This window comes from Rhineura floridana, chromosome 10, assembly GCF_030035675.1.
Source record: "Rhineura floridana isolate rRhiFlo1 chromosome 10, rRhiFlo1.hap2, whole genome shotgun sequence".
Classification (NCBI taxonomy): Eukaryota; Metazoa; Chordata; class Lepidosauria; order Squamata; family Rhineuridae; genus Rhineura; species Rhineura floridana.
The window spans coordinates 59,016,374-59,142,372 of NC_084489.1; the positions used below are offsets into that span (position 1 = coordinate 59,016,374).

The 125,999-nt window shown below is 41.1% G+C and overlaps 1 protein-coding gene and 1 pseudogene across 1 annotated transcript; one reads left to right on the plus strand and one right to left on the minus strand.

The window, feature by feature from the left end:
- The first annotated feature begins 17,415 nt into the window (after positions 1-17,415).
- LOC133364896 (macrophage mannose receptor 1-like) lies at positions 17,416-99,221 on the plus strand. Its single transcript, XM_061585882.1, is given in 31 exon segments — positions 17,416-17,563; positions 17,566-17,638; positions 27,513-27,914; positions 29,463-29,636; positions 39,597-39,761; positions 40,903-41,016; positions 43,000-43,146; positions 50,487-50,669; positions 60,059-60,216; positions 62,482-62,595; positions 64,468-64,583; positions 66,324-66,472; positions 68,566-68,765; positions 71,582-71,706; positions 72,312-72,399; positions 75,113-75,257; positions 76,472-76,513; positions 78,868-79,031; positions 80,957-81,024; positions 81,876-81,976; positions 82,336-82,478; positions 83,262-83,376; positions 84,230-84,387; positions 85,202-85,304; positions 86,166-86,395; positions 88,831-88,996; positions 90,466-90,615; positions 93,093-93,209; positions 94,892-95,059; positions 96,379-96,420; positions 98,612-99,221. Coding segments are annotated over 31 exon segments (4,404 nt in total). The 5' UTR covers positions 17,416-17,530; the 3' UTR covers positions 98,863-99,221.
- LOC133365672 (5S ribosomal RNA) lies at positions 93,372-93,490 on the minus strand (annotated as a pseudogene).
- Positions 99,222-125,999: the final 26,778 nt, after the last annotated feature.

Here is a 125,999-nt window from a genome sequence, read left to right on the forward strand (position 1 = left end):
GACCTTCTGACTGATCAGGAACTTAAGAAAAAGCACAGTATAGTGTCCAATTATTTTTCTAATGTAATTGTAGCTTCCTGAAACCTGACGTGTAGTAACTTTAAATTACTAGTAGTAACCCCTGCTTCCATCAGGGGTGAATCTTATTCCAGATGCACTTGCTGTTTCTAAATTGACAATCCCTGAAATTCTATTGGATGTAGTACAGCAACTTCTACACCTCTTAAATTCCTTGCCAGGGCCACAGTGTGACCTTGGATGTCCATGCGCTCATCTTGTTCTTTAAGCAGGTTGCTGATAATACTACTGTTTTCTCTGAGCCAGAGGTGCCTATGTCTTTATTGCCTTATATTGCTCAGTTTTCAGAGCTGTTCCTCTGAGCTTTTGGGACTATAAACCCAAACTTTAGACACTATTAGATTGCTGAATGCTTGGAGGATGATCCTTTCTACTCAGCATACAGATCATGCTATCTCATATTTGCACTCACATTAGCTCATGGCCTGGGAAGAGCAAGATCCCAATGAGGATTGGTACTCTAAAGCTGTATCATTTTCCTGCTCATCTTGCAAAAAACACAAAGTTTACAACCTGCCTTTAGCGTAAGTCCCATTGAACTTAAGGGACTTGCTTCTATATATAATAAAATCATACAGCATTTCTTTTAATTTCAACCTCATCTATGCTGGCACTGATCCTGACACATGCAGTAATCAATCCTTCAACAACTTTTTTACTTAGGTATCAAAAGGGATTCATACCGTTGCTTTCTCAGTTCCGAACTGATATGATAATTTTCCTTGGTATGTACAGTGGTGATTCCAAGGTCAGTGTGTCGACTGCTATGCTACCTGCTTTTGTTCCAATGCTCTTTACTCCTGCTCTTGATGTGAAATTTCTTCCTGTCTTGTCCAAGCATTGGACAAAGCAGACTGTTATCTCTCCAAGTTGGACTCTCATATAAGTGCAGGCCATGGGTGGCCAACCTATGGCCCTCTGAATGTAGTTGCAAACAGTGGCAAACCAGACATCCCTAGGGAAACTAAAATAGGATATGAAGGCAATAGCTTTCTCCCACTCTTGTTCCCCAGCAACTGACATTCAGTGAGGTATTAGTTCATGGAGGTTCCATGTAGCTATCACGGTTAATGGTCCTTGATAACTTGATCCTCCATTAACTTGTCTAATCCCTTTCAAAACCATTTTAAACCTAGTGGCCATCATCACATCTTGGAGAGCAAATTCCTTAAATTAAGTACTTCCTTTTGTCCATCCTGAAAATGGAAATAGACTGCCTTCAAGTTGATCCTGACTTATGGCAACCCTATGAATAGGGATTTCATGGTAAGCGGTATTCATAGGGGGTTAACCATTGCCTCCCTCTGAGGCTAGTCCTCCCCAGCTGGCTAGGGCTTGCTCAGCTTGCCACAGCTGCACAAGCCAGCCCCTTCCTTGTCCGCAAGTGCCAGCTGGCAGCTGGACTTCTTGGGACTATGCAGCTTGTCCACGGCTGCACAGGTGGCAGGGCCCATAACCCCTGAGACACTCACTGTGGGGGTGATCTTTAGCTGTCCCTTGACACCCAGGAGACACGAGCGGGGATTTGAACTCACAGCCTGGACTCCCAACCAGGCCCTCCTCCCCACTGTGCCTATCTTCTGCTAATTACATCCCTTGGATAACCCGAACATCTAGTATTATGAGAAAGAAAAACCTCTATGCACATTCTTCTCAAATAATTTTGTCACATGTCTTCCTCGCCACCCCCTCCCTGGTTGTATTTTTAAAGGAAAAAGCCCCAAACTTTTTCATCTTTCTTCATAGGGAATCTGTTCCAATCGCCTAATAATTTTTGGTTGCCTTTTTTGTCACCTTTACCAGCTCTATGAATTGAGACAGGTTGACCAAAGTGGTACATTGGATTCCAAACACAGTTGCATCATGCATTTGCATAAGGGCATTACACTACGTAATAATTCCACAGCTGCTGTGTGCTGTTATCTCCAGTGAACTATTCAACATGATCCCAAGGTTTTTCAGACCCTATTTGTGTGTGCACACATACACATATATAGAATGTTTGTCACAATGTGCATCACTTTCTAGTTACTTATTTTGAATCTCATTTACTATCTTGTTGCCCATTTCTCTTTCTTTGGAGCTCTGTGCAGTCAGCTTTGTTTTTCACCATTCTAAATTGATGCTGAATGCAAGCTTGTCTATGTCGCCTCTAATTCCAGGTGACTTTTAATTAGTTAATTAGCACTGGTTCCAGTTTGGATCCTTGGGAAATCCCATGCCTATCTTTCCTCCATTCTATAATTATTTTTGTTTTCTTGCTTGCTTCCTGCTTCCACTTCTTGACCCAATTGCTAATCTGTAACTCTGGCTCTGCTATACCACTTCATATAGAGCCTTGGAGCCCTTACCAAACTGTGTTGGCCAACTCAGCTTTGTGTAGTGATGGTCTACAGTTATATGTGGAAAAAGTAAAGAGAATGGATTGGTCTCTAATCAGAAAAGCAGCAGTCGGTATTATTGGTCAATGACACACTCTTCCTGTATGTTCAGTTTAACTCTGCAACTCTTTGTACTACTACTACTACTATTACTACTATCGGCCCTGCTTGAGGTGGGTAAAGACTCTTAGAGTGGAATATTGGCCATGGTGCCTGCCTCATGGCAGCTGGTGAAATATCTACCGAGTACAGCAAGATGGAAGACCCATAAATCACTGGTAAACATTCATGGTTGTGGAACTCCAGTACCAGAGACCTCTGCGAGAGTCACTGCCAGTTGAAGTAGACAGTCCTAATCTCACTTGGTTCAAGAACCAAAGCCAGGAATGACTCTTTATTGCAATATATAATAAAAACATTTTTACTGTGTTTCCTATCACATTTTAAAAAATGTTTAAAATGCAAAATGTTAACACATTTACAAAATGAAATCCTTACTCTGGGACAGCATAATAAAACCATTGCCAGTATACATGGTCAGTAGTGATTCAATTACCAGATGCATTTCAACCTTGTGGTCTTCAGCAGGAAATAAAATGACAATTAATGGATTTAGTACTTCTGAGTAGAATTGCATTCAGGATTACATAAAACAGGAGCCTTGTTCTGGAAATAAAAATACTACATATTCGTTACGTTATGTACAAGTCTTGCTTGCAATGCCGCCTTATGGCTTAGATCCTAAGTTAGTTGAAGTTCGGTCCTGTTGGAATTAATGGGTCATAGTAGTCATTGCTTAATTTAAATCATACTGATTTCAGTGGGAACAGAAAGCTGCCTTTTACTTAATAAGATTATTTGTCCATCTAGCTCAGTATTGTCAGAGTCAGTTCAACTAACTTAGTCTGGATAAACTCCTGTAGTATTTTTCTAAATAATGGAAAATTCTTCAGTCCCCCGGACTGTTTGAAGCTGGATGAAAAGTTGGTCTGATTACAATTCCTGAGGCTCAGATCCAAGTATACAACATTATTTACTAAATTTATATCCAGCCCTTCTTCCCAGAAGGAGCCCAGGATGGCAAACAAAAACACTTTAAAACATCTGAAAAACAAAACATTAAAAATATCATAAAAAGCAATTCCAGCACAGACGCAGACTGGAATAAGGTCTCTGCTTTAGAGGCTTGTTGAAAGAGGAAGGAAAGAGGAATTTCAATTAATAAGTTTACATCAATATGTAATTTCCATACAAACGTACTCAACCCTCGATGTGTCCTTTAAAATGCAAAAAATACAAAATGCCTACCCTTGTGTTCTTCAAAATCCACTCTGGTGTTGCTCAAATATATATATGAAAAAAGAACATTGTTTATTAAGTATAATGCAATCTGCTAAATGAGAAGGATTCATTCCTGTGCTTTTCCTTATAACTTACTAATCAGTCACACAGATTAAAATACTACCCTGTAGCAACCAAATTACTCCCTCTGTCAGTACACTGTTCTTACTAAGTCGTATATGTTATATAAAATATAATTGCAATATTCAAACACATTTTTATTTTAAAATGACAACTCCCTTACCAAGGCATAGGTAGTCGTGTGTGTGCGTGTGCTCATGGATGCTTATTAAGGCATATTATGCGTGCTGCATTTCTTGCTACTACTATAAAATGTTGAACTTGAATTATTTATTTTGTTTTGCTTCTGTGTACATTATGAAGTTACTCTGAATGGCTAACATTTTTTAAAAACTTGTTAACTTGCCATATATCTGATTTTATTTCTGCTGTATCTACCTAATGATACTGTCGGGCAAAAAAGCTTAGCAGATAAGCTGCAATTTTGCAGTCAACGTAGTATTCATCTGACCATGGTTAATGTTGTTATGTGCCTTCAAGTCGATTATGATTTATGGCGACCCTATGAATTAGTGATCTCCAAGAGCATCTGTCATGAACCACCCTGTTCAGATCTTGTAAGTTCAGGTATGTGGCTTCCTTTATGGAATCAATCCATCTCTTGTTTGGCCCTCCTCTTTTTCTACTCCCTTCTGTTTTTCCCAGCATTACTGTCTTTTCTAGTGACTCATGTCTTCTCATGATGTGTCCAGAGTACGATAACCTCAGTTTCATCATTTTAGCTTCTAGTGACAGTTCTGGTTTAATTTGTTCTAACACCCAAGTATTTGTCTTTTTCGCAGTCCATGGTATGCACAAAGCTCTCCTCCAGCATCACATTTGAAATGAGTAGATTTTTCTCTTATCCGCCTTTTTCACTGTCCAACGTTCACATCCATACATAGAGATCGGGAATACCATGGTCTGAATGATCCTGACTTTAGTGTTCAGTGATACATCTTTGCATTTGAGGAGCTTTTCTAGTTCTCTCACAGCTGCCCTCCCCAGTCCTAGCCTTCTTCTGATTTCTTGACTGTTGTCTGCATTGTGGTTAATGACTGTGCTGAGGTATTGATAATCCTTGACAAGTTCAATGTCCTCATTGTCAACTTTAAAGTTACATAAATCTGTTGTTATTTAGTCTTTTTGACGTTTAGCTGTAGTCCTGCTTTTGTGCTTTCCTCTTTAACTTTCATCAGCATTCTTTTCAAATCATTACTGGTTTCTCCTAAGAGTATGGTATTGTCTGCATATCTTAAATTATTGATGTTTCTCCCTCCAATTTTCACACCTCCTTCATCTTGGTCCAATCCCGCTTTCTGTGTGATATGTTCTGCGTACGGATTAAACAAATAGGGTGATAAAATACACTCCTGTCTCACACCCTTTCCGATGGGGAACCAATTGGTCTCTCCATATTCTGTCCTTAATACTTTCAGATAATCAGCTTGAGTTGAAATTCTATATAAATAGCTCTCTTAAGGCACTCATCTGAACACAGAGTGTTAAAACCTTAGAGAAGAGGGGACAGGCACTAAGCCTCTTTGACAATCACACATTGAGTGCAAAGGATAGAGGCTTGCTTGCTTGCTTATTTATTTGATTTATATCCTGCCCTTCCTTCTAATAGGAGCCCAGGGTGGCAAACTAAAGCACTAAAAACACTTTAAAACATCATAACAGACTTTAAAACATATTAAAACAAAAACAACCTTAAAAATATTAAAACAAAGTATTTTTGTTTTTAAGAAAGCTTTAAAACTATCTTTTTTTTAAAAAAGGTTTTAAAACATATTAAAAAGCAATTCCAACACAGACGTGCTGAAAGAAAGGCTTCCACTTAGGTGAATGGGAGGGGATTCTGCCAATAAAAATGGCAGGCACAGAGGGCCCAGTTTGGCTTGGTACCATAGTGGAGCTAAAGGGTTAAAGTTCCCTTCTCTACCTCCTGCACTGGCAATGTGTGTGTGTGTTGTTTTTAAAAAGTGCTCTGTTCAGCTGGGTAGGCATACATTTAATGCACATGGCATACCCAAAGAATCCTGGGAAATGTAGTTAATCCCTCATAGAGCTACAGTTCTCAGAATTCTTTCGAGCAAATGATGCGCTTTAAATGTATGGTGTGTATGCACACAGCAGCTTACCTAATGTGACATGTAGTTTGGCCCCTAGATGCCAGTTATCTTGGGAAAATAAAGTTTTTCTAGGGTGCCAGACTCCTTTGCATGGATGTCAGGAACCCTGGAAACTATATTTCCAAGTGTTTTGATGTTGCCTTCACTGAGAAATATCTTGTGCAACATTTACTCAGACAGATAATTACTCAGACAGATAATTATATTACCTTTCAGCCTCCTTGTGTTTGCAAGTGAAGTTGACCAGTGATGGCTTGTGCAAAAGAAGCAAACAAATCTATAACTGCTGCTTTAAAATAAGATAGCGGCTGCTATTTTAATCTATTTGATCTACTGTTGCTTTATCATATTGTTCTGTCAGTATTGTGTTTAGATCTTTTACTTTGCAAGCTGCCCTGCATGTACTTTTGCACTGAAATGTGGGATAAATGTGTAAAATAATAATAAAATCAGGGAGTGGAGGGCACTGAAAGTTTTAACTGTCCAGGCTGAATTAGGCAGTTGCAGAGAAAGCAAGTAAGTATGCACACTTAAATATGCACACTTCTCTGATATATTTGGTGGCAAATAGGGATGAAAGGATCTGTTAATTTCAATTCTCCCAGTTTCTCATTTTTCCCATATTAAATTCAGTTCTCTACATTTCTGCAGCAATTTTCATTCTAAAAAATCATCATGAAAATTCTGCTGCATTTTAGTGTGAATTTCTCCTAATAAGCACATTTCTGTATGCAATTTTGGTTAATGTACACATTCTTGCAAGCAATTTATCCTAATATAATGCATTTTGTATGTTATGTTTGCTAATATAATAATCCCTGATGAGATACGCCTGGCGTCTTCTTTATTATCTTTTCGGCGCCAGGTAAAGACCTACCTCTTTGCCCAGGCATTTTAATTTAACTTTATTTTAATTTGTCTTTGTCTTGATTTTGTTTCTATATTTTACAGTGTATTGTTATCATGTTTACTGTATTTTAATCTGTTTTTACCTTTTGTACATCGCCCTGAGAGCTAGAAAGCTATAGGGCGGTTTAGAAATCTAATAAAATAAAATAAATAAATAAATATATTTTTATGCACATTTCCCCTATTATATGCACTTTGTCAACATTGGTTGCATTGCAAAATTCAGACAAGTGAATTTTGAAGGATGGCTGTGTTTGGGTTCTCATATTGTTTCAGAAAGTGTGACTTTTAGGTTTGATTTTAAATGGGAACCAAATTAATTTCTCCCCCCCCATCAATAGTGGCAAATTATCACCTTATTCCCTCTATTTCCAATGTTCAGGATGTGTGTATGTGATCGTTGCTTAGGTAGGGAAAACGGCACCACCCAGGTATCAACAGACCTGTGTGAACCCTAAGGTTTGTAGAAGTATGGGGGGGACCTTATTGGTATTAAGCCCTCCAAAAGAGCCTAATGAGAAACGAACACACTCATTGGCCATAAATTGACTTGGGTGGAAAGCAGAAAACTGGGAGGGGGGATGAAATGGAATCCTGAACAGCAGCGTTCCATGCTGCAACATTCTGTTGCAGGTTCCACTTGTTTTCTACTATATTTCATTAGCTTGCATCAGTATGGTAGTGCCTTTTGCTCAAATGGACTTAGACTGTGATCTGAGGGCAGAACTGAAGGTGGTCAAACTACTTCAATGAACACCTTAGTGAGCCACACTCCTTTTTGGTACAATTTCCCTTTCATTGAAAATAATAGGAAGGAAATAATCTACATCAGCTCCATGGCTGGCATAGTTACCTCCCTGGTTTGAGACATGTCTGGGGACTGGCAAAGCATTGGATTGTTTGGATCCAAGCCTTCCCTTGGTTTAATGGAGGAGCTCCAGTGTCCCATGGGGCAAGGGCCACAACATTTTCCATAGCAGCATGGAGGAGGCATCCAATATCACATCTCCATTTCTGAAACTGAATCTCTCTACCCTTGGAGAGGAAAATCAGATATTTCCTCTGGCCCCTGGGATGCCCTCCCAGAGACCATAGGATGGCAGGGTTCAGTCATGAATCTTTGCTGCAATAAATGTTCTGCTCGAACCCTTTTAAATGAGGCTTGCATTGCAAACAAATCTGAAGAAGCACAGTGTATTAATTTCATTAAAATAGTGTTTTTTTAATTGTTCAGACAGTAAGCTCCTGAGTGGTAGAAAATAAAATCTGTTTCCTTGCTCAAAGAAATGTTCCGTCACATTGTGCAAGGTTGTGGTTTTAAGGATAGTCTTAATACACATGCAGAAGTTGGCATTGAGTTATATAATCTGGAGCAGAGAACATTACATTCCTGTGCAGTACATGTGGGTGACAACAAGACATTCTCATGAATTTAACATGAATATTCTTGAGTCATTAGGATATGGCAATATTCTTGAGTCATTGGGATATAGCATATATAGGATATGTAGGGTATGTGGTATCTTCTAAAATTCTTTTCTGCATTAATGTTGGTTTAACGGTCAGACAGTTAGATCTGGTGGGCTTACATTACAGGAGGGTAGATTTTGGTTGAACCTTAGGAGTAACTTCTTAATGGTAAGGGCAATGATGGACTTCCCTTACTGGATGTCTTCAGGCAGAAGCTGGATAGCCATCTGCTGGGGATCCTCTAGCTCTGGATTTCCTATATTGAGCAGGAAGTTGGACTAGATGACCCACAAGACCCTCCAACTCAAATTCTATCATCTGAACAGTTGTGGTTGGTGGTCTGAACTTTCAAGGAGCTGGCCAAGGTGCTGAAGCTTGTTCCTAGCTAATCACTCTCCCTTGTTTTTGCTGGTTGGAGATGCCTTGTTAAAATATTGTCAGTGTGACTTGCTAAAGTCATCATGCCTTAGGGCTCAGCAATTTCCTGAACAATTCTAAAAGTTAAATCAGAGGGCCCTTTCAGGCTGGTCTTTTATTGCAGGTGTATTCTGCAAATGTTCTTGACCCAATAACAGTGCATTAGTGGTGGATTTATTCTGTTTTGATTTGGTCTGCGGTGCTTCCCCAGTGGTACCACATTATTATTACTTTGTGGAGGGGCTATGGTACAACAAAAGCAGGACAAAAATAAATTAGAACATTAGTAGAATAAAAAGGTTAACGGGATTTCAGCAGGAAAACATATACACTGATTGGAAGTAAAGCAAGCACAAATAGTATTGAAAGCAGGATTGTGTGTGACTGCCCCAGAGCACAAATCATCCTGAATGCACAGTAAAAAGGATATCTGGTGGCAGGGCCAGTACTAGGCATGACTGGGCCCTTGGGTGCCAGCCTGCCCCAGACACCCTGCTCCCAGCCCCACCTATAGATCATGCAGGACCACTCCACCTACCTCTTCTCTCTTTCTGCGAATGCCCTGTGTGGAGGTGCAGGTCGCTGCCATCAGCTAAGATGGTGGCAGAGGCTACTCTAAGGGACTGATACACCCACCACCGTCTTTGTTGATGGCACACATGCATGCTATGCTGCTTGCGCGCACATACCTGCCATCAATCAAGATGGCAGTAGGGGCATTAGCCCCTTAGAGAAGCCTCTGCTGCCATCTTGGTTGATGGCAGCTGTGCATGCAGCACACAGGGCATTCACAGAAAGGGAGGAGAGGTAGGTGCAGTGGGCAGGTGTTGTGGGCCCACATGGTCTATGGGGTCTGGGAGCGCCATCTCTGTGATCTGCGGCAGGGTTGGGAGTCGACCCTGCTGAGGATTGCGGAAGGGGAGTGCTACACCCACACCCGAAGGAGGGGCCCTTTAGGGGCCCTCAGCCAGGGCCTGACCTGGCCACCCTTTCCCACTGGCCCTATCTAGTGGGGCTCTGGGTTGCTGCTTGAAGGCCTCCTCAGAGGTCCAGAGAGGCCCTGGTGGATATTTGAGGTCTTCAGCCATCATAAAAGTTTAAAATGATTACTCAAAAAAGTAAATGTTGTTTATATAATCAGCTAATCTGATAATATTTATGAACATTTCTAACTCTTTAATATGAAAAATCTAGATCAGTCAACAAAAAAATGACTACATAGCTTCCTTGCTTTAAATTTGCAGCTATAAACTGAGAGGGCATCACATTTTGGTCCAATGTGCATGAAAATAGGTTGCAAAACTTACCAGGTGCCAAAAAATTAACAGGGGTCTAAATTTCAGGCCCCCTTTGAGCTTGAGGTCCAGGCCAAATAGACCACCTGCTCCTCCCCTCCCCCATTCACACTGGGTGTTTGTAATGTAGAGAGTTTTTTCTTTTTTAAAAAATGCACCTTGTCTCTGACACATATGCATATAAATATTTATGCACGTACCAAATCCTGCTCAGAGGTAAAAGATCAATGGGGCTTACTTCCAGGAAAGTCGGTATGGAATTGTACCAGAAACCACTTTATTTTACATTTGATGTTTTCTGATGTTTTCTTCTTGCATCCATTAATTCCTATATAGTAACAATGTGGAAATATATTTTGATCCTGGTAAAAATAATCTGTCCCCCTCCCCCATTCTTCCCAATCATAATTTCCTTGCTGCTGTTTTGTGTTCTTGCTAAACTTGTGTGTTGTGTATAAGATTGACACTCTACTAGAGAATTCGTATATGGCTTTTTTATTGATTAAAGGTCATTTGATTAATCAAGTAGCTCTGCATTAATCTGTATTTGTCTAAAACAGTAGTTTTGTAGGGGAAAGCAAACTTCTATCTTTATTTTATTTATAAACATTTTTGTATACCGCTATTTCATATTTTAAAAAAATCAAAGCCATTTACAACAAATAAAAAGCATACGAAGATGCCCTGCCATGTATAGTTGTATAAGTACTTTTTTAAAAAAAATTCAAAATTGGGGATGCCTTTTTAATCCAAGGATGGGGAATCTGTGGCCCTCCAGACATCGCTGGACAACTGCTCCCATCATCCCTGATCTGTGGCCATGCTGACGGGGGCTGATGGGAGCTATAGTCCAGCAACACCAGAGGCCTACATGTTCCCCTGTTTCAGTCAATTTTAAAAGGTTTTAATGAATTTTAACTGATTAATTGCTGAAAGATTTCAGCCCCAGCTGCTCAAGCATTCATATTTGTGTTCGTTAAATATTATTAATTTTTCTGTGAATAAGGCTTTTCCTTTGTGATTATGTCTCAATTGTCAACATTTTACATATTAAGGAAATCTACGTATGCAAAGGCAGGCTTCGATAGAATGGACTGAGGGAATCCGCAGAGGTTAAACCTTCTACAAGGAGGGTTTAGAGCACAAAAGGGGAATCTTTTTCAGCCCAAGGGGGCCACATGGCAGTGGTGGGCCGGGCCAGAGGCAAAAGTGGGATGTGTCTTTGTACAGTAGACTTCTATATTCCATCTACACAAAAGTCAAAGGTTTCTACATGCACGCATATTTCACCATCCCCCATCCAAACAAGCAAGGTGAATCACTGCAGTCCAAAGACACATTCCAGCCAGACAAAAGCACTTGAGGAGAGCCAGTGAGAGGTGTGACAAGGGGAGGAGGCATGGCCAAGGGGGAGTCCTGAGGTCAGACAGAGAGGCTTGTGAAGTTGCATTTGACCCCCCACCCGGGTCCTGAGGTTCCCCCCACTGGTTTAGAATGAAGGACTAAGTAAGCAGTGAAGCTTTCAATAAAAACAGAAAGGAGGCTTTGCAAGCCTAACAGCACAACCTTGTGCATGTCTTCTCAGAAGTAAGCCCTACTAGGCTTAAAGGGGCAATAAGGGTGTGTGTAAGGATGCAGCATTAAGCTGAAATCCTATGCACTCTTACCTTAGAGTAAGCCCATTGTAAGGTTTACTTCTGAGCTTTCGATAGTGGTGGGGTTTGTAGTTTTTGTAAGCACTATAGTTCTATGCATTTCTGCTCAGAAGTAAGGATGGGTGAATCTCTCAATTTCAGTTTTTATCAGTTTCCCATTTTTCCAGGCTTAAGTACAGTTTGCCACATTTCCACATCAGCATTAGGTTGGAGCACTGGGCTGAAAACAACACAATTAAATTTAACAGGGATAAGTGCAAAGTTCTACACCTAGGAAAAAGAAACCAAATGCACAGTTATAAGATGGGGGATACCTGGCTCAGCATTATTACATGCGACAAGGATCTTGGATTGTTGCTGATCACAAGCTGAATACGAGCCAAAATTGTGAAGTGGCTGCAACAAAGGCAAATGCTAGTTTAGGTTGCATTAACACATGTATAGTTTCAAAATTGTGTGAAGTATTGGTTCCCCTCTATTCTGCTGGTTAGACCTCATTTTGAGTACTGTGTCCAGTTCTGGACACCACTCTTTAAGAAAGATGCAGACAAACTGGAATGGGTTAATAGGAGGGCAACGCGGATGATCAGGGGACTGAAAACAAAGCCCTATGAGGAGAGTCTGAAAGAACTGGGCATGTTTAGTCTTGAGAAGAGAAGACTGAGGGGAGATATTATAGCATTGTTAAAGTACTTGAAAGACTGCCATACAGAGAAAGTCCAGCATCTCTTCTCAATCATCCCAGAGTGCAGGACACGGAATAATGGGCTTAAGTTGCAGGAAGCCAGATTTCAGCTGAACATCAGGGAAAATGTCCTAACTGTTAGAGTGGTATGACAATTGAACCAATTATGTAGGGAGGTGGTGGGCTCTCCAACACTGGAGGCACTCCAGAGGCAGCTAGATAGCCACCTGTCGGATATGCTTTAATTTGGATTCCTGCATAGAGCAGGGGGTTGCACTTGATGGCCTTATAGGCCCCTTCCAACTCAACAATTGTATGATTCTATGGATGCCCCTGAAAGCTGCAATTCTGAACACACTTCCTAAGGGACTAAGCCCTATAGAATAAAATAGGACTTACTTCTGAGTAGATATCATATGGATTGTGCTGTTGGTAAAGCTTGGCTAGGGATCCTCTACAAAGATATCCATATCCAGGCAGGGTTGGCAACCCCCTGCCTGGAATGCCCTGCCCCTACCTTATAACATTGCTGCTCCAAACTTCTTTACATATTTGACCGTTCACTTCAGAAAGAGGTTTGAGAAATGAGTAAGAGTAAGGAAGTTCTCTACCCCTTTCTGTCTCCCCAGTGGGCTGCTATAAACTCACTTTGACAGCTAACCCAATTCCAGTGTAATAATGATTAACTAGAAAGACAATAATTCTGGGGAAAACAGAAGGAAGTAGAGAAAGAGGAAGGCCAAACAACAGATGAATTGATTTCATAAAGGAAGCCACAGACCTGAACGTGCAAGATATGCACAGGGTGGTTCAGGACAGATGCTCTTGGAGGTCACTGATTCATAGGGTTGCTTTAAGTTGTAATCAACTCGAATGCACATAGCAACAACAACAAATAACTGACAGAGCAAAAACACACATGGTTTGGTCTATATTCACAGGCAGCAGCTTAGGAATTGGACTCGATGGCCTTATAGGCCCCTTCCAAGTCTACTATTCTATGATTCTATGAACAATTTCAGCCACACTTCCGAATATGTGAATTCTCTTTTACCACTATTGGGCAAGAAACAAACCATCATGCAACCAACAAGGTGCATCATCAGTGGGTTTAAGGGGGTTGAGCTGAGTGCTTGGAACCACTGTTATTGCTTCTATGGATGTAAGGGAGTGAGGTTAAAGAGGGCTTTTTCAATAGTGGCCCCCACCCTGTGGAACTCTCTCCCAAATGATCTCCGCCATGCCCCTTCTATGATAAGCTTCCGCCGGGCCTTGAAGACCTGGCTCTTCAGGCAGGCTTTTGGGGTGGGTTAGGTTTCTTACTGTTATGGTTTTAAATTTTAATGTTTTAATGTATTGTTTTATCTTGTACGTCGCCCAGAGTGGCTGGACAACAAGCCAGATGGGCGACTAATAAATTAAATAAATAATAAATAAAATAATAATAAATGAAATGTAAATAGAAAAATAAAAGACAGTGATGATTTCCTAAATGCAACGCCGTACCAACCACAAGATTCCTATGAGTAAGGCAGAAAACTCAGCATCCCACAACCAGTCAGGATTCCTAACTGTGATATCGCGCTAAGGGAATTGCATATTGGGATTGGTAGTAAAATAAGGCTGGGAGATATAGAACAGGAAGGGGAGGAGTTTGAACGGGTGGAGCAGAATGTGGCTGGAATAAAGAAGATGAAGACTGATCTCTGGTGTCTCTCTTAAATTGTTTACAATACAACAATTTTGGCGACAAAGGTGGGATGGTGCTTTTGCCTTTGTCTCCCCCACCACCTTTCCTTCAAACCCTGGGTGAGTTTGTGATTCCATTTACTTCTTGGATTAGAATGTTTGATACATATGTACTAGCCATTCATGATGAAGAACTTCCAGAGGCAAGAAAGCGTGCATTACTTATTCATTGTTTGGGAGCAGAAGCTCAGAGAATCTTCTATAATCTGCCTATTGTGGATGATAAATATGAGACACCTTTGACTGCTTTAAGGAATTTCTTTGTGCCTAGAGTCAATATTGTGGCAAAACGCTATAAATTTCGCCAGCGGGGACAGAAGCATGGAGAAAAGACAGATCAATATATTGCTGCTTTAAGAGAATTAGCTGTTACTTGTAATTTTGGAAATATGGCAGAGGAAATGATTTGTGATCAGTTGATAGAGAAGACAGGGATGCCCCACATCAGGGAACGCCTCTTGCTAGAACCTGACCTTACTCTGCAGAAAGCCATGACAATTGCTAGCCAGATAAAAACTGCAGTCGCAGAAGTGAAGTGAATGGGTCAAAGCATGACAGAACCTGTACAGGCTGTGCAGCCTTTGCAACTGCAGAAAACAAAAAGATATTTGGACAATGTTAAAGATGGTGCAAATAAAACTTTGCAACCTGCAAAATGTGTACAATGTTACCACTGTGGTTCAATACAACATGCAGCAAATTATGCTAACTGCCCTGCAAAGGAAGCTCAATGCAGACAGTGCAAAAAGAAAGGGCATTTTGCACGGATCTGCCAGAGTACCCAGTCCTTGCAACCTACAAATGACGTTGCTGTACCAGAAGTTACTGTTTTGAGCATGGATGATCTTGCTCAGGCCTCTATAGTTAGGGTTGCCATATTCCAGTTCCACAAATCCGGGCAGGTTAATTTGCATATTATGCCAATTATTTGCATATTAATATTTGGATTGTCCTGTTATTTTGTTTTTGTGCCTAGGAATTACCACCAAAAACTGGGGAAAGATGTGAGAAATCTTTTTTTAAAAAGCAACATTTTCAGCCTTAAATGCTTAGACTCTAGTTTCCAACACTATGGAATATTTATTGATTGATTAAGAGGATTTATATCCTGCCCTTCTGCTGTTAAAAACAGAGCTCAGCACAGCTTACAAATATAATAAAAACAATAAAAATACACAATCAATATAAAAACATAATAACAACACAAAATAACAACAAACATAAAGTAAGTCAGGGCAGCAGTATGGCTAACCTTTGCTGGTCATTGACTGAAATAAACTTATTTACATTTTTTAGTATGGTTAACCATTACATATACGATATATTTCAGAGATGTGGAGGGTGGAGAAAAACAAGAAGCCAAAATGTTAGGAAAAGGAGTCTTTCACACCACATGCTTAGTTCTAAATACTGTTGCAGCAAGCTTTACAAGTTCCTCCAGAATTCCACTGGTACAGGCACTCAGACATTCAAAGTATCTGTATGTTTCTTAGGTTTTATAAAAGCAGAGCTTTGCTTAACTCAAAATTTCTTCTCTCTTTGATCAACCACATCTGCACAGGTTCCACCTCCATACTCAAAATGAAACTGGGCCTGAAAGTGCAACAACCCCACACATACCTTGCTAATTAGATTACCAATGCCAGGATGTCTTATTGACTAGTCTCCTGCTCCCCCCCCCCCCCGGGCATCATGAAAGACCCAGTCCTGGTCCTCTTCAAAGTACTCATAAGCCTCTTGTTTTAATTAAAATAATAATTATAAATTCTTGCTCATCACTACTGGGAGTTAATTATCTTGCATATGCTGCTGTTGCTTCTATGGCTGTAACGGAGGCTGGCCTCCAAGAGGTCTTCTATATCTTTAACAGTTGCGCAGGGGGAAGGGAGAATTTCACCTTGTGGTTTTTCCCATTACAGTGTTGCAAGAACACCTGCACTTGGCTGACTTTCTCTTCTCCTAAAGATACAGGATCAATCTCAGGCCCTGAACCTGGCAACCCTAGCCCTCTTCAACAGCCCAGAAAATTTTTAACTTGTTTGACTCCTGCACGCAAGAGAGAGAAAGACTTTTGCTACTGCTAAAAGCTTACTCAATTTATGAGATTTTCAGATAAATGGGGAAAAACAGTTTTCTGGCCTTGCAATGGGGTGTAGGTACTGCCTGGAAGTCAACAAATCCCTTGTCAATCACAAACCTGACTTCACTTACTGGCTACAAACCTGAAAGGGTGGGGTTAGAGCAGCCAGCTACGAGCTCATTTAACAGAAGTTGTGGGGGATGTGGGAGCGGCTGACATTTTGTTGTATATCTTGTGAACCAGGCCACCTAGAAACTTAATTTTTTAAAAAAATGAAAGCTGAGAGTCTGGATTTTGGGGTGACACCCAGAGACCCGGATAGGACCCCAAAAATCTAGAGACTCCAGGCAAAACCTGGAGACCTGGAAACCCTATCTCCAGCTGACTTTGTAGGTCTTGGCCCAAGACATTTTGCTGCCTAAGACAAAGGAAAAGATGGGGCCTCCCCCCATTTCAAATTCTGCTACAGTTGGCAGTTGAATATAACTTTGTGACAGGACAGCATCCTTCACTGCACCTGAGGAGAGCAGGCTAGCTTGGGGGGCAAAGGGCAGGTCCTGTGGCACACATGGCTCTATCTAGTCCCTGCTCTCAGCATCTGTTGCCTCTCTATGCCTAACAGTAGGGCCGGCCCGCTGTCCTAGTTTGTATTTTATTTGCTGCTATGAGTAGTCTTGCCAAGGTGCTGTTGTTTGATTTTTAGAATTATTTATTCTGAAGGACATTAAATGTTGCTTTTTTAAAGGTTCTAAATGTTTTTAATTGTTTTAAACACTTTTTTATTTTAAATTGTATTATTTTCACCTTTTGAGGTTTGCCGCCCTGGGCTCCTTTGGGAGGAAGGTTGGGATAGAAATGTAAAAATAAATAAATGCATGTTAACAAATATAGGCAAAAGAGCCCCCCCCCCCCAAAAAAAAACCAAGTAAAAACACTAACAGAAGAGCAGAAGAATCTTCTTGGAAGCAATTGAATGGCTGTTCTGTTTTCCACATTCAAAGGAGGTATTTCCAGGGGGAAAAAAATGCTGAGCAGTCATCCCTTTATCACCTGCAGTTCTGTGGAAGCTCTTCCTTCCTTTTCAGCAGTGAAATTAGCTTAGGAAGCAAAGCTTGAACTATGAATTCCTGTTATTTCACAATGCCCCATGTGGCAGGGCATTTCCTTATCATTACACAACCAGAATATACTCCCTGTACTATTTGTTCTCAGAAATGAACAAGGCTTTCCTCCTTGCTTGCTGCAACAAGGTCTGTTACAAAAGGAACCCAACGCATGGCATATTCTGGTGGAAGGGAAGACAGTAACAAGACTCACTCAAAATGCCTCTTTGTTTCCTCCTGGTTTTCCTTTCGTTTCAGCATGGCGCTTTTTCACTAGTAGGTAAGTCCCTGTTGGATCTTTGCCAAGAATGGGGATATCACCTTTACATTGCAACTCTGATTTCTGTTTAGGAGCAATCAAGCTTTCAAATAGATATTTAGTGTAGTAATTGGAAGGGTATGCTGGATGTTTCCAGATGGGATGAGAACTCTCTTGTCTGTTTAAACAGTCCAGCAGGTTTTTTGTTGCTTGGTGGTTTGGCCTTTCAGATTATGTTTAGCAGCCCAATCTGAAGCATGACTCCTCAGAAGTGTGTCCCATTGAATTCAGTGGGTTTTACTTCTGTGTCAGTTGGGATTAGGATTGCGGTCTAACTCTGTCAGTGTTCATATGCATGCTTTTATACCTAAATTAACATGTGCAAATTGGAAATAGCCAGGGTTCTTGTCGTAAGTGCAGAATACCTTGAAGCGCTGTCCATGTTGCATAAAATTCAGATGCATGGCAGAAAATGAAATTAGGTCGGTCTTGGTATTATCTAATTAGGACTGAACATGTACTCTTAGGCATCCAGGGACAGAAGAATATCTGTAATTCTGTCTCATTGGTCTTTTTCTAGTTTTGAAGGCAAGAATAGTTAATGTCATATGTGATTAGCTGCTGAGTACATCACAGTCAGGAATGGACATATCTGTCAGTTTTGGTTCTCTCAGTTTTTCGTTTTTCCAGTCTGAAGCTCAGTTCTCCACAGTTCTGCAGCAATCTGTGATTTTTTAAGAAAAATAAAAGAAAAAAGGGAAGTTGCCTGTTCAGGATAGCGGGAACGCAGAGCTGCCCTTTCTTTCCATGGCCTTCCATCCCACTCTGTGCTGTGCCTCAAGAGGGAAAGGGTATAGGTTGAACAGGGGGATGGAGCTGCCATTCCCTCCCATGACTCCCACTGCTGGGATTCAGCGGTGCTCTCTAGCACCAGAGCAGAGACACCCGCTTCTTATGAAGAAAACCAGCAGGTTATTCAGCAGATGGAAAACCATCCAGAGGCTCAAGCCTTTCATGCAGGGATGGACAAATCTGTCAGTTTTGGTTCTCTCAGTGTCTCATTTTCCCAATCTTAAATTCAGTTCTCCACATTTCTGCAGCCATTTGCAAGTTCCTCATGAGAATTCGTCAGCATTTTAATGTGATTTTATCCTAATCACATTTTTATGCAATTTTGAGACATTTTGGCAAGCAATTTTCCCTAAAATAAACCATTTTGTGTGTTACTACTACTAATATATTCATTTTTATGCAGTTTCCTACACTATATAATTTTTTTATAAACACTGTACAATTACATCACAAAATTTCAAGAAGTGTGAATTTTAGAGGACGGCTGTGTTTCAGTTTCAGGAACTATGAATGAATTAGGTAGGTTCATCCTTACACGCATACTGAATTTAATTGCTCCCCCACCCCTAATCACAAAAGTCTTGGCTGATTCCCACAAATCAGTGCCAAATTCAGTATAGTGGCAAATTCAAAACTGCTGAGTCCCTTCATGTTAGTCATAACCACGCCCTCCCTCTTTTTTGCTGCTGGGTTAAGAATAAGATACTTGTTAATGCCTCCTCCTACAACAACAGACGTCCCTAGGAGCAAAGCAGCATGAAAGTGGAGAGGGCTTGCTACTGAAAAGAGTCTTCTCAGTGGCTGACTCACCTCCTTTCACTCTGGCTCCAAGCAGCAGGAAAGGTCAAGGAAGTATGTTAGAAGATTCTTCTCAGTGGCTAACACCCTCCCCTTTCATGCTGATTGGCTCATAGGATGCTGGAGACATAGGGACCCTGCTGAGACAGTGCTCCCAAAAAAGTAAGAGATCAAAGATCCCCCAAGACCCAGGATGACTGCACCCCTGATTCCCACATTTTAATTGCATGGTGTAGAGCACTGATGTATAGCACCACAAGTGGAGCTGTGCTTCTGGCCCTGACACCAACCTTTCATGTTGAGCATGGATGTCTGCAAAAAGGAACCCTCTTCAGGAGCAGCTGCTTGTACAAATGACTCTATGTGAGTGGGAACCTGCACAAGCACATGTTCTGTTTGCATGGAGGGCCTACATATGAGCAGTTCCTTGCATCAACGATTCCCTCTTTGGAGCTCCATACTCAGTGTGGCAAGTCAGGGGGGGTGCAGCAACAGGGATGCCACATCAGGGGTAGGGTCTGAATTGTGGCTCTACTGCTTCTGTACTACCCTTCTTGCAAGTAAATGTGTAAACAGGGCTTAACTTTTTAGGATTTTCAGAACTTTATGGCCAATTCCTGCTGCTGCATCTTAGTAGCTGCTTTGTAACAAGGAATGCTGAAATTGGTAGTTTGCTGTTCTCTATCATTTAAACCAGGGTTGGGGAACCTGTGGCCCTCCGGGTATTGTTGGATTCCAACTCCCGTCAGTCCCAGCCACCATGGCCATAGAACAGGGATTATGGGAGTTGCAGTTTAACTGCATCTGAAGGGCTACAGGTTCCCTGTTCCTGCTTGGAACGCTGCTGCTCATTTCTGCCTGGAGTTATGGATGCCATCATTTTTCTTCTCATCTTCATTCATCTTTCCCTCAGTTTTAGATGGTTGGGAGATGAGAGTGGGGTGTGAAACCTCTGTCTGAGGAAATGATAGAACTGCCTATACCTGTTTCTACACCTGTTTGTGGAATGCATGCTAGCCAACTTGGTGAGATGGGTATTGGCAGCACTGTCTTATAGTGGTTCCAATGCTACCTCCAGGGTCGTTTTTAGAGAAAGCATTGGGTGATTGTCTTTCAGCCCCCTGGCAGTTGTGCTGTGGGGTGCCTTAGTGCCATCTTGTCCCCGATGCTGTTTAACATCTATATGAAGCCCATGGGAGCGGTCATCAGGAGATTTGGGGTGAGGAATCAGGAGTACACTGATGATACCCAGCTGTATTTTTCTGTAACATCTAAATAGGGAGAGGCCATGCAAGGCCTGGACCAGTAGCTGGATTCAGTGGTGGCTGGATGAGGGCCAATAAACTGACTCTGAATCCTAGCAAGACAGTGGCACGTTGGGTTGATGGTTCCTAAGTTCAGATAATTGGTTAGTTGCCTGTTTTGGATGGGGTCATACTCCCTCTGAAAGAGAAGGTCCGTAGTCTGGGGTTGCGCCTGGATCCATCTTTGTCACTAGAGGCCCAGGTGACCTCAATGGCTAGGAGTGCCTTTTACCAGCTTTGGCTGGTAAGATGGCCATTTCTGGACCGGGATAGCCTGACCACTGTTGTCCATGTACTGGTAACCTTCAGGCCAGAGCTTACTTGTAATGAATTACTTGTAATTCATTACTTTTTTGAGGAACTAGTGGGTAATCCCTTTACATTTTGACTGTAATAGAACTAGGAGTAATTTCATTACTTTTGTGGAGTAATTGTAATGTTTCCAGCATTACTTTTGGGCATTACTGGGGGGGGAAGCAGGGCAAGTCTTCTGTTCCTCTGATTTGTGGATGAAAATCATGTGCCTCAAACTGGGCTTCTGTGCAGCGTCACTCTTCCCTCATGTTCTGTGGGTGGGTAGGAGGTGATGAGGGAGGAGATGGAGAGTGAGATGGGGTGGAGTGGAGAAAACGATTGTTTAAAAAAATGGGTGTTGGTGGTGAAGAATGGAGTGGAGGGAAAAAGGAGCCAGAGGGCAAGAACATGGATAAAGGAGGAGAAGGAGGCAGCAGCAGAATGGACATAAAGAACTGTGGAGATGAAAGATGACAATGTGTGTGTGTGTGTGTGTGAATACTGAGTTTGCACTTGGCACACAAAGTGGCCTCCACCACCCTCTCTGTCTACTGTGCTACATTTGCAGTATTTTAACTTTTTTGCATCTCAGGGGAAAATGTTTGCTTGGGTGGGTGTCCCTTAGTTGGTGGCAGGGCAGGGTCCGGGAGGTGGTTAAGTGAGAGAGATTATGCTTGCTGGCTGAGTGGGGGGGTGGCACTTGGTTTGATGTGCAAAGATCTGAGAAATAGACTCTGCCTCCCTCCCCACCTCCCTTACCAGTGGAGAGACCACCATTGCTATCTTATTGATAAAAAGAATTATTCTACTACCTCGGTATGTATGTGTTTATTTTTAATGTTGTTTTAGGCTACTTAGATGTGCAGCAGCTAAGGCCAGCACCTTGTAGGTGTTTATTTTACAAAAATAACTGAAATGTAATTGTTGTGATTACTTTGAGGAAAAGGAAAGTAATCAGTTACTTTCAGAGCAATTGTATTTGTAACGGTAATTACTACTTTTTGGGCTATGTAATTGTAACTGTAATTTATTACTTTTTAAAAGTAATCTTCCAAGCTGTGCTCCAGGCTGGGTTACTGCAATGTGCTCTATGTGGGGCTGCCTTTGAGGTTGGTCCAGAAGCTGCAGCTGGTGCAAAATGCGGTGACACAACTGCTCACTGGGGCAGGTTATCGCCAACATGTCACCTGCTGAAAAAATTGCACTGGCTACCCATTAGCTACCAGGTCAAGTTCAAGGTTCTGGTCCATCTTATCCCTTATATACCCAATCGATCACTGCACTCTGCAGGTGAGGGCCTTGTGCAGATACCATCTTATCAGGTGGTCTGTTCCGCACAACATAGGAAATGAAACTTTAGTGTAGTGGCACCAACCCTTTGGAATTCCCTCCCCTTAAATATTAGACAGGAGCCATCTCTGTTACCTTTTTGGTGCCTACTGAAAACCTTCCTCTTTCAACAAGTCTTTTAAGTAGAGACCTTATTCCAGTCAGCGTCTGTGTTGGAATTCCTTTTTAACATGTTTTTGAAGCTTTTTAAAAAATACGTTTTTAAAACTGTTTGTTTTAATATATATTTTTAAAGATGTTTTATTTTAATAAGTCTGTTTTCAAGATGTTTTAGAGTGTTTTTAGTGTTTTGTTTGCCGCCCTGGGCTCCTTCTGGGAGGAGGGGTGGGATAATAAATAAATAAATAAATAAATAAATAGTAAGAGCATCTCAACCTGCTGCTGTTTAACTCAGGGTTTATCCTCACAACTGCTGTCACCACTGGTAGGGCCACACACAGGGAGAGTTGTGCGAAGGTTAACGGTATGCACAGAACTCAAATGCAACTTTTTACAATGTTGTGATTGCTGACAGTCTTCACACAGCCACTGTCGTCATAACAGCAGCAAATAGAACTCAGAAAATGTAGTCACTGTTGAAATGACTTCAGAAGTGTGGCTGGGGTTCCATGGGTTCAATTAACATTCATAGGACAGAGGCCTCCTTGTGGCAGGCTCCACCCTAATTCTACACATGTGCTGCCACCGCCGATACAAGTCTGCCATATGTCTATGCACATTAAACTGTATGCTTGTAGGCACCTATTCCTGTGATGGGGAGCCATGAAAAGACAGGGTCTCCAGTCCTGGGGAAGAGACACCTATCCACATATAAGCAGACATACAGAGGCATGTTGCAGACATGTGATAGAATGTGCAAGAGCAGAGTCCCAGCTATGCTACTGAAAGGGCTTTTGAATGGTTGATAATAGATTGTAGAACAATCCTGGTTTGGGTTTTTTAAAGAGAAGTTTGAAGTATTCAGTTTCTGTGAAATTGACCTAATCAGTAGCTCCCAGGCTAATGTGAAGATCAGAACATAATTATCCTTCACTTCTCCAAGTTTTGCGATACAGCTCTCAGCCAAAAAATAAAAATGCCCAAATGCATTAAAATGTGGTGGTTTTTTTAGGATGAAACATGCTCAGAAATGCATACACTGAGATTAAAATATGCCTAAAATACATATTTAAATATGCATGAAGTACATATCTAAATGCATGTTTTAATACTGATTTTTAAAGCATTGGCAGAGCAATCCAACTGCTGGGCAGCTGGTGGAGGGGGAGCCGGCAGAAAGCTCTACCGGATTCTCCTCCTGCTCAGGAGCCACTGGCCTGGCTGAATGCTGGCTCTGTTGAGAACTGCGCACACGAGCTAGCCGGAAAACATTGGCTCTGGCCAATAGTCCTCTCAGGGAGTAAGAGCTCCCCATAGGCCACAATGGGATTTAATTTTTTTTTTTACTCTGCCAGCCTTTTGGCCAGCGAAGTTCAAAGAGGGATTGGGACCTGGGGGAGGGGTCTGAACACCAGGATCTCATTTAAATCCCTCCAGCAGCTCCACCCCGTCCTGCTCCACCTCCAGAACACCCCGTTTTCAAGCCTTCCACCAGCTTCTGCTGGGCTTCTGTCTTCCAAGCTGACCATCCCGAGCGGACCCCCAGTGGTCTGGGAGGCTTCTGGTGTAGCCACATCTCCGCCACAGTGGAGGGCTGCTGCTGCCAGAAGCTGGTGGAACCCAGTGCAGCTGGGAGCCTCTTGGGACCTCTGGAGATCCGCAGCATCCAACTCACCCCAGCCTGGCAGAAAGGTGAGTTGGATTGCGCCCTTAGAGATGTATACACTTATGACATGGAATGGCTTTATGAATTAACTCATCTGAAATAGACTGATATGCCCTTCCCTAGTTTGTGTAGCCTATTCTTAACATAAAGAACAAACTACTTTCTTGGCTTTTAAATCAGATGTGGCTCCGCCAGGAGTCTCTCAGCACCACTGGGGGTCTGCTGGGGATGGACAGCCTGGCGGACAGAGACCCAGCAGAAGCCGGTGGAAGGCTTGAAAACGGGGTGTTCTGGAGGTGGAGCGGGATGGGGCAGAGCTGCTGGAGGGACTTAAACCAGGAGAGACTACTGCAAAGTAAAGGAATATGGCAGGGATGAGGAAGCTGCGGACTTCTATATGTTGTTTGACTCTAACTCCCATCAGCCCCAGCCAGCATAGCCAATGGACAGGGATTGTGGGAGTTGTCATTCAACGACATCTGGAGGGCCACAGGTTCTCCCACTCTTAGAATATGGCTTACAGCAGGCAGAGTAGAGCAGGGATAAGGAACCTGTAGCCCTCCAGACATTGTTGGGTTATAGCTCCCAGCAGAAAAAAAAGGAGGGGAAACTCCTGTGCTCTTGGTACAAGAATACTTCAAATATTTGTTTAAAATATAAACGTATAACCGCAGATATGTATTTCAGATACAAATGTGCAAATAGATTTTTAAGCATGTGGTTTTCAGATTGTGGACTTCTCATGTATGTGTACTGCAGCATAAATGCAATGGATGTTATTTTTCAACATACTTATCTTGTCCATATCGTGTTTGTAGCTTCCTGAAGAAACAGGATGACCTACAATAAAGATCTGTTGTCCCAGTGAGCACTGGACTTTTCCCTCCTTGTTTTCTACTTGGTTCATTTAAAGTGCTCTTTGCTCATTCTTGTGCAACTGATTACAACTCCCGTCACCTTTAACCATTGGCCATGCTGGTTGGGGCTGATGGCAGCTGGAGTTCAACAACATCTGGAGGCCTACAGCTTCCCCATCCCTAGAGTACTGGGTGGCAGGAGGATGACCAGGCACTAATTTTTGGCACAAGAATACATGCATATCCCTATTTTCATCTGTAAATGTTAGGGAGAATGGGACTGTTGATGCACATGAAGAAGATGCTGTTCCACCCTGGCATCTCTTATGAGGAAGAAATTTGGGGCAGTTTCCCATTTTTACCCTAAAAGTAAATTAGCTCAAGAGCTAAGTGTCTTTATATGGAGATGTAAATGATAAATGTGCTGAGGAACTGGAGCTGGCATATTGAAAAGAAACAGAACTGCCCTCCCCACCTTCCAGCCCGGCCAGCACAAGGTGGCAGAGCTTCAGATGCGGTCCCTTGGTGGAGTTTGGAATGATCTGCCTGATAATAGTCGTAATGTTGAAGGTTTTTTCCCTTACCAAAAAAGGTGTGTGTGTGGAAATGAGGGCTCTCAGATTGTCATTATTTTTGAGTGAGATTCAATCATATGAATCCTGTGAATTCAGGTTGCACAATTAAAGGTGATTTGGAGCACTTGAGAAACAAACCCACCTCACTAAAAGAGCAAGCTTTTTTTGCGATAAGGAAAGAGACTGGAAAATGTGGGATATCAATTGCTTTGATGCAAGTTTGTCTAATCTCCCCATAAACAAAACTGCCTGAGTGCTCATTAAAAAGGTCATCTGGAAGCGAGAAAGGAGGGAGAGAGATTGGAGAGAGAACAGTGTAACCTGCAGTCTGCTCTTACGTATGTTTATATGGAAATGAATCTCATTCAGTTCACATCAGCAAGACTTGGCTACAACTCTAACCCCATTTACCTGCAGTAAGCCTTACTGAATTCATTAGGTTCTGATTAGACATGAGAATTGCGCTGTTAATCCCAAGTAAATGTGTTTATGTATTATGTATGGCTCATTTTTATGTACACTGCTTAGAAATATGAATCCTTACACAGTATATAAATGTCTTAAATAAAATAAAGTAAAGATTGTAGCCCTAATGGCAGATGGCTGAACAGATAACTTATCTGGTTCTTACAGGGAGGCTGGCTATGAAAATGATCAAAACTGTTATGATTTCTTGCTTTCTTCCAGTAGAACAAAGGAACATGCTGGATATTGTGTCTGGGTTTCTGTAAATGAGTTTAGGCAACTGGGGATTTCTTTTAAAAAATGTAAGCAATGTTTCTAGTAGTAGTAGTAGTTCTTTTTTTATAAATATTTGTGTTAGACATCCCCTAAAAGTAATTAGGAAAATGTGCAAGCATTGCACGTATTAGTTTACAGAATCCTGGGGTAATTGTTGGTACAACAAAAAAATAAAAGACTTTATCTCCATTGGTGATAATTGTACATTTCCTTGTATTGTCCACAAGGAAAACTGACTGATAAACGGCGAGAGTTTGTGTCTCCAGTACTCATCAGCTTTATGCTGCTTCCTAATGGGTTGGAAGCCAAGGAGGACAAGAGGAGGAAACCAGTTTATAGATAAAGTCTAGGTCAGCTGTTTCACTGCAACTGAAAAACATTTATTTCCAAGTTATCTTTCTGCAGAAGAAGTAGCCATTGGGTCTCAAAAATAAAGATAAAACAAAGTACAATTTATTGTGGAGCCATATATGTGACTGACATATATATATAGTATAAGCCAACATGAATTTTTTCATTCCTTGCCATCTCCAGTTAGGGCACAGAAAGAGGACCATTGCCTGAGTTCCTGGAGAGATACTACCAGTCAGAATAGAGGTTACTTAGCTAGATAGACCTATGGTGCATAAGGCACTTTCTTATGTTATGCTTAACCCAAATGCCTATCACTCACCCACTTATACTGGTCCTGTTGGATAGTTGGGGCCTGACCACTAAATATCCATAATTTTCCATAGTGGTAAGAACTTGATAGTCTATAGTGATTTCAAAGTATTGAAACCATTCTGTAAGACAAAGGTTATATTTAACACACCAGGATATATAGAGGGAAAGAGAAACAGTTGACGCTTTGGGTTCTCAAGTTTTAGGCAAAATCTTTAAAAAATGAAAATGAAACAAATGCACCACATGTGTGACATAATGGAAAATAAGTTTGTGTATTTGTTTAGGTTATGCATATGTGCTGTTGTTGGTTTTTTGCCCTCTTTCAGATGACAAGTGCTGTTGAAGAAGAAGCCAGTAATGGTCAGTAATTATTACTGACCATTTTCTACAGTTTAGCAGTCTACTAATATCTGACCATTAGCTGTTAATAGCTGTTACTCTGTGTTTAATTTTACATATGTTGGCCAGCCCTGTAAAACTTTAATAGGGTCAAGTTCAGCAACCTTTTCTTCTTCAACAGACCTGTTAGAATGATCAAGGTGAGTCATAATAGTAGCGTTTTGTGTTCACTTTGTATTAATGTGCAAAGGTGGATCAGGGGCTTGAAGACTCCTGCTTGATTCAGCGATGCACGTGACTAGTTATTCTTAATCACTTTCCTTGCCAGTTTTAATACACCTTCCTTTTTTATAGATACCAGCAAATTTTTAATATACAATGAAAACCACAAGCTTTGTGTTTACGCACAGTCTTCAGATTATGTCACTACTCGTGCCTGCAACCACGAAAGTGAGGCACAAAAATTTAGATGGATTTCCAGTCATCAACTAATGAGTGTCTCTTTGAAGTTATGTCTTGGAGTATCTTCAAAGATTGACTGGACACCAGTTTCTCTGTACCCATGTGACTCAACAAAAGATCTCCAGAAATGGGAATGCAGAAATGACACACTTTTTGCCATCCAAGGAGAAGATCTGTTTTTCAACTATGGCAACAAAAATGAAAAAAGAATTATGTTATACAAGGGATCAGGCCAATGGAGTCGGTGGAAGGTCTATGGAACCCAAGATGGCTTGTGCTCCTGGGGCTATGAAGGTAAATGTTGCCATTAAAAAACAACCACCACCTGAGTTAATATACTTGGTGTCTCCACTTTTTTAGTCATGTTGCTATGTAATGCACAGAATTAAGAGATCAAGCAAATAAACAAACTTACCCACATTGAGGTTTGTCATCCTAGAGTAACTTAATTATCTGTATTGCCCAATAGGCCAGCAGGATTTTCCCATATATCAAATTCAGAAATATAGTGAAATGGTAATCTGTAAGACCATTTGTGTCAGAATTAGCAACAAGTGGTTACAGCAGAAGTAGCCGATGTGATGACCTCCAGATGTTGCTGGACTACAACTCCCATTGGCACAGTCAGCCCAGCTGGTGGTTGGCCAGTGGTCAGGGATGATGAGAGTTGTAGTCCAACAACATCTGGAGAGTGGTTACCCTTGCATGAGTCAATAACACTATACAATTGCATGAACAATAGGTAACATCTAGTGTGAAACAGAACCCACATGCACATATCCAGTTGTGGAGATGTTCGTTATTTAATTAAATCTTTTTTAAAAAACAAAGCAAACCTCTGCTCAATTGGATATTTGCATGTGGTTCCAGGTTTGCACTTAAAGAAGGGTCACAGTTCAGTGAAAGAGCATCTGGTTTGCATGCAGAAGTTTCCAGGTTCAACCTGGACTGGGAAATTTCCCCATCTAAAACCCTGGCAAGATGCTGCCAGTCAGCATAGACAATACTGAGCTAGATGGACCAATGGTCTAACTCAGGATATGGCAGCTTCCTTTGTGTTTGTGTTGATGTGCCATGGAGGGGAAGGGCTCACGCAGCATCTCCACTAAGACATTTCGATATCAGCCCCACAATAGGTGAACTAGGGCATACCAGTCATTAGCCATGACAACAGTGAGATAGGAAGAAGATACAAACTGTATTCAGTTGTTCAACCCTCCCCCTTCCTGCCACACACTCACCGAATGTCTGCAGCAGGGAGCCTGATACATATAAATTCATTGTGGAATTCAGGCTAGATCAAATTTCTAAGAGGTGAGGAGTGATTCTTACTCATGCCTTCCCCTTCCCCTTCCCCTTCCTTCTTTCCTTACTGGAAAGGAAATGCTCTTCAAACATGGGATCTCCTTGATCCTACAGGACAGATCTTTCAAGATTAGGAAAAAACCCATGTTCAAATTAATATCATTGTTGATGGAAGGAGTATGATTTTCCCACCCCCAGGTAAAATCACAGAAAGAAATAGCTGAATAAGTCCTAGGCAGTGAGGTGAAAAAGTGGGCTTCCTGAGCTCTCAATGGGAGAAACGATATTATCACAGGTTTTGTTTGTTTACAATAGGATTTTATACATATATTTCAGGTGCATCTTTTAAAGATCTGGAGCATGAAGAATACTTATGCCTAAAGATTTCTATCTGTATTAAACCCAAGATTTGACAGGGTGTAAACTGATTGCAACATCTTGTTGTGCTACTGATCTAACTATGCAAGGTTAAGCCTATTTAAGGAGAGGTTCCTGGGCTTTTTATTACTGTTACAACTTTGTTCTTTTTCTTTCCAGACACGTTTACCTTGAAAGGCAATGACAACGGGGCACCTTGCGTATTCCCTTTCCAGTTTGATGGCAACTGGTATGCTGAGTGTACAGATGTTGGCAGGTCAGATGGTTGGCTCTGGTGTTCAACCACGAGAAACTTTGATACAGACAAGAAGTATGGATTCTGTCCACTGAAATGTAAGTTCTGCAGTTGTTTTTAAAACTTTGGATCATGAAACGTTGCTATCTAAGACTGTGTACACACACCATATATTTACCGCACATTTAAAGCACATGGCTTCCCCCAAAGAATCTTGGGAACTGTAACTTATCCCTCACAGGGCTACAGTTCCCAGCATGTTAACAAATAACTGTTCCCAGGATTCTTTGGGGGAAGGAATATGCTTTTTATATATCATGAAATCATTGTGGGTGATTAACCATTGATCTTTTAATTTATCAGTTAATCAGTTAAACACATATAAATGTGCTTATTACCGATGTGCTAATATAGGTGCCTTTGCTGAAAAGTGCAAGAATGTAATGATGTAAAACAAAAGGCACCACTTTCCCTTTAATATTATCATTCCCTTTTATATCAGAATCAAAACAGCCTCAAAAGATAAATGTGTGTGCCCTCATCGGCTCCACCAACGAAAACATGTCTTCTTCACTGATTAAAGTTGGCCTCCACTGATTAATCAGTTAAAAGTTTTATTTGACTGGTCTGTGGATTCAAGCTTGCAGTCATAGTGGATCATAATATATGTAAACACCCGTTCACCTTACCCAACCCCTCATGAATGTATGGAATTGGAATAAACTGATGTCATAACTTTATTGAATATAAAGGAACTATAATGTGGCCTTACAATATCCATTAATTTACCCCTAGCCTGTTGTGTGGCCATCTGCGTTGTCTTCCATGAAGGCAGGGTCAATCGTAAGTGTCTTTGCCAATGGTCATCTTTGGGTGACCCTATGCAGGCTGAGAGCCTTGGAGTAGTTCTGGGTACTGTTCCTTACTGCTCCCAGCCCGCAAACCCTTAAGGTACAAGAACATAAGAAAAGCACTGCTGGATGAGAGATCAAAGGCCCATCTAGTCCAGCATCCCATGGCCCAACCAAATGCCCCCGGTAAGCCCTCAAGCAGGCAATAACCCTCTCCTACTGATGCTCCACAGTAACTGGTGTCTGAAGATATACTGCCTGTGACGCTGGAGGTAGTGTATAGCTAGCATGACTAGTAACTATTGGTAGCCTTTCTTCCATGCCAAGGGGGGGGGGGAGAAGGGAACCAGTAAGCATCACCATCCCCTGTGATGGTGAGCTCTGAGTAAAGTTGGCCTTAAAAGGGTCTAGGGTTATCCTCACTCCCCCTATGCTGGTGAGCTCTGTGGCGCTGCATGCTTATGCCTCGGGATATTCACCACTGTAACCCTTTGAACCATTTCCCAATCTGTACTGGACTGCACCGTGCCAGGTGTGGTAGCTGTGCTTAATAATCACCAGAAGCAGTGCATGGGGGGAGATGGAGCAGTAGTGGAACCCTCCTGGCAATGGCAGTGCTGCATTTGCCGTGAAGGGGATGGGAGAAGGCACTGTCAAGGTTGGAGGAAGTCTGGGTTGGCAGCAGCCGGATCCTGCAGGTGCTTCAGGATGCCGCCATTGCCAGCCCAGACCTCCCCAATGTCACCCCAACCCTGTCACAGCAAACACAGTATCACCACCACCAAGAAGGTGCCGCTGCTTCTCCGCCCTCCCCTCACACACTGCTGCTGATAATCATTAGTCACCCAGAGCATTCAATATCCAGTTTCTGCTTTGGCCCATCATAAGAACATAAGAAGAGCCTGCTGGATCAGGCCAGTAGCCCATCTAGTCCAGCATCCTGTTCTCACAGTGGCCAACCAGGTGCCTGGGGGAAGCCCGCAAGCAGGACCCGAGTGCAAGAACACTCTCCCCTCCTGAGGCTTCCGGCAACTGGTTTTCAGAAGCATGCTGCCTCTGACTAGGGTGGCACAGCACAGCCATCACGGCTAGTAGCCATTGACAGCCCTGTCCTCCATGAATTTGTCTAATCTTCTTTTAAAGCCGTCCAAGCTGGTGGCCATTACTGCATCTTGTGGGAGCAAATTCCATAGTTTAACTATGCGCTGAGTAAAGAAGTACTTCCTTTTGTCTGTCCTGAATCTTCCAACATTCAGCTTCTTTGAATGTCCACGAGTTCTAGTATTATGGGACAGGGAGAAGAACTTTTCTCTATCCACTTTCTCTTTTTTTTTTTTCAATTAATTTTTATTCCAATTTTCAAAACCAAAACAATACAAAAAGAAAACAACACAAATCAATAACTAGTACAATACAAAAAGAAATATATATATATAAAAGAAAGAATATTGACTTCCGATTTGTCATAGTTCAGCTATAAATCTATAATATATAACAAACCTATATCTTAATAGATTATAAAATCACCTTCCTCCAACAGTTATCTTAGTTGGTTTCAAATCTCATTAACATCATATTTTAATCTTCCACAAAAAGTCAAAGAGAAATTTCCAATCCTTGAGATATATGTCAATCAATTTTTTTTCTAAATAAACATGCCAATTAATCCAACTCATCAAATCTACTAAGTCCAGTAATTTTAAATCGCTCTTCTGTCATTATCCATATTGGGTCCATCTTCCATCTTCCATCTTTACGCACCCAAAAATCTTGCTGTCATAGTCATATAATAAAAGTCTGATAGGAATTTCCTCCATCACAGATATTTTCTTGCCATCAAATCCAAACGTATCACTGAAGTATTGTTGCAAAGCCGCATCTCTGTTCCTCTTTTCCACATGATACACTAGTACATCTCTTGAAGGTTTTTCCATTGACACAAAACAGGGATTAATTCTGTTAACTTTCTCCATTTCAAGTTCCATCAAATCCTTCCAGTCCAAGAATTTTTTTGAACCGATAATATCTTTATCTCCAATCTCTTCAATTCCTTCAGGGACAGCGCTGAATTCCAAACTGTAATATTTGTCTCCAGGATCCATCACAGCCAGGAAATCCAAATCTTTTTTCATGTCCATAATTAAGGCAATCTCCATAGTTTGAACCTTGCCTTTAATTTCTCTTTCATCCTTTTTTTGTTTTCCAGATCTATCTTTACTCTCCTTTCTCATAGAATCCTGAGTTTCTTTCAGCTCCTGTCTCATTTCGTGAAATTCAATTCTCCACGCTTGTCTATTATTTCTCAGTTCTTGTTTTATTGAGTTAATCCCATTCATTATTTTCTGAAACATGTCTAGAGATAAAGTCCCTTCTTGTACATCCATGATCTTCTTAATTGTCATTCTTAAAGCCAAAGGAACAAAACTCCTTCAATTTTCAATGTCCCAAACAAAGAGCAGCTTATTTCTTTAACCAGTTACAAAGGAGTTAATCTTTCCAACAAACTAACGTCACACGCTAGACAGCCCTTATCTCTTATCTGCCCGGAAGTGTAAGAACGGCTTTAGTTCACAGCGTCGAAATAGCTAGTAGCAGAGAGAATGAGCAGATTCGTCAAAAAAAAAGTAGATCAGGAAAAATAGTCCCAGCCGTAAATCAAAAAGATTTCTTATCTCTTCCAATCAGAAATCTCTCGTCCGTTGTAATCTTTAAAATGCTATTTTCCATGTCAGCTTTTTGCAATAAAAAAAAAAAAAGCTATTTATATTTTCTTCCCCCTTAGTTCCGTGAATAAAAAAAGGAAAGTCTTACCTCACCTAGGTTATCTCAATTGCTGTTACTTTGACAAATCTCTTTAGCTGTATAGATAAGAAAATGATGAATGTAGACAGGAGGATGTTTGCCTGTTAATCCGTATAAAAAAAAAACGGGTCACTTATCCAGCTGAGCTAGCATAAAAATCCTTGCTCTGTCTGAGCTGCTGGAAGACAGACAATTCTGACGAATTCCAGACTCCAACAATCAAAACAAAGCTATGTGGGAAATCTCACGTTTCTTCTTTAACCGGAAGAAATTATTCCCAGTCAGAAAAGAGCCTTCTGACTGAATTTAAACTGGATAAGTTTCATCCAAGACGGAGCTCGTCTCAGAGGCTGCACAGGCGTAGGGATCCTCCTGGGAAGTCTCCTCTCTATCCACTTTCTCAATGCCATGCATAGTTAGCAGATCAGCAATTTCACCTTTGAGTTCTTTGAGCTCTCGGGTGGATGCCATCCGGGCCCGGAGATTTGTCAGTTTTTATATTGTCCATTAAGCTTAGAATTTCCTCTCTCGTTACCACTATTTGTCTCAGTTGCTCAGAATCCCTTCCTGCAAATGTTAGTTCAGGTTCAGGGATCTGCCCTATATCTTCCACTGTGAAGACAGATGCAAAAAATTCATTTAGCTTCTCTGCAATCTCCTTATCGTTCTTTAGGACACCTTTGACTCCCTTATCATCCAAGGGTCCAATCGCCTCCCTAGATGGTCTTCTGCTTTGAATGTATTTATAGAATTTTTTGTTGTTGGTTTTTATGTTCTTAGCAATGTGCTCCTCAAATTCTTTTTTAGCATCCCTTATTGTCTTCTTGCATTTCTTTTGCCAGAGTTTGTGTTCTTTTTTATTTTCTTCATTCGGACAAGACTTCCATTTTCTGAAGGAAGACTTTTTGCCTCTAAGAGCTTCCTTGACTTTGCTCATTAACCATGCTGGCATCTTCTTGGCCCTGGCGGTACCTTTTCTGATCTGCGGTATGCACTCCAGTTGCGCTTCTAATATAGTGTTTTTAAATAACTTCCAAGCATTTTCGAGTGATGTGACCCTCTGGACTTTGTTTTTCAGTTTTCTTTTTACCAATCCCCTCATTTTTGTGAAGTTTCCTCTTTTGAAGTCAAATGTGACCGTGTTGGATTTTCTTGGCAATTGGCCAGTTACATGTATGTTTAATTTAATAGCACTATGGTCACTGCTCCCAATCGGTTCAACAACACTTACATCTCGCACCAGGTCCCGGTCCCCACTGAGGACTAAGTCCAGGGTTGCCGTCCCTCTGGTCGGTTCCATGACCAACTGGTCTAGGGAATAGTCATTTAGAATATCTAGAAATTTTGCTTCTTTGTCATGACTGGAACACATATGCAGCCAGTCTATGTCTGGGTAGTTGAAATCACCCATTACTACCACATTTCCTACCACACATTACTACCACATCCAGTCACATGGTGGTGGAAGCTAAAAAAGCTGCATTGTGGAGTACCTGGAAAAACTACAGCTTGGCCTGTAGCTTACTGAGAGCAGGAGGGAAGGTGAGCATCACCTCCCTCTCATTCTTCCTTCAAAGGCTATCCCTCAGAGTTGCCATTTTGCCCCATTTTGCCCTCTAGTCCTGTGCCTCGTGAGAGAAAAAAGGAAAATTGCCTGCTCAGGATAAAAGGAACACAGAGCTGCCCTTCCTTTCCATTGTCTTCTGTCACACTCTAACCCTGTGCTGTGCCTCCTGAGGGAAAGGGTATAGAATAGGGAGCCAGAGTTGCCATTCTCTCTCTATAATGTTGCTTTGGGGATTTGGAGGTGTTCTCTAACATCAAAGCAGAGACACCAGCTTCTTACAAAGAAAACCAGCAGTTTAGTCTTCCCAGAGGCCCAAGCCTTTTATGTAGGGACAGACAAATCTGATTTCATTTTTTTAAAAAAGTTGCAAAATGCTGCAGAAACCTGGAGAACTGAATTTAAGACTGGGAAAATGAGAAACTCTCATTTTCCCAGTCTTAAATTCAGTTCTCCAGCTTTTTAAAAAAACAAAATCATGATGAAAAATGATTAGCATTTTACTGTGAATTTATCCTAATAAACACATTTTTGTTTGTAGTTTTGACTAATATACACATTTTTGCAAGCAATTTTCCCCCAATATGATGCATTTTTGTACATTATTTTCACTGACAGAAGCATTTTTGTCCACACTTTCCTTTAATATATGCATTTTTGTGCCCATCGTTTGGTTGGAGAACTGCACTGCAAAATTCTGAGAAATATGAATTTTGAAGGAAGCAGCTTTGTTTCTATTCCCGTATTGCTTCAAGAAGTACTATATTTTCTCATGAAAACGCAAACAAAATAACATTTCTTCCCCATTCTTATTGTCATTACACTGTTTCAACAGCCATTTTAAAACCTACTACAAGGGGTAGGGCTCCTTTCTATACTCCACTAGAGGCAGGAAGCTGTGCTATTTGTACATTCTTCACCAAGATTACTAGGCTTTTTCCATAGTCATGAGAGGAAGGAGGAACAGCTCGCTTCACAAGAGGAGAGGCTGAGAAAGAGCCATCTTTCTCCCATATGTCTGCTCTGCCTCTCTGATGCACTGAGAAGAAAAGGCACAGAGGGGCAGCCAGTGGTAACATTTCTGAGGTAGAAAACAAAACAGGCTGGAAAGCAGGAGAGAGAGAGCGCCTTTTGGGGTGTTGCTGACCAGGGTTTGAATCCCTACACAGCCATGAAGCTCACTGGGTGACCTTGGGCCAGTCACTGCCTCTCAGCCTCAGAGGGAGGCAATGGTAAGCCCCCTCTGAATACCGCTTACCATGAAAACCCTATTCATTGGGTAGCCATAAGTCGGGATCGACTTGAAGGCAATCCATTTCCATTTTTATGGCACCTTCATAGCTCTCTTGGCCTCAATGGGCTCTAGTTGCTGCCAGAAGTTATTATATGCCTGCTGCAACCCAACGAAGGCTTGACACTTCTGGTGCCTTCCTTCTATACTTTCTACTTGCCAAAAGTTAAAACTGCCCCTCCCTGGAATCACTGGAGAATCGCAACCTAAGACACCATTCACTGCCAAGCCTGCCTATTAACACATCACAGATGTGTAGGTATACACATACTGTAGAGCCATTTTATGTTTTCCCCCTCCCTTTTAGTGCAACTTTCCTGTTTCAGTCTTTTTTCTTTTGTTTTAGTTCTTGAATCTGTATAGTTAGATTTTCCTTTTCCCCTAGCAACCAGGATGCATCTTTCCTGTGCTGGGTTCACATGAGATCAGGTAATGCTTAGAATTTATTTTATGCAAATATGACTACACAATAAGGGTGGATGAATGCTAAAGAATACCCCTTCTCCCAAAAGGCAAATGTGAAAACATTGCAAAGAGGCTTAGTCATGTCTTTTGCTTTGCAGTTACCAAAAACCAGGGACTCATTAACAATTCACTGTATAGTTCACTTACAGTACAACGGTATATATGTCTTCTCAGAAGTAAGTCTCTTTGTGACTTCCGGGAAGGGTGACTTAGCCTGTGCCTGCTTTTGAGACGGGCTCCTGCCTCAAAAGAAGCTTATTCAGATATATCAGTCAGTTTTTTCTTTTTTTTTTGACTGATTAAACTTCTCCCGGGTAGGGAGAAACGAAGAGATTAACCTCAAAGCCTATTTTTGTTGGGACGACCAGATCTCATTAATTTATGGGACGAGGTCCAGCCGACGAAGGTGGGACGGATTTTTAACAGCAAGCTCTATCTGATAAAGCGAACGTTCACCTTATCTTCTAAGAGAGAACGCACTAACAGGCAAGCACCCTTCTTTCTATATTTTTCTTTTACTTGACTTAAATTGTTGCTGTTTAAAAGAGATTTGCCAGATTGATCAGTTTTTGACATCTCACTGGGGAGCCATAACTTCTCTCTGCTACGCACTAATTAATAGCTTACCTCTGTTTTTGTTGCAAAAAGCTGTCCTGGATTTGCATTCTAAAGATATACACAGAAGAGGGATTTCTATTCCAGATTTTTATTTTGAAAAATATTATACTGTTTTGAGACTACTCTCTTTTTGGTCTATTTTATTTTGACGAATCTGTTTCTTGACGATTGCCATTAATTGTTTCGATCCTGGGAACTGCATTTTGTTTACTTAACTATTGGAGAGATAAGGCTGTCTGCTCTGTTTATACTGTGATGTCACCAAGTTTGGAGTATTAACCCAATTGTTGCTGAAATAAGAAGTGGTTTTCCTATATTTTTCTTTTAAAATGGCAATTAAGAAAGTGGCTGAAAATCTGGAAATAACTATGTTTCAGAAAATAATGGATGAGATTGAGATAATGAAAATTGAATTGAGTAAAATGAAGCAGGAGATTAAAGATATAAGGGTCCCTGTGAGAGAGGTGACCCTGGAAGGGGTCCCTGTGAGAGAGGAGACCCCGGAGATTGGAACAGGGGTCCCTGTGAGAGAGGTGACCCTGGAGACTGGAATAGGGGTCCCTGTGAGAGAGGAGATCCCGGAGATTGGAACCAACGTGGAACAGGAACAAGATTTGGAGTCTATGGACTTTAGAAATAAAATCTATTGTTTGGAACTCAATGTTATCTCTGAAGAAATGAATGAAGATTCTAGAGATAAAGTTATCAATGGCATGGATAATCTTCTGGACTGGAATGATGTGATGGAGCCCAATATAGAGAAAATCTATGGAATTAACTGCAGCCATGTGACAATGGAAAAACTTTTAAGAGATGACCCAGTGTATTTTGAAAAAAAGAACAGAGATATGATTTTACAGCAGTATTTCAGCAACCTATTCAGAATGGATGGCAAGAAAATATTTGGGATAGAGGTAATCCCCATCAGACTCTTACTATATGACTATGGCTTTGACAGCAAGATTATTATGGAATACTGATAATGGAAGATTGGATATTGAAATTACTGGACTTAACAAGACTACTGAAGATGGAAGATGGAAAATGGAACTAATAGAGATAATAGAACAATGGCTACTGAAATTATTGAACCTAACAGATTCTGATGTGATGGATTAATTGAAATGTTTATTTTGACTATGGTTATGACAATAAGATTATCATAATTAGTAATGAGATGGATTAATCGATATGCTTATCTGGAAAAAAAAATTGATAGATATATTTCTTAAAGAATTGAAACCTCTCTTTGACTTTTTGTGGAAAGAATAAAGTAATGTTTATGAGATTTGATGATTAAGTAAGATAACTACTGGAGGAAAGTGATTTTATAATATGACTTAAGAGACAGGATTGTTATATATTATAGACTTATAACTGATTTGATCTTTGACAAATGGGAAGTCAATATTTTACTCTTTATTTTTTATTTTTGTTTTTTTTTTTCTTTTTTTCTTTTTGTTTAACTATTTTTGATTTTGTTTTTTGTCTTTGAATGTTTTATGATTTTGTCTTGTATGTTTTATGAAAATCTGAATAAAAATTATTGAAAAAAAAAAAAAAGAAGTAAGTCTCTTTGTGTTTAATGGGACCTACTTCCACGTAAGTGGGTACAGGATGGCAGTGTAGGCTTTGGTTTAGTGTTAGCATTGAGGAAAAACAGGCTTCTTGTGCCTTTAACAGTTGTATGGCAGGCAAAACGTCAACAGGTCAAGCCTTTTCTAGTATGGAAATGCATTTATGGGAAAAGCTTCACTGTGACTACTCTCTAATTGTGTGTTATGCCACACCCCCTATAGCAGCCATTTTGTGTCTAGTGTCCACAGCACTCTCTCAAAATTTGAAATGAGCCCTCTGGTCCAAAAAGATTGGCTACACCTGGTCCAGTGTTAGAGCTCATACTTTGCATGCAAGAGGTGCCAAACCACAACTCCCATCATGCCCAGCTATTAGCCATGCTTGCTGTGGCTGATGGGAGTTGTATTTCAGCAACATCAGGAGGGCCAAAGGTTCCTTACACCTGCTGTTTGGGAGGGCTGTTCCTTAGCCAAGGTGCCCTGAAAGGACCCCCTCATTAGTAGCCACCAACTTCACTTCACTTGACAGGGAGCATATGCGAAGAATAAGGGCCATGTTTCTAGAAAAGAGGAATCGTTTCCCTGAATTTAACCTCATGAATCCAGTTTGTGCATGATCATATCACACATTTTAGTCATCCATTCTTTGTGAGTGGGAGTGGGGACTCTTTCATGTTGCTTCTAGTTGTTTGGCCAAATAACCTTAGCAGCTTGAAAAAAAAATTGGAAGCAATTAATCATAGATGGTATATTTCTTAGTTCCATTCAGAAAATAGATATATAAGTCCATATGTAATTGCAGGATTATGGATCTAGTCTCCTTATAACTAATGATAGTCTTTAGTCTTGTCATAATGAATTTTGGAAGCCTATTCTGTTTTTTCCTATAGTTGATGGAATGGAAAAGATGTGGAACACAGACCCTTTGACAAACGTACAGTACCAGATAAACGCAAATGCTGCTCTAACATGGCATCAAGCTAGGAAAAGTTGTCAGCAACAAAGTGCCGATTTGTTGGGCATTACAGAGTTACATGAGCAAATGTACCTGGCAGGTAAGTTATTGATGTGCACGGGTACTTCATATATTACATTGCAATTCAACCAAAGGGGAGGACTTAAAAGTTGCACAGTAGAACTTGCATCATCCTCATTCCTGAGCTCTGTGCATTAACATGTGCATAAATCCTACATTTCTACGACAATTGTGCAGATGTATGGTTCTTTATGATTGGGAACTCTGGATAAGCAGGGTTCTCAACTGCACAGAAAGAAAGAGGTATATCCATGTAACATCTATGCACGGACACGTTAAACTGAATGCTTGGAGGCTGAGAGTAGGAATGGCGCTCATGAACTTGTTGCATCTCCTCTCCTTGTACAATGTAACATCTGAAAAGTGATATTATTGTGTTGCTTCATAAATGTTAGAAGTATACTCTCCAGCTTAAGAATCATACTTTTGTGCTGTGTTGTCACAGCAGTGAAAAAAATTGAGCTTATGTACCGATACTATAGAAGTCTAGTTTTTGCCCTCTTGCATATGCTGAGCAGTAGATTTGCATTCACTGGAAACATTGCTTAATCCTCTAAATCACCATCGTCAGTGTTCATTTTTCAGTGTAGGAATCAATCAGATTAATACTGATGTCTTTAGTGCTTGATTTCTGAAAACAGAAATACTCCAGTTCAACCTGCCAATGTATCACACTCTCTGCCATGGAAGTCATGCCTCCTGAGACTATATATTTAGGAGCAAGTTGTGGTGATTCAGTGATAAGGCAAAGGTACTTTCAACATTTTAAAAATTACATCATGTATTTGATCACCAAGATCTGTGAAGGTGAGCATGTGAGAATGCTCACAAATGCTTATTTTTTGTAAGTATGAAACTTGAAACTAGTAGAACTTGACTCCTGATTGGTTCTCCTTGTGGCAAATATGATGACTAGACAGGGCAGGTAGACCTCTCAAATTAGTAAAGTCCTGTTATGCCTATAAAGGAAAATGTTGACAGATGCTGCTTATCCCATCATAACACTGCAAAGGTGGGAGAAGTTTTCAACTGTTTGAAATTCTCTTTCATTCTGTGTCTCTGTGTCCCTGCCTTGCCCAGTTGCCTGTAACTGTTGCTCTCTGTTATGTTGTCTAGATTTCTGAGACTGAGGACTTGCTGTGTTTTGTTTGCTCATTTAGGGTTAACTTCCACTTTGAGTACTGAACTCTGGTTTGGTCTTAACAGTTTGGACTCCAACAATGGATGGCAATGGAGTGGTGGCCTTCCTTTCAGATACCTAAACTGGGCGCCAGGTAACTATTGTTGTTTTGGTATTAGTATATTGTGCACATGCACTTGTCTTTTCAATTTTGCTCAAATCTGTAGGTTTTCCCTGTTATATCTGCAATAGAAAAAAAAAACTTTCACATTTCCCTCCACTAACAGTGTAATTCATGATGCTCCATTTCATCTTCTCATCTTGAATTTTTTGTTTTGATTTCCAAAACACATGTATTGGGGTTCAGTATGCTGGCTTTGACCTATAAGGCACTACATCAGGAGTGGGGAACCTAGAATTCCCATCATCCCTGACCATTGGCCATGCTGGCTGGGGCTAATGAATGCTGGGGTTCAACAACATCTGAGCGGCTACCACAAGTTCCCCACCCCTACCCTAAATGAAATGAATCTTGGATAGTTCAGGAAGTGCTTCTTATGAAACTCCCTGTGGTTAAAGGTCAGCTGAGGAGGCCCTGCTTCAGGTTTCATCATACTTGGCAGTGGTTGTTGGTGCCCATTGGGAGTGGTAGAGTGGAAGGCAGAGGGACCAACAGTAGGTGGGGCAGAAGCAATGGCAGGCAGAGCCAACTAATTCTAGCTTTGTCCTCAACCTCTACCCTGCTGAGTTGTATAATGGCAAATTGAGACTAAGGAAGAGGAACCTGACAGGCAGAGCCACCCTCTGCACTAGAACTGCATAAGAAGGCAGGCAAGTGAGGGCTGGCTGAAGCAGAGCTTGGAAAAGTTACTTTTTTGAACTACAACTCCCATCAGCCCCAACCAGCATGGCCACTGGATTGGGCTGATGGGAGTTGTAGTTCAAAAAAGTAACTTTTCCAAGCTCTGGGCTGAAGGCAGATTGAGGTTGGTGGGGCAGCACCACATTTGCCCTAATGGACCAGCCTCCATTGATAATTGGAGATAAGATGGCCATTTCTCTTATGTTACAGAGGGCAATCCTTAATTTGAATGGCAGTAAGAGGACAATTCGCTATATGAATGTCCACCATTTGAAGGACTGCCTGGTGACCATGTCCATTTTAAAGATAAAGAACCCCAAGCAGATTGAGGAGGTACACTAGTCACCTGCTCAGTCTTCCCCACTCTGGTGAGATCTATTATAGTTACTAATATATTAATTATTTCTAAATTTGTGTCTATGCATATAAACTAGGTCTTCTTTTTTGGTGAGGCATAAGTGGCACCTACTCAGAGGCCAGACTGCCCTCCATAAGAAGCAGGGCCTTGTTTGTTGCCACCCCAGAGCTGTGAAATGCTTTTCCATGGGCTGTGTGTTTGGTTCCTTCCTTTCAGGCATTCCATAGGCAGGTTTAAATCACTTTTCTTTAAATTAGCATGCTTTCATTTGCTAGTTTATGATCATTGCTGCCAGTTTTTGTTTTGTTTGATGATGTTTCTGTTTTATGTCATTGTTCCTGGTATTACTTGGAACCTTTTAAATTGCCTAATTATTATTTATTTTCCATATACTGTTCTGAAACCTTTTTGGGGCCAAAATATGGGATATTTACTAAATTTAGACAAATGATAATCATATCCATGGCTGTCAAATACACAAATCTGATCTGAATGTATCCGCCAGTCATATGTTGTGTCCTGCCAGGTGTTTGACAACTCTTATTTTCTCAGGTTGGCACCAAGAGAACTAAACCACATCTTGGCCACCATAATATGGTTGAAAAGACAGTGGCATGTTGTTTAAATCTGACATGTGAGAGGAGAAAAGCTAAAGCAATAGATGCCACTTGTGATGAACCATTCATATGTTCATCATAACTACAAACTGATGACCTGAAATCTTTGAGAGAAACACTGTATTGAACACGTTAACAAAATGGCAGCCTAGATCAATTCAATGTACTGATCTGATTACTGAGCTGACATTAAATAATAAATACCTCTTACATGTCCATTGGCTACAATGGCATTTTGTAACCAAGGCCATGAGCTGACAGTTTGTGAATTTACTTTTTGTTTGTACTCATTTCTTAAAGGAAGTCCTTCCCCAGAGCCTGGGAAAACCTGTGGAACATTAAATCCCAATAAAAATGCCAAATGGGAAACTCTAGAATGCAGTCAGAAACTTGGTTACATTTGTAAAAAAGGAAATGCCAGTCTGAACTCCATCGTTATTCCTCCAGGTAGGTTGATGAATACAACAGAGTGTGATTTAAGAAGTCAGCATTATATACTGATGCAAAAAGTGAGTTTTCTAATGTTGTTCTTCAGGTGCATTTCTGAGCCTTTTCAAAACCCCTGCATAGAAGAGTCTTTAAAACACCTAGTTCTGGAAAAGGTAGTATCATTTTCTGTTGGCTGGTTTACACAGGAACATGTAATAAGCCCTAATATGTACAGAAGTCTCCAGGTGCCTGTAGCAGCATCTATAGTTTTGGAGCTCCTACAGCCATCCACGGAGAACTTCTTCTGCCCTTTCAGCAGTACCAGCTGCTGCCACTACCAACAATCTACTCTCCTTTAGAAGTGCCTGCTTTTTTGTGCTGGCAGCTAAAGGGTTTTGTATATATGGGGGCTTGTTCAAAGTCTTCTGTATGAACTGTCCCTGGCTTCTGACTTATTTATTGCTATATTACCTCAAGAGAATGAGAGATGCAACAGACGACGTTTCTTTATTTGACAGAAGTCTGCTGTTGACAAAGCACACTTTTCCCAGAGCTTGGAAAAGTTACCTTTTAAAACTACAACTCCCATCAGCCCCAGCCATCATGGCCACTGGATTGGGCTGATGGGAGTTGTAGTTCAAAAAAGTAACTTTTCCAAGCTCTGACTCCCCCCCCCCAGTGGTTGTAGCCCACCGGAAGTACTTAAATTCAAATTATTTTCAGCCTGAAGGGAACCTGGCTGCAAAACATAACAGCATGCATGTTCTCAGCATCAGAAGTTTGAATGAAAAGCACCCCCTTTGCCTTTTGCTCCTGTATTTTATATTTATTTCAACGTGAGAAGGAAGCCTCCAGTTTCTAGAAAGTTATGGAAGCGAATTCCACCTCTGTAACAGAGATGCTGACACTGACAGACAGGAAAATACCACTTTGCTTTTAAAAGCATATACTGATAAATATCCCTGTGTACCATGCCAATGTGTTGTCACAATTTCCTTTCATTCCTTTCAGCATTCTGTGCAAACATGCCCAGGTGTTTCCTAAATTAAGTTTGTTTTAATTTTCCACCTTTTAGCGACACAATCTAAATAATTATTATTTAAGATGAGCAGTTTGTTTAGCAGAGTTTCTGCACTGATGTCAATAAGGCCATGTGGAAGATACAAATTTACAATGGCCTACAATCCTGTGAACTGGTGAAATCAAAGGATGTTTAAGCCACTAAAGTATGTGCAGGATTGGGGACTAAGTCTGCAATGGGTTCTTGGCACCCAACCAGAACCATATCGGTTCTACATCGGTAACTATATCGGAAGGACAGGGAAGGACGTATTGGTGGCGGAGTCGCTCTATACGTGAAAGAAGGCATTGAATCCAGCAAGCTTGAAACCCCAAAAGAGGCAGACTCCTCCACAGAATCATTGTGGGTGGTGATACCGTGCCCCAGGAGGGACTTAATACTGGGAACGATCTATCGTCCCCCTGATCAAAATGCTCAGGGAGACCTTGAGATGAGATATGAAATTGAGGAAGCATCCAAACTAGGAAATGTGGTAGTAATGGGTGACTTCAACTACCCGGACATAGACTGGCTGCATATGTGTTCCAGTCATGACAAAGAAGCAAAGTTTCTAGATATTCTAAATGACTATTCCCTAGACCAGTTGGTCATGGAACCGACCAGAGGGACGGCAACCCTGGACTTAATCCTCAGTGGGGACCGGGACCTGGTGCGAGATGTAAGTGTTGTTGAACCGATTGGGAGCAGTGACCACAGTGCTATTAAATTAAACATACATGTAACTGGCCAATTGCCAAGAAAATCCAACACGGTCACATTTGACTTCAAAAGAGAAAACTTCACAAAAATGAGGGGATTGGTAAAAAGAAAGCTGAAAAACAAAGTCCAGAGGGTCACATCACTCGAGAATGCTTGGAAGTTGTTTAAAAACACTATATTAGAAGCTCAACTGGAGTGCATACCGCAGATCAGAAAAGGTACCGCCAGGGCCAAGAAGATGCCAGCATGGTTAACGAGCAAAGTCAAGGAAGCTCTTAGAGGCAAAAAGTCTTCCTTCAGAAAATGGAAGTCTTGTCCGAATGAAGAAAATAAAAAAGAACACAAACTCTGGCAAAAGAAATGCAAGAAGACAATAAGGGATGCTAAAAAAGAATTTGAGGAGCACATTGCTAAGAACATAAAAACCAACAACAAAAAATTCTATAAATACATTCAAAGCAGGAGACCATCTAGGGAGGCGATTGGACCCTTGGATGATAAGGGAGTCAAAGGTGTACTAAAGAACGATAAGGAGATTGCAGAGAAGCTAAATGAATTCTTTGCATCTGTCTTCACAGTGGAAGATATAGGGCAGATCCCTGAACCTGAACTAACATTTGCAGGAAGGGATTCTGAGGAACTGAGACAAATAGTGGTAACGAGAGAGGAAGTTCTAGGCTTAATGGACAATATAAAAACTGACAAATCACCGGGCCCGGATGGCATCCACCCGAGAGTTCTCAAAGAACTCAAAGGTGAAATTGCTGATCTGCTAACTAAAATATGTAACTTGTCCCTCGGGTCCTCCTCCGTGCCTGAGGACTGGAAAGTGGCAAATGTAATGCCAATCTTCAAAAAGGGATCCAGAGGGGATCCCGGAAATTACAGGCCAGTTAGCTTAACTTCTGTCCCTGGAAAACTGGTAGAAAGTATTATTAAAGCTAGATTAACCAAGCACATAGAAGAACAAGCCTTGCTGAAGCAGAGCCAGCATGGCTTCTGCAAGGGAAAGTCCTGTCTCAGTAACCTATTAGAATTCTTTGAGAGTGTCAACAAGCATATAGATAGAGGTGATCCAGTGGACATAGTGTACTTAGACTTTCAAAAAGCGTTTGACAAGGTACCTCACCAAAGGCTTCTGAGAAAGCTTAGCAGTCATGGAATAAGAGGACAGGTCCTCTTGTGGATAAGGAATTGGTTAAGAAGCAGAAAGCAGAGAGTAGGAATAAACGGACAGTTCTCCCAATGGAGGGCTGTAGAAAGTGGAGTCCCTCAAGGATCGGTATTGGGACCTGTACTTTTCAACTTGTTCATTAATGACCTAGAATTAGGAGTGAGCAGTGAAGTGGCCTAGTTTGCTGACGATACTAAATTGTTCAGGGTTGTTAAAACAAAAAGGGATTGCGAAGAGCTCCAAAAAGACCTCTCCAAACTGAGTGAATGGGCGGAAAAATGGCAAATGCAATTCAATATAAACAAGTGTAAAATTATGCATATTGGAGCAAAAAATCTTAATTTCATATATATGCTCATGGGGTCTGAACTGGCGGTGACCGACCAGGAGAGAGACCTCGGGGTTGTAGTGGACAGCATGATGAAAATGTCGACCCAGTGTGCGGCAGCTGTGAAAAAGGCAAATTCCATGCTAGCGATAATTAGGAAAGGTATTGAAAATAAAACAGCTGATATCATAATGCCGTTGTATAAATCTATGGTGCGGCCGCATTTGGAATACTGTGTACAGTTCTGGTCGCCTCATCTCAAAAAGGATATTATAGAGTTGGAAAAGGTTCAGAAGAGGGCAACCAGAATGATCAAGGGGATGGAGCAACTCCCTTACGAGGAAAGGTTGCAGCATTTGGGGCTTTTTAGTTTAGAGAAAAGGCGGGTCAGAGGAGACATGATAGAAGTGTATAAAATTATGCATGGCATTGAGAAAGTGGATAGAGAAAAGTTCTTCTCCCTCTCTCATAATACTAGAACTCGTGGACATTCAAAGAAGCTGAATGTTGGAAGATTCAGGACAGACAAAAGGAAGTACTTCTTTACTCAGCGCATAGTTAAACTATGGAATTTGCTCCCACAAGATGCAGTAATGGCCACCAGCTTGGATGGCTTTAAAAGAAGATTAGACAAATTCATGGAGGACAGGGCTATCAATGGCTACTAGCCATGATGGCTGTGCTGTGCCACCCTAGTCAGAGGCAGCATGCTTCTGAAAACCAGTTGCCGGAAGCCTCAGGAGGGGAGAGTGTTCTTGCACTCGGGTCCTGCTTGCGGGCTTCCCCCAGGCACCTGGTTGGCCACTGTGAGAACAGGATGCTGGACTAGATGGGCCACTGGCCTGATCCAGCAGGCTCTTCTTATGTTCTTATGTTCTTATGTTCATATGCCTTCAATCTAACTACATCCAGGATTTGGACTCTGTGACCTGATAGATGTTTTTGGACTTCACCTGAGCTTTCCCCTGTCATTCACAGGATCATCTACTGTTAACTGCCCTGTTCTAGTGAAACTTCCCCTCCCAGCCCAATTTATCACCAACTGCCCTTTGGGAAGGATCCGCATGACTTTTTATATGATGATATTGTTTATTGTTTTTTGGACATAGTTTAATATTTCTTGCAAGCCACTTTGCAAAGTAGATTTAAGCCACCTTTTGTGACATTTGTATGTCACCCCACAATGTGAAGTTCTCTGGGCAGCTTACAGATCTTTGGTAACATTTGTATGCTGAAAGGTGGGATATAAATAAGTGAAATAAATACATAAATGTCAGCCCCAGCCAGCATAGCTAATGACTCAGGGAGGATAGGTGTTGCAGTCCAACAACAACTGGATGCAGTTTGAGACTGGTGGCTCCGATATCAGTGGGGCAGTGAATCTGCTCCAGGCTTTAGTCCAAACTTTAAGCACCTTGGACAGCTCCTTGAAAGTTTGGATTAAAACCCAGAGTGGATTCACTGCCCCACTGACATCGGAGCCACCAGTCTCCACTGTCTGGAAGGCCACAGGTTCTCCATCCCTGAACTACAAGGTTCCACTCCAAGCTTTTCATGGATACTCCAAGCTTTTGTTGCTAAACCCTCCCTCACTTGCAGCTTTTCAGATAGTTCTGGCATGCACATTATAGAATAGCTCCTCTTAAGCCCATGTTCGCTGTCCTTACATTTTTACATTCATCCATTTACAATGTGCTGACTCCCCAGCCACGTGCAGTAATTTGCTGGTGGCAGACTTTACGCTGCTGCTGCAGCAAAGCCATATCCTGTTTCTGGCAAGCAGGAGGGAAATGATATAGGGTTTGTTCCGCTGCTTGCCAAGAATGAGCTTCCCTTTCTCTTAGAGCTGCTTCATACATTAAGCAGGACAAGTCATAATGTATTTTGAAAGGCATGTATGCATGATAGCAACCTTGTTCAGTTGAAAGTAAGGTTGAAAGTAAGGTAGGCAAGAAAAAATCAGCCTGTTTGAGTTTTCTGCCATCCTATGGAACATTGCCAAAAAAGCAAGGAGCAAGACTGGTTTTCTTCTTCCTTCACTTTTTTTCCCTCTGCAACATAGGCAAATATTTTGCATGGGACTCTGCTCCAAGCTTTCTCAGAAACTGCTAACTCCACTCCACCCTGGACCCAGACAGCCCTGCCTCTAAGTCCTGTCCAGATGTCAGAATTTGGCTTCCAAAGTTGGCAACTCTTATATCCATTTACAAGTCTTTCAAGGCCCAAATTTGTCTGTCTCATGTGCTATTCACTTAAGCATCTATGTTCTAAAAATATACTGTGTGATGTTGGCACAGTTTTCTCAGCTTCTTTTCCAGCCTATGGGATCTTAGAACTTTGATTCCCCCTTACCCACAAACAAGGCACCCTTTTCATGTTACCCATGAAGGGTGGCTAGGGGACATGTGTCCTACTTTATAGATGACAGCCCTCTATTTGAAGATGATGCGTACTCCTCCCTGGGCTCCGTTGGGAGGAAGGGCTGGATATAAATTGAATCAGTAAATAAAATACAAACTATAACAAGTTAGTGTACAGTATAAAAATAATACTGCAATAACACCAATAAAGACTGGTTGATAAAAAAAAACTATGTTTCTTCTAAAAAGCCTCTGAAAGAGCAGACTTGACTCCTGCCAGAAGTCTATTGGCAAGGAGTTCCACAGGGAAGGGCCTGCCACCCTAAAGGTTTGGTTCCTGGTAAAGGCTGACCAAAGCTCAGGGGCATGGGAACCATCGAAAGTTCCCAGTCAGAAGGTCTCAGTGATCAAGGTGGACCATAAGGAATCAAGTGGTCCTTACAGTACTTTGGGCACAAGTTATGTAACGCTTTGTGAAGTAACATAAGAGCCTTGACCCTGATCTGGTAGCAGATTGGCTGTTTTTTTCCTCTTGATGCATTTCCTCTTTTTTCGGTGATGCATAACAACCAACCTATACATCCATGCAGCTAGGTTGACATTTAATTGATAGAATTGTGTGGACAGGGAGTGGGACCAATTGTACAGGACTTTCCCAAAGAACTGGTGATCCCAACAACGAAGAAAATTTCTGGAAAGGTCTGCAAGTTCACCTCTCTTACCACTGTGACTGGGCGATTTAAATATAATGGGATCAAAATGTTACAAGCCCTGAATGCTGTGCCCAGAAAATGGGCTTGAAAGCACATGCACATTTCAAAGGCTGAAGGAAGGAATCCCTTGAAAGCTGTCTGGCTGGGAGATCCCATCAGAAACCAGTGAGGGAACATTTCAGCCTCTTTGACTGCCCATAAGTGAATGAGAAAGAAACTCTGATGGGAAACTGCTGAATTGCAACTCACCAAAAAGTTCAGTTCTGTTCACTTGGGCCTGAATAGTGTAAAGGTCAGGGCTGGGGAACCTTAGGCCTGGGCCCAAATGCAGCCCTCCAGGCCTCTCTCTCTGGCCCTTGGAACTCTGCCCAGGCCATACCACTTACTGCCCCTACTTCACCCCCCCAACTGTTTTTGTTTGGCTGGAATGTCCCTGAAGTCTGACAATACCTCTTGCTGGAGGATGGAGGGGATGTGTGTGAACAGCAGTTACTGCACAAAGGAAAACTTTACATTTGCCCACTTTTACCTCTGGTCTGCCCACCAGTGGCATGTGGCCCTCAGAAGGATGCCCAGAAAGAAATCTGGCCCTCAGGATGAAGAAGGTTCCCCACCCCCAGTTAAGATGATTGTTTTCATGAATTACTACTTTTGTGAAGAGTCACTGTGCTCGTTTTGAATAGATACAAGCTCTAATTGAATTATCACAAATGTTTATTGCATTTCATTGATATTTAACTCCAGCTTCTATGCCTTCCCCTTTACACCCATGTGTACACATACCTGCTACCTGAGGATTAGACTTCACACATCTGAAAGTGAATTCTGGTCCACAAAAACTCTGTTATTTTAACCTAAGAACCACATGAAATCTCTGAGCTTCATTAAGAAGGAAAGGGTGCACACATGCATGCTCATAACAATATGTGCAATTCATACAGCATTGTGTGCATATACTATATATGGCTACTGGGTATTATTGGTTGTGGCTGTTGTTTTTCAGAATCAAATGTGCCTATTAAGTGTCCTGAGGGGTGGATCTCATATGCAGGCCACTGTTACAAGATTCACAGAGAAACCACCTTGTGGAATGATGCCTTAGCATTATGCAGGAAGGACGGTGGAGATCTTGCAAGTATACACAGTGTTGAAGAGTACAGCTTTATAATTTCTCAGCTTGGGTACAGTGAGTATTTGGACATAGTTTTGTTAATATTAAATTCTAAACATTAGCATGTTTGTTGTTATGAATACCAGCAGTAGTTTATATAAATAGCATTAGCTTGATAAACCTGCCACACCCCACCAAGGATTAAGAAATATGAGACAATATCAAGAACTGAAATGAATTCTTCCCAGCATTTTTCAGACTGGCAAAGCTTGTTTGTCTCTCTGTTTATATCTTTGACAACATTCTTATTGATTTAGCAGTTCCTTGTGTTGTTTTACTTAAGATTACTTGACTCTGGATTACCAACAAAACAGTGTATTATTTTGTTATAAATGTAGAACACTGCTGAGCATAAGACTTCCAACAAAGGCCTTGCTTCCTTGAGCCCAGTCACCCCTTGATCTGCTGACTGGTTTCAACCAATCCTAGCTAGCAACATTTGCTCTACAATTCTTAAAGAGACAATTAACTATTCCCATATCTCCCTTTTTCAAACAAAACAAAAATATAGTAATGTTACATTGAAACACAAACGATAGCATGGCTCAATATGTCTTTCTGGTGCTCGACGTAATCTATTTGATCTGCGTGGTGCTGCTCCAGTTTCCTCTGTCACTATCTCAGGATCTAGTTCCTTTGGTTCCTCATTCTTTTCCAGTGTACCACTGTTTGTAGGCAGCTGGTTCATGTCTTGTTGCTGATTACAGTTCCTGTCTTCTGGCCCTGGCATAAGCTGCAGATGTCTCCTGTTATGGCAATAAGAATGTCCATCAGATGTCTGTACTTCATATGATCATGGAGCTACCTCCTGCAAAACACGTGCCTTCTGACTCCACAAGTCACCACCATGTATACGACTATGTCATTGGGTTTCAGTGGCTGTAGAGTCCTAGACTCCTCATCATAGTACATTTTCTGTTTCATTTTACTCATGCTTTGATATTTGCAGACATCAGTAACACCCTTAGGACTATCCTTCACCAAGCTAGGCAGTCTAGTTCTCAGCTTTCTGCCAATTAAAATCTCAGCAGGTGACAGGCCATGTACCAAATGTGCCAATCGATAGTTCAGGAGAGCCAAATGTGGCTCTCCATCTGAAGCAGTGGCTTTCTTCAATAATCTTTTTATGATCTTCACCCCATTTTCCACCAGCCCATTAGACTGAGGGTATCCTGGTATTGATGTGACATGCCTGAAACCATGGTTCTTTGCAAATTTCTTGAACTCATATCCCGAAAACTGAGGGCCATTATCTGACATGACCACATGTGGAATCCCATGTCTTGAAAAAATAGATTTTATGCACTGTATAACCTGTGATGCTGTAATACCTGCTTACAAAGCCACCTCTGGGTAATGTGAAAAATAATTTACAACTAACAAATAGTTTCTACCTGCCATGGTAAACATATCAATTCCTCTAAAGCCTCTTGTAACCTCTGATCATGTTCTTCTTCAGTTCTGCCCCACACAAGGATGCCATCAATGTACACTTCGACTCCAGGAACCCCATCAAATATTTGCTGTACAGGACTATGAAAGACTTCAGGGGTGGACTTAAGGCCAAATGGGAGCCTGCAAAAACAATATCTCCCAAAGGGTGTATTAAAAGTGCATAACCTTGCACTTTGGTATCTAACGGTATTTGCCAAAAACCCAAGGATGCATCCAAAATTGAAAAATATTTTGCATCTGCCATCTCATTGAATTAGGGTTGCCAGGTTCAGGGCCTGAGACTGATCCTGTATCTTTAGGAGAAGAGAAAGTCAGCCAAGTGCAGGTGTTCTTGCAACATTGTAATGGGAAAAACCACAAGGTGGAATTCTCCTTTCCGCCTGCACAGCTTTTAAAGATACAGAAGGCCTCTTGGAGGCCGGGCCTGGCAACCAATTTTACTTTTTTACTCTTGATCCAGTTTGGCTTTTTCTATACTGTTTCCACAAGTAGTTCAGGAAGCACATTTACTTCTGCTCCTGTGTCCTTTTTGTAATTAGTTACTCTTCCATTAGTCTTGAGTGCAACAGTCCAGTCCTCTCCTATCTCTGCAGCCACTGTTCCCACACAGAACTCCTCCTCAGCATCTGTGCTATCCTGATAGACTGCATTAGTTGGTATGCTTTGTCCTCTCCTCTGTGGTTGCTGCTCTTGGTTGCAGACACTAGCAAAGTGGTTATATTGTCTGCATATGTTGCACCACTTTCCTAGTGCAGGACATTGCCTATTCAGGTGATTTATTTCACATTTTCTGCAAGTGGAGGCTCTTTGCCTTGCAGCCTCTTCTTTTGGAGTTTCTCTGAAGAGTCCTGTTCTCCTTGCTTGCTTTTTTACTTCTCCTTGCTTTTGCTTGCTGTGTATCTGATCTACTGCAGCTGCTTCTGTTTTCCCTTGCATTATGTCCAGACTTTGAAGAGTAACTTCTGCTGCTTGGCAAACTTGCACTGCCTTGTCTAAAGCCAAATTCACTTCTTCTAACAGTCTTTCTTGCAGTTTCGAATCTCCAATTCCTATAACAATTTGATCTCTTATCAGAGACTCAGCAAGCTGCCCAAAGTTACAATTCTGACTCATCAACTTCAGGTCTGTTAGGAATTCTTCAAAAGATTCACCCTCTTTTTTAGTTCTTTTGTGAAACTTATATCTCTCAAATGTCTCACTTGTTTTGGGTGTACAATAGTTTGCAAACTTTTGTAAAACTGTTTCATAACTTTTTCTCTCATCTTGGGTTAGCTTCATGTTATTAAAGATATCCACAGTCTCATTTCCAGCTATGTTAAGGAAAACTGCTATTTTCTGCTCATCACCCTTTCTTGTATAGCCTGTTGCTTGCATATATATCTCTAAGATCTGTTTAAATTGTTTTCAAGATTTAGCAGCTTTACCTGAGAGTTTTAGCTCCTTGGGTAGCCTTAAGTGCTCCATGTCTTCAACAGTTTCTTATCTTCTTTTTTCTTTGCACCCCACTCCTGGTACCATATGTTGTTTTACTTAAGATTACATGACTCTGGATTGCCAACACAACAGTTTATTATTTTGTTATAAATGTAGAACACTGCTGATCATAAGATGTCCAACAAAGGCCTTACTTCCTGGAGCCCAGTCACCCCTTGATCTGCTGACTAGTGTCAACCAATCCTGGCTAGCAACATTTGCTCTACAGTTCTTGAAGTGACAATTAACTATTCCCACATTCCTCACAATTGTTGGAAATACAATGCATATGGAAAGAGGGTAGGCTACTGAAGGGAGGACAATATATGTATTTGTAGTAACCTAATGAAATGTGGGAGATGAGCCAGTGGAAAAAAAGAAGAGTCACAGATCAAAAGGCTCAGAAAAGGCACAGATCAGATCAGAATGACGGCTTTGACTGGGCTGTTTTAGTGCTATAATCCTGTACAAGAGCAGAAAATGCAGAGCAGGTGGTACTTCTGGGAGAGAAGGCTTAGGAGGGAAGGGCCACTGTTCAGTGGTAGAGCTCTTGCCCTGCATGTAGGTCATTCCAGGTTCAATCCCAGCATCTCCAATTAGGGTTGGGAAAATCTTCCATCTGAAACCCTGGGGAGCTGCGGCCAGTCTGTGGAGGCGAGGGAGGAGGAACCTATGACCTGTGATGTTGTTCAACTCCCATTAGCCCCAGCCAGCATGGCCAATGGTCAAGGTGATGGGAGTCCAGCGACATCTGGAGGACCACTGACTCCCCACCCCTGGTGCAGACAATAGGGAGCTAGATAGACCAAGGGTGTGCCGCAGTATAAGGCAGCATCCTATCTAGGTCAGCTGTAGAGCACATACTTTGCTTGCTAACGTTCCCAGATTCATTCCCTGGTGTCACCAGCTAAAAAAATGAACAGACAGAAGGTGCTGGGAAAGAGAACTTCGTGAGATCCTGGAGAGCTGCTGCTAATCTGGCCTAAAAGAAACAACACTCTGACCTGGTACAACGTACCTTGCTAGAATGGGGTTGCTGAATAAAATATCAGACGGTCAATGGTAGACTTCTTCATGCCTAGCCAAACCAGAATAAATTATGCAGAAATAACCAGCATACAGATTTAATAATTTGCATAGTTCACACAGATCACAAAAGCTTTTCTTGGTGCAGAACTGGGATTATCTTGATGCAGCCCTTCGTATTTTTTCAAGTTTTAGCAGAGAGTACGCATGTCTAGTTGATACTGTACATATTGACTCTGTGGGACTCCTCCGGGCATGAACTCTGCACTTGTGTCATGCCTAGGTAGGTGTGCACAATTCATTTTATAACCATGAAGTCCAGAAGCTAGTTCTCTTGTTTCAATGAAATGTATCACTTTGAGGATTCCTCCATAACTTTCTGCACTAGCTGTCTGGATCCTGTATCTTGCAGCATAAAGGAGATGTGCAATAGTGGGGAAAAAATGGAGAAGACATTGTTGTGGGAACAAACAGAACAGTACTGTGCAATTTTCAGGGATGCAGGACCTAGCAGCAATGGAAAAAAAACAATTTAAAAGCAATATCTCTGTCATGAGGCAAACATTATAGTGCCAGTAAGTGCCGGAAGCCAAACAGTGTACTACGTTCTGCCTGAGTGTTGAATTAGTCAGAGGAAGTCCTGTGTACATGTCTTGGCAGCAGCATCTCATTCGTAGAGATCTGGGTCAGTGCAAAGGAAACACCTGCTGTATTCTGGCTCAAGTTCAGTACTCAACCTCAATGGTGGCAATTCTTACAGGTAGGGATAAGAAACTCCATGAAAACACTGAAGCTACTAGCATGCACCTGTTTTCTAATCAAATGTTGCTGGATGAGGCTTTTTTGAAACCAGGAAACTGTAACTGACAAGCACACTGAGGGAAGGGTACCATCTAGTCTACCACTGATGTGGTAGTAGCCATATGTGCAATATTCCTATAGGTTCAGTGGGTCTCCTGTTTCCTTCCTCCTCCTTTACCTATGAGTATGCAAGGGTATCTGCTAGGGTTGGAAAGCTTTGTCAGTTTAGATTCTCTCCGTTTCTCATTTTTCCAGTCATAAATTCAGTTCTCCACATTTCTGCTGCAATTTGCAACTTCCTCACAAAAATTCTGTAGCATTTTGGCGTGAATTCTCTGAATAAACACATTTTTGCTGGTAGTTTTGACTATTGTACACATTTTTGCAAGCCTTTTCTCATCATACAATGCATTTTTGCATGTTATGTTCACTTATGCATTCATTTTTATGCACACTTTCTCCTAACATTTTGGTGGCCAGTGTTTGGTTCGTGAAATGTATTGCAAAATTCAAATAAGCATGAATTTTGAAGGATGGCTGTGTTTCAGTTCTCATATTGCTTCAGAAAGTGCTAATTTGATAGATTCGACTTGAAAATGCAAACTAAATCAATTTTCTCACCCATACCTAGTATCTGCACAGAGATTGTAAGGGACCATTAGGGAGGATGACTCCTTTCCTTGTTCTTGCTGCCATTTATTTATATCCTGATTTATTCAGTAACTCAAGACAGCTTTCAGAGTTACAGAATGATTTATTTTTGTATTTATTAACAATGTAAGAACAGCCTGCTGGATCAGCCAATGGCCCTTTCCTCACAGTAGCCATCCAAATGCCTATGGGAAGCCCACAAGCAGTACCGAAGCACAAGAGAACTCTTCCCTCTTACAGTTTCCAGCAAGTGGTCTTCGGAAGCATACTGCCTATAACTGCGGAGACAGCATAGCCATCATGGTCAGCACTGAAAACCTTATCCTCCACAAATTTCTCTAATCCTCTTTTAAAGCCATCCAAGTTGGTGTTCATCACTGCATTGTGTGGGAGTGAATTCCATAGTTTAGCTATGTGCTATGTGAAGAAGTACTTTCTTTTCTCTGTCCTGAGTCTTCCAACATTCACCTTAATTGGATGTTCACATGTTCTAGTGTTAAGCAAGAAGGAGAAAAACTTTTCTCTATCCACTTTCTCTATGCCATGCATAATGTTGTACACTTCTATCATGTCACCTCTTACTTGCCTTTTCTCTCAGTTAAAAAGCCCCAAGTGCTGCAGTCTTTCCTCAGGGAGAATTATCAGATTTATATCCTGCACTTACTCCCAAAGGGAGCCATAAATACCATCAAGAATGGGTTTAAAAAACAGTAGACTCTCTCTAGGTGTGACTGCTCTTGAAAACTTATGTGAGAGCTGCAGCTGGCTCAAAATATGGGCTCTCTTTTCATTACTCACATAAAAAGCCATAAAACCAATTCTTGCCTGCTTCCATTGGCTTCCAGTGAGATTCCAAGCACAACTCAAAAGTGTTGCTTATTATACTGGTTGTATGCCTCTGAGCACAAGAGGCAGTGCACTACTGAGTACCATTTGCTGGAGATAACATTCAACGGAAAAGACGACTGTACATGTGGACATCACCAAATGGTCAATACAGGAATCAAATTGATTATATAATTGGTAGCAGAAGATGGAGAAGTTCCATACTTTCTGCAAAACAAAGACCAGGAGCAGTCTGTGGTACAGATCCTAAACTGGTCATATTGAAAATCAGAGTAAAGCTAAAGAAGAAGAACAAAGCAATCATAATGCCAAAATACAATTTAAATAACACCCCAGAAGAATATAAAGATCAAATAAGGAACAGATTTGAGGCTTTAAACTTAGTTGACAGAGAACCAGAAGAACTATGGAGTGAAGTCAGAGACATTATCAGGGAAGAATCCAAAAAGACAGTACCTCTAGTTAAAAAGAGAGAAAGAACTCGATGGATGACTGACAAAACTCTTAAAATGGTTAAAGAGAGAAGGAAAGCAAAAGCAAAAGGAGACAGAAACATAGTCAGAACCCTAAATGCAACAATACAGCGACTAGTTTGTAGGGACAAACAAAACTATTACAATAGTTATTGTATAGAAATAGATGTGGACAACAAAAAGGGTAGAACAAGAGCCCTATTCCAAAAGATTAGAGAAATTAAAGGGAAATTCAAATCAACAGGCAAACACACTGACTGACTGAGATGAAATAAAAGGAAGATGGAAGCAATACACTGAAGAACTCTATAAAAGAGATGCAAGGATTACACACTCATTCACGGAGGACCCATATGATGAAGAACCAGAAATTTTAGAATGTGAGGTGAAAGCTGCTCTTAAAATACTTGGAAGAAACAAATCACCAGGAACAGATGGCATACGAATTGAGTTGCTACTGAGACTGAATCTGTCAAAATTTTGACAAAATTTGTCAAGAAATATGGAAAAGAAAACAATGGCTCACAGACTGGAAGCTTTCAATATACATCCCAATTCCAAAGAAAGGGGATCCTAGGGAATGCAGTAATTATCAAACTATTGCCTTATTGTCCCATGCAAGTAAAGTAATGCTCAAGATTCTACAACAAAGGTTCTTACCATATATGGAATGAAAAATGCCAGATGTCCAGACTGGATTTAGAAAAGGAAGAGGCATCAGAGATCGTATCACAAACACATGCTGGATAACGGAAGGGACCAAGGAATTTCAGAAGGAAATCACCCTGTGCTTTATAGATTACAGCAAAATCTTTGATTGTGTAGATCATGAAAAGCTATGGAATGCTTTAAAAGAAATGGGGGTGCCACAGCATCTGATTGTCCTGATGCGCAACCTATACTCTGGACAAGAGGCTACTGTAAAGACAGAATATTGAGAAACCGATTGATTCCCACAGGGGTGTATTTTATCACCCTACTTGTTTAATCTATATGTAGAACATATCATATGGAAAGCGGGATTGGACCAAGATGAAGGAGGTGTGAAAATTGGAGGGAGAAATATCAATAATTTAAGATATGCAGACAATACCATACTACTAGCAGAAATCAGTAACAATTTGAAACAAATGCTGATGAAAGTTAAAGAAGAAAGCACAAAAGGAGGACTACAGCTGAACTTCAAGAAGACTAAAGTAAAACAGAAGATTTATGTAACTTTACAGTTGACGATGAGGACATTGAACTTGTCAAGGACCTCGGCACAGTCATTAACCAAAATGGAGACAATAGTCAAGAAATCAGAAGAAGGTTAGGACTGGGGAGGGCAGCTATGAGAGAACTAGAAAAGGTCCTCAAATGCAAAGATGTATCACTGAACACCAAAGTCAGGATCATTCAGACCATGGTATTCCTGCTCTGTATGGATGTGAAAGGTGGACAGTGAAAAAAGCGGATAAGAGAAAAATCAACTCATTTGAAATGTGGTGCTGGAGGAGAGCTTTGTGCATACCATGGACTGCGAAAAAGCCAAATAATTGAGTGTTAGAACAAATTAAACCAGAACTGTCACTAGAAGCTAAAATGATGAAACTGAGGTTATCATACTTTGGACACATCATGAGAAGACATGATTCACTAGAAAAGACAATAATGCTGGGGAAAATGGAAGAGAGCAGAAAAAGAGGAAGGCCAAACAAGAGATAGTTTGATTCCATAAAGGTAGCCACAGACCTGAACTTACAAGATCTGAACAGGGTAGTTCATGACAGATGCTATTGGAGGTCACTGATTCATAGGGTTGCCATAAGTTGTAATCGATTTGAAGGCACATAACAACAAGAACAACAACATTCAATAGTCAATGTATTAAGGAAGCCATTATGGGGAATGGGAGATGTTGCCTTTATGCTCTGCTTCTGGGTTCCACAGTGGCATCTGACTGGCCACTGTGGGGAAAAGGATGCTGGACTGAATGGACCTACTCTTTGCTCTTAAGTACTTAACATTTCCAGATGTTAAAGTCTTTAAGAGAGGCTCTGCGTAACATCCTATCTTCATAGGACATTTGGACCAAAGAGAACAAATAATTCTGAAGAGGAGCAACATTTTAATTACCAATTCCAAATTGCAGCTCTTCTGTATTTGCTTGCATTCAGTAAAATGCAAATAATAGCATAAGGCAACATTCACCAACCCTGTGCCCTCCAGATGTTTTAGACTATAACTCCCATCAGTGCCAGCCAGCACACCAGGTTGGAAAAGATTGGCATAGAGGATCTTTTATTTTTCACTTTTTTATATTTTTAAAAATTAATGAAGTAAGGCCTAATCCCCCTTCTTCCTATAAAGCAAGCATTTTCCTTTTTTGGGAGGATTGCAGTAGTGCACAGGAAATATAGTTCAGAACACCAAGCTAAAAATAATGGGCAGACTTTCATTTGTGGGTGAAGAAAGTTGAGGTCCCATTATTACATTCCAGATTAATATTTATTGCAAACAGGTTTTCCTTTGAGAAGATAGTTCTTCCTAAGAATGCAAGGGCTAAGGCTGCACTGCTTTATCGGCAAAATGCTGAGCTTCCTGGAGCTGCTTCTTAAGCATTCTGTTCAAAAAGTGCTTTACTTTTAAACTGTTTTGCATAAAATGGGTTATCATTTTTGTCTACGTGTGTGTTAGAACCAACTGATGAATTGTGGATTGGGCTGAATGACCTCAAGGTTCAAATGTACTTTGAATGGACAGATGGAACCCCTGTGACATACACTAACTGGCAACGTGGAAAGCCGACTCATGTCAGCAACAGGCAAGAAGATTGTGTGGTTATGAAAGGAAAGGTAAAATAATGCAGATGCCTCTTTATATTTGCTTCCCATTCTCCAAGTATATTTCTCTCCAAAGTATGTCACAAATTTTATCCAAGCAATTGAATGCATTATTTACTGCCCAACATCTTGTCTAACAGTGATGTGTTTCCTTAATGAATTATATAGCTTTCAGATGGTTATCAGGACCCTCCATGGCGCAGAGTGGTAAGCGGCAGTAATGCAGCCGAAGCTCTGCTCACGGCCAGAGTTTGATTCCAACGGAAGGAGGAAGTCAAATCTCCGGTAAAAGGGGTCGAGGTCCACTCAGCCTTCCATCCATCCGTGGTTGGTAAAATGAGTACCCGGCATATGCTGGGGGGTAAAGAAAGGCCAGGGAAGGAACTGGCAATCCCACCCCATATATGCGGTTTGCCTAGTAAATGTTGCAAGACATCACTCTAAGAGTCGGAAACGACTCGCACTATAAGTGCAGGGACACCTTTACCTTTTACAGATGGTTATCTGAAAACCATCATCATGATGTTGTCCTTAGAGAGTTAACACATTCTTTAACGCATTCTAATAGGCGACATTTCTGGAACTCACTTGAAATGTTTTGCTCCCTTTGCTGTAAAAAAGCATTAAAAGTGCACACTGAAATGCCATTCTTCAGTGGACAACATCTTGCCATATGTTTTCCTTGACTAAAGTCTTAATAATAATAATAATAATAATAATAATAATAGAATTTATAGCCTGCCCTTCCTCCTGAAGGAGCCCAGGGCAGCAAACATGAATAAAACAATTTAACAAGAAAAAAAATACTAAAAAGAGTTAAAGCATTCCAAAACAAGAATTACAATTAAAAAACATTGTAAAACACAGCTTAAAAACATTCTTTCATCAGTGATTTTTCAGGTTGCAAGAACAGTCTTCTTCATCCATCAGTACTTTGGTAAACAGGAATGTTTTTGAAAATAAATGCAGAAACACCTTATCTCAGAGACCTTACCAACTGCTCAGCTACCCATTAATTAAGATACTACCCACAGACAACTCCTTTTCCAACCATTCATATTAAGGAGTGAACAACAGGCAGCAATGTCATGACTGCTAGGATGGCATTTCTTCATCCATGACTTCCCCATAATTCACTTAATTCACTTCTTTCATGGGATGGCTTCACTTCATCCATGACATCCCCACTGCTTTAGACCAGGACTGTAGTTGGTAGAACTCAAGGGGCAGAAAATGCGTAGCAGATGGTACTGCAGTGAAAGGATAAGGCTTGGGGGGGAGGGAAGGTTCATCACTCGGTGGCAGAGACTATGTTCTCCATGCAGAAGGTCCCAGATTCAGTCCCAAGCATCTGCTGGTAGGGCTGGGAAAGATCTCTGCCTAAAACCCTGGAGAGTTGCTGCCAATCTGCGAACACAATACTGAGGTAGATGTGCCAATGACCTGATCTGATATAAGGCAGATTCCTTTGGAAGAGCTGTCAGCCTCCCTTAAATCTGTTAAATTTTGTTTGAGACATTTGATTCAAGTCCATACCACTTGTTTCAGTGTATGCATGACATGCATTGGCACCCATATACTGGAAATAAAAAAAATTCAGTGGAAATGTCTGTTGCCATATATATAAGAATGTCATCCAGCACAAGAGCATGGTCTAAGCAGACAATTTGCTCTAATACCTGATGAGTGGGAAGGCAGTACTAGGAAACACAGGATTTGGGTTCAAATCCTGCTCTTGCAGCTGTTGTTACATATCCCTCTCTGTTTTAACCTAATCATATATGACCTAGTCTGCTCTGTTCTAACCTAGTCACACACTTATTAAATGGGAATTATCATGATTAATTACAAGTTTGACTTACAAGATCTGAACAGGGTGGTTCATAACAAATGCTGTTGGGGATTGCTGATTCATAGGGTCACCATATTTATTTATTTATTTATTTATTAGATTTATTAGTCGCCCATCTGGCTGGTTGTCCAGCCACTCTGGATGACGTACAGAATAAAAACATATAATTATATTAGAACATTAAAAATCTCAACAACAATAATAAAACCTAAGTCATAGTCGACTTGAAGGCACGTAACAACAATTACAAGTTTGAGGTGAGAAAGGCTAGAAGCAACAGGGCATGCAAAACAGATCAAATGAGCAGGCAGTGGAGTTGGGCCATGGGTGACTAACTCTGTAAAACGAATCCATGACCACACATCCCCCAGGTTGTGCCTTCATCATGGGATCTTTGACATATTTTCTGCTTATGTCCACTGCAGGATGGGTTCTGGGCAGATCAATGTTGTGATGTGAAACTTGGATACATTTGCAAAAGGAAACCATTAAAAGAAGCTCCAGAAGAAACAGAGATATTTGAAGAAGGCTGTCAGAAAGTAAGCAGGTTAACATGAAGGTCCCTGGTGGTTCTTTCATCCAGTTCCTCAAAGTGGTTGTTGCTCACATTCAGTGAGTAGCACCTACGAAACAACACAGAATGGAATAAAAACTTGCTCTCATTTTGCTTTCTAACATTTGTGTGGTCAGCTGCTGTTGCCAACAGTGTTCACAATTAGACATTCCGAAACCTTGTGGGTACATTGTGGTTATTCATTTGAGGAAACGACACAGACTGCCCCTTCTCTTCAGGTTCCCTTCTAGCCAACTAGGCTACACTATGCATTATCATTCATCATTGGCGATCACTTGTGGCCGAGTAAGATTGTCTTCCAAGATAAGGTCTTTAACAGTGAGTCTGTAAGTGACTGTGGAGGCCAATTCTGGATCCACACAGCCTCCCACAGTGAGGACATAGGTTTCCAGATAGAAGATGGTCACAATGAGGATTTGCTTGACGTGCCTTCCACTTAGCTCGTTTGTCCCTTTTGACCTGTACTCATGCTTCTTCAAAGTCCATAGCACCTTTGATAATGGCCGACCTCCAACTGGGACGCTCATGGGTCAAGGCTTCCCAGTTCTCGATGCTTATGTTACATTTTTTTAGATTAGCTTTGAGAACATCTTTAAACCTCTTTTGCTGTCCACCAATATTCTGTTTTCCATCCTTAAGTTGGGAGTAAAGTAGCTGTTTTGGAAGATAGTGATCAGGCATTTGAACAACATGGCCGGTCCAGCAAAGTTGATGTTGGGGGATCATTGTTTCACCACTGGTGGTCTTTGCAGTACAGTAGCAAATAGCTAGTAATTAGCAAGCCTTTTGTTTAAAACAAAAATACACAACATCAGGTTTTGCTTCCTGAATCAGGTCTTCTCAAGTTCATACACCTAGCATCTCCTCTTATAAGTTTCAAGACTAAAAATGGTTTTATTCATCCAGGCTTTTCATGTTCAGTTTGTGGTTGATGTATGTAGCTGCTGCTTTTAGAGTTTGAGACTTAAATATCTTGATCTTATTTACCACTGTGTTGTATTTAGGTATAGATTTTTATGTGCCATTGCTATTTTATCTTGCTTGTTTTGTAAGTCATCTGTTTTTGTTTTTTAACCCCATCCCGCTAATTGTAAGCCTTCTTTAAAACAATCTTTTGATGAGGTGGAATACAAATATATTAAACCAATCAATAATAAATCTCACAGTCAGTTTTATATGTTGGTCATGGCAGCATTAATTTTTCTCAATACAGACAAAGATAATCTGGAAGAATGGTAATGATAATACCTAACCTGAACCCAAGACTTGAAATAATCTATGTATATCATTCTTTTAAGATGTCCATTGTTGCTGTAAATGCCATTGGCTCTTCTTAAACAAAGAATAAAGTTGAATCAAACAGACTATCCTAATATTCTGAACAGATAAAAGTTAATCTGGGAAAATAAAGTCTTGATTAGCCGGAACTGTACAGTTTCCAACATCAACAGACCTCTGGAGTCCTAGCAGACAAGCATAAGGTCCTCAACAAAATATTTCAATAACAGAGAGAGAAAAAAGATTGTTTAAGAGACCAGACCAAAGACTACCATAATAAAAAGTTATATTGGGTTAATATCTCTGTAAAACAAAACCCTCTTAATGAAACAGATATCCCTTCAGGAAAGTGCTTTACTGATTAACCATTTCTAATATCCCATTTCATTTAAGGAAGTATTTAGCTGAATTACTTTCTGAATCCATCCAGGTTTTGTCCCTTTCATTTTCATTTGTCTCTTTCTCTAGCTTCAACAGTGTAATCTTCAGTATAGTATTTAAAAGGTTATAAATATGCATACTCTGTAATATACACTATTATTCATTTTTTCCCCAGCAGGGTTGGAAAAGACATAGTTTATACTGTTATATGATCGGAAATGTATTTGCAACATTTGCTGAAGCAAATCAAACATGTATAAAGGATGGTGCGTATTTGGCTTCTGTTGAAGACAGGTAAAAGTTGTTTTTTTTTAAGTTTTGCCTGAAGTAAAAACACTGAACACGTTTTTATTAAGGCCATTTTCACATTGACTTTTTTTTTTTACAGTTTATAGAACAAAAAGGGATTCCAACACTACATATCTGTCCTGACTATACAAACATAAAAAAAAGTAATCTCAGCAGAAATATGTAAATGCACAGCTCAACTGCAAGCCTTGCCTTGTGGCTTTTGAAAGCTGCCAATCTCAAAATGCAACTGCATCACAAAAATTGCATGCATACAATTGCAAAATTCATGGATAGCTTTTTTGCATATTTCAAGAAACTCCAGTCTACCTCTGGGTTAAGAATTTCTCCCTTGGGTTGATCTTCTTGAAGCAGACTTTTAAAGAGGAAGGAGCTGCAGGTGCATACTTTGCACAACATCAAAGCTCTTTTCCCTCTCAGCTGGTGGATAGGAGGGGAGCTAGAGGGATATATAGACAAGAGGGGGTCCTGAGGGCTGCATCGGGCCTCAGGCCAGGGATTGGCCACCCTGTGTCACATGAATGAAAAATGATAGTCCTGACTTCCATTAACCTCAGTTAAGGTCAGTATCAACATAAAATGTGGCTACAGATAAGACCACCAGGAGAAGGGCAGGTGGATTTATGCTGGAGAAGGGTTAGGAAGAAGGGAGCATAGAATTTAGGGGGGTTAATTGTGTATCAGCTCAGAGTGATATTGTCAGACTGTTTTATTTAGGAAGGAATAAGAATATACATATTTCATAGTTTTACATTTTTGTATACAACTTGCATCTTTGATCTCTCATTGAGAAAATCCATGCCTTGGATCCTGAATTGCCCCTCTGTTCATGTAATTTCTGCCAACTCATCCTTCCATGTGAATCTCCTTTCCTGCACTATATCTCACCGTATTCGCAAGGGTCCTGCAACCCCCAGGAGCACATTTTCAAGGGGTGCAGGGGGCTCTAAGTTGAAGGGGATGTAGGAAAACCTCTTCCATTAATGTGAACTCTTCAATTCAGAGAAGGAAAATTGGGATTGAAGCTCATATGCTGTACATCGGGGGCTCCCAAACTGTCATCCATGGACCACTGGTGGTCTGCGAGCTTCATTCAGGTGATAAGCAGCTTATCTGTAAAAATACAATTAAAAATCATGCAGAATCTAGCATGGTGCATTGCAATTACTACAACAGGCAGAAAAATCATTAAGTGGTCCACCAAGACCCTCAGCAATTTTCAAGTGGTCTGTGAAAGAAAAATGTATAGGAACCACTGTTATACGCAAATAGATTATCAACATACAGAGGTTTGTGGTAGGGCCTGCCCCTGAGATCCAATCTCCCTTCCAAATGGCAAAGTCTTTAATAGTTATCCAAAGGCCATCAATTATACAAAAATATATCCAGCTTCCTGGTTGCAGTTCTGTCTATTAAAAAGGAAAGGGCTGAATCCTTCTGCATAATAATTGTATGCAGTTTTACAGTGTTTGAAAAAGGCTTCTTCTTCTCTGGTCCCAGTAGTCTTCTAAGGTGTTGTAATATTTCCCTCCTGAAAAAATATGTAATTTATTCCCACAGGAATGAATGTGCTATCTCAGTGGAGTCAGCACTTTTTTGCACAGTAGATTGATATATGGACCATATGCACTTTATTGATACATTTTCATGACTTCTGTTTCAAAATATTTCATAGAAATGTCACACTATGAAAATTTAGTTTTGTCATTTATTCTCTTCCTACAGATACGAACAAGCATATTTTACCAGTTTGATTGGGTTCAGGCCAGAAACACATTTCTGGATTGGTCTTTCTGATGTACAAGAAAGAGGAACATTCAGGTGGGCCAGTGGAGAACTTGTCAAATACACTCACTGGAATTCAGAAATGCCTGGTATGTAGACATATACTATAGAGATGGTTACACAGTAAGATACCTGGATTTCCCACTGAAAGCCCAAATTCTCACTGTATTCTTTATTACATCCTTTCTAAACTGTTCCCAGACAGAAGAAAAAATATTTGCTTAAATATTTGTTAGAATTTATTATTTATGACCCCAAATGAATTTTCCAAACTGACTTTGCTTCACTGGAGTATACGTTCTTAGTAATTTACTTTGTTAAATTCGTGTTGACCTGGTTCGATCTGAAAGTGTATCTCTGTGCAATCTTTTGAAAGCCCCTTACTCAAATCTCAGCTTTGTTGTAATACAGAAGATGAGGCAGGCAATTCTTGCTCTACCAAAATACTTTGGAAGTGCCTGCCTATTGACATTAAGCAGGCACCATCACTGTACTCTTTCAGACGCTTGCTGGAAACTGTTCTGTTTTGGCAGACCTATTCAGACGCATGATTTGGTCACATCTGTGCTTAAATTTGTTTTCAACATTTTATTGTGTTTTATTGTTTTTAGATGTTTTAAATATTTTAAATATGTTTATATTTCTAATTGTATTTTTTATTACAGAAGTATTTACTGGAGGAAGGGCAGGAAATAAATTTATTAAATAAAATTTCTCCATGATGTGTAATGAAGTGTAAACAGTCTCTTAGCCAGAAAATAAGATACAGGTGCCCTAACATGTTTTAGGTTATTCAGTTGTATTCCTTTTTAGTGAACACTTGGATTAAGATACTTCCTGCACAGTGTTCCTTATGTCTCCACAACCAAAAGAGGATATTCAGGGAGGGAACCTGAAATTCAGAAATGTAGGCATTTCAGTTTAGAGAAAAGACAAGTAAGAGGTGACATGATAGAAGGGCATAAAATTATGCATGGTATGGAGAAAGTGGATAATTTTTTTCTCCCTCTCTCATAACACTAGAACTCAGGGACATTCAATGAAGCTGAATGTTGGAAGATTCAGGACAGACAAAAGAAAATATTTCTTCACACAGCATATAATTATGCTGTGGAATTCATACCCACAAGAAGCAGTGATGGCCACCAACTTAGATGGCTTCACAGGAAGATTAGAAAAACTCATTAGCATAAACTAAGTTTTACTTAAAGTAGACCCACTGCAATTAATGGGCCTAACTCAGCCATGTTCATTAAATTCAGTGGGTCTACTCTGAGCAATCTTAGCATTATCCTCCATGGGTGGTATTCAGCTATCTATTCAGCTATCTTGCTGATGGATATATTCTATCTCCATTGTTGGAGGCAGGTATGCTTCTGAATAGCATTTGCTGGAAACTGCAGGGAGGAAGAGTGCAGTTGTACCTGGGCCTTGCTTGTGGGATTCACATAGGCATCTGGCTGACAACTGACCTTAAAATTTTTGATTTACCTGATATTACACAACAGATGACAATTTTTTAATTCAGTAGATTTCAGTGTTACATTTTCACTGGATCTGGGAACTCCAAGTGGTTTCTGGAGCTATCATTTCTCCCTGCCATATTCAACTGGCATTTTATCTGACATTTCCAAGCCTGTTGACTGATGCTTAAATTGGCTTTTGCATTTCCTGAATTTTAAATTCAAATGGGGAAAATTTATTCCCCATTTTTTTAGAAATTTCTCCACAAACAACTATATCTAAAATTACAACATTAAAATAAAATAAAATTTAAGAATTTATTCCATAATTTGTATATCAAAATAGACATTGTCTCTAAAGTCAGTGAAACAACATTAAAATCCAAGAGACCCATACCCGACCCTCAATATAAATATTTCAAGGAATGAGACCTACCAAACCTCTGAAAAGATGGAATTTCATTACTGTGGAGCCACCACTCAAAAGGCTCTATTATGGGTGCTCACCAACCTAATCATCCTTACAGGTGAGCACCTAAGTAATTCCTGTGACACAGATCTCAAGAGAAAAGCTGTGTTGAACATATAGTCTGTTTTCTTAAACTCTGACATTTTGTGCTAAAATAAATCTAAGAGTTAGGATGCTAATCATGGCTGGCTGCTTTCTGATGACTTATGTAAATGACATGGACCTGTCTGTCTCTTAATGTACCATGAAGGACGGAATCCAGGCTGTGTTGCCATGAGGACTGGAATTGCAGGTGGCTTATGGGATCTTCTGAAATGTGAGTCAAAGGCAAAATTTCTTTGCAAGCGCTGGGCTGATGGAGTGACTCCTCCACCTATACCAACAACAACTCCTGCCCCCAGATGCCCTGATGACTGGAGCCCCAGCGATGAGAGGAATTTGTGCTTCAAAGTATGACATTTAATTGCAGGATTTATACAAGCCTTAACAAATATATATTGCCTTTTATTTTTAGATATTGATATGGGTAGGCTGCTACATCATAAAAAGTTAGTACTGGTAACATTCATTAAAACAGAGTGTTATCTGACATCACAGTTACTTTCATCCACTTTTCCAAGCAGTGAGAAGCCCAGAGACGGAACTCTATGGAAGGAGGTCACTGAAGGCTTATTGACATTTTGCAATATTTGTATTTATTTACAAATATACAGTTTAAGCATAGGTGGAGGCACAACTTAAACACCCCAGGAGACAACAAATCCATTGAACCACATTTGAAAGAGAAGCCAGGAACACTTCCCCCTCAAAAACAGTTAGATTGCAGACTCCAACGTAGCCCTCTGGGTTCAATCCAGGCTAAAGTCAGGTTCACATGTCCTTTTAAATCACAGTTTAAATTAAACGTTGGCTTAAATTGGACAAACAGTGTGCTGGTTCACACTGCTCAAAAGTCCCCACGGTGCTTCTCCCCTGCTTTTTCCTTCGGCACACCAGGGAGGAAACAAACCAGAAACTGGTATTAAATGCAAGCTAGCACTCTTGGTTTGTTTCTTTGCTAACAAACCACAATAGCAAGCTAAAGTTTGTTCTTGGTTTACCATCATGGTTTGTTAGAGAATCAAGCCATGATTTCTGGTTTGCACATAATGGTGAGCCAGCCTCTGGTTTGTTACCTTCTCTGGATGGAAAAGGAAGAAGCAGGGAAGAAGCAACTGATGGATTTTTGAGCACCACACACCAGCACGCTGTGCATTCTTGCAAAACCATAGTTACATTTTAAACATAGTTTAGCATTATGTGTGAACAGGGGCTATATTAGTCACACTTTAGTTCCATTGAAATTACATTAGTCGTCATGACTAATTAATTCCACCAGGGAAAGCCAGCTGCTGAGAATGAGTATCCCCTGTATAGATTCTGATAGCAAGAATACACAGAGGTGATTTTAGAGGTTGTGAGGGAATACAGAGACAGAAGTCCACAGATGTAACAGGTGAAAGTTAAGGGGGAATGGACAAATAATTATATGAAGATAAGCCTATGGAGGGGTGGGCAACCTCAGGCAGGTGGGGAGGGGTGTGTGGAAATACTCCCTTTGGGAGGGTGGGATAGAAATGTAATAATGAATAAAAAAATTAAAATACAGCTCTCAGGCCTCCCTGGCCTCTGAGACTCCCTCATTCCTGGTCACATCCCCTTCCCAGCCACATCCTCAGGACACAACCTCACTGGCGCTACTTCACACCATTCTTGAGTGTTTCTGCCTGGAACGCATCCTTGAACTCTGATAATGATTCTTTGCATGGATGGAGAATTCATTGCTTTGCCCACTTTTGCCTCTGGCCTTGCGCACCACTGGTATGTGGCCCTTGGATAGTTGCCCAGAAGTGAATGTGGCCCTCAAGCTGAAAAAAAGTTCCCCAGCCTATTAGGGGCAGGATCTGTGGCATTTGAAAAAAGGAAAAAAGGGCCTGCCCAAGAAAACCATACCTATAACATCAGCATTTTTAACATAGTGGAGACTCTCGAGAGTGTCATTAGAGTCCCAGGTTTGGATTAGTGCTTGATAATTCAGCTCAGTCTTGACAATGATGTGGTCTTCTGGGATTTATACTCCGCACTGTGTTGCCACTAGATTCTGTGTAGAGCAAAATCTTGAAGACAATTTGGAGTTTGATTTTGCTTGAGTAGAAATATCTGAGAAATTGCAAGTGAAGGGCTTTTTCACCTCTCTGATTCTAGGTGCCTCTGAAGGGCCATAGATACAGTAGCTGAGGGGTGGAGCATCTGCATTGCACGCACGAGGTCCCAGGTTCAGTTCCGATGTCAGGTCCCGGCCAGGGGAGTCCTTACCAGAGGAGTCCTCACTGGAGAAAGACCACGAGGCTCTGGTCTTAGACCCAGCCCAGGCTCAGGCTCCCTATGAGGATGAGGGGCGAGAGTCCTAGGACGAGGTCCAGGATGGGCCATCTGCACCCAGGGCAAATTCGGTCTCTGACATTGTGGCGGAACAGCCCCCAAGCCCAAGGGAGAGGCGTTGCCCCTGACAGCAGATGGAGATCCGGCCCATCTGGAGGAGTGCCAACCACAGGCCTGGACTCCTCAGGAGTAAAGGACTTATTGGGAGTAAAGGCACAGCTGCAGGTGATCAGTGGAAGTCTGCTGAGGTTTGGGGTGTGGTTCAGCAGCTCCTGCATAAAAACCTCAGTGCTGGGTTGGAAGGGCTGCTGGAATATTGTCCAACTCTGTACCTGATCCGTCTGAAGATTGCCTGTGGACCCTAGACCTGTCTCTTGCTTTGCCCCTTCCCTGCATTGCTTACAGCCTGCTTGGCTTTTGACCCTGAACTGCTCTGACCCTGATTCTTGCCTGACCCCCTTGGTTTCGAGGTAGACTCTGACTTTGGGCTGACCCTGGATACTGCCCTTGTGCTGCCCTCACTTGTGTTTCTTCTGGGGAGTCTCTCACCTCCTTAAGGAGTCTGGTGAGAACAGGACATCTCAGCATCTCCACTTAAAAGGAGTTCACGGATTGCATGAGGGAAAGAGACTTGTCTGCGGTCTTTGAGACAATTATTATAATCACATTAGCTGAGTTGAACCTGGTATGGAAAGCTTTTCTTATGAGAAATAATTCTCTAAATTATGTTTACTTTGTTATAGTGAACTTAGTTTATAACATTCCTCATTATGAAATAATGTTTCTCACTTGTATCATGTGCCCAGTTTATTGTGCCTAATTGTAAAATAATATATTGTCATTAGGCTTTCTTGAGGGATGATAACAAAAAATCGTGGGCTGATGCTCAGAGTTTTTGTAGAGCCATGGGAGGTGAGCTGCTCTCCATTAGTAGTTCCAGAGAAGAACGTTCACTGCAGCGCTATCTATCGTGAGTAAATGGGGTTGTCTGCCTGACATTATCATAATTCTTCACTCTGAGAGAAGATGCAAAATGATCCTAGTTCAAATTATAAGTCAAATGTCAGTGTTGATTCGGAATCGACTTGAAGGCAGTACATTTACATTTATTGTTGTATTTTGCCAAGAAGGGGGAAGAGGTGCTCTTGGGATTTTCTGCATCAGGTACCAAAATAACTCACCTTGACTACTATGCAGTTTGACTTGGGAGGGGAGGGGAAAATATTTGCTGTTCTGCCTCAAGCAGAAAAATATTTTCGGCCAGCCCTACAGATGCAACAGAAATAAGGGCAACAGACAAATTAACTATTGGTAAAATAGCAAAACATCACACTCTGCAACAAATATATTGTATATACTAAGCAGATGGCCATTGGGATGAGTAAAGTAAAACTAATTTCAAAGATTAGCCAACTAGCCTTGTTGAAACATAATTTATATTACAATTTCACAGTAATACAGTTGGATACAACCATTTAATGTTATCTTTATAGAGCATTTCAAGCAGTTATTCATGAAAAAGGACTTCATAAAACAACTTTACTTGGGTCTACTTGTGTTTGTGTGCTATCTTAGGAGTCAAGGATTCAGCAGTTCGCATTTCTGGCTAGGTTTAAATTACATAAGTCCGACTGAAGGATTTTCATGGAGTGATGGCTCTCCAGTGAGTGACTTACACTTTTTCTAAATGATTGTTCTAATTTTACAACTTACATGCCTGACCAGAGTAGATGAGGGTACTGAACTGAAAGACACAGGCTCTGGAATTCTGCACTTATATAACCTCAAATTTTGCAATGAAGGCTTATCCACATGGGAGCTTTTTGTGGTGGTGAAGACACTTCTTCTACATTCGTAAAAGGTTAAAGGTGTTCCTCCATGAAGGATCAATCACACTGTTACCTAATGGCCCCACCCTCTAATTTTACACTTCTGGTCGCTAGGGAACTGGGCCTTCCCCTTTTTTGTGTTTGATCTGCGCAATAGGTAACTTAAAAGAAAAAGCCCTGGAAGTGCAATTATCTGCATTTCCACTCCCTCTTGTTGCTTGGTAACTGGGCATGATCTTATTACTTGGGCTGCCTACTTTTTATGGAGAGGCAGTACCCAAAGTGACCAAGACATCTGTTCCTACCAAAGCAGACAAGTGTTTTGTGATGACATGTTAAACAGTGAAATGCATGTGTTTTTATTTTTTTGTATGAACACAAAACTCTGCCCTTTGAGTGTCAAGTACATGGCAGAAAGGGTATTAGTATTGCCACATATAGTCTGTTGCTCCTCAGTGATGAATTGTTGCAATTTAGAGATCAGACGTATTGGAGACTGATAGCCATTTTAGGCCCTATGTGCCAATTTTTGCTACTGCTGCTGCCTGCACGTGTCCGGCATGTCAGACCAAAAAGTAGTAAAAAGTGTAGGCTTTTGCATAGTCCTGCTGGGGACTTACTGCTCTTCATTGGCCAAACCAAATCTGATGTCCCTACATGCCAATTTTGCTGCTGCTGCCACTTACCATGCTCACTTTCTATTTTAGAAAGTGTTTTTTGGTGCAGTCATGCGGGAATCTTATTCCACCTCCCTTCATTGACTCAACCATGCCCCAAATCTCATGTTTGAGCAAAAGGAAACAAGAGTGTCACATTTGCCCCCAAAAGGAACCTTATAAATATATATGTTGCCAAGGATTTGCAGCCTGCAAGACGCAGTTCCCTTTGTTTGCATTGCCCCAAATGGACTTGAAACAGATGGATATGAGACAACCCAAGGGGCTGTAATGTGAGCAGGGGCAGAACAAACATCAATGATAATAGCTGTCCAAAGGACTTTATTTTAAGTTGATAAAGAGCTTTGTTTGAGAAATTGTACATTGTTGTGCACAAGTTAGTAGAAAAAGAAATAAAGGCATTGTTTCTTCACCAAGGAAAAGGGCTGCTTGTTGAAGTACAGTACTGCCAGCAGTCTGTCGGATATGGCTGTTTGCAGAAGTTCAGTACTGCAGATTGAAGGAACACATATTTCTGTTGTTTTGTGTACACAATGTTATATATCTGCTCAAACATGAAGGCACAGACAACAAAAAACCCAAACACAGCAGCTGAAAGTTGTGTGACAACCACAGGAAACAAAATGCATGGAGGAAATAGTGGGCGTGGAAAGGAGAGTAGCAGAAAGTAATGACTGACACACCCTCCTAAAAGCATCAAAGCAAAAGAGGAGCCAGAGCCTGAAAATGGTGCTAAAAATAATTTTAAAAAATAAAATATAATAAAATATTAAAACTCCCAACACGTTTTGGTTGAAAATAACATCCTTTGGGGGCTCATATTGGAAATAAATTTTTCCATTTTCTTCAACATCTCTCCAGAAATGTGTTGGGCTTTTTAGTATTTTGCAAGAACTATCGTTGATAAAGATTGATTTTTTAGTGCAATTTTGAGGTTCTGCCTCTTCTTTTGCTTTTCTGGATATAGTTAGAGCCTGCGTAGTCTGTACAACACATAAGAATACATTTTCTTGTTCATCTTCTTAAATTAATAGGTCCCCCTCAACCTACCTCTGTTAAAATTCCGGCCATCATATTCTGGACTAGTTGTTTCTGAATCATCTTCAAGGGCAGCCTCACACAGAGGACATTACAGTGTTCTAATTGGGAGGTGACCAAAGTATGAATTATAGGACCAAGATCACAATAATCAACAAGGATGCACACACTGTCTTATTTACAGTGCCTTCATTCAGTTCACTGTGAATGCCCATGGGTACATTTTACTAGGAAATCTTCCTTCTGAAAGCCCATTAAAATGAACGGAAGAGAGCATGGTAGGAAGAAAAATAGTGGAAGAAAATAAGTTGTCACCTTGTGTCAGTGCTAGAATTTTTACCATCAGTTGCTGTTTCAACCTGGTGGCTCATGTAGGATTGGTTAAAAGATTGCAAACATTGCTTTGTCAGAATATTTTTACATGCTATATTACATCATGTATGTAAGATTGGATTTTGGACACTTCCATGTGGCAATTTATTGTGGGCTCAGTGCTGCTTTTGTGTATACAAGTTTTGCACAGCACCCACATGGCAACATCCTTATAAAAATGCCATCCCATATATTTTTCCATTTAATCTGGATTTAATGCAAAATCTGATAAGTAAAACCCTCCCACAGAAACTGTAAATCCCAAGTAAATTAGGGGGTGGGGGTGGGGAATATGGGATGGCATTATGATGAGGACAATGTTGTGTGGATGCTGCAAAAAACATGCATGCATGTGCAGGGCTGAATTTGCCATAAACTGCTGTGTAGAAGCTCCCTTTGTTGTACAAATGAAATACCCTTATTTCCAGACAGACAAGTAACAAACTTATTTCTACATCAGTTTGGATATACAAATTGGGAATATGGAGAGCCCAATAATTATAATGAAATAGAACACTGCGCAGAGTTAAACGCAAATTTTCGCATGCGCTGGAATGATATACACTGTGAGGACTTACACAACTGGATTTGTCAGATTGAAAAAGGTAAGCCTTTCTGACATATTAAGCCATAATGTCAACAGAAGATTGCTTGTGATAATGTATCACAAAACAATACTTTAAAAGTGTTTAAAAGAAATAATCTTTTTAACTGATTGATTCAGATAGCTTTCAAGTATGAGACATTTGTTATCATCATATAACATTTATATCGGATAACTTAATTGGCAATAATTAATCATATTTGCATTTAAGCCAAATCAGTATAAGAAGTTCTAAAGGTATAATATTATAATGAAAATTGAAGTGCATTTTACATAAGCACTATATTTATTATTATTATTATTATTATTGTTATTGTTATTGTTATTATTATTATTATTATAGTGTGCTAAAAAAAGTGTGCTGAATCCAAATATCTAGGTTGCAAAAAAATACTATTAGTTTGACCACCATCTTGAAAAATGGCCACCAATTTTCATATTTTCAGTTAATGTGTACAGTCCATCACAATTATCAGGGTTTTTAGATCACATTTTGTAGCCACCTTCACAGGCATGACTGAACTTAATTTTTTTAATAAATTGATTCATAAACAAAATGTCATATCAGGTTTTTTTCTATGACACCTTTCTTCAAATTCAAAACCCTTTATGAAAAGCCATTCATTTTTAAAGTGTAGCTTCTTTTAAAAATATGAGTCATAAGGAAATACAAATTCCACAATGCTTTTAAAACATCACTTCAATATAAAAGGGGAGATGGGCAGTGCAATCTTATCTCCCCCACAATCTGGCATGCTGGAGGATGTAGTGGAGGTTGCTCTTCCCTTGGCTCAGCTTTACTGGATTCCACCAGAATGAGGGCCTCCACTACACCCTCCAAAAAGGCACCTGGTAATGAAGCTACTGCCAGTGTGTTCCCAATTCCAAAATGGGGCATTTGAGGGGTCAGGGAGGGGGTGCAGCTGGACTGGTCAAGGATCCGCTAGATCCCAAACTGGTCCAGCTACCTGTGGTAGGCTCAGTCTGGGTCTCTCTGTTGCATCAGCTCAATTTGGCATTTTTACTGTCCCCCTCCTTCCACCATTCTGCCCTGGATAGTATGAGTTGCATGATCTCAGATGCTTACCACTTCATTTAGCCCTGCTGCTCCTGTCCAGGAGTTAGAATTGCAGTCTCAGTTTGCTTGGGGCGTTAGTTAAACTAATTGATAGGTTTTAATAGTATAATACATATGTAAATCACTTTTTTTTCCAGGAGCACAAGTAAAACCTGAACCAACAGAGCCGTCTCTGCCAAGTAAGTTTGCATTGCTTCTTTTGAAGAAATCAGGTTATGTCAATAACTAGTGATAAGGATGAAATTACTGTTGCCATTTCCTACCAGGCAGAAGAAGGTGTCTAATTCTTTATGGAAACTGCACTGCAGAAACAAGTTTGTCAAGTACAGGTTCTCCTGCACCAGTTGCAAAATGTCCAAAGTAAATACGATGGGGCAGTCATTCATTTGTCTGACCCATTCACTTATAAAGTGTGGGTGGGTCTAGTATTTACATAAACCCACATGTGTTCTTTGCTTTACCCTACTGTCTTCTGTTGCTTTAAGTAATTTTCTCACAGCCCAGATCCAAATCAGGAAATGGCCTAGGCTGGGAAAAAAATTCCTTAAAGCAAAGAACCACTGTGAGGTAAGGCTTCTCTCACTCTGTGTGTGTGTGTGCGCATGTGAGTGTGAGGATATAAAAACATGCTATGTTTATTCAAAAGTCCCATTAATTTACAGCACAATCCTAACCATGTCTACTCAAAAGTAAGTCGTAATGGAGTTCAATGGGGTTTACTCCAGGTACATGGAAAGCAAGTATTGGATTAAATACTTTCATATTTCATAGCCCAGGGTCTGACTCTTGCACACAAGAGGAGAAAAAAATAAGCTATATTACTTACGCAAACTGCAAAATCTCAAAGCCATCATTTTCTGATGTTGAAATTAAGCCTAGGCATGCCTGGAACAACAAGTCACAACCCTGGCTTCATTTATTGGCTACAATCCTGAAAGGGCGGGGTTAGAGCCAGAGCTTGGAAAAGTTACTTTTTTAAACTACAACTCCCATCAGCCCCAGCCAGCATGGCCACTCAATTGGGCTGATGGGAGTTGTAGTTAGAGCTAGGAGCTGTTATAAAGATCTGTAAAACAGATTTAACAGTCATGTGGGGGGGCGGTTGACCTTTTGGTGTATATCTCGGGAACCAGTCCACCTAGAAACTTAATTTTTTAAAAAAAATTAAAGCTGAGAGTCTGGAGATTAAGGGGTGCTAGCTGGAGAACCTGAGGGCACCCCCCAAAAACCGGAGACTCTGGCTGAAAACTGGAGATCTGGTAACCCTACCGCTAGATCAGAGCAAAGGCCTAGCATCTTGTACAGTGGCCAACAAAATGCCTGTGGGAAGCCCGCAAGCAGTTCATGGGTCACTGTGACAAAGCTATCTCTGTCCTGGAATTGTCATAGCTAGTGTACCAGCTTTATAACATATGAAGAGGGTTAATTTTAGATGAGGATGAGTTAAGCTCATTGTCAGAGCACATATTTTGCATGTAGAAGATCCTCAGCTCAATCCCTAGCATCTCCAGTTAAAATAATCAAGTAATGGGTGACAGGAGAGACCTGCCTGAGATCCTGGATCATTGTTGCCAATCACATTGGACGATACTGGGCTAGATGGGCAAAGAGACTGACCTGGTATAAGGCAGCTTCCTAGGCATATTATTATTACATAGCTATTGTTTATGAACTGTCTCTTGCTTGCTGTATTATGAACTTAGTCAGCTTTATTACACAGGAAGAGGATTAATTTTTACCATTATTTATTTATTCAGTTTTTATGCAGCATAATCATATAAACATATATTTACAGTGTACAAGATACAAAATTTAAAAACCAACCCCAAAATTTAACAAATCATCAATGCAAAGAACATAAAATACATATCCCCATGACAGGCACTGTCTCTATTGTTTTTTGGGGGGCTATTGGATATCTTCATTTTTCAACAAGTGTTTTAAGTAGAGATTTCCTGGTTGTATCAGTAATGGATATGAAACTGTTTTTATACATTAAATTATTTTAAATGTTTTTATTGTCAAATGTTTTATAGGAAGCAATTTGTAAATGGAATGAGTATATGTTCTTTAAAATGACTGGAGTGGGGGAAACACCCCAGCAAGAACTGTGTTACCCCAAGGGTTATTGGTGGGGGTTGGCTTCTGCCCTCCCTGTCCAGATTTTTGGAGATAAAGTGGAGCTCTCTCCATTGCCTTGCATGGGAGAAGGCATAGATCTTTGTGAAAAACAAACACAGTTTTTAATCCTTCCCCCAAATCACTGTCCTGGGAAAACAATTCACTGTGATTAAAAACTAGATGTGTCCATCAAAATAAAAGATCTTCTTTCCTCTCTACCCACTCCTGTCTCGAGCTCTGGGTGTTTCCCTACTCAGCACGTCCCTGATCCACCCCGTGACACCTTGTTAATAGCACACTCTGTCTGTTAACAGCACACTCTGAGCCTTCCCCAAATCACCCCGATTCACCTTATAATTTGGGTACACACACATAGCTGATGCATACCCCTAATTCTGCATCTCTCTTGCAGAATTTCAGTTTACCAGTGATGGGTGGCTCATCAATGGAGACAAGCAGTATTATTTCAGCACTAATAAAGTTCCTATGGAAAAAGCACGGGAGTTTTGCAAGAAGAACTCTGGGGATCTGACTGTAATTGAAGGCAATACTGAAAGAAGGTTCCTAACAAGATATGTAAGGCTCTTATTTATTATCTCTGACATAAATAATTCAGAGCAGTGAACATGCATTCTTATTAGGGTTGCCAGGTCCATGGTCTGAGACTGATCCTGTATCTTTAGGAGAAGAGAAAGTCAGCCAAGTGCAGGTGTTCTTGCAACACTGTAATGGGAAAAACCACAAGGTGGAATTCTCCCTTCCCCTGCACAACTTTTAAAGATACAGAAGACCTCTTGGAGGCTGGGGCTGGCAACCAAGAGGTCTTTTGTATCTTTAAAAGTTGTGCAGGGGGGAGAACTCCACCTTGTGGTTTTTCCCATTACAGTGTTGCAAGAACACCTGCACTTGGCTGACTTTCTCTTCTCCTAAAGATACAGAATCAGTCTCAGGCCCTGAACCTGGCAAACCTAATTCTTATGAATTATTCCTCCACGGAAATTTCATTCATGAAACACATGCGATGGTCCAGAAATTTGGCATACAGTTTGGTCCTCTCAACTCTTCGTGTTTTCATCCCTCACTATATCAGGAAGTTGACATTTACATTACATGCATGTATCTATCACCAATGTTATGTTTCATATCACAAAACAATGTTGAAACAGATGTGGAGGGGCCTGTTTTTATCTCTACATCTGATGGACTTAACCCTAGAATTCAGAGATATTGGGCTTGGATATTGGACTGCAAATTATATCAGGCTATGGTATCCCTGGATGCAGTAAAACAACTGTTTTATTGAATTGTTTCCATATAAAGAAGAACTTATTTCATTTAGAGAGTTCTGGTAATATTATTAATCACAGCAACTGAATTTCAAACGGCCTAATATTGGAAAATGAAGAAATCCCCATATGTAGATGCTAGTATTAAAAAAAAAATCTGGGATATTTTAATAATGGATAAAGTTTCCACAAAGCTAAAAATGCTGGCCAGTCACAACCAATGTGATAGTTTTCTTGCTGGACTAGGTGGACTGTTAAGAAATGTAGCTGTCTCATTCTGGAGACAGGTGGCTGAATTACAGTGGCCATTGGTCTTATCCAGCATGGCAACATTTTCATATCTCTGGCACAAAGATTGGCTTCACTAGACGTTATACATGCAACAAAAGCCTAATAGTCACTTTTTAAATAAAATATAAGGGAAAGCAATTTTATGGGGTCAGTGTTGAAGGAGAAGTGAAGGGAGAGCTAGGAGGGTTTGACCTGTTTATCTGCTTCTCGACTCCTAATTATCCATCAACATAAATTAGGAGAGGCAAGCATATGAGTGGAGCCTTGTCAGAAAGATAAAATCAGCTTGGGAAGACATTCCAAGTGGAAAAGCAGCAGTCAAGGAAAAATTTAACCGCCCGCCCTCTCCACAGTCTCTGTGTTTTAAAGCCTGTTTTTCCCCATAACCTTTCCCTCAGAAAAGTAGCTATTGTGCTTTTGTTATATACACTTGTAGGTAATATATAGTTAAGTCCATAGGAGGGCTAACTAGGATAAAGTTTGCAAACTTCTGCTTCAAAGTGCTCAACATATTTTTCGCATTTTCTTAAAAAAGCAAAACATCTCATTAGCCAGAAAATGCATCAGATGTTAGACTCAGAAGATATTGAGGCAGAAAAAAACCCTTGTAGACTTAACTGTTAGGTGATGTGATTGTATGGAACATTCCTCAATATATCTACAACCCATTTCAGTATTTTATAAGACTAGACAGGGTTTTGTTTAGTGAGAGGAGAGAGAGGAGGAGAACTGGAACATATGTTCTGCATTCTTTTCAGTGTTTTAGCCATTTTTCATAATGCCCAATTAATTGGGTTGTTAGGGATTTTTGTTTTTCTTTCTTTGCTTTTAAAGGAATTACCTTTGCATGGGACATTTGTTTTCTAAAAGCTTCCTTAAATTAATGTTTGCCTCAGATGTAGCATTTTCATCTTCATGCTTTAGATCTCTCAAAAGGACATGCTGGAGAATTACTTCATTGGTTTAAAGCTGAGCATTGATAAGCAGGTTAGGTAAGTGAATAGAAAACTTTACAGCTTATTATGTGTCTGTCATGCCATTTTTTTAACACTATACAAATATAAGGAGTTCTAATGAATCACAATATGATGTATTCTGCAACTTCTACACATGCACAAAGATGCCAGCACTTAACTTGATGTTGCAGAGCTGGAAAAGGTACAGAAAAGGGCAACCCAAATGATCAGGGAACTGAAGCAACTCTACTATGAGGATGCATGCATGCTGTACATTTAAAACACCCCATCCAAAGAATCCTGGGAACTGTTATTTGTTAGGGTGCTGGGAATGGTAACTATGTGAGGGGGAAACTATAGTTTCCAGAATTCTTGGAAGGAATGTGTTTTAATAGTGCTTTAAATATATGGTATATACACAATTACAACATGTGGAGCTTTTTAGTTTTGAAAAAAGGGAAGTAAGTGGGGGGGAACATGGTTGAGCTTTATATAACTATGCATGATGTGGAGATAGTAGACAGAGAGATGTTTTTCTCCCTCTGTTTTCATAATAATAGAGTTAGGGGTTTATCCAGTGAAGCTGATTCATATACAGACAAAAGGAATGGCATTCACCCCCCAAACTTAGACAAGGTCATATTTGGGCTGCATAGAGGAACTGAAATGCAAATGATAATGGGAGTGCATGGTGGGAGGGAGTGCATGGAGAGGAAGGATTCAGCACATGCCCCCAGCTGAGCATCTTTCACAAGACTTCTGTGCAGAAGTAAAAGTGCAGTAGTAACTGGAGTGTTGATAATGGTTTTTATCTGAATATTTTCCCATACCTTGAATGGTTTAAGCATGTTCAAAGAAATATGACAATGGCACAATTTGTCTTTAAGTTGGATGGATGGAACCCCTGTGCAGTATTTAGCCTGGGCACCACATGAACCCAACTTTGCAAACAATGATGAAAACTGTGTGGTCATCTATAGAAACACAGGTGGGTGGCTTGCCAATTGACAAAAGATGTTATTTTTGTGTATGTTACAGTAAACACATTATGACTGCTACAATGTTGTAATGTGGCAGTTTGATCCTTTCTTCACACATTTGACAATATCTCTGCTTAATAATAATAATAGGTGTTTGAATAATGCTCAAATTATTTTGAATACCTGTTCATCAGAAAAGTCGAATCTAGGATATAAAATTTCCAGTAAAATAATAAAGGTTCTGTTAGTATAGGGTGAATGATATTCATAAATACAATGCATGTATTAACATTTAGCAGATATAATATACAGATTATTCTTTTTTGACAAAATACTCTCATTAAGTCACTTGTTCTTTCATGTTCAGGACTTTGGAATGATATAAATTGTGGTTACCCACAACGTTTCATATGTGAAAGACACAACAGTTCATTCAATGCAACAGTTGGTCCTACAACCCCTCCTGTACCAGGAGGATGTCCAGAATCCTGGCTTTTGTTTGAAAACAAGGTACTGTTATAATTTTCTTGTTGCAAGGTAACGCCAGGAAACCAAGAGCCATACATATATATGTAGCTGTGCTGTGAGGCTTCATTTATTTTTATTCTTATTTTTATTTATTTTAATTTTTTGTACATTCAGAACATTTATTGGCAGACACAGTCATAATACAGCTCTGCACATGTAGCTGGCCACTATCAAACTGAGCATGGATATCATTTATGTGATACTTATCATTCTATATTATGTATCAGTTGTTTAAAGGCCCCTCTAGACTGATGTGGGTGCATTCTGCAACATAGTTATTGTAATAATTGTACTTTTGTTGTGGCAGGGGAGAAGGAAAGCAACTGCAAGCATTTTGAAACGTGTGTAAAAAGTGTGTAAAAAAGGGAGGCTTTCAATTCTGTATAATGTTATGTAGTATAAATACATAACAATAAGCAGGGTTGCCAATTTTCAATTCAGAAACAGACTTTTACATCCACTTGAAACAGGAGGCTAGTCACCTGTGGCTCCTTCCATCAAATCCCTCCCTCATCTGCCATCTGCTCCCATCACTTACCTGCTGTTTAGCATACTTGGGGTCCTGTTTGGTGCAGAAGGTGGAGGACGGCATTGAAGACAGCACTGGGGAAGGAAAAATTAGGAGTTCCTGCAGGTTCTTGGTGACCATTTTGCTGAGAGAATTTAAAGGCCAATGTCTGCTGTCTGGGTTGAAGATGGCAAGCTCGTCTCTGTCCCACCTGTCTCGTATGATTTTTAAAAAATCCTCTTTTAATTTTTTTTCAGTGCTACAAAATATTTGGGTTTAAAGAAGAAGAACAAAATACTTGGAATTCTGCACGATCACTTTGCCTGGACTTACAAGGAAACCTGGCTACTGTATCTAATGAAAGAGTACAAGGTACTCCACCTTTACATTGGTAGATGAAAGCACAGCTAATACTTGCAAAATACTGCTTTGTATCTTCTGGGACTAATGTGCCATAAACCAACCACCCATCTCCTTCCGTATGCTTTTATTTTATACCATGGGGAAGCCATGGTTTTAAATGAAAGGCTGTAATGGTAGATTGTTACTCGTCATCTATTGAATATAAAAAATAAACGTGAATTATATAATAACTAGATAAAGCATTAAAAGTGTTTTTGGCAGCATGGGCATCAGTCTATTTCATTCATATGGAATGGCAAACCATAGTTTGCCTGTGAACCTGGACCCCAAACCACAGCTTTATCCTGGTTTGTGATCCTGGTGCAAATATTTTTTGTACTGGTTGTACAAACATTGTACAAACCATTGTTTGAGTGGATCTGAGAATGGTAAGCAACAATTTGCTGCAAACCAGAAATGGAAGTTTCTAAGCTTCTCTCTTCACATAGGAGGGAAAGTGGAAGAGGGAGGTGGGCAAGTCAAATATTTATACATTGCCATTGCATCTGAAAATACAACCAATATCTGAGTGGGACATAATAGTCAATATTTGCTGTTATGAAATAATGAATACCAGCCAATTTACATCCCATTGTTCTCTTTGCACTCTCAAATAGAATTTCAAACTTCCGGTTGTGGTTTTAACATTGTTCATACTCCTCTGTTGTTTTATAGATTTTATTTTTAAAAATTAATTTTCAAGTCATTTCCCTTTGTTCTTATTCATTCCAAAACTCAGTGTTTTACAAAGCTGTTTGCTTGGTTGAATAGTATCCCAGTTTTTTTGGCAATGTCAGCTTTTCCCCCCACTTTTTTATTTTAGCCTTCCTTACTTCCCAGTTAAATAATTTCCTGATGGATGCATGGATAGGATTAAATGATATCAACAGAGAGGACATGTTCCTATGGACAGATGGAAGAGGAGTCTACTACACAAACTGGGCAAAAGGCTTCCCATCATCTGGTTATGAGGGAGACAGGGTAGGTATTTGATTACGCATTATTGCCAGTTTTCTTAGAATTCCGCTCCGTATCTCCCTCACTGAGACCTCTTCCCATAGGCCTCTCCCATACATGAACTAAAGTCAGAACCACAAAATTAGGAAAAAAAGACAATACGAATGAGTGAAACCATTTAATAGGAACAGCAAAATTACCAGCAGCACTGAATCAGAGAAGGATAGTATTGCAAATCAGGAACTCTCATTGTCATGAAGCTAGGCCCTAGAATGCAGGTGGGGCTTTCAGCTTGAGACAGGAGTTTCTCCAAGAACTTGGGCCAGAGGTGCATCCAGTAGGGAGGGAAACAAGAGTCAATGATAGCAGCTAGGAAGGCAAGGACAATGCTAACACTTGGCCAGGCAAAGCCCAAGCCTGACCCAGAAGCATTTGCAGCCCATTTATACTAAGGAAAACAAATAGGTTGTCAGGCTGAGGGATAACACTCTGGAGCATGGGTAGAGATGTGAAGGCCTGGGAGGAAAAAACAGAAAAATTCAAGGAAAACATTGTTCCGTGGGTTTTTTCCTTCATTTTTTTGTTTTAAAAAAAGGAAAAAAAGTGGTGGGGGGGAGGTGTCCCCCCAATGTTTTCTGTTTTTTTCTAGGCTTTCACATCACTAAATATGGGAGTAAACAAGGAGTTTCATAAGGGGCAACAGAGTACAGATCTGAAATTCTTGATTCTACTTCTTACGGCTCTCGGCAATTAAATCTATATGGTTGAGGAGGAAAAAGATGCTCCTGAGTCTTCCATCCCTATATTTAGTCTTTGCTGCTTCTTGATTTTTTAATAGGAAGACTGTGTTGCAATGAAAAACAGGCCTCTTAAAGAAGCAGGGAGTTGGAGACATTTTTACTGTTCTGAAAAGAAAGGCTATATTTGCCAAACCAATACAGGTGAGTATTTCAACTAATCTGTTCCACCCTGCTTACATTAAAAGAACAATCAAACCTGATGCAAGCCCTGTTTAAATTTCCATGATTTCCTCTATGCTTCAGTAAAGTGGTCCAGATAACAAGACGGCATGCAGGGTCATAGAATATATTTAGAGCACTTTTTGCCACAGTGACTTCAGATGGGTGATGTTGCCAAAGTATAGTTCAGGGCATGGTGATGGCAACTTTCTGCACCTCTGGGTCAGTGGCACAGTTCACAATCTGCTGATGGAAAAAATATTGTAGGCAAGTTTTGCTCTGGAATTGAAGGTTATGCTCCTGTGTTTTTCCAAAGCAAGCATTACTAGTAATGCTAAATCAACACTCCAAGGTCTCAGGCAGTGGCCTTTCCTGCAGTGCTCTGCTGCCTGAGATCCTTTTAACTGGAAATACCAGGGATTGAAACTGGGACCTTCTATATTTGATGAATCTTTACCGTTGAGCTGTGGCCCTCCATGACATTTGTACATATGATAGCCTAGTTCAAAGCAATGGCCATTCCATTCCATTCCCTTCATGCAATTAATATCCTGCATACCCATCCTACATATGGTCACAAGCTTATGGGTGATATCCAACTAACTCATTCTGTCAGCACAAGGATCTCCACTTGCAGAATGGAATTTCCCCTGCACTCTTCCCAAATCTGCTCCAGAGGTTGTGCAAGAGAAGAGGAGGGAGACTTTTATTATGTAAGTGGAAATTCTTGTGCTGATGGAACAAGTTAGTTGGATACTGCCCAATGTCTACAGAGATTTTTTCTCTGTTATCACTTTTTTTAAAAAAAGAGCATTGCATTTAATTTTCCTGTTGCTTTTGCAGACCCCCAGACCTCTGTTCTTCCATCAGCCACTCCAATATATCGTATCCGTTATAATAACAATACCTACTTCTTCCTTGAAACCAAAATGACATGGAAGGATGCCCGCAAAAGTTGTGAACAAGAAGGCTTTGACCTTGCTAGTATTTTAGATCCCTTCAGCCACTCATTCCTTTGGTTGCGGCTTTTAAAATTTAAAAGCCCTGTGTGGATTGGCCTCAATAGCAATGTGGTAAGTACATCACATATTTATCTACAAAGTGGCATATATTGATGCTTCTTCTTTTTTCTAGTTATATCTCAGATCATTCAATCGGTATGCAATTAAAGTTAGATAATAGGTTATAGTACAATTTCAGTTCAATCCAAATGAATGCTAGATAAAAGAGGACACGGAATAATAGGCTCAACTTACAGGAAGCCAGATTTCAGCTGAACATCAGGAAAAACTTCGTAATTGTTAGAACAGTACAACAATGGGACCAATTACCTAGAGAGTTAGTGGGCTCTCTGACACTGGAGGCATTCAAGAGGCAGCTGAACAGCCACCTGTTGGGTATGCTTTAAGTTGGATTCCTGCATTGAGTAAGGCGGTTGGACTCAATGGCCTTATACGCCCCTTCCAACTCTACTATTCTATGATACTATTAAATTCATCTTCCAGGTACTGAGTCAGTTAGGTGTGCCTGTCCCATGCTACAGTGCCAAAAACTCTCTTCAGGTGTTCTCTCCTCATGCAGTTAGAATTGCAAGAAGGGAAAACAAGTTTAATGATATCAGTTGTAGACTGAATTGGCAGAATGGATTTTTATCACACTGCTTGTGCTCATTGGCTTACCCATGCTAAGATATCTGTGTTATCAATTGCTGGTTTTTATGAACAGTTGTTAATAAGTAGTTATCACTGTTCATACCTTTCCATTTTTCCTTTCCTTCTCAATCTCCCCCTATTCCCCTGAGTATGTACACTATACAGCAATTCAAGCTAATACTTAATGCATCTTATGAAGTGGGGTATAGTCCACAAAGGTTTATGCCATAATAAATTTGTTAGTCTTTAATGTGCCAAAAAACTCTTTGCACACTGAATGTACTATCAGAACCAGCCTAGATACTGCACTTCAGGTGGCTGTGACTTTGACACCATTGTAATGGTCTGTGTCAGGAGCAACGTTGAGTTTTGTTGTCCTGTGCCACATAATTCATCCGTAGATAGGTATTATCTTGTTGTGGAATAACTTATCATATAGAAGCCCAAACTATGCCATAGATTAAAACACAAATGGACTGTTGGTGGACAGAATAAAGATGAACTAATTGGAACATATCATGAGCAATCTTCAAGCCAATTCAGGAATTCAGTTGTGGCGGTTGCTATCGAGTTTGGATAAGCAAAATTATACATCCATGACATTAGTTTTCACAGATATTACCACAAAATATTTCAGTTAGGGATGAGGGATCTCTGGTTTGGTCTATAACTGATCTGGGCCACATGGATTATAAAAATGACAGATGCTGATTATTTTGAGACTGGGTCATCCTCACTAAGTCTGAATCTTTTCCATTACTGCTTCTTTTATCCCCCTCTGTGAGGGAAATAAATACTTCTAATCCCAGCTGGAAATCAGTACCAACAGTGCTTAATTATAAAGCCCAGTAAGTCCATCTCCCCAGAGTCTGGGGAAACTGTTGTCATTTCAGTGGCCACCCCACCTATAGTTTATCATGTGGCTTGATATAGTTTTGGCTTCAGCAATAGAGTTGGCAGTGATTTATCGTGTGATAAATGTTGACCTATGAGCTTCACTTTTTAAAAATTTTATAGCAGTGAACCCAAGATTATAGCAAATGAGAAAATTCTGCTTCTGAGGGCCAGTTCATGCAACTCCACACTCATTGGGTGAATGGACACATCCTGAAATGGTTGCATGAGCACTTCAAGACATGGTCACATTCACATGATACATTTAAGACACTCTTACGCCACTTTAAACAGTCATGGCTTCCTCCAAAGAATCCTGGAAACTGTTGTTAAGGGTAATGGGAATTGCAGCTCTGTGAAGGGTCTCTTAGCAAACTACAGTTCCCAGAATTGTGTGGGAGAAGCCATGACTATCAAAGCAGAGTTTATTAATAAGAGTTTATTAAATATATGGTGTGGATGTGACTATATTAAACTCAAGTGATCCCACATCTACCTTACCACTATAAGAATGCTGTAAATTCTTTGGTGCAGCAAATATGGTTTGAATTCTGAATTGGGGACACAGGAAAGCTATTATTGTTGTTGTTAATAATAATAATAATAATTTCAATTACTTACAATTACTAATTGATGGGTTATATCTTTTTTAAAATACAATATTAAAACAGTTTAAAACAAGGGATTTTTTACATTTTTATTCTTTTTTACATTTATATTCTGCATTCCTTCCATCATGGAACACAAAATGGTGTATGTGTGCTTTCTGGGCAATCTCCCATCCAGATGCTGACAAGACTCAGACCAGATTAGCTTCACCAAGGTGGGGGCCATCCTGTGCCTTCAACCAAACCCTGTAACCTGCCTAACAGAGCACAGTTAGACTCATCCTATGTACTTAATTAATTTTGCTCAAATGAATGAGTGACCAATGCTTCTCACTTAACATTTTATTTTTTTAGACCAACGGACAATATGCATGGATTGATGCATTCAAAATGAAGTATACAAAATGGGCTGCAGGGGAACCAAAACAGAATTTTGGTTGTGTTTATCTAGATCTGGATGGAACCTGGAAGACAGGATCATGTAATGAAAATTATTTCCCACTCTGTAAATATTCTGATGGTAAGCAAATGAAGAGCAATGCTTTTCATTCATTACTTATCTTTTAGATGGAAGGATCATCTCACAGACTAGATACTTGAGGCTTTTTGCCATGTACTTCATATCTGCACTTCATAGAGCTTTTCATCAGATAGGATATTAAACAAAAACATGCTTATAAAAATGAAAACATTTAGAAAGGTAGTCTTATAAGGAACAGAAGTCTCTGATTATTGCAGGAGACAGATTTGGATAACTGCTGGTTTTATTACTTTCAAAAAGTTGTCTCCATTGCTTGTTGATTGTGGTCTGGTCCTGTGTGATCTGGGGCATTTTGCACAGAACTCACTTTGTAGCCTCATGCAGAATAATTAACTCAAGCCTTGGGATGAACCAGCGATGCTGCAGACAGGAGATTAGTTTACCAGTAGTTTTTTTTTCAAAAGACAAAACAAAATAAACAAACCTCAAATGTAACAAAAGAGGCTTTTGCAAAGGCTTTAAGATAGCTTCTTTGCCCTCGTTTGCTGAAATGAGAGTGCGGGGCCTATCTTAAAACCCTTTCTGAGTCTCCCTGTTCTTTCATTTTAAGTCGCCTGAGACGGGAGCCTTAAGGGGGAGAAGACTTGCAAAAGCCTCTTCCAAGTCTCCCTGTGTTTTAAGTCTCCTACTTGAAAGAGGCATTTGCAAGTCTTCTCCCCGCCCTTAAGTCTCAATCTCAGGGGACTTAAAAGGAAAGTGCATTGGAAAAGGCTTTTGTAAGTCTCCCACTTTCCCTTTAAATTCTCGATATTAAATAACTCACACACAAGGAATTTTGACAGGTGGATGGTCTCACCCACCTATCAATCATGCAATGTCACAATGATGTCATGTGATTGTCAAATTTTATCTGTGAGGCAGATCCTCATAAGAATCTGGCCCAAGGAGCCAAAAAGATTCCCTACCACCATTCTAGACTCAGGTTTGTTTTAGGCACTGCCCAGTCATTGTTCTCCCACTGCAAGCTACAAAACTTTCCACACTTCATCAGGTAAATCCTCCTATCTTCTACCATGTCAATTTCCCCTCACTTTTTACAGAGCAAAGAGAAAGAATTCCACATTAAACACCTAGTGTTGAAGTACCCTAAATATTTTATTGTGGAAATCAGTTTCTCTTTTCAGAATCTAATTTAAGCAACCCTTAAATTAAGTCTATCATCCCAAACAGAGTGTACATTGAAAGGAAATGCTAGTTGCCTCTGTTACATTTCTAAATCATAGTGTTAGAACATCCCAACCAACTGAATCACGAGTAGTTCACTAGTACCTATGAATGGTTTAATTTAAAAATAGTGTTTTGATAACCACAATTGCAGTTATAGGAATGTTTCAATTTCACTAGCAGATTTGCTATACTTCCTCATGACAAAAACATATCTGTTCCTGGAACAGAAAATCTGGTGGAAATTTATTTAAATTATGAATTATTGCTTTTCTTTTAAACAGTGAAGGCACCTACGGAACCACCTCAACTTCCAGGAAAGTGTCCAGAATCAGAGGAGAAGCCTTGGATTCCTTTCCGTGGCCACTGCTACCACTTTGAGTCCACATCGAAAAAAACCTGGCCTCAGGCATCTTTAGCTTGTTTACAATTAGGTAAGTGCACATTCATCAAGGTAAGATGGAAAACATATTTTGCTTAGTTACACGATGATTTCCCCTTTTAATTAGGTGTATATTTAGGAGCAAAATACATGTACAAAATACAAGATTGGAAGCAAAACATACATCTAAGATGCTAATCTTAGAAAACTTCATTCTAGTGACCAAAAAAGAGCCGTCTATCCAACATATACAGAAAATTCACACTTAGGTGATATATTCTAACTTGAGAAATATGTAGCTGAGTATCCCAAACCCTTGAATTTTTAACAATATTGGCTGCATACACATTACACATTTAAAGCACCCCACAATAATCCTGGGAACTGTACTTCATAGAACTACAAAGTCCCAGCTTGCTTAATAAACTACAGTTCCCATGATTCTGTTGGGGGAAAATGTGCTTTAAATTTATGGTGTGTATGCATGCTTATTCCTTAATTATGCACAATGCTAAGACAATAATAAAGGCTCAGTCACAACAAACAGCAATAGTAATAAGGGTTTGTTGTTTTTCTTACTATGCTATAGCCTCAGCAGCAGCGCAAAAGGTGTTTTACACAGTAACAAACAAAATACAGAACCCTGCTCCAAGAAGATAACACTATACATATAGATGGGCAGGAAGACAATGGAGGGAGGTTGGGATGGCCGAAAAATGATGAATACGATCTCTAGAGTTGAAGTATCTCAGTGCAGCTGTTGGGCAATCTCGCCTCTTTCAAAGCTTCATGGTCAATTTGCCCACATCCCTGCCCTTGCATTATGAGTGACAATTTATCCAAGAGATGAGAGATGGAGGTGGAGCAAACCTGCTCACCTGAGGGAGGTTGTGTTACGAATGGACCTTGAACTTCCTCATGAGCAGAGCTCATTAGAAATGCAAGTTCCCCTATTAAGAATGCAGCAGGATCTTTGGCTAGTTACCCGCACGTCACCCCCAGAGCATGTATATAATTTTACCCTTAACCCAATGACACATACACATAAAATAAAGAGTGGTTTTATTAAGGGAAGAAACAAGGAAAAATATTGCTATGTACAATTACAATTTTAACAATGAGCAGCTTTCTAACTATTATTCATTCATTCAGCAACACTGGATAGACTAAAGCAAAGAGACTAACCCTATGAACACTTTCACATGAAGCTCACCCACACAGGAAGAAAAAGGAAAGAAAAGGCCCAGAAGTTGCATATACCTTTCCTGGAGAGTTGCTGCAAGACTAAGGCTGAGAGAGAGACTTTGGTATCTAGCCCAATGAGCCAAAAGCTCTGCTCTCGTGGAACCAGCGCTAGATTTGGAAGATCTCACCCAAATCCTTAGCTCTGAAGCTCTGCAATTGTCCCAAAGATGCTAGGGTGCGTTGATAAGAAAAGCAGCTGTTGGAGCCCTCTAGAAGAGGATCTTCTGACCCCTCCCAACCCCTCATGTTTTATACCTTTTTCTCACTAAACTGACCCCAATGTAAATGTGACCAGAAATATGTGAACCAACCCATTTCCTGATAAGTTTCCGGATAATAGGTGTGATCTCCCTGCTGTAGATTCCTGATGGTTCCTAAAGTTTATGAATTATCATAATCCTTATGTAAAACCATTTCTTTGTTTGAAAGGAGCGCCCGATTCTTCCTGGGCAACATTTCCCAAATTTCCAGAGGAGACAGGAAGTCTATACCCTCAGGCTTTCACGATATGTTCTCAGGGGTCACAGAGAGGCTGTTTCCCAGGAATCTTTGCTGTTGCAGGTTTTCCAAACTCTGGTTCACTGGGGTGAATCAAAGATTGAAAAATCCCAATATTTGATTCCTTACAGCTGAGCAATGAAAGACATAATGGCGTAGATGCTTATGCTCATAGAACCTGAGTAATATACATGTTAATAGTCACCAAAGAAACCCTTTTGAAGTTCCCAATGAAAAACACAGCAAGTAGAGGACTGTGTTGGAATTGCTTTTTAAGATGTTTTTAAAGCTGGTTTTTTAAAGATGTTTTTTAAGATGTTTTGTTTTAATATGTTTTTAAAGATTTTGTTAATATGTTTTAAAGTCTTTTGTTTTTAAGAAGTTTTAGAGTGCTTTTAGTGTTTTTGGTTGCCGACCTGGGCTCCTTCTGGGGGGAAGGGTGAGATACAAATTTAATGAATGAATGAAAACACTTCAGTGGCATTTGTAAACTCTGCCATGGTCAATCCATCCTGATGTCAACAAGCCTTCGAATCAGCAGGAAAATAAATTATATCAGGGTTTTTTTACATAGCGAAGGACAGGATAGTTTTCCTTAAAAGGCAAAAATCTATCCTGTGTTTTGAATCACAATTAATTTTGCACAGATAATAGACTCACCCAAGACCTAATTTTATTTGTCTCCTGAGCATGATAATTAGATATTAGTCATTCAAAAAAATATTTTTTCTGCTTAAAAATGCACCTAAATGATGTTGTCTCTGTTTTCTTGCTGGTATTTTGCAGGTGGTGCTCTGGTTTCAGTAATGGATGCAGCTGAATCACACTTTCTAGCAGAAAATACGGAATCTCTTGAAAGCAAAACACATACATTTTGGATAGGAATGTTCAAAAATCTGAATGGTACATTTTTGATTTCCTGATGTAATGGGTGAATATCTTTGTTGTTGTTGTATGACTTCAAGTTGATTATGAGTTATGGCGACCCTATGAATCTTTTGGATGTATTCATAGCGTTTTCATGGTAAGAAGTATTCAGAGGTGGTTTACCATTGCCTTCCTCTAAGCCTATGGCACCCAGTATTCCCAAGTGGTCTCCCATCCAAGTACTAACCAGGCCTGACACTGCTTAGCTGCCAAGATCAGAAGAGATCTGGCTTGTTTAGGGTAGTATGGCCGTATGCACATATCTTTATTATGTGAACTTAAATAATCGAAATGTTGGTTGTCTCTGGGCAAATTCAAAAAAGGGAAATTTGACTGTATTTTACAATCTTGAAAACTCCCCTTTCTCACCAGTATGTCATCCTTTGCAAGTGAAAGATGAGGAAACCAAGGTAGATACTCATGATTATATTCATCCTGGTCACAGTCCAAAACAGAATATTCAGTTTTAAAAAATCAGTTTCTAAAGATTGCACTGCTTTAATGCTAAACTAAATTAGCCAGTTAGGAATTTATAAAGAAACACAAAACATCTAGACATTTGGGTTTAGAATGTAAATGCCAGAGAATCAAAGCCTTTTATTGATTGTCCCACCAAATGCTAGGATCTGAAGGCCTACACAGGGTGGGGAACTTCCAGTTTGCAGGCCTAATTAGGCCTCCCAATATGAGGCTATTTTAGAAAAGCCGAGTCTACCTGCCCTACTCCTAATGTCATGTGAAATCAGATATGGGGCAGGTAAAATCCCGCCTTGGCTGAACAGGTGTTTGCAGGCAGTCCCAAACAGCTGATTGGCGGTGCTTGCAAAGCACCTTTCACAGCACTGTGCAAAACACCACTATGGAAGGGGCAGCTGAAGACCCCTGTGGGTAAAAAAGGTCATCTGATATTATTGTGATATCAGTTGATTGGCAGATGGGCACCTCTGTCCACCTGTCAAAGTTAATCTCACAAGGGGTCATGGAGATAACATTCTGGCCTGCTGAGCTAAAAAAGTTCCCATTCCTGGGTTTTACCAGTGAGATCAGGCCCATCTCGTTGTATCATCTTCACTGACAAGTAAATCAGCCAACAGAAGAAGCAGTACAGTCAGAGTTCTGTAGGAAGTGTCTCAAAAGAGATTTGGAAAAACAGCTGAATTCGTCACAGTAGAATAAAAATCTACAAATACTTTTTACAAGCCTAAGCACTGTTTCATGCATGCTGTTTTTGAAACACGGACATGCACAAGACTGGGAAATCAGCTACACCCATATTTTGGTTTCATGTTTGAAGATCTCACACACATTTATTTTAATGTATTGACATGCATTCAGAATGAAGTCACCACCAAACATGTTCAACAGATTTTATATATGGGAATACACAATGAAATTTCCATATCCTTGTTCAGAAAGCATCATGTGTGAAAAAGACCTAAATCTACAGGAAACTGAAATAAAAGAAAATATGCCTTGTAAGTTGTCCACTGTGATATACTGCATTGACAAGACTTTAAAATTGCACAAGTAGCATACAGTAGCTCATTAAACTGAATCCATGGATATGGATAATTTAATCGTTAAATAGCCCTGTCTGACGTATGCTAGAAACAGGCCTGCTGGAGCTCATTATCTGTTATTTCCTAACCTAACCTTAGGTAATTGGTTATGGATTGACAACAGTGAAGTAGATTTTGTCAGCTGGAATATTGGAGAACCCTCTTCTCACAGTAATGAAGAGTGTGTGGAAATGTATTCTTTATCTGGGATGTGGAATAACATTTATTGCAGAACCTACATGGGATATGTTTGCAAAAGAAACAAAAGTAAGTAGTTGTTCCTGGATATTGTTCATTATGTTGTAAAAGAAGATGCTAGTGAATTTAATGCTTGGCCCAAATTCTTCTACAGCTTGAAAGGAATCTCATCAGAAGATGAATTTCCAGCTTACACACATATATGCACACCCCAAACCCTATTCCCCCTTCTCTTCAAGTGGGGGGTGGCAACCAGCCAAAGGGAGATCAAAGGGAGTTAAGACTGCACCCTTGAAACTCCCCAATGATGTTGAAATATCAACCCTTCTCAGAGGATCATTATGGCAAAAGAATGTTTAGTTGGGGTTCACCTCTACTGGGGGTCTTTTTCTGCCTGTAATGCAATCTGAAGTGGCGGTGTCTTAACTGCAGTAGGCCTTGGGAAAACTACATTTCCCAGCTCCTAGGGATGGGGGACAAATTTGATTCAGTTCACATTTAGAGCCATATTGATCATATTTGCACATTCCAAAACAATACAGGAACCAAAACACAGTCATCCTTCAAAATTTGCACTTCTTCAAATTTTGTGATGCAGTTCTACAGCCAAACAAGGTTTACAAAAATGCATATATTAGGAGGAAAGGTGCATAAAATGAACATATTGGTGAAAGTAACATACAAAAATGCATTATGTTAGAAGAAATTGCTTGCAGTAATGTTCATTAGTCCATACTGCATGCAAAAATGTGTTTGGTAGGAGAAATTCACACTAAAATGCTGAATAATTTTCATAAGGGTTTTTTTTTAAAAAAAATGCAAATTGCTGTAGAACTGAATTTAAGATGGGAATTTAAGATTAGCAAACTGAGAAAACTGAAATTGACAGATCTTTCAATCTCTAATAGCCACTGGGACTATTTTACCCTAAAATGGGGGAGCAGACCTTCCTCCTTCCCTCCCTTCACAGAGTGACTGGAATGCTGCTGCTGCTGACACACACAGGCACCATGTTACCACCATAATCATAACTGGTCAATGCCAGTGAATAGAGTTTAAAGGGAAAGGTGAGGAGATGTGGAGATGGAGAGGGACTACCTGTCTGGGAAGGAGGGAGATAAAGGAGTTGGCAGGCAATTTCTGAAGTTAGATTGGCTCCATACATAAACTGAACTATTTCGGGTGGGTGGGTTAAATGTTCCAATCCAATCTAACATGAAGTTAATTTAGAGTGAGTCACCCATGTCCTTACAAAATGCTGTTCTTTACTGTGAGAAGATCTACTTGAGACAATTTCAGATACTGCAGAATATACCATTTAAATCAAAATTTGCAATAAAAGCACTTCGAACATATTGTAATTCAGTATTTTTCTTCCATTGTTTTAGTTGTTGAAATTGTGCCTACTGCGAAGGTTCCAGAAAAGAAAGGCAAGTTTTTTAAGTACAAATAAAATAAAAGAATACGCTGTGGTAAAAATTACCTTTTGAGTATTTTTATATCAAAGTACATATCAGTTTCCTACATTCATTTCGTTCACTTCTGCTTGCTGACCAAAATTGAAATAGACTTCAGATGATAATTTGTTTGGCATGTGGAATTGTTATTTGTTAGTCTCAAAAAGTGAAATGACCAAAAAGATATTGTGATACTTTTTACTACCTTATTGTCTGGAGATAGAAAACTACGCAAGAAAGTAACATTTGGGCAAAGTGCAGCAATTCCTGACCAAGCAAGAGAAAGGTCCTTGCAAGTTCTTTTTGATATCTTCCTGTGACAGATTTTGCTCTGTTTGGAGTAGAAATCTAAATGTACCATCTATGCAGCAGACTGTAGCCTAGCAATGTTAAGCTGCAACCTTAGCTCTCCCTGAAACAGATGTCATACTAGAGGGAGAGGATTAGCCCCGCTTTTTAAATCAACACACAGAAAATTTGAGGGTGAGGAACAAGTCTTCAGAGAGATAAAATCAGTTAAACAAGTTTCCTTTACTTAATAAAACTCAACAAGACGTTATGGAAGAGAAATGTGTTAAAACAAGAACATAATACAGTACAGGTTTAATATGACAGATTCTAAAGATTTGATGCAGAGTTGAGAATTACCCTTTAATTACCTGGATCTTCAAGGCTTATCTGGGCAAGCAAGCAAGGTATGAGCCTTCTCAGAAGAGAAGACTGATTTGGTACTAAAATGCAGGAATATTTATACTAAATTTTCCTTTGAAGATTATAAATTTATGAGACATTCCTAAATTTAATCACTGACTATCACAATTATCAGAGGAAAATATAACTATTGTAAATTATAGCAAGATGATACATTCCTCAATATATCTGAACACATGAAAGAAATACAATAAATTTCAGCTACAGAATAACATATTAAATTTCTTAAACATATGAACATACCTGGTGTGTATCTTAACATGCTAAAAACTGTCAATTTAGGAATGTTTGGTGTTTGTGAAAACAGGATTGTCTGACTAATTGGAGCCAATTAGCAATTTATGACATGTGTAATTTATGGTTTTATCAGTGTTATTTTATTGCTTGTGATGGATGCTAGTCAATCCAAGATTTTATGTTTTTAAGATAAACTTAAAATTTATGGTGTTATGGCTGGATATGCTTTGAGTATGACACAATAAGCCTTGGAATGTTTATTTCTCAGGTGTCATGATGGTGAGGCCATCACAATTGACAAAGGGATGCCTCTTCCTGGTATATTATGTTTAATTATGCCATATTTGCTTGAGGAAAATTATTAATATGAGTATTCTCCATCATTTCTGGATCTAGCTAGAGTTGGAAGTGGGACTATTTGCCACATTCCTATGTGTGGTTTCCCCGTTCTTGCCCATCTTATTGACAAGGCAATCTTACACAGGTCTGTGTAAGTCCAACTGGTTTCTTCCAGATAAGTAGCATATGATTGCAGCCATAGTTCATACAACCAGTGATCATAAGCTACAATGACTGCATATCTTAGTTCCATTAACCTCAGAGACACAGGTCTTATTGACTAGACTCTGGATGGTTCCCCTCCCTCCATGCTTCCTATACCTGTGTGACTCCCCTAATGCAGGGATGGGTGAGCTGTGCTGAACTAATACATTTAGCATGAACCAACTAACATTTCCATCATCTCTGACCATTAGCCAAGTTGGCTGCAGCTGATGGAAGTTGGAATTGAACAACATCTAGAGGCCCCCAGGTTAGCCATCCATGCCCAAGTGCTTTCTATTCCTGAGTGACTCTTAGTGTTATATAGCGGTTACAGCCTAGTGTCCTCTAGATGTATTGCCATGAGTCCCAGCAAGCATGGTCAGTAGTCAGGGATGATGGGAGTTGAAGACCAAAGCAGCAGGAGGGTACCATGTTGGGGAAGGCTATGTTCGGTCTAGGAAGAATCAGGTTAAAAATGCTTACTCAGTCATTAAGATTATTGGTGACTTAGTGTGTCAGACAAACTGACCTCACAGGGCTGTTGTAAGGGTAACATGAGGAGGGAAGGGCCTTGAATGTCACCCAGAACTCCTTGGAAGATGGTTAGGATCAAAATGTAATAATAATAATTCCCACCAATCTTATGTGGTTAACTACTGTGCATTAATTACAGAACCAAGAAAGACAGATGATACTCCTGCACCATCCCACAGCAAAGCTGCCATTGTGGTTGTTGTGGCAGTCCTCATCCTCACAGGAGCAGCTCTCGCCGGTTACTATTTCTACAAGAAAAGGCATCAACATAGGCTGACAGATGACAACTTTGAGAACTCTCTCTATTTCAATAGCAGCTCCACTCCTGGAACTAGTGACACAAAGGACCTTATGATGAACATGGAACAAAATGAGAACGTTGCCATTTAGTCTGATAAAATATAAACTGTGCCTTGTTTTGAAAAAAAACACACATATTGGACTCCTGAAGCATTCTATCAAAATTTCTTTTTCTTGCACAAAATAGTTGTCACAAGCCCATCTGATTCAGAATTTTTATTTGCATGGTAGATGCAGCAATAATTTTACTTAGTACTTCTAGTAATTCAGGAGCTTTGTATTCAAAATAAGCAAAGCTACTATTTTGCCCAGTGGCTGGGTGATTAGATAACTGACTGCTGGATAATAGAAGTTAACACAGTACTTGAAAGGAGATTGATTCTAAAACAGACACATGCAGTCAAGGGGAACCATTGCTAGATGAAAATAAATGCTTAATTAATAATTGAGATATGACTATATGGATTTGTGTCTCTGCATATTTACAAACTGATATTGGAGAACTAAGTGTTTGCCGAAATACTCATTATTTATTTAATTATTCCATTGGATGTGCCTTAAGTTCTTCAAGCAACTGCAGATGAAGTCTGTCTAGCAGACCCCCATTGCTTTGACATAATCATTTGTGCAAAGGTCCACCAGCACAGATAATGCAACTTCTCAGCAAAGTATTGGCACAATATTATCACTATAGAGAGATGGAGGTCCCTAATTCAGTGGCAGAGCATATATTGTTTATGTGGAAGGCCCCAGGATCAATCTATGACTTTTCCAGTTAAAGAATCCTGGGTAGGAGGAAAAGAGCCTTGCTTTATTTTAAACTTTGGACTTAATGGTTTTACAGATGGTAGTTCTTTAGATGGTATTGTGTATTATTTCACTTACTTCAAAATGAAGTAAAATAGCCCTGCTGCGTTTGGGGACTTGCCTGCTCGTTCTGCTGAGTGGGGCCCTTGGCTTCTGCCCCACTGCAGAATGAAAATATAGAGAGCTACTACCAGCCAGTGCAGAGAGTACTGTGCTGTATGGACAGTGGTCTGCCTCAGATAAGGCAGCTTCATATATTCATATCCCTGTGGGAATCCTGGGCATGCAACAACTGGAAGTTTTGTTGTACTTTTTAATCTTGTTAAATTTCCCTTTTCAAAAGTGCAACTAAGACTGCCTGTGAGTTGTGGTTGATGTACTATAATAGGTCAGCAGACATTTCTCCATAATAAACATGCCACAAAAGCTTCACCAGTGATGCCCTTGTAAATGCAGCACAGTATAGAATGCTGGGATATTTAGTGGGTTTTCTGATTCTTAATACAAATGGGCAAAAAATGTTCATGGCTTCATTTCTTCCACCTTTGCCTTTGTTCATAACAAACAATAATAGATGGTGTATTTTACATATTTATGCTACCTTTTGTGAATATATAATTATATATATTATCCTCAAGTGTTTTACACAATATAAATTAAAATTTTACCCAAAACTTAAAAGTAAAATAGTATGTAGCCTATTATTACAATTGCTCTCTCTCTCTCTCTCTCTCTCTCTCATATGATTTGATTTGAATCTTGACTCCCACACCACCTCCAAACCAAAACCATCCATTCCTTAGCTTCCTTGCACACTGCATTAGCGCACTACATCAGCAATTGTTATGGTGTCATCCCCATCACTTTCTCTCTTCCCCATGGGCCCCCAGATCTGCTCCAGAGGGTCCCACAACCCCCTGGAGCATATTTTGAGAGTGAGAAGGGGTAAGATCCTGTCAACACATTACACTTTGCTCAAAGATCTGCACTGGCTGCTGAATTGTTATTGGGCCTTGTTGAAGGTTTAACAGCTTGGGGAAAATTTTCTTGAAGGATTGCCTTACCGTTCTTGAAAGCTTCAATTTATGGAACTTTCATTTTTACAAATGCATTATGATGTTAGTCCCACATTTACAAGGAGTTGATCTTTTAGTGTGGGAGCACCTATGGCTAGGAATTTCCTGTCTATTGACATTAGGCAGGTGCTCTTGATATACTGTTTTTAGACACCTGCTGAAAATTATTTCCGCAAGGCTACCCAGACACAATTTAATTATGTGTACTATTTTTAGAAATTGATTGATTTGACCTGTCCAAAGTGGGACAGGTAATTTTCACACACACACAGAGCCCACTTGAACACACATATAATGTATTCAGTTTGTGTGCTTAGGACTGCAGCCTTGTTTGTTTTTAAATAAAACTTCTGGAACTTTCATAGCATTTGTTTCTTTTCTTTTTTTAATTATCTGGCGCAGAGCTTGGAAGATTACTTTTAAAAAGTAATAAATTACAGTTACAATTACTTGGCCCAAAAAAGTAGTAATTACCGTTACAGTTACAATTGCTCTGAAAGTAACTGATTACTTTTTCTCAAAAGTAATCACTACAATTACATTTCAGTTACTTTAAAAAAAAAACTCCTACAAGGTGCTGGCCTTGGCTGCTGCACATCTAAGAAGCCTAAAACAATATTAAAAATAAACACACACACACACAGGGGGTAGTAGAATAAAAAAAATTATCTGTAAGATTAACATAATGGCATAACAGAATCTCACATCCCCCCAAGCAATGAAGATACCCCAACACTTGAAGATTAACATAACGTCGTAACAGAATCTCACATCCCCCCAAGCAATGATGATACCCCAACTCTTGAAATCAAAGTTTACACTTGAAATGCTTTTATAATATGTTTCTGTTATGTCTCAAAAGAACAAGATGCTCAAAGAGCATGTCAGACAAGGAATGTCTTTTTACAGTCATTACGTTGCCACCAGTACTGAACAGGCGTCCTACTGCGGCGCTTGAAGGCATGCCTGTGTTGTGCTGCAAAAAACACCGCAGCACACGTGGAAAGCCATGGAGTGATGACACTTCCCTGCTGGGAGACCTCAGGTACCTCACCAGTTCCTCCTCAGCAGTGTCCACTGCTGACTTCTTGCCCTGGGGCAGAAAGTTAAAGAAGTCATCTTCTAAGTCATCTCCTTCCTGGTCTTTATTTGAAGACTGATCACTGTCCTCATTAAGTACACCCATCTTTATTTCAGCTTTCAACAAGGCTTCCATTGTGTATCTAAGAAAGAGAGGATATGTTAACACATATATGTTAGGAAACCATCATCTGCTCTTCATTTCCTGATGCTTGTCATGTCCCCTGGTTCAGGGTCCAGCCTGAGCCTGTGGATGACGACATGGAAGGTAGGAAGGTGACCAAGTCACCACACTCATGGGGCAGCACAGCAGACCCTTAAGGATTACCTGCAGCAACCCAAGGTTGTGATGAGGAGCCCCAGGAAAAAAAGGCCCAGCCCCTGCCTACCACCTTAAGCCCTGTGATGCCTCCCTTGAGACAACATTTCCCTTGGAGTAATCCACCCAAAGGGCTTCCCTAATGTTCTTACTTGTTGGTATGGGTGGTGGCCTGACACGATTCCAGCCAATCTAGTTTGAAGTGAGGGTGTAGGCAGGTTGCCAGAAGAAGCCTCTTGTCCTCCCAGATAGCTGCAAACCGCTTTCTTAGGGCTTCGCGCACACCTCTCAGCAGCTGAAAACAGTATGTGTACCTCTCAGGTTTGTTTTCCAGTCCTTCTAACTTGCGGTCCAGATTGCAGAGCGTTGGTAGCAAATACCCCATGAACATGCCATTCTCCTGTTGCAGGATATCTAGGGACTGGGCTAGTGGCTCCATAATCTCTGTGTATTCCTGTACCACTTCAATCTCAGCAGCTGTGATCCTGGACAAGGAGCAGCGGTCCATTATGGCATGCATTTTTAGTGGCACAGTTGACAGGAGCTCATGTAGTTGCTTCAACGCATCAAAGGTGGAATTCCACCTGGTCTTATTCGGTACCTTCAGATACACACCACATTGCACACGGATATACTCAGCAATCTGGGCTGACTGGTTCTGCTTGGACCACAACTTGCCGCACTTTCCCATCAAGGAACGAAACTGTTTCTTGAAAGGACCAAGAAGACTACTTTTGGAGGAGTCAGAAAGCATGGCCTCTATGTCTTGTGTTGCCACAAGGTTGAGGGTGTGGCTAGCACATCTCTGGTGTGGTGGTAAAACAAAATCCTCTCCTGAGTCTGCAGCTTCTTCCTCTGCCTCAGGTCCTGTGTCCAGGATCTCACAGATAGGCACAAACTCCACCTCAGCCTCCTCCTGGTTATCACCATCATCGTCACTGGTGCCTGCAGCTTCCACTGGTTCTTTGGCCATGAAAACTCTGAATGTTTTCACAAAGTTGGAGCCATTGTCTGTAGTAGTGCACATAACTTTGTTGTGGATCCTGTACTGCACATGTACATCATGCAGTGCTTTTGAAAGGACATCGTATGTATGGCGCCCCTTCAGACGCTTACAAGCCAAGGCCCCGACCTCACGTTTCAGGGTAGTTGGGTTGATCCAGTGGGCTGTTACCCCAAAGTAACTCTTCTTGCCATTGGTCCAACAATCTGCAGTGGTTGCTATATATGCCACAGCACCCATTCGGTTTGCAAGAGTTTCTCTCATGTGGCATGCTCTCTTCTCAATTCTGTCTCTCAGTCTTGGCACATATGATGGTGAGATCTTTGGGGAGTCCAATGCGAACCAGATTAATGAATGATGGTTTGTCCAGAGTCTGAAGTGGTAATGTCTCCTCTACAATGAAATCAATGATTCTCCTGTCGAGATTGCTCTGGGTGACAGGCTCCCTGCCAGATCCCCACCTCTCAAGGGTTGTCTGCTGCTGCTTCAGCATTTTGGGAGGAGGGGTGTCATGCATTGGTTCAGGAAGGCCACGTCTCCTTGCCTTTATTGCTTCTTCAATTGCTCTCAGCTTCTCAGGGTGTGCCCTCTGAGGAAGAAGAACAAAGCATGAATCCAAGAAAAAATGGAAGAGGAACTTCACAATTTCAACATAGACAATGGACACTCTTTGAGGACCAGCATGACAGAGGCTTACCTCAAAATGTTTCTTCACATTGGATGAGGAGGAAACAGCTGATCTCAGATTTTTGATCCTTGGAAGGCAGTAATTGCATCGTACAACAACATTTTTCCCACTCTGGCTCACAAATGTACAAGCTTTCTCAAAGCCAAACCATGGTACTTCTTGTTCTGCAGATGTGGCTGTGGGCAACTGGCACTGCTTCATGCCCTCCTCCTCCTCATGCACAGGGCCTCCTTTCTGAACCTCACTTTCTAGTTTTGCCTCCTCAGGATCAACAAGCTGTGACTCAAGTGGCCGCACTAACTGACTGCTGCTCTCAGCAGCAAAACCTGCAACAGGCGTCTCTGTAATAAACAAGAGATAATGCTCCTATATGGGTGAACTTCAGCTGTGATGTGCCCCCATCTCTTCCCCATGCTGCAAGATGCCCCAGTCAGAGTGGAAGTAAGCAGGTCGATAGCACAATTAAAAGAGATCCTATTTGCATCATTTTTGCTCACTGAATAACCCTGCGTGGGCCAGTCTAACCTACTATCTCACAGGGTTGTTGTGAGAACAAAATGAGACTAGGGTTCAAATCCCCACATAGCCATGAAGCTCACTGGATGACCTTGGGCCAGTCACTGCCTCTCAGCCTCATGAAAACCCTATTCATAGGGTCACCATAAGTTGGAATCAACTTGAAGGCGGTACATATATTTTTTATTTTGAATATGATGATTATGATAATAAATATGCAGCATTTCAAATTAATTCTGTATGAGAAGCATTCCATGCCAAGCTTGGAAAACCAAGGATGAGGTATAAAATGTTGACAAAAATACTTTTGACAAAATGCCGTTTATCTTTTATATCTGTATCTATAATTAGCAATACAGCTGAAAGATGTATGTAAAGTATTTTTTCTTTCCCCTTTCTTTTTTATTAATATTTTAGTACTACTGCTAAAGTTCTAATGAAAGAATAAAGCATTCATTAGCCAAATTCAAATGATTAGAACACATCACATAAATTCCACTGAAGTTGGAGTTTTTGCCATAGAAAATGAAAAAAACATATAACCTATGATAGCCCAATAGACAATCAGAACTAATATAAAACCCTATTGCTTCTCATTTGCAAATCTTGCAAGATCTAAGGTAACTCTAGATCATGTGAGTTCAGGTGATGCATGTTATGTACATTTGTATAGATATTAGCAGAGATTGTCAACAGTCTATCTCTCTCTGGGACTGGGAATCTCTTTCTCACAGAACATGAGTTTGAGAGCTGGGGGACTGAGAGGAGGAGCTGCAAGGACCCTACTTCTCGCCTCATCTCTGCCAAGAACAAAAAAATCAGCCTTAAGCCATTTATTATACACCTAATGATTTTTTATTTTTATTATTATTATTACTGAGACAGTTTTTGTCCCACATACAATTCAGTCTTGTGATTAAACAGGACAAAAATACAAATAAAAAGAAAGATGGAGTTCAAATAAATATACAATAAAAAGCTAGCCGGCATTTTAAAAGGCAGGAGTGCTCTGTCTGGATAAATACAGCACACAAGTATGCATGGGAACAAGGGGGAGAGTTCAAAAAGGGGGGGGAAGGAAGAGAAGTACCAGAGCTTGGAAAAGTTACTTTTTTGAACTACAGCTCCCATCAGCCTAATCCAGTGGCCATGTTGCCTAGGGCTGATGGGAGTTGTAGTTCAAAAAAGTAACTTTTCCAAGCTCTGATAGGCCGAAGTTTCAGAAGTGCCTTGTGATTGATGGAGGGGGCGGCAGAGGCAAGGAGAGGCAGTGGGGGGGCAGAACGGTGCCGTGGGGGGGGCAGGGGGGCAGAATGGTGCCGCGGTGGGGGGCACACACACACACACACACAAATTATCGTCACTCACCTCCACAGCTCTTCGCCATTCTGCTGCTGCCTTCTCCGTTGTCCTTGCCCTGGCTTTTTCCTCCAGCATCCATTTTGTCCTCTCAGACGCTAGCAGGCCCTGCCTATTCATCTCTTCCCTCGTGCATCCTAACACAGATCACGAGGGAAGAGAGAGTCTGCGCAGAGGTCCAATCAGTGTGAGGCACATGTCTTGTGTTAACCAATCACAGCCAGGAGCTGTCTTCCCCTTGTTCCCGCCCCCAAGTAACGTGCAACCTGACGTGGAAACGTTAAAGTTGCAGCTGAAAAGTAGGGAAATTACTAGTCGTTCCGTTACTTGCCAAATGTAATGGAATTACCCACTTGTTATTTAAAATTGTAACGAATTACAAGTAACTCATTAAAAATAATGAGTTACTTCCAAGCTCTGATCTGGCAATAGCCTGATCGATCAGTTAACACTAGCTCCAAACTTTTCAGGAAGTTTCTTAACATCACAGGGATAGATTACTTTCACTTCTCTATTTTTTAGTCTCATTTTATTTTGTGCTTAATTCACATTTTCCAGATCTCATTGAGAGTGGAACTAGGCATTAAATATCACAAGATTTGCCCAGAACAGCAGCCCCGTGCCCCCACTCTACACATTTGGTTCTTTACACCTTGTGTCCTGATGTTATATCCTGTCGCTGCTCCAGAAATACACACTGGCTGCTGCTGGCGAGAACAAGAAAAAACACTCAGCACAATGATGCCAGGAGAACACAAAGCCTAATGAATTAGATGCTGCAGAGGGGGACTATCAATGAAAGGAGAAGGCTGTCACTGGCTTTTTATCATGATGGCTATCTTACCTCCAGGAGGCAGCATACACTCTGCTTGTGGACTTTCCATCAGCATCTGGTTGGCTACTCTGAAAACAGAATGCTGGACTAGATGGGCCTTTGAATTGATTGAACAGAGCTTTTTCTTTCTCCCCCCCCTTGATTTTTTTTTTGCAAGAAGACACTAGGAGCAGAACCAGTCATACCATTGGGCAAAATTAGGTGGCAGATGTTGGGAGGAGGGAGACAGTGGCAGCAGCCCTCTGCCTCTTCATCCTAAGCCCCCTGGTGATGCCCTTCTGTCAGAAGACAGAGCAGTATATGCTACATGGCCTATTCTGCCCCCACTAAACTAACCTGCTGCATTGGTTGCAGTACAGGATGCTGTTCCATTGCCAGTGTTGAAAAAAGATTCCACTGCCAGTCCAGTTGGCTTCAGTATATAGAATAGGGAAGGGCAGTGGTGCAGCTGGATTATTTTAGATCATGGATTTAACAATTTTACTGGGGGAAGGGCTTCCAGATGGTAGTTTCTATTACTTCAATTATTCTGAATTATAGAATTGACTTTTCTCCTCTCTTCCCTGCTGCTGCTTCTATATTTCTGATATGTTAATATAAAACAAACACTGTTTGCCAAGCCTGATTAAAAAAAGAAATACTCTGAACATGTGCAGGTGTTAAGGTTGCCAGGTCAGAAGCATCCCAAAGCCTGAGATTTCAGGGGCGGCCGGTGGCCGCTGGATTGGGCAGATGGGAGTTGTAGTTCAAAAAAGTAACTTTTCCAAGCTCTGGGTGGGCCCTAGTGATGTCATGGGGGCGGATCATAGTGATGTCTTCGGGATGGGCCATAGTGATGTCACAGGGTGGGCCCAAGTGATGTCATTAAGCTCCGGGTGAGTGAACATCTAGTTAGATCAATCCTGAAAGCCATCACCATTTAATGTTCAGTCACATATGCTAAATGCTTGAAGGAGCTGGTTACTATTTAAAATCCTTCATTTTTAAATAGGTCAGGTAGCATAAAAACAACTTTTGGAACCTTCTTGAAATGATTAAACCAAATATAACATATCACTCTTTTTTACATAACGCTTGCAGAAGTTTCTTGTATCAGATCGTCCCATAATGGGACTTATGATTACCTTATTGAAACGGAAACCTTTCAATCTGACATTCCCATGTCTGTTACTCCAGAATCTCATAAAGGGTCCCCATTTCTCCATAAAAGTCAAATGGCTTGATCTTCCTTCTCTGAGCGTAATATGTTACTTTGTCCATTCCTACAAGCTCTAAACATTTCCTTAGCCATTCATTAACAGGAGGTGCTTGTGCCCCTTTCCAGTTGCTGGTCCATACTATTTTGGCAGCTACTATCATAACTGAAACTAAAGATCATACTCTAGGTGGGATCTCCTTTGGAAAGATCTGGAAAATAATCAACCTCAATCTAAGCCTCATTTGGTGATCAATTATTCTGGATATGTTTTGAACTATCAGAACCCAGAAAAGTTTCACCATCAGGCATTCCCACCACATATTTCATATTAAATACCACCATAACATAAGTCCCCTCCCACGTAACTTTCTCCTTCTAGCACTACATCTCTCTAAACAAAACTTGTAACCAGTTTCAAATTGATCTATCACATCACAACAAATGCTATCTTATATAAGAATGAATTAATCTTAGTTTCTCCTATTTTAGAGGCTGACACAGCAAACATGACTGTATTTTGGCTTCTGTCTTTTGAGAATTTCCCCCCACCTCATTAATATAAAATACTTTCTTTTCCAGGTTCTCTTGAGCTGACTCTAGAAAACTGTAGGGATTTTTTAAATGTGCAATTAGAAACAGAGTGTGAAATATTTTTAAGTACTGAAGCTCAGGTCCTTAGCCTAGGGGGCAATTGAGAGGGACCAACCTGAAAGCATAAGAAGCAGTTATAGTAAACCAAAACCATATATAAGCTGCTCTAAACTCTTCTGAGGAAGTGCAGGTTATAAACAGACTAAGACTGTGAACAGTTCCCATCTGATCTGGGCACCTGAATCAGGCCAATTTACTACCCACTCTGCCCTGAATGCATTCCCAAATTAGTGGAAAGGTGGGGCTAATGGTTAATTGGAAGTTTTTTTAAAACCCCTAATTAAACCCATGGTCAGGGGCAGAGGAAGGACACATTGCATTTCCTTCCTCCCTTCCTGACCAAGAGCTGAGCAGGTATAGTTCTGCAAGGTGCTCCTTTGCAAGCAGCTTCTCTGCAGGAAAGGCACACTTGCAAAGGAACATTCTGCAGGATCAGTGCCACCATGCAATGTCTGTTGAACAGAGGCATTGATCCCACAGGGTTGTGCTTCAGTGTGGGGCATCATACAGAAAGGAGAGTCCCAGTAAGATGCCGCCAGTGGTCATGTCAGCTTGTTTGTGGGTTTTCCTGCCTTCCTCCTTCCTCCTTCCCCTTCTCATTGTGGGTTTTCCCCTGATGCCCTGTCCCCTGTCAACTCTGGATTGGTCTGGGCCACCTGGCCTGCAGTGATCCAGGGCTGTCTCAACCTGATTCAGTGGATGCCCATATTGACCCAGTTTGGACTTCTGCTGAATCTGGTGCACAGCCCTAAAGTATACCAAGCAAAAGAACAGATAGGAGATCTAAGAGCCAAATCTCTCTCTCTCTCTCTCTCTCTCTCTCTCTCTCTCTCTCTCTCTCACACACACACACACACACACACACACACACACACTACCCCATCAAAGTCAACGCCATATAGGTTGTGATGGGTGTGATGCGTCCTTCCCTGGCTCTCCCTGTCAGGTTCCTACCTGCTCGTGGTTACTGCCTGTCACTAGGCACCACCAGGGACTCCACCAGTCCGGACCGCTCTCTCTTATGGTTTCTCTCCCCGCTCTAGCACAGATCTCAACAGATCCCCCTGCTAGGCAACCACCAGTAACATCCCAATACTAGTATTCCCAGAGACTCTGAATACTGGTATTGTTATTCTCTTCACTGCTGCCACCATTTGTTACAGTTCCCCTTCAGCCTTGGTCATTACCTTACCCTCCCTTCTGGTCTGTGAAACCCCAGCCAAGGATCAGGCCTTTGGTAAACCAAATTAAGTATTTATTACAGATAACAAAGCTAACAAGATTAACAAGATTTCTTCTTAAGGCACATAAGCATATGGTTTTACTCAATACTAATCCAAACTCCACCTCCCTCCTGGTAAACAACTCTCTAAACCCCACCAAGCAACCCACTCAGTTCTCTTCTCCCCCCTTGATTCCACTCTCACTCTTCCTTTTATACATTCAGCCATTTTAAACACTCAGCCAATCATCTCGCATTCTACTGCCCATTCACTCCCCCTCTTTCACTCCACTTACCATGTATCTTCTAAACAACCAACACTTACCATATATACATTAATATAGGAACATCACAATGGGCACTCCAGTCAGTTCAGTAATGTCAACTGAACGCCTATTTGATCATTGTCAAATATTGTCAAATGATGCTTGAAGTGATCTGCTGCCTACTGAGCACAACTGCCTTTATAAGCTTTTATTTTTAATAATATCTGTAGGCTGACCATGGTATTCCCTGATAAAAGCTAAAGAGAAGAACTATGCAGTGAACGATTCACGTGCTTAGAAACCTTACCTACTGCTGTGAAAACCTGTTTCGATATTTGAAAGCTACTCATGTAGTTTCACAACAGTCAGCTTGTTAAGCAATTAACATGAATAGCCAAGCTTTTGATAATCCAAGTGTATTTTTGTTCTTCTAATAAAGTTGTCCTAATACCTTAATGTGACCATTCTTTTTCTTTTTTTTACAATATCTGAACAATCAGTTGACCGAATCTTTTTTGGATGAATCAAATGCCCAACCCTGCATTCTTGTCCTGGATGGGAAATGGTGGCTGAATATGCTGGCAGGCAGGCAGGCACGTTATGGTTCCTCTCAACCCAAGTCAATCTGCTTCACCTTGCTGTTGATAAAAGTTCTGAGCTAAAAACTAATAATTATGTTGCCTTGCATGCCTGCTGTCCCTACTAGGCTGAGAATATTTGCTTCTGTGTTTGGTACAATACACATAATTTGGTGCAATATATATGAGAATTTTTTTAAAAAAATCAGTTATTGAAAAGACAACTGTAGAGCCTACAAAAAGTGAAGGTAAGACTGTTTTATGGGGTTAAAATTATAAGCATTTGTGTTATCTAGAGCACTGAGCTGAACATTCTCAAAAAAGAACTTCAGACTCAGCTAAAAAGACAAATTTCTGTGAGAAACTAGGGGTGGACTGAAGACTGTTTCTTTAGAGGGTTTGGGGGTGAGGTGGAGCTTAACCTTTGTCAGGCAGCTTAGACCATTCTTCTACAAAAGCTCCATATTGATGCATTCTGGGAGGGAAATGGCAGGTGCCACACAAAGTATCATTTTGTAGCTTAAGTCACATAGCCTATGTTGAGAAAACACTCTGCCAAACCCCTTCAAATTAGTAAGCATAAATGTCTCAGGCTCTGATGGCACTTCTTGCTTAATATTGCAAACTAGTTGTTTACATATTGGAAACTTATTACAAGTGGGTTGTGGGCTGCAGCAGGCTTTGATTTGTAGGGGGAAAATAAGGTTTTCCACAGAAATAGTAAATCTGGATTAATTGGGGCTGAGGTACTGCAGAATGACATTCATGCACGCAGAGCAAAAAACTTGCATATGTGAGGAGCATCAATCCCACCACAGATCAGCACTCACTCTTTGGCCACCATTCGTAATGAGAATCAAGTGTCAGCTGAACACTTGCTGGAAAACCTGCAATTCCTGTGAGAGAAATGATAAAAATGGCCCAGCACTTAGGACAAATGTGCAGTTAAACCCACAGCCAAGAATGAAATTTATAGTGAATGCACTACAATTTTGCATTTGAGGGGCTGCTGCAGTCTGGATGCTTCCACATATGGGAGAATTGACACCACAACAAACTCTATGCTCAAGGCATCTATTGTGCATGGTGGGCAACTCCTTCCTCTTGAGCACAACAATTCTGAGTTGTTCCACTACTGTTAAAGATAGGTGGTCATTTATATTTATTGTTTGTTTCTATTTTATTATTAAATTTATATCCTGCCCTTCCTTAGGAGCCCAGGGCAGCAAACAAGTCACAAAACACTAAAAACTTAAAAACAAAGCATATTTTTTTAAAAAAAACAATATTAAAAACAAAAAAACTTAAAACAGTTCCAATACAGGTGCAAGCTGGAAATAAAGGTCTTTACTTAAAAGGCTTGTTGAAAAAGGAAGGTGTTCAAGTAGGCACTAAAAGATAACAGAGAAGATAATATTTTGCTTAGACGTTTTTTTCCTGCCTGGTAGTATTCATATCTTTAGTATATTATTATTTATTTATTTCAGATATTTATATGCTGCTTAATATTCAGAATTTCCAAGCGCTGTTTAGATAAATGTAGGTTAACTTTTTTTTTTACAAAACAACATACAGAAAATAAGAACTAAAATTCATCATTAAATCAGAAAACTACCTTTAAAAGCCTGCTGAAATAAGAAAATCTTTGTCATGTGGTTGAAGTTCAGTAAGGAACTTTGTAGCAACATGAGAATCGGAAATCAATAGCTGAACTTTCACCCAGCATACTTTCTACTAGTTATACAGGCGTTAAGATATGATAACTCTACTGGGGGGAAATGATAGCAACTTTCCTTTCTAGGGAAGAAATGCCACTATGGAGAGTGGGGGAATGTATGAAGAAAGATCTCAATTTAATGTGTAGCATGTGAGAATTGAAAAACAGGGGGTAAGTTCCCTTTTCATCTGCACGTGCACAGAATAATGTTTAAGCTGTTTAAGCTGTGGTGCAGAAATAACTGGGGGAAAGTACACTATTGTCTTGACACTCTGCACTGAAACACCAAACCCAAAATCTTTTAGGCTGAATTCCTTCACAGCCTTCCAAAGCCCTTTCTTTAAAAAGGGACAATCTAATTGTACTTCAAGAAGAATTGGAGCTGCTCCTATTCATCCCCACATTCTGACTCCACATCTCTTCTGCATCCCTTTCCTTTCTTCCAACCAGGTGGCCATTTCCTTGGCTTGTAAGTCCTCTCCACACTATGTTTAAATGTAAAAAACACCACCTAGCCACCCCTCCTATTCTTACAAGGTGTGGAGGGACTGATTTGTTATAGTAATTTATCTAGTACCCTGTGTGTATATTATATACATTTTTTCGACTGACCGAGCAAGATGTTCTTGCATCAGGACAAGGCAGTATGATGAAAGTGGTTCTCCCAGTTATCTTCATCCTCATTGCTTTGGGTGTTGCAGTCTATATTTTCTACAAAAGAAGTAGACAATATAGCACTAGTTGCTTTTCTTTGTATCATGACAGTCAGGGCCAGCTCCAAAGGGCGGCCAGGTGGGTCCCTGGCCGGGGGCCCTCCACTCCCCTTCCGTGATTCACAGCAGGATCGCTGCCACGGATCGTATGCCGAGAGCTCCGGAGGCCCTGGCATTCCTTTGCTTCAGCCTACCTTTCTCGGCTGTTGTGTGGTTGCATGCGCAGTGCTGCCCTTAACCAAGATGGTAGCCGAGGTTTCCCTAAGGGGCTGAAGCCTCTGCAACCATCTTGGCTCATGGCAGGGATGTCAGTGCATAGCATGTGGCTACTTAGATTTATATGAGGTGGGGGTGGGTTTATACCACAGTAAAGGTACATTACTCTGAAGTAATTCCATTGGGATTGCTCCCTATTAAGTGTGTACAGGATTGCAGCCTGAATTAGCTGGTCTTGAAAGGTACCACACAAGACTGTTAGCAAGCGTCTCGATACACTTCTAGACCCTTAGGAAAATATTCCCACTACCACCAGCAGCAGAAGTTTCTTCACACCTATACCTTATTTCCAGAAGATGGAATGAAGTGCAGTGGTATTAAGTGAACTAGGTTCATGCAATCCACTATATGTTCTCTTGACCCATACTCATCATGGCTTGTTGGGGGGGAGGGTTTACTGGATGGATCCATGGAGTGGTGAATGCATCACTGAATGATAAGGGTGGTTCTCATTGCCTTGAAAGAGGCAGTGATGTGACCACTTCTGAAAACATTTTTTTCCAGGATCTGGTGGTTTATGCCAACTACCATCCAGTCACAATATCATTCTTGCTCTTACAGGTGGGCATTTGTTTCCACCCCCTCCCCTTCTTCAAAGAAGACTCAGGAGATTGCCTCTCAAAGGGAGGGGGTAGAGGGCAAGTCATGCAGGGAGGTCAAAAGGCCAACAGGGAAGGTGCTCAAGGGGGCCTTCATAAGCCCACTCCTCCCCAGAGCACACCCCTTTTCTCTTTGCTGCGCCCTTCCAGCTGTGGGTTCTCTTGCCTGAAACTGATTATCTTGACCCATTTCATTGTGTTCAGGTCCGGTTTTGGGACAGAATCTGTCTTGGTTGCCCTGATGGATGACTTTTATTGAGAACAGGACAAGAGGAGTGTCTCCTGGCTCCTTCTTTTCAATCTCTGTGGCTTTTGATACCATTGGCCATGGTATTTTCATAGACTGGTTCTGTGGGATGGGTAACAGAAACAGTGTATAACAGTGTTTCCAACCTACCTATGGGGCCACGTCCAGAAGGTAGCACTGCTATGGAGAGCCACAGGACACTATTTTATCCCCAATGGTGTTTAATACCTATATGAAGGCATTGAGAAAGGTCATTAGGATATTTGGGGAAGATATCATCAGTATGCTGATGACACCCAGCTCTGTTTCTCATAACAACTGAATCTGAATCTGAGCAGGCCATGGACAGGTGCCTTGATGCAGTGATGAGTTGAATGCGGGCAAATAAATTGAGCTTGAATCCTGGCAAGACAGAGTATCTGTAGATGAGCAGTTCCCATGTCAGAGGAATTGGCCGATTACTGTCCTGGGTGGGATTGCATTTCCTCTGAAGGATAGGTGCACAGTCTGGGGGTATTCCGGGATCCACTTTTGTCGCTAGAGGCCCAGATGGCCTCAGTAGCTAAGAACTCCTTTTACTACCCTCAGTTGGTACGATAGCTGTGACCGTTCCTGGGCTGAGATAGCTTTGCACGCTAGTCTAGTTGTTGGTAACCTCAATGTTGGATTATTGCAATGCCCTCTTTGTGGGTTTTCCCTTGAAGCTGGTCTCGAAATGACAAATTTCTACAAAGGGAAGTCTACCAAGTTAATGAACATATGACTACTAACCACATGAAGCAACAGGATGCACAACAATTTTACAGAGAAGCAGCATAATCCTGTGCCTCATGGATGGGGAAAATTTTTCCCATGTACCAGATCTGCTCATGGTCTGGGTTGAATACTAGCATTCATTTCTTTTTCTGAACTAATTCTTCTGAATTGTGTGGTAATAGCCTGATCAGACTGTCACACAGGCCATTGGAATGAAGAAATCACTTGAATAATTTTTCAAAAATGTTCAGGAAACTTCTTAACATCACAGATTACTTTCACTTCTCAAATTGTTTTGTACCCATTTTATTTTGTGTTTGATCCATGTTTTCTAGATGCCATTGAGGGGGTAAGTAGGCATTCAAAAGCAGAACACAGAACAGCAGCGTCTTGCCCCCCCCCATCTCCTCTGAACATGTTGTTCTTTAGAACTCGTGTTCTGGCATTATTTCCTGTTGCTGCTCCAGAAATACACGCTGGCTGCTACTGGCAAGAACAAGAAAAAACACTCAGCATAATGATGACATGAGGATACAAAGCATAATGAATTAGTCCCTTCTGTAACATCTATCAATGGAGGAGAAAGCAGGCAATGGCTTCTAGTCATGATGGCTATATTACCTCCAGTATCAGAAGTATACCAGTTGCTATGGATCACAAGTGGGAGAATGCTATTGCACTCGTGTTCTGCTTGCGGGATTTCCATAGACATTGGTTGGCCACTCTGAGAACAGAATGGTGGACTGGATACGCCTTTAATCTAATCAAGCAGGGCTTTTCCAATGGGAGGGGGAAGTTGACACATGTAATATGAAGGAGACATTGGGAGCAGACCCAGTCCTACCATTGGGCAAAGTTAAGTGAGCAGCACAGGTGGCAGATGTTGGGAGGCAATGGCAACAACCGTCCACCTATTCATCCTAAGCCCCCGGTCAGAAGATGGAGCTTTGTACTCTACATGGCCTGTCCTAGCACCGCTAAACTAACCTGCTGTGTTGGGTGCAGTGCAGGATGCCATTCCATTGCCAGAGCTGAAGTAGGTAGGTAGGTAACTTTAGACCCTGGGCTTAACAGCCTTACAGAGTTTAATTTGTATTGTTGCGTGCCTCCCAAATCTCCGAGCTGTGAGATTTCAGGGGTCCTTGCGCTCCTCCAGGGTTTGGTTTCCTTTGGGAAGAAAGTCATCGGAGACTGTGGTGTCTTTATGAAATATGGTTTGTTTATTTACACACATTCCAACCTAGGTTAAGAATGGAGGGGGTTCAAGGCATTAGCAGTCCAATATCCAGCTTTTCTATCTGTATTACAGGAGGCACCCCAAAGGCCATGGTGCAGAGAACCAGTCTCCCTGCCTGCCTTCAGTCTCCAAGCATTCTCTAGACATGCTCAAACTACAAGCCTCTTCTGGACTCCAGGAAGCGGGGGGATCCTGAAGAGTTTCAATGACAAAAGCATCTTCCTGGCCCATTCACTGTTGCTAGGCAACTGATAGACCCATTATCCTACCTGGCCAATCTATTTGGTCAACAAAGGGAATTCATCTGGCCAGCAGAGCCAGCCCCAAGGCATGGGATTCCAAATCAGAGGCTGGAAAGGGGATCCACAGGAACCATCCATCCCAATCCCCATGCTCATAACAGAATTATTTCAATTGTGAAGCACAGAATGAACATTTCTCTCTCCCCCACTCTGCTAATCCATGCTTAACAGCTGCTTCTACATTCCTGCATAACAAAAACAATCTGCTAGCCCTGTTTTAAATAAAAATAAAAATACTCTTGAGTATGCACAGTTGTGCATTTTAAACTTATTTAAATCACAGCACTATCATATCTACACGAATAAAAGGAGGGTTGCTTCTGTTGCCATAATAGTAAACACATTTGTTTGGCAATCAGCACCATTTTGTTGCAGAAGAGTAATACACATTTTTAAAAGAAAATAATACTATGAGGATCTCCAACCATGAGCATGCCTGCTCTGCTGCCCTCTGAGTAGAAAACATTTGTTTTTAAAAAAGAAGAAGAGAGTAAGGGATGGGGCTCATTTCTTGCTTGTGCTTGTTTTGGGCTCGTGGTTCTGATCACACTGGCACATTTCATGTCAACATTTAGTTCACTTTTGCCGTACAGGGTTGACTGTAGACCTTTTAGAGTGTCTAACTGGCTCTTGTGCTGAGTTGCAACCTTTTGAGCCAAAGGTCTCAAGCTCTAGCTGGATTATGTCATGATTGATGTCGATTCTAATGCAAATTATCTGTCCCCAGGGAACACAAGAATTATACAAAGAAGAATGGCTTTTTAAAAATATTATTTCTATATTGTTCATTATACAATAAGATAAGCAGTTGCTTTAAGGATGTTTTTGTCCCCTCCACAGAATAAATAGTATTGCTTTGCCATTCCCCCCATTTGATATTTATTTACATTCCCCCCTCCAATCCGCTTTGCCTTAACCCTTTCATTAAAGACAAATAATTGGGTGTTAAATATGTAAATGTACTGCCTTCAAGTCGATTCCAACGTATGGTGACCCTATGAATAAGGTTTTCATGAGGCTGAGAGGCAGTGACTAGCCCAAGGTCACCCAGTGCTTCATGGCTATGTGGGGATTCAAAGCCTGGTCTCCCAGGTTGTAGTCCAACACCTTAACCACTACACAAATTAAACCAGAGCAAATTAAACCAGAACTATCACTAGAAGCTAAAATGATGAAACTGAGGTTATCATACTTTGGACATATAATGGGAAGACATGATTCACTAGAAAAGACAATAATGCTGGGAAAAACAGAAGGGAGTAGAAAAAGAGGAAGACCAAATAAGATTGGATCCAAATATGGATTGATTCCATAAAGGAAGCCACAGACCTGAACCTACAAGTTCTGAACAGGGTAATTTATAACAGATGCTACTGGAGATTGCTGATTCATAGGGTTGCTATAAGTCGTAATCAACTTGAAGGCATATAACAACTGTATGGCCTTTTAACTCTCAGGGCTCATCCAGATGACTGTAAAATGTGTGACACGGTCGCTTTGTGTTTTCATTATTTTTCGGTCATCCATATGACGCCGTGCACTTTTGCACGGTTAAATCCGCTCCTGCAATATCGCAAATCATGCAATTTGCTTTTTTAAACCAGGAATCATCCGCTGTACCTTCAGGCACTCGGATGCAATACCGCGGACTTTACAGCTGTGGGCGTTTGATGGGCGGTTCTTGGGTGGTTCCCCATATCCCTTCCCTCATTCTCAGCCAATCACATATTTCCACTTTTGCGCATGTGTGCGAATGTCCAGGGAAAGCCCGGGAAAAAGGAACCTATCAGAGCAATGGTGTGGTGTTGGCCCCCCCCCTGCAACTTCTACTGCGCAGATGCAAAAAAGCACATTTGCGCAGAAGCAGCAACAGCGTTTAATTTTTAGCCAGCCTGCAAACTGAGCAGCCGCTCAGGGTGAGATCTGCAATGTGGTTGTTTGTAAACTTTTTCAAGGGAGAAAATATTTATCTTTGCCTAACCTCTACCTCCCACCCCTCACCCCACATCAAATGCCCTTCTTGAACATATTGGTCTTTGCTTCCAGGCATCCAGAGTCGAGGGAGAGGGGGGGGAGAAGAGAAATAGAGGCTTTCCTCTTGGATTACAGACACTCACGCACCCTTAGTCAATTTCGCTTTCCCGCCTGCAAGGCTACTCTCTTTGTCTTGTCAATTTCAACCATAGCCTGCAGGTTCCCTGCAGCCCAGCTGAGCTGAAAAGCATACAGTCGCTTTTGCGAAATATCGCAAATACAAGCAAAAAACCCACAGGAATTATTGGCATATAAGTGGTTTGCTAGAGCGTCTCAGTCACCCGCAATCATAGAGACTGGTGGTCTACCTTCCCAGACATGACACATCGTTACTTGCTGTTCTGGAGAAATAAGTGGAATTACAATCATGTGTATCTCCAGAAACATTAAAGGTAGAAAACCATACAGTCGGTTTTGCGAAATATCGCAAATACAAACAAAACAAAAATACAGGAATTATAGGCATATAAGTGGTTTGCATGTTTCTTTTATCAGAGGGAACACCGCAAAGCCTGTGCTGGTCACTTCAGCACAGATTGACACAGCACGTGGAGCTGTTTGCCCGCATTCCCTGCCTGAGCCAAGGGTGGCCACCCGTGTGGGGGGGCTGTTTGCTTCCCTCAGGGGCAGCATTCCTGCCACCGAGCTGCATAACGGTCCGGGGCTGAACCCTGCAGTGAATGAGCCCAAGGGTTATGAGGGGATTCGCCCGGCGATTACAAGCGCTGATCCCTTGCACTGCCCACAATCCCCCTGGATGGTCAGGGGCACCTGGAGACACACACCTGGCCGGCGCTGCTCCAGAGTGGTAAGCGACAAGGAACTCCATTACAGCCACTACTACCAAACCATCAGGAAATTCAAACTTTCGCGTTAATACATTCAAGCGCATGCACCTTGTTGTGCTTTATTGCAAAGGGGGAAAGGAGCATACGTCATATTTTTGAGGACCAATTGGCTGATAGGGGGGCATGTTATGGGCGGAGCTGGGAAAGAGCGAGAAGAAGTACGGGTCCTCTCGCTGCATGTGTGGGTGCAAAAAAAGCGGGGGTTTTTTATTGGAAAAGAGCGAACAAACAGGCAAAGTGAGGACTGTCAGATGACAAACTGGATATGGAAAACATGGATTATCCCGCTCCATTTGGATGAGCCTTCAGTGCAATCCTACTCTGAAGTAAGTCCCACTGAGTTCAATGGAACTTACTCCCAGGTAAGCAGTGTTAGGAAACAGCTCTTGTCAGCCACTGGAGTTGGGGGGGAGAGAGATTTTTTTGTGAGCGACTCTCAATGCAATCCTAACCCTGTCTACTCTGACATAAGTCACACTAAGCAGGGTTAGGAAATAGCTCTTGTCAGCAACTGGGGAGGGGAGAGTGATTTTGTGAGCAAGCATCTGAGGACTTTCAATGCAATCCTGACCATGTCTACTCTGAAGTAAGTCACACTGAGTTCAATGGGACTCAAGGCCAGGTCAGATTCCCAATCTAGCCCCATAGATCAAACTCTTTAAAATTACGCCAGAAGAAATAAAGGATTGTTTATTTCCTCTTTTCTGCTTTTTGCAATGCATGCACTGATTGCTGGCAGTCCCATCATGGAGAGAATCTGCATAAAGAATCTGCAGCAACCAAAAACAACAAAAACCCAAAGACACAGCAATACACGTTCAATTAAAAAAACCCAATGATAGCAAGTTGAGCATAGTCCCAAGTTTTAGCTCAGAGATCATGCCAGGGACAATATGCGAGAGGGGGTGGTCCCTGGCTGCCTGAAAGAGGCAGTAGTGAGACCACTCCTGAAAAAACCGTCCCTGGACCCAGAAAATCTTAACTATAGGCCAGTAGAAAATGTTCCATTCCTGGGCAAGGTCCTTGAACAAGTGGTGGGAGGCCAGCTCCAGACACTCTTGGATGAGACCGATTATCTGGATCCATTTCAGTTGGGTTTCAGGACTGGTTTTGGCACAGAAACAGCCTTGGTCACCCTGTATGATGACCTTTGTCGGGAGAGAGACAGGGGGAGTGTGAGTCTGTTGATTCTCCTTGATCTCTCAGCAGCTTTCGATACCATCGACCATGATATCCTTCTGGGGAGACTGGCTGAGTTGGGAGTGGGAGGGACTGCATTGCAGTGGTTCCATTTCTACTTAGCAGGTCGCCTCCAGAAGGTGGTGCTTGGGGAACATTGCTCAGCACCCTGGACTCTCCAGTATGGGGTTCCGCAGGGGTCAGTTCTGTCCCCCATGCTGTTCAACATTTACATGAAACCGTTGGGTGCAGTAATCCGGAGCTTTGGAGTGTGTTGCCATCAGTATGCTGATGACACGCAGCTCTATTTCTCTTTTTCATCCTCTTCAGGTGAGGCTGTCAATGTGCTGAACCGGTGCCTGGCTGCGACAATGGACTGGATGAGGGCTAATAAACTGAGGCTCAATCCAGACTAGACTGAGATGCTGCTAGTGGGTATCCTGGATGGGGTTGCACTCCCCCTGACAGAGCAGGTTCGTAGCTTGGGGGTTCTCCTAGAATCATCTCTGTCACTTGAGGCTCAGGTAGCCTCGGTGGCACGGAGTGCCTTCTACCAACTTCAGTTGGTGGCCCAACTATGTCCCTATCTGGGCAGGGATAACCTGGCTTCAGTTGTCCATGCTCTGGTAACCTCCAAATTAGATTACTGCAATGCACTCTACGTGGGGCTGCCTTTGAAGATGGTTCGGAAACTGCAGCTTGTGCAAAATGCAGTGGCCAGATTTGTAACAGGGACAAGACAGTCTGAACATATAAAACCGATTCTGGCCCGCTTGCATTGGCTGCCTGTATGTTTCTGTGCTTGATTCAAGGTGCTGGTTTTGACCTATAAAGCCTTACACGGCTTGGGACCACAATATCTGATGAAACGCCTCTCCCGATACAAACCCACCCGTACACTACGTTCAAGATCAAAGGCCCTCCTCTGGGTGCCTACTTCAAGGGAAGCTCGGAGGATGGCAACAAGGGAGAGGGCCTTCTCAGTGGTGGCCCCCAAATTATGGAATGATCTTCCTGATGAGGTGTGCCTGGCGCCAACACTGTTATCTTTTCGGCGCCAGGTCAAGACTTTCCTCTTCTTCCAGGCATTTTAGCATGTGTTTTATAAGATCTGTTTTAAATTGTATTTGTTTTAATGTTTTTAGTTACTGTAAACCACCCAGAGAGCTTTGGCTATGGGGCGGTATACAAGTATAATAAAATAAAAATAAATAAATAAATAAATAAATATGTTCAGGGTGAAAAGTTTATCAGAAGATTCCATATCAAAGATTGCTTGTGATCTCTCACATATGGGGGGAAAGATCGATCTGTTCACTAACTTGTGATCTCTATCAAATATCAGGCTATGGGCACACTAGTCGCCTACAGCAAAGCATTTCCATTGGCCATACGTGGAGGGGGAACAGGTTGATGTGCTGATCAGTTTTCAAAACCTCTTTGAAGCATTTTTAAAAAAAAGCACTCAAGCTGCTCCCACCACAGGTTTTACAGTAAAAAAAGAATGGAGTTTGACTAGCATTGTGTGCCCCCGTTTTCCAAAAAGAGAGATGGAGACGCACTGGAACTGGCAGAACAGTGAGTGTGTCTCTATGCTCTGTGCTTGCTTTTTCCTAATTTTGTCAGCATCCCATCATCTGCAATAAGCAGTGTACAGATATAATAAACAGATATAATTAAAACGGAGTGTAGTTCTCCTGGAATACCAAGAATTCACAGGACATTTTACTAATGATTTTTTTAAAAAGTCTCCCTTCTTACTGCATGGCTTGACATATCTCATTGCCTGTTCCCACTAGCTCTCAGGAAACATTAAGCAATCCCAGTAACACCAAAACAAGCTACACCACTGGTCACAAGATTCTACTACTGATGTATGCAAGGGATGGCTGCTTAGTCTCCTCCCCGTTCCCCCTGCTAATTTTGCTTGCAGCTGTTGCAAAGTGTTGTTGACTGCCTTCTAGCAGCCAAGACTGACAGCAGCATGGAAATGGCTCATGTACTCACCTCCCTTGCCCTCTTGTGTGTAGTCAGTATCAGAGCTTGGAAAAGTTACTTTTTTGAACTACAACTCCCATCAGCCCCAGCCAGCATGGTCGCTGGCTGGGGCTGATGGGAGTTGTAGTTCAAAAAAGTAACTTTTCCAAGCTCTGGTCAGTATAGGGTTGCCAGGTCCAGGGCCTGAGACTGAGCCTGTCTCTTTAGGAGAAGAGAAAGTCAGCCAAGTGCAGGTGTTCTTGCAACACTATAATGGGAAAAACGACAAGGTGGAATTCTCCCTTCCCCCTGCACAACTTTTAAAGATACAGAAGACCTCTTGGTTGCCAGGCTCAGCCTCCAAGAGGTCTTCTGTATCTTTAAAAGTTGTGCAGGGGGAAGGGAGAATTCCACCTTTTGGTTTTTCCCATTACAGTGTTGCAAGAACACCTGCACTTGGCTGACTTTCTCTTCTCCTAACGATACAGGATCAGTCTTAGGTCCTGAACCTGGCAACCCTAGTTCAAAAGGACTTACTTCCATTGAAGGAGACTTATGCTAGCAGGCTTGCATATATTGAATAGTAAAAGTTCCATCCCTTATTTTTACTTGCTTAAGTGCCTTTTACTAATTTGACATTTTAACCAAAGTAATTAACATGCAAATATTTCTTCTTCTGGACTCACTGACTCAGCTGCAGAGGAGATAGTTTGTCAGTTATAGAGTACTCCACCCATAAAACTGAAAACTGGTTTCTTAACATCCTGTTGCAAAATACATTTCTTGAAAACAGTGTTCTTTTGACTTAAATGGAACTTAAATAATTAAAGCTCCTGTCTTAAGCATGCTTACTAGGAAATAAGGAACTAACTACTATGTACGAAGCAGAGCTTGGAAAAGTTACTTTTTTGAACTACAACTCCCATCAGCCCAATCTAGTGGCCATGCTGGCTGGGGCTGATGGGAGTTGTAGTTCAAAAAAGTAACTTTTCCAAGCTCTGCTTCTTACATACTAATACACCTGCATGCCCCACCAGATGATATCATCATCTGTGCTTAGTTTCATACTCCTTGTCCAGAAGAGCCAAAGTTCTTCTCATTCAGTTTTGGCCGTCTCTGCAAGATATAATGCTTTACCCTAGACAGTACAGAAACCCATCCTCATCACCACTATTAAATTCCCAGAGTGGTTTAACAATCAATCCCTCTTTCCAGGCAACTCTAGAAATTGTAGCTCTGTGAAGGGAATAGGTGGTCTCCTAACAACTCTCAGCATGATTATTTATTTTATTTATTTTATTTTATTAGATTTATATACCGCCCTACTAGCATTAGCTCTCTGGGCGGTGAACAACAGAATTAACAAACTATTGTTCCCAGGATTCTTGGGGAGAAGCCATGACAGTTAAAATGGTATGATATAGCTTTAAATGTAAGGTGCAGATGGAGTCTGTGTGTGTTTGGGAGACAGACAGAGAGAGGGAGAAAGAGAATGAACAATAGAGGCATTTTGGAGCCAAATAGAAGGAAACAAATAATAAGACTGAAGGTGGGGCTGAAAGTGTTGGGTGCCTTTTTAAGTTCTATCCTGCCCTTCCTCCCAAAGACATCTAGGGTGGCAAACAACAAAGTAATAAAACAACAGAATTTAATTTTTTTTAAAATTAAACATTTAAAAGTAATTAAGAACATCTAACACATTTAAAAACAGCTTAAACATTGTAAAACAGTCATATGCCCTAAATTCTGATAATTTCAGGGTTACCACGAACAGTCTTTCAGCCATCAAATGACTGGGTGAATAGAATGTTTTTAAATTGCTCCTGAATACTAATAGTGAGTGAGAGAGTTACACCTCGGGGCAGGGGCATTCCACAGATGGGAAACTGCCACCGAGAAGGCCAAGTCACAAGTCAGCACCAACAGCAGCACCATCTTGTGTGGGGCAGTGCATTTGCGGTTTGTAAGAGTGCTATGCTTTCTGTGTCCACTCCACCCATGCTTAATATGTATATTTGTAAATAAACTAAAAAACCACAAAGGAAGCTAAACTCAAGTAACTGTCCGGCCCAGAGCGCGAGTCATGAAATGGAAGTGAGACTGAAATTAATTCCTGTTTTATTAGAGTAACTTCAAAGGCAAGGCGTTTCATAGACTTAGCTATGCTAACTCACTACAGTCCCTAACGAAGCTACCTAGGCGTACTCTGCAGCGTGTGAAGAAAGCTGACTCAGCAACCGGGTCAGGGGAGTGCTGCCTTAAGTAGGGAAGGTCTTCGCCCGCAATCTCTGACTCCTTCGAAATCCCACCTTCTTGCGACGTCTCGTGCTGGGCGAAGGGGTGCGAGCCTCTGCCGGCTCATCTGACAGTACAGCCTCGATAGATGCCTCAGGAGGTGGGGAAGCATTTGAAGTGCCAGGCGGGGAATCCTGGGGGGGTGGAGCTGGCGCGCCCACCCAGTCATTCCCCAACGGCTCTGTTGGGGCATCTGTAGGTGGAGCGAAGTCTGCTTCGGCAGGAGCACTGTCTCTGGGAACTGGCAGGCTGTCAACTACTCCCCCTCCCTCATTGTCCTCGAAAGTCTCATCTACCTCTGATTCTTCCCCCTGCTCTATCTGAGGAGGCTGGGGCTTGGCCAGCTCCCCTCCCTGATTCTCCTGGGAGAGCTGGGGCTCAACAGTAACAATTGCCTCTGGGCTTCTTGGTGTCCAGGGAAGTGCAAGCCTATAACAAATATATAGACAGTTATACTTAAATTGAAATTCCAAGAGTTATATTAAAACTCAACATTTTTGTTCTTTTAAAAAGAGCAGCAGCATTCCACTCCCCAACATTATTGGGGACTCAAAGAAAGTCCATGTGTGGAGATTGCATTTACTCTACTTTTCCTCTTCCCAGAGCCTGCTGCAGTAAGTATTGCGGGACCTCTGCTCCAGCCACTGTTTTCATCCTCCTGTGAATCAGCTCTGAATATTCCAAGGCTGAGGAGAGGGATAAGGCCCTCAGAGTTTACAAATGGAGACGGGAGGGTGTGTGGTTTCCAAAATGTCTATTAAGGGTCAGTGGCCCAGGGTGGCATTTAGTACTTTCTTGAGAATAGAGCCGATATTACAAGAAAGGTCTACCTGGTTGACATTTAGCCAGAGACTGTATCTGCATGCTGTTAAAGCACCTGTAAGGCACCAGGAAAAGGCAGGGAGTCTTAAAACAGGATTTGTACTCCTGCAGTCTCTCACAAACCAGGCAGTTTAGGCTCTGTAGGCCAAGGGCACAGTTCCAGCCTTAAACTGTGCCCAGAGCCTTAATACTGTCATCAGACTGCACAGTCAACTGGGACACACCAGGCCTTACGCAATCCAAGTCAGCTCCTCAGTCTGAGTAATTCATCTTACTGCGTAGCCGACTGACTTTCCTTTCCACACCCTCCTTATTTGCTTGTTCGAGAATTTGATCCCCAGCTTGTTTCTGACTATATCATCTGCCTCTGGCCCTCTAATCCTTATTTGTTTATGCCAGAATCAAACCCCCAGCTGCAGGCCATCTCAAAGCTTGGCCGGGGTCTGACAGAAATGATGCCCCACTCGCCGCGCAGCTGACGAGCGGGGCAAGGTTGCAGGTGGGGGTGAAGATGCTGCCTCCATCTTTTAAGGGGGCAGCGTCGCGCATTGCGCTTGTGATGTAAGCGCGATGCGCAGCGTGAGGGGCGGAGCCTGCAGGACTATTTAAGTCCAGCCACCCCTCCTA